Source organism: Thermobia domestica, chromosome 16, assembly GCF_964235325.1.
Source record: "Thermobia domestica chromosome 16, izTheDome1.hap1.1, whole genome shotgun sequence".
NCBI lineage: Eukaryota > Metazoa > Arthropoda > Insecta > Zygentoma > Lepismatidae > Thermobia > Thermobia domestica.
In genome coordinates this window covers 129,320,367-129,464,545 of record NC_137469.1, presented here as the reverse complement: position 1 = coordinate 129,464,545, position 144,179 = coordinate 129,320,367, and the positions used below count along the sequence as shown (strand labels likewise).

The window sequence follows — 144,179 nt, the reverse complement described above, 5'->3', positions numbered from 1 at the left end:
TATTTTATAATTCCCAAATTTAAAAGAGAACATAAACATATAAAGGTAATAAACCATATAACGTGCTAAATACTTATCAAAGGGTCAATAACCTCCGAAATTTGATTTTTGGTAGTTCTTTACCCATGAAAGGGAACGATGTGGACCATCCAAATTTATAGTGGTACATATTGAAGACCTGTACGAAGATACCAAATGCTTATATTAAACAATTTCTAAAACTGAGTGGATGAGTCAAGATACCCCTCCCAAATTTTTTAAAGGGTGCATCAATGTACTCATGTCTTATGATAGGAAATGAACCTATATACATGACCATATGACCATATACGGTAATAAGACTGCATCAAACGGGATAAATTGGGCCAAAAAACAAACACGTGATACAACATATTGCTTATGTTTATATTTTGGCATTTTTTTACTCATGAAAGGGAACAAGGTGGACCACCCAAATTTATCATGATACATATTGAGGTCATGTACTATGATAGCGAATGCTTAAATTGAAAAATTTCCAAAATTTAAGGGATTGGCTATGGTACCCCTCCCGGGGTGCATCAATGTACCTATGTCTTATGATAGAAAATGGACCCCTATACATGACCATATAATCATATTAGGTAATAGGACCTCATCCAAGTGAATAAATTAGGTGAAAAACGAAACACGTGGTTGTACTAAAATTTGGCAATTTCCTACCCATGAAAGGGAACGAGATGGACCACCCAAATTTATAGTAATATATATATATATATTAGGGTCTTATACTATTATACCAAATGTTTAAATTGGGCAATTTCCAAAATAAAGAGGTGGGCCAAGGTACCCCTCCCAATTTTTTAAAGGGTGCATCAATATACCCATGTCTTATAATAGGGAATGGACCAATATACATAACCATATAATCATATAAGGTAATAGGACCTCATCCAAGGGGATAAATTGAGCCAAAACAAACACGTGGTACAACGTATTGCTTACGTTTATATTTTGACAATTTTGTACCTCTAAAAGGGAACGAGGTGGACCACCCAAATTTATCATAATAGATGTTAGGGTCCAGTACTATAATACCAAATATGTAAAATGAGCAATTTCTAAAATTTAAGGCGTGGGCCAAGGTACCCCTCCCAAATTTTTAAAGGAGTGCACAAATGTACCTATGTCTTATGATAGGGAATAGACCCCTATACATAACCATATAACCATATAAGGTAATAGGATCTCATCTAAGGGGATAACTTAGGTGAAAACCAAACACGTGGTACAACGTATTGCTTACGTTTATATTTTGGCAATTTTGTACCCCTAAAAGGGAACGAGGTGGACCACCCAAATTTATTATAATACATGTTAGGGTCCAATACTATAATACCACATATATAAAATGAGCAATTTCTAAAATTTAAGGGGTGGGCCAAAGTACCCCTCCCAAATTTTTAAAGGAGTGCACAAATGTACCTATGTCTTATGATAGGGAATAGACCCCTATACATAACCATATAAGGTAATAGAACCTCATCCAAGAGGATAAATTGGGCCAAAAGAACAAACACGTGGTACAACGTATTGCTTACGTTTATATTTTGGCAATTTTGTAGCCCTAGAAGTGAACGAGGTGGACCACCCAAATTTATTATAATACATGTTAGGGTCCAATACTATAATACCAAATATATAAAATGAGCAATTTCCAAAATTTAAGGGGTGGGCCAAGGTACCCCTCCCAAATTTTTCAAGGGGTGCATTAATATACCCATGTCTTATGAAAGGGAATGGACCCCTGTATACGCCCATATAACCATATAGGGTAATAACACCTCATCAAAGGGGATAAATTAGGTCAAAAACCTCCGAAATTTGACTTTTTGGCAATTTTTTACCCATGAAAGGGAACGACATAGACCCCCAATACAGATAGAGGTACATACTGTGGTCCTAGGCTACCATACCAAATTTTTTAGATTTGGCAATTTCCAAAATTTAAGGGGGGTGGTCCTATGTACCCCTGCCAAAATTTAGGGGGTGGGCCAAGGTACCCATGCCAAAATTTAGACGGGGTTGTCCTATGTACCCCTAGGTCATTGACCCCGGCCAGGGACCTGGGTCCAATACTATAATACCAAATATATAAAATGAGCAATTTCCAAAATTTAAGGGGTGGGCCAAAGTACCCCTCCCAAATTTTTAAAGGAGTGCACAAATATACCCATATCTTATGAAAGGTAATGGACCCCTATACATGACCATATAACTATATAGGATAATAACACCTCATCAAAGGGGATAAAATCGACCAAAAACCAAACACGTGGTACAACGTATTGCTTACGTTTATATTTTGGCAATTTTGTACCCCTAGAAGGGAACGAGGTGGACCACCCAAATTTATCTTGATACATATTAGGGTCCTGTACTATAATACCAAATGTTTAAATTGGGCAATTTCCAAAATTTAAGGGGTGGGCCAAGGTACCCCTCCCAAATTTTTCAAGGGGTGCATTAATATACCCATGTCTTATGAAAGGGAATGGACCCCTGTATACGCCCATATAACCATATAGGGTAATAACACCTCATCCAAGGGGATAAATTAGGTCAAAAACCTCCGAAATTTGACTTTTTGGCAATTTTTTACCCATGAAAGGGAACGACATAGACCCCCAATACTGATAGAGGTACATACTGTGGTCCTAGGCTACCATACCAAATTTTTAGATTTGGCAATTTCCAAAATTTAAGGGGGGTGGTTCTATGTACCCCTGCCAAAATTTAGGGAGTGGGCGATGGTACCCCTGCCAAAATTTAGAGAGGGTGGTCCTATGTACCCCTAGGTCATTGACCCCGGGCCAAGGTCATTGACCTTTGACCTATGACGTCACAAAGGTCGGGGTCAAAGTCCAAACTTCGATAGGGTGTCCCCATTACTACTAAGACATTTAGGTCTTGTGTTTATTTTCAAAATTTGGCTACCATAAACAGATGTTCCTTCTCTCTCTCTTTCTTGGGAAGATGGCAGCCGAAACTAGCAGAAGCTTATAGGGGATGCCATGGAAAAAAGATTCCCTACGCTGAAAATACTTAGTGTCATCTGTATATCTATGTATAATTATGTTCTGTGTATATTATTATATCTTAATGTATGTCTAATCATATTTTTCTATGGTGTAAATAGTTATTATCAACAAAAGAAGTGTTGGTTTACATGGTTGCTGCTCTGGACAACTGTAGTGTCCAAAAACTTCCAAAACTGCCGGTTGGTGCAGTGGTGGCAGCAACTGTCACGTGTGTTTGGTGAAGTGCTGTGCAGTTCTGTGGGTCCGTGCCTTTGTGGCTGCACAGACCACCCAAGTTTTAGCCTCCGGCTACAAACATTTCCTGAAACTGTTCTTAGAAGAGCGAGTCTCTGGTTTTCCAGGAAGAAGCCGAGCTATGCAGGGAAAATGTGACAGTTCTCAAGTTAGTTGTTGTTTGCTGTTGTTAGAACCCAGGACAATGAGCTCGTCGGCTCCCAGGAGTCCTGTGATTTAAGTATATATTACATTATATACCGTGTTTCGGTGTGTGTAAGGGATATTCAGTAAGTGATTCCTACTCAACCTCAGTTCATCATGTGAGATATACCTAGAAGTTAAAAAAAGAAAACTGTGCTACTATTGTACTCGTTCTCACACACGCCGTTATTTGACATTATATTGTCTTTCCGTTTATTTGACAAAACTTTGGCTATAATGGCCATGTATCTTCTGGAGTTAGAAGTATATCGCAGTTGACGGAACTTTCAAATAGTGCATTGCACTTGCAGTTTGATCCTGTTTTGAGTAGATCTAACGCCGTACATACTAGTCTCACTAGAACTATTTGCCTGTCTCAGTTAATAGACAAGGCCCTCCTAGACATTTTAAAAAGGAGACCAAAGGGGGTCATGTTTATGTGTGCTGCTAAACACTCCTGTGTAGGGTTTGACCGCTGTGAAGGCATCACAATGTCTACTGTGACTACTACCAGAAACTGGTCCTGCTTTAATGAAATAGACGACAAAATGAACTATTAGGATCCCGTAACTGTGGGTGTATCATCGTAGAAACGATGCAACGTCCCTTCGAGTGCTGAGACTCTCAAAAGAAGTGGACATTTAGTCTTCGCATCACGCCATGGAACTGTGCGACGATATCTAATTTGAATTTGTGTTTTTGTTTTCTTTAAGCACACCCTTGATTCCTCAGTAATATAGACTGTAAGAGACTATAAACTCTTTATCAATGAGGAGAAATATTCTCTTTGTTTTATTACTATAAATTGTTGAGCTCATTGAAGTCTCCAGTGTTTATCGTTTAAAATATATAAAGCCTCAAATCCATGTTATTAATGCCAAGTGTTGATTCAATTATATAAAGAGTGAAATATAATATTTAATTCAGTGTGTGTTCAGTGGTGCACCAACATCAAAGTAATTATCTATTCAAATATTATTAATGAAAGTGTGTTGTGAAAATGCATTCAGTGTGTGTGTTGTGAAGTAATCTGCCTCATCAGCCTGGCTAATAAAACTTGTCATCTACCATTAGCGAGAGGGTTTCTGTTTTCCTGTGTGGTGAGTACCCAAATTGCTAATTCAGATGTTTTCTTTGCAGGATGGAGAGTTAAGGAAACATTCAATCCTTACTCTAGTATTCTGACCACCTTCCTGGTTGGGGCTCAGGGAGGCTTCGCCCCATGGAACCGAATTGCCCAGCTATGAGTGTAAAGGGTAAATAAGCAGGCTGCTACCTGTTCAATTGATATTTTTTTCAACTTTTTCAAATTTCGAGACCCTTTACCAGTAGCATCTGAGACCGTAGCTGGAAGTTACATTAAAACCGTGAGATATTATTTTGTTTATTTAGTTTTTTTCTCATGCTCATTAAGATAAGTTTTGCAGTGGCGGCTCCAGAAGGAGGTCACTCTTTGACTCCAAGTAGGGATTTACATAAGATAAAGAGCATAAATTAGTAATCTTCATTAAATATTGTAATTAGATGCAGATTCCCTCGTCACTCCACCACCTTTTAGTGGAAGTACATGTTAGTACTATCTCCACACCAGCGCAACGTTCACAGAGAAGTGGCACACCAGCTTAGGGTGTACACAACAAAGTGGCGCCACAGCGTAAAGGGACATTTTAGTATTCTCCTTGCCACAAAGTGATGTGGTTTTTTAGCGTCAAGGATCAATACTAGGTCAGAATACTATTTGGCTGTAAACTTTTGGTTGATTTTTTTTGTACATTCCCCAAAATTTCCAAGAACTTCGGTAATGGTTTTGTTTGAATATTTGTTTACTTGTTTGATTTCTAAATTATCTGTGTTTTAGTGAATTCAGGAATTAGAATTTAGGGGGAAGTAATTTCTTGTCAATTAGTGCTTTTATTGTAAATGGTTGTTACGAGAGCGCAGGCTCGTCAACAAGTTAACATGGATGAAGAATTAGTGAATGAAGAGTTCGCGCAGAGCGCAGACGAGCGCGTAGAAGATGTCACGGAAAGTACCGATGGGATGGAAACTGTTCCACCGGCCGTCAGTAGGGAACCGGAAGTGCCGCTTCGGAAAGAAAGTGTTGTAGAACAGACTGTCGTACCGAGTAGTGCAAATGCAAATAGCCCTGAGATCAATAGTGTTAGTAGTATAATCCTAGCGGCCATTTTAGGAGAAAGTTTACAGAAGTTAGATGAGAGTACCAAGCAGCTTGAAAGCAAACTAGAAACAAAGCTAGAAGAAAGCGACAGAAACTTAGAAACTAGTTGTGGTAAATTAGAAAAGAGTTTAGAACAGGTGCGCAATGAATCGAGACAGAACAGTGTTAGATTAGAGCAGGGATTGGAACATGGCCTGGAGCAGGTGCGTAGAGAATCACGAGAAATTCACCGTCTCGAACAGGCCATTGAGACGAGTAACGCGAGGTTAGAATTACAATTGGAACAAGTTAATACTAGGCTGAAGAATAGCGAGCGCCAACTAACAGAACGTTTAGAGGTTACCACCGTAGAACTAAGGGGGAAGATAGACGGCGCAAGAGAAGAGTAGAATTCCCGTGTAGCGGAAACAGCGAGCAAACTAGAGGAGGTGCAGGAAAGCGCCAGCAGTGTTGCCAGATAGCTCGATGAAAACTATACCGAGTTGACAGAGGGTCTTCAACGAGTCACGTCTCGTGTCGAAAAGACCACTATTAGCCTAACTAACCAGGTCAGGAGAGTAGAGGTGAACTTCGCCTCTCAAATAGCCAGACTTAGGGGGGAGATCGAGCAAGAAACGCAGCTCGAGGAGATTCGTTCAGAACGCAGCGGCAGCATCCGTCAGATGCAGGACACTGTTCAGGATGTTTGCGAGAAACTTGAACAAAAGATGGAGCAGTGGAAGAATTCTGTTCAGAAAGAAACTAACGATGTCATTGAGGGACGCTTAGCAAACATCTCCGTCTCTTCCACGCGTGCGAGATCTCCATCTCAGAACGACTCCTCTATGCGCGACTTGTCCGGTTCTCAACCCGAGAACCTGGTAACAGCCCGCGAGACTGACCCAACTTCCTCGACGTCTCATGCATGCCCACACGAGACGAGACAGAATTTGGCAACAGCGCTTGGTTTCATTCACCGAGATGTAACCCTGCCTAGCTACCTAGGGACCGAAAGCGAAACGGAAACCTACAACTTTTTGCAGGATCTTGACCGTTACTTTGAAGTAACTGGTGTACCATAGCAAATGCGGTTAAGCTTCGTGTCCAGGGCTCTCAGAAATACTTCATATCAGTGGTTTCAGGCCAACCTAAGTAAGATTCACTCTTATGAAGACTTTATAGCACTATTCAGAAACTGTTATTTAAGCGAAGAGAGGTTAGCGAATTTAAGGGCTACCATCCTAACATCGCATTACGACAGTCGTGTGCACAAGTCGCCAGCCGAGTACCTGCTGGACTTGCTGCACAAAAACAGCATTCTCGAACCAAGGATGTCGGATTGTACTCTGTTAAAAGTCCTTCCCAGGCATTTTCCTAATTGGTTGTTTCGGGCCATCGTGTCGTCTCGCCCGAAAACTATTTCAGAACTGTTGAATCTGGTTCAGGAACTGCAGACGTCTATGACAAATAGAGAGCAGTTCTTTCAACAGAACCCCAGGAAGGGAGTTAATATGCTGGAGTTGAGCATAGACAATGAAGAACAAAAGTCCCCTGGCCACAGTGGTAAGAGGCACTCTCGCCCGCAGGCTAAGGGAAATCGCGAGAGTCAACGGCCTTACCAGAGACGACGAAACAATAACAACCAGAGCACGCCACCCCGTAACCAGGGCAACGGCAGTGGGTCATCTGGTTGGTCACGTGGCAACAACCACAGCCACCAAAACAATCGTGGAGACAGAGGTCGGAGGGGAAACGCACGAAATCCCGTATCGCAACGCAACTCCTTTAGAGGGGAGGTAGAAATACAAGTGCTTGAACGATATGATCGGGAGCAACCTCCACCTAGTCAAAACAATTCTCGTTCAGACATGAGTAATCGCTCAACCTCCACAGGGAGAGAATGAGGATTGTCTGCACATACTTGCAACGACGGTAGGCTGAACACGGGTATTTCTGGTTCAACTGAGTTGACGAAAATTAATTCCAAGTATGTGCGTAATACAGTAACCTATGTAGAAGATGAACAGAATGATGATGATCGCGAGACTGCAGTAAAAAAATCATTAATTTAGAAGAAGAAGAAGAAACAAATTGTGAATTTTGTAGGAAAATCATGAGCACTACACACTTTAATGAGGTTAATGTAGAAAATAAACTTGAATTATTAAGTAGAAATGGAGAACCTATTGATATAGACAGGGAGATCTTTGAACAAGCAAATGGTATTTTTAAAAATCTGTTTGATTCTAGTAGCGAACCGTTGCCTGGCAACAATGTAATTTCTCTTCCGGAAATTAACGTGAATTTATTTGGTCACGATGTAGATTGCCTCCTTGATACAGGAGCTACGTGAAGCGCAATTTCAAAGGAATTTTGGGACACTGTATCAAATAGTAACCCCCCACCAGCATTTTTAAGTGCGAAGAATATAAGAGTCACATCAGCGTTTGGGAATAAAGCTGTGACGTTAGTGGGTCAGACTCTTCTTGTTATTGAGATACAAGGGAAGGAGTTTCATACATTAGGAATAATTATCACTGGTTTGAATAGGTCTTTAATTTTGGGTTCCAACTTTTTCACAGAATCTCGTGCCATGTTAAACTATGACACCGGCGTTCTACATCTAAACCATCCACATGATGTAGAAATATTTAGATCAGTAGATTGTGAAACCGAGGATTTAGTAGTTCGATGTATAGAGTTGAATGGTGAGTGCAGCAGGCCATTTTCGTTAATGGATGAAGTAGATAATGTTAATTTAGATTTTTTCCCGTCAGATGGTAGACGGAAGGCCAATATGGTAATTGCACCTAAAAGTGTAAGACCTCGAGAGAGAAGGCAACTCGTGCACCAAACTTGGATGATGGTCGATTCCCAAGTACCCAAGAATTGGCAGATCATGTTTTCCCACCGGAAGAGTGGTTGAAAGTAAAGACTCGCGCCTCCCATGCAGATATAGAAGAATTTGTATCGAACTACTCAGATCTCTCGGTCACACAGAAAGAGAGTTTAAAAGCTGTGCTGCTTAAGCATCAGGCTTTATTTGATGTCAAGCCTGGTTGCATATTTAACTACGAGGATGAGATTGGAGTAACGGACGAACGTCTTATAAAGACCAAACTGTATCCTTACCCTAAGAGATTTCGTAATCAGGTATCCAATGAAATTTCGAGATGGTTAGCGTGGGGAATTATACATAAACAACCTACTGCATACATCAATCCTTTGGTTGTTACTGCGAAGAGCGATGGGCGTATACGCGTAAGTATAGATGGTCGAGCTTTGGCTAAAGTTTCAGGAGATTTATCCGACCGTCCCATGCCTCCCTTGTCTGTTCTCCAAGACATTTGTGACAAATCGTGGTTTAGTTCTGTAGATGCAACTGAAATGTTTTTACAGATAAAAGTGAAGGAAAGTGACCAAAAACATCTTGGCTTTTTACATGAAAGAATTTCTTATGTATTTCACAAATTACCTTTTGGGACCAAACAGAGTCTAGCCTCATGTGTACGTGCGCTTGACATGATTATTGGTACTAAAGCACGAAAGTACTGCGGCCAGTATGTCGATGATCTCATTTTGGCCGACACAAGCTTCAGCGAACACCTGGAACACTTAGACAGAGTGTTGGGTTTACTTACTGCAGGTGGCCTAACTCTCAGGCTAAAGAAATGTAACTTCGCGAGGAAGAAATTGAACATACTTGGTTTCCAGCTTTCTCAACACGGTATCGGCAAAGATCCGGAGAAAGTGAAGTTGGTGTTGGATTTCAGAACACCTAGAAACGTGAAAGAGCTTAGATCATTTATAGGTTACTGTCAATATTACCGGTGCTTCAGCAGAAAGTACTCGGAAGTTCTATATCTGTTGTTCAGTCTGCTGAAGAAAAACGTAAGATTCAAATGGGAACCAGTGCATCAGGCAGCTATGGACAGGATCAAGCAGATCTTCCAGGAGGAAGTTGTATTAAAGAGTGTCCTGCCTGATAAGCAATTGATATTGGAATGTGATGCGTGTGTCTTCGCGTGCTCCTCTTTATTGTACCAACGTGATGACAACGATGAAATTCGTGTTGTTGGTTTCTCATCATGTGTGTTCAATGCTGCACAAAGGAACTACTCCGAGAAGGAGTTCGCAGGACTCATAGATGGGGTTGTAAAATTTAAACAGTATCTTGTTGGAACAAAGTTTAAAATTCACAGCGACCACCTTGCTCTTAAATTTAATTTGTATTGCAGGCTTACGAATCAGCGCATTAGCCGTTGGGCAATGCTGCTTTCGAATTTCAATTTTGAATTCGAATTTGTCAAGTCAAATGAAAACTTGAGTGATTACCACTCCAGATACCCTCCTCACACAGAAGAAGACCTCAGTGCTGCCAGGAAGCCGATTCTTCAGGAGTCATTGATGTCCATTCTCACAGAGATCCCGTGTGAGTTGAGGAAGGTGATCGCCATATTGCCAGAGATGCAGTCCTCAGATCCCTTTTATGGGAAAATCAAGAAGGAAGTAGAGAAGACGAACTCACCACGGGTGAACATTGCTTGTCACCGGTTTGAAGTATTGAACGGGCGTTTATACAAACGTGACCGGGAAGGAGTTCGAATCTGCATCCCAGAAGTGTTAGTAGCTCCATTTCTCGATTATTACCATTCAGATCGGGGGCACATGTCGGCCAGTAAGCTACTACCACTTCTGACAGAGTTCTTCGTATGGCCGAAGATGAGGGCAAGTGTGAGGAAATACTGCGCTTCTTGTGAGGTATGCCAGAAGAGCACCCCACCCCAATGTTATCGTCCGGGACCACTGAATCCTGCGATTGTGAAGAAGCCAAGTTACTTGGTCTGCGTCGATTGGCTTGGGCCAATTACGAAAGGAATTGAGGGAGTCCACTACATATTGGTGTTTTACGATGCATTCTCCAAGCTAGTGGGGTTATATGCATGCAGGAAAGCGAATACTACCACAGCAGTACGAAAGCTAAAGGAGTAATTGAAACTAAGTCCTAGTGTGGAACTAGTCTTAACAGACAGAGGGGCACCTTTCCAGTCTGAACGCTGGAAAAGGGAGTTATCAGATCTTGGCATCAAACGCATCATGTCCACACCATATTATCCTCAGGGAGAAAAGGCGGAAGTGGCAGTTAAGGCAACAGTACGTTTGCTACGTAAATTGTGCCATGATAACCAGAAAATGTGGCCCAAACAGCTTGAGAAGATGGAGAAGTGTTTGAACTCTGCGAAACACCTGACCACTGCCGTGTCAGCGTATGAATGCCATTTTGGCCTTTCTATGTCACGAGACATAGCACGCATTTTTGAGATTCCTGAAGTGAAACAACGCCATGACGTGCAGTATTATGTAGGGATTGCAAGGAGAAATCATAAGAAAAGTGCTGCTGCACGAAAACGAAACTTTGACAAGTCACATCGTAGTATTGTGTACAATGTGGGTGATCTTGTGCTATCTAAGTCAGATGCTCTAGCAGGTGTTTCGAAGAAACTTCTCCTCTTATTTTCAGATCCATGGAAGATCGTCGAATCTTCCGGAAAGAACATGTACACACTGGCAGACCCAGTGACGAATGAAGTCAAGATGATACGAAATGCTTTCCTGCTAAAGAAGTATGTTTCCAGGGACGAAATTACTGCTCGTATTGGTGTAGGGGAGACCGGACTCGAAGTCACAAAGAACGCATGAAAACCTGACTGTGACACACATACATGTAAATAGTAATTTAGTGATTTAGTAATATAGTGATTTGTGTGATTTTGTGTAATTTGTGATTATTGGGAATATTGTATACATGTTAGGATAAGTAAAGGCTAGGGAAGCCTGAATTCTCAGTATTTAGCTATTTTGCTTATTGATTTAGTAATTATGTTTTCATTTATTTTGTGTATTGTGTAATATAATTTTGATCATACTTACAGTAACAAGAAATGTGAACCCTTTTTTATCTACATCCTGTGTTAGAAAACACAGCACCTAGTATCAAAGGGAAGAAAATATTGTGTGAAGCCGAGTGCCCTCTGCTTCATCTGCATATCGAAATGCAAATGAGTGCACATTTCCCTATTAAAATGGTAATTTTGTGATTAAATTAATTGCTTTTTAATTAGCTTGAATTTGCATATTGTGAAATAATTATGAAAATGTTGGTAAACACAGAGCGAAATACGGTAGTATTAATATTCTGTTGATATTTATTTTATTCATGTACGTACATTTTTCGTAGGATTATTGATGTCATTAGGTATTCGCGTGCATCTCATTAACGGGAAGTAGTATATAAATATCTAGATGCATCAGTGCATTTAAATATTCTACATATAAGAATATAAGAAGAAATGTATTTAGTTACTTTGTATAACGAACTCTTGGAGTTCTTCCATGCTGAGAGAGCACAGAGTTTTTTTCTTTTCTTGGCGACAGCTTTCTGCGCTGAAAGTCTGTTGACAATTGTTGGCTACTGAGAGTGAGAAGAAATGCCTAGGGTGAACATGGAAGGAAAGGAATAATGGTATAGGAAGTATGCAGGAAACTTCCTCTGTAAAGAATCCCTAGCTGGAAACATTGATTGAGCGATGCACACTATGCTTTGTGTAAAATGTCATAAAATTTTTAGCATTGATATGATGATTTTTCGATTTCTATACGTGTGATTTTCACACCTTTTGAAAGAATGTCTCACTTCTCAAGCTCGTAGCGTCTCTAGGCAGTGACGGTTGTACGGTAAGCCGACGGACCTTTTTCTACTTTTCCCGAGATGCATTGCTAGTTTGAAATGTTATATTTTATTTTGACTATTTTAATGTATAATTTACTAATACTATCGTATTCCGCTCACAAGTTCTTGGAAAGTCCGTCAAAATTCATAACTTGATTTGCTATCGTGTTTCCCTACGTCCAAGACATTTAGGTCTTGTGTTTATTTTCAAAATTTGGCTACCATAAACAGATGTTCCTTCTCTCTCTCTTTCTTGGGAAGATGGCAGCCGAAACTAGCAGAAGCTTATAGGGGATGCCATGGAAAAAAGATTCCCTACGCTGAAAATACTTAGTGTCATCTGTATATCTATGTATAATTATGTTCTGTGTATATTATTATATCTTAATGTATGTCTAATCATATTTTTCTATGGTGTAAATAGTTATTATCAACAAAAGAAGTGTTGGTTTACATGGTTGCTGCTCTGGACAACTGTAGTGTCCAAATCTTCCAAAACTGCCGGTTGGTGCAGTGGTGGCAGCAACTGTCACGTGTGTTTGGTGAAGTGCTGTGCAGTTCTGTGGGTCCGTGCCTTTGTGGCTGCACAGACCACCCGAGTTTTAGCCTCCGGCTACAAACATTTCCTGAAACTGTTCTTAGAAGAGCGAGTCTCTGGTTTTCCAGGAAGAAGCCGAGCTATGCAGGGAAAATGTGACAGTTCTCAAGTTAGTTGTTGTTTGCTGTTGTTAGAACCCAGGACGGTGAGCTCGTCGGCTCCCAGGAGTCCTGTGACTTAAGTATATATTACATTATATACCGTGTTTCGGTGTGTGTAAGGGATATTCAGTAAGTGATTCCTACTCAACCTCAGTTCATCATGTGAGATATACCTAGAAGTTAAAAAAAGAAAACTGTGCTACTATTGTACTCGTTCTCACACACGCCGTTATTTGACATTATATTGTCTTTCCGTTTATTTGACAAAACTTTGGCTATAATGGCCATGTATCTTCTGGAGTTAGAAGTATATCGCAGTTGACGGAACTTTCAAATAGTGCATTGCACTTGCAGTTTGATCCTGTTTTGTGTAGATCTAACGCCGTACATACTAGTCTCACTAGAACTATTTGCCTGTCTCAGTTAATAGACAAGGCCCTCCTAGACATTTTAAAAAGGAGACCAAAGGGGGTCATGTTTATGTGTGCTGCTAAACACTCCTGTGTAGGGTTTGACCGCTGTGAAGGCATCACAATGTCTACTGTGACTACTACCAGAAACTGGTCCTGCTTTAATGAAATAGACGACAAAATGAACTATTAGGATCCCGTAACTGTGGGTGTATCATCGTAGAAACGATGCAACGTCCCTTCGAGTGCTGAGACTCTCAAAAGAAGTGGACATTTAGTCTTCGCATCACGCCATGGAACTGTGCGACGATATCTAATTTGAATTTGTGTTTTTGTTTTCTTTAAGCACACCCTTGATTCCTCAGTAATATAGACTGTAAGAGACTATAAACTCTTTATCAATGAGGAGAAATATTCTCTTTGTTTTATTACTATAAATTGTTGAGCTCATTGAAGTCTCCAGTGTTTATCGTTTAAAATATATAAAGCCTCAAATCCATGTTATTAATACCAAGTGTTGATTCAATTATATAAAGAGTGAAATATAATATTTAATTCAGTGTGTGTTCAGTGGTGCACCAACATCAAAGTAATTATCTATTCAAATATTATTAAAGAAAGTGTGTTGTGAAAATGCATTCAGTGTGTGTGTTGTGAAGTAATCTGCCTCATCAGCCTGGCTAATAAAACTTGTCATCTATCATTAGCGAGAGGGTTTCTGTTTTCCTGTGTGGTGAGTACCCAAATTGCTAATTCAGATGTTTTCTTTGCAGGATGGAGAGTTAAGGAAACATTCAATCCTTACTCTAGTATTCTGACCACCTTCCTGGTTGGGGCTCAGGGAGGCTTCGCCCCATGGAACCGAATTGCCCAGCTATGAGTGTAAAGGGTAAATACGCAGGCTGCTACCTGTTCAATTGATATTTTTTTTCAACTTTTTCAAATTTCAAGACCCTTTACCAGTAGCTTCTGAGACCGTAGCTGGAAGTTACATTAAAACCGTGAGATATTATTTTGTTTATTTAGTTTTTTTCTCATGCTCATTAAGATAAGTGTTGCAGTGGCGGCTCCAGAAGGAGGTCACTCTTTGATTCCAAGTAGGGATTTACATAAGATAAAGAGCATAAATTAGTAATCTTCATTAAATATTGTAATTAGATGCAGATTCCCTCGTCACTCCACCACGTTTTAGTGGAAGTACATGTTAGTACTATCTCCACACCAGCGCAACGTTCACAGAGAAGTGGCACACCAGCTTAGGGTGTACACACCCCCTACATTTTTAGGCTACTTACCTGCCTGAATGTAGCTATATAAAAGTAAGTCCCAACCACGTTTGTTTTGTTCATTTGTATTTTGCTTCTATTTTTTCGTTTACTTTTGATTAATTTTTTTCTAGAAACTTATACACACAAATACACCTAGCCAGCAAGATGAAATGAAATGAAACGTTTGAGTTTAACCTCCCACGATTATGCCTTTAGGCTAAGGTAAACGATGATTAAAGCAAGTGAATGATGATGGAAGAATAAGAAAGTCGGAGGAAACGGAAGTACCTCGAGAAAATCCACGGACAGGGTGTTGTCTACCACAAGCTTATTAGGCTGGGGATCGATCTAGGGACCCCACGCACCAGTGATGGTTCTACCATTGAGCCACCATGCCCTCATCCAGCCAACAATGGGTCCAAAGTATGCTACTTCAACAACAAAGAGAACAAAGAAAGATTTAAGCATTGCTGTTGGTCAGTCATTCAGGCAGAGAATTTCCTTGGATTTTTCATGTTTTATCAAAAAGTTCCCTTTTTTCCTTTTTGCTACATTTACCCGTCAAATTTCCCTAGATTAGGGAAATTTCCCTGAAACTACGAACACTGCATTCTGTATATATGCCATCCCATACACTGGTTACCTTACGAAATTTTCAACAGACGGCAGTTAGCAGACGAATTTGTTTATAACATTTAACAATTTAATATGTTTATAATATCAGTAGATGGGTCAAATTTAGAAAATCCACTTATAAAAATTTAAACAGTTTAGTGGTGTAAAAATATGTTGACTTCCTATTCCAAATGTTTTACCAACATACAGTATTTACTGGCTTAAAACATTATAGTAAAATATAGATTTATGCGTACCCTCTAAATATAATCAGTGTTTCTTTCAGACACAATGTTTCTGGGGGCACACTTAGTATTCCTAGGGTTACTGCTGGTGCTATTTATTTATTAATATATTAAATAAGTGTTTTTGTCACCTCGCCTCCCGGAAAATATGTCTGGAAGAAACGGAACTGGATATAATAAAATAACATAATGCCGTTCAGAATATACATATTAAAGAACCCTCTGCAGTTAATAGTAGTAAATATACTGTGATAAACAGAACGAATTTCATATTAAAATCATAGTATAGTAAGAAAATGCAATTTTCTTTGTGTTTGTACACAAACTCCCGTAATATTCTCAATTTTGGGAAACTTCCAGGGAATATTCCCGAAAAATATTTTGCTGGGAATTTGCCCATCACTAGTTTTGCTCTAAAACAATTTGTTTCTTATTTCGAACAGATAATAATGGATTCCATCAAAACATATTGAAAATGGAAATGAAATGAAATCTTTTAAGTTTTACGTCCCACAGCTATGCCGGTTAGGCTAAAGGAGACGATGAAGATGAGAAATGAATGAAATGGTGGAATGAAGAAAGTGGAAGGAAGCGGGAAAACCACGAGAAAACCCATGACCACGGTGTTTGTCCATCACAAGGTCCACACGGCGCGAGATTGGATCGAACCAGGGACATCAGGCACCGGGGTTAACGCTCTACCACTGAGCCACCGCGCCCCAGACCATATTGAACATTTAGTATTATTAGTTAGAAACAACGTAAAGCAAAATTTACGTTTCTGTTTGCTATAATCGGCTTGATTGTTATAAATATTTATATACTTTGCTTTCATTAAACTTTCCGCTTCTTACGCAGAGTCGTTTTGACGAATGATTAGCGTCATGCTAAAATCTCGACTACTGCAGGAAACATATCTTAGTCGAACTCTTTAGTATGGCACTAATCATCTTTCAGAATGACTCTGCATAAGGCCCCCCATAGTTAGCGAATGTGTGGTACGGAATGACGTTCTCGGTTATGGCGACCTTAAAATTTCGTGTTGTTCAATTTAAATTATTGTACTCACTTTCTGAAAGACTTATTGCAGCTTTGTACGTGGAGTACACCTGATGGATTTTATGGACTTTAGATATAGCTTCGGTTGGAATAACACCTGTGATCGGCATTCGGAAGATTACAAGTGTTTCGAACATGTTAATCAAGTGGTGTAATTATGTTTAAGATTTGTGTTGTGTTGTTCAAACTTTATATTCTTGTTGTGGTGTGATCTAGTGCAAGGGTTTTCTTTGTCCATTCCTTGCTGCCTAACATGGCAGCCTCATCTGATGGTCACGTGCTTTGACCGGACAATATGGACAATTCTCCGCCTTCCAATTTGGCAACTTCCCATTCATCAAATGTGCCATACGCACATCCTAACCATAATTCGTACAAGGACCATCACCTTGGTCCTTTTGTTGTCCATGTTGCATCCACTTCTTCACCGGGCAAATGACATCCCATGAATTTTTGTAGGCTTCTATACACTAATAATCTCACTGATGTTACAGACATTCATAGTCTTGGCCCTCTGGGCTTAAAGGTATTTTTTCGTACTGGCAAAGCTACCAACGAATTCCTTCAATACCCATTATTGCTGGCACATAATTGGCGTGCTTATATTGCCAACTATGCCGTTTCTTATCAGAGTCGACCCGTCCTTAACGGACGATGAACTTCTTACAGCATTGTGATGTATTTTGCATGTTCGCAGCATATTCCGTAAACGATCTTCCTCTGATGATTCTCCTAATAACCACCCGTCTGACTCTTCTTTATCTACTAACCCTTCTGTTACGGATTCTACATCCTCTTCAATTCTCACCGGCACAATAGTCGTTACTTTTGATATCAACACTCTTTCCTCCCATTGCACTCTTTCTTATTTTCACCTCCCCGTTGAAACATACATCCCACGCCTAAATAGTGTACTAACTGCCTATTTTACGACCATTTTAAGCACGTCTGTCGTGGTAAGCAATCTTGTGTCACGTGTGGCCAACCCGGCCATCCTTCTTCCTCCTGCTCTGCACCTCTCAAGTGCAGGCACTGTGCTGGTGACCATGTGGTTACATATTCTCGGTGTCCGGAACTACTCATCTAAATTCAAATTAACACCCTTATTGCTACCGAACATCTATCCTATACTGATGCTAAACGACGATATTTAAGTACTACCCCTGCACAACGCTCCTTAAAGTGAGATCAACCTCAACATTCTCATTCGTCCTCTTTCGTCAATTCTAGCTTTACACCGCCCTCCATCCCTACCTATGCTTCCTTTTCATATTCGCCCATTATCTCTCGGCCCTCCTCTTCTAATTCTCCGTCCTCTTCGTCAGGTGTTAGAGAAAAGCGCTATCTTTGTCCTCACTCCTCGCCTTCTGTTTCCGCCCGGCCCACATCTCTTCCAACTGAACGATCCCATTTAGCATTTTCTCTCCTTCTCAGCACCGTTACAGCTTTTCAGAAACCGTCACATACGGCAGACCCTACACCTTTTTTTCTTCCGCTCTCTGCTATACTTTCTATTTTGGAAAAATCTCAACATAATTTTTCTCCTGACTATAAATCATGCATCACCATACTCAAGCTATTACAATCACATTCACTATAACATCATCTGGTTTACTTGTTTCCAATCTCTTACAATGGAATATGAGGAGTTCTCGCAGTAAACTGTACGCCTTACATCACCTAATATTTTTGTTCCATCCGTCTCTTCTACTATTCCAAGAAACCTGGCTTACAGATTCCTACCGCTTAACATCGCTTCCTATCTTGGCTTCATGATGTTCGTCCAGATGGTCGAGGAGGACTCTCTCGGTACTCATAACACTCTACCTTTCGTTCTACATCATCCTCCTATCAAATACCCTGACGTTCAATTCCAAATGGTTACTGTCCACTCTCTTATCCTTAACAACCTTTGTATTCCCCTCAGATTTACCTTCCTGATCATCTCTTTCACTATCTTTTTAATTTTCTTTCCCCTCCTTGGATTCTAGGCGGCGATGTAAATTGTAATCACCCGTTCTGGGGAGCTCCCTTTTCCAAACCACCTGGCTGTGCCCTGTATCGCCTACCTCCCACCTTACTCTTCTGAATACTGGCACTCTTACACTTTTTCCCCGTCCCCACGAACTTCCTACCACTCCTGATCTCACCTTTTGTTCTCCTGCTTATTCTAGCCACATTACATGGATTGTTTCTTCCAATCCATACGGCAGTGATTACTTCCCCATCATTTTATATAACGATACTTCTCCTCCCTTTCCTTCCTTATCCCCTACAGGTCATCCATATTCTTCTAGCCTCGATTGGTCCATTTATTCTTCCTGCTTTGACCATTTCTCTCCAACTCCCTCGTCCCGCAATTCTTTACCTCTTCACACTGATTTATGTACTCACCTTTCCCAGGCAGTATTACACTCCCACCCTGATCCCTCTCACTCAATTCGTTCCTCCATTGTTCATTCACATTATCCTAAATGGTGGACAAGGGAATGTCAGCAATGGATTTTTCGAAGGCGTCAAGCCCTTAAAACATACCTTGTCACTCTCTCCTATTCCAATTTCCTGATATATCAACAATCCCAAGCCACCACAACCCGTATTCTTCGTATGCCTGGCGACAATTTTGTTCAAACCTACGTCATGGTTCCTCTTTATCCTCCATTTGGAAATTTTACCGGTTCCTTCGTAAAAAGACGTGTCGTCCTCTCTCTGGTGAATCTATTTCCTCCCTGGCTCCATCAATTCCACTCCCAATTAGTCCCATCCACGTGTCTCTTCTCTCCTTTCTGGCTTTCTCCTCTTTATTCCCCAGAAAACCTATCCATCTTCCTTTCACAATGTCTGAACTCATTTTCATCTTATCCCGTCTACCCAACTCTTCATCTGGGAAAGACGGCATACATTACCGTCACCTGCAACACTTTTCTCCCCTGTACCAGCAATTCTTACTTATATAATACTGAATGGTCTTCTGAACGAATTCCCCCTTCGTGGAAAGATTACCTTATTATTCCCATCCTCAAACCCACAAAACAACCTGGTATCGCCGAACATTATCCCCCTATTGCCCTCTCATCATGTCTCTTAAACGTCTTCGAACATCTGAAACAACGCCTCCAATGGTTCCCTGAACACTACCTTTTATTTTACAAACAACAATACGGTTGTTGACTTGGTTCCAGTGTTTCTCACTGCCTTTCCGTTCTTATTTCAGATATTTGGCTTGCTTTTTCCATACCCAGTTTGTATTTGCCGTATCCATTGACCTTTCTCAAGCTTATGACTCTGTTTCCCTTTATGACTACATAGATATACTTTGGCAACAAGGCATCCCTTCGAAATATATCCGTATTATATACAACTTTCTGGTCCAACGTACCTTGTATCTTCGCCTCGGTTCCCAACTCTCTGAAGGTCGCAAAACTTCCCAGGGTCTTCCTCATGGTTCTGTATTATCTCCTCTTTTGGTCAATCTCTTTCTGGATCCTATTCTTCGCCAAACAGTAACACTGTACGGGTTCTTTCCTATTGTGATGATTTAGCCTTCTATATTACTTCTACCTCCCCTCTACTTGCTATACTCCAACTCATTTCAGCTCTCACCACATTCTCCACCTCGTGTTCCAAACATGGCTTAAGAATAAACTGGAATAAAACCTTCTTTCTCGTTTTTACCCGCAAATGCATTACCGCCCTACCCTTCCTAACCTTTCCGGTATTACCCTTCCTCGCCGTCCTTCTGTTAAATACCTCGGAATCGTCTTAGACTCTTCTTTACGTGAGACCCCCATTATCATCTTCTACATCAAAAAATATCATCCTTCTTACGTTTAATACGCTGTATTTCCATTTCTACTTGGTCTACAGATTTCTGTGTCCTACATCTGTTATATAAACAGGTTACTTACCTATTTTAACGTATGGCGCTTTTTCTTTCTCCTTCTCCTTCTAGGGTCTTTCAAAAATTTCAATCCGTTCAATACACTTCTCTCTGCCTTATTCTTAGCCTTCCCAGGGGCCGAGGTGGCTCAGTGGTAGAGCGTTTACCTCTGGTGCATGGGGTCAAGGGTTCAAACCCTGCTCCTGCCAAGTGAACTTTGTGGTGGACAAACACCGTGTGCGTGGGTTTTCTCGGGGTTCTTCCGTTTCTTCTCACTTTCTTCATTCCACCATTTCATTCATTTCTCATAATCACCGTCTCCTTTAGCCTAACCGGCATAACCGTGGAACGTAAAACTCAAAGATTTCATTTCATTTTTTCTTAGCCTTCCTTTCACCACTGCTGCTACTGTTCTTTATTCTGAGACCCGAGTTCCACCCTTAGCAATTCAGTTGAAACGACTCTCAAACAACTTTTGTCTTCAACGGTTCCAATTTACCCGATCCTCTCTCCTCCCTAAACTCACTCTGCTCTGACACCTTCATACAGGCCGCAAACGTTCTCCATATCTCTCATCTCTCCCTTTCATATACACCAGTTATCTAGACCTTACACCACATCTGTTACATATCCAACGCATGTACGCCCTTGCTACTTCCATGACTATCCTGTTTTTTCCCAATCTTTTTTAAATCACTTTCCCCAATACCCTCCCGTCCACCTTTCCAATTCCTTCTCTTACCAACATAGTTTCTCCTCTTCCATTTCTCCTCACCCTCAGGACACCGTGCATTTTACTGAGACGGTTCTGGCCAGGGCTTGCATTTGGGATCATCCTTTTACGATTCTTCTCTTCAGCAATGTTTCAATTTTAAACTGCTCCATTACGTCACTACTTTTCTCACCAAAGCTTATGCCTTAATTTCTACTCTTCTTCATTCTCTTCAGTATCAGTATCCATATATCCATTTATCCATATATATCCATATATCCATCTATCAGTATCCATATATTCATCGCCACTGATTCTAAATCTCTTTTACAATCCCTACAATTTCCCCTCCTGGACTTCGAACTCCTCCTGGATTCTTTATGAAATTCGTCTTCTCCTATACCGTCGCACTTCTCTCAACTATACTACTTGCTTAATCTGGTCCAAAGGTCAGATAGGCATCCTCGGGAATTCCCTAGCTCATGCTGCAGCCCGTTTCGGAGCTCTGCACGGCACTCCCATTGACCTTTCAGTCTCGCCTATTGACCTTTTTCCACGACTTACTACACTTCATTATCAACGCTGGACTGCTTATAATGCCGAATGTACAAAGGCATGTTGGTACTGGTATCATCCCTGTTCTCTCCGTTCACCATCTTGGTTCATTCATTATACTCTCTCTCCTGCTTCCATTTTCTTCTTCGTAACAGACTTCACATTCTGTATACTCCCCAACGTTTATATCTTCTCCGAAAACGCACTACTCCACTTTATAACTGTGGTCTCGATACTGGCTCCATCATTCATCTCAATTTCTCTTGTCCTCTTTACCAACAATATCGCCAGTCATTTCTCACCATTCCTTATAGATTTCACGGTTATTGTCCATTTAATGTAGATTCGTTAATTTTCACGTTATCTCCACCTGTTCTTAATGCCTATTATCTTTATTTACAACGATCTAGGTTATTTCGCATCTCATAAGCATCTCTAAAGATTCATCTCATTTCATCATCTGTTTCTTTTGATAACATTGTCTATAATTGCCGGGAGAGCGATCTTCGCTAAAGGAAGAAAAACCGCAGAAGAAGAAGAAGAAGAATACACATATAGAAGGGCTGTCAACCGTACCATAATTATGGTACACATACCATAATTTCAAGTCCTGTACCATGTACCATAGTATTTTCATTATGGTACGCAAAAGTACCATAATCCAGGAGATGCGACTGTCTTTTTGCTTCACTTAAATATTGGAAAATCGGACGAATATGGAATTTTTGTATCTTTTTTTCACATAGAATATAAAGTTATAAGAATGACACTGGTTTCACTTCCTTTGCATTCTCTGTCTCCACCTTCTGAAGTACGGTACCATAAACATATACTATCCCTGAATGACTTTATTGCCTGTATACAAAAAGGACAACTTCGTTCTGCTTTAGAACGAAGTGACTGGGTTGTTTTCTTTTCGGAAAACAATTATTGGCAGATGAGAATTCTGTCTGTTCTTTAATACTTGCCTCTGCGCAGCATCAGAAACTGAGAAGGGTAGAAAAATGCAATTGCAAAGGGACCACTGTATTGTACGATAGAGCTCAATAATGATACGGAGGAGTTTTTAGGAAACTTCTTTAGAACGTAATTTTTGTAGTGCAGATTTATAAATGTAAATATAGATTTATTTATACATACGAGTTCTGAGCATTACTGGCATTTGAGGCCTTTCGGGTACCTAGGTTTTGGGGGTATTTTTTTTAGATATTCACTCAAGCAGCTACTGCATCGTCACTATTTTTCCTAGGATCATGGTTCATACCTCATTCTCTTCAGAATGGAGTTGGCTTTCAAATGGTACAACTTGCATACCAGTATCATATACCAGAAGAGGGAAAACTGGTGTCAAAGGGAAAATTTCGGGGGTGAAATTTTTTGTCACACTTTGGGCCCCTCTGGAACCTCTCTGTGTGAACGTAGAGTTCCCGAAAAAATCTGATAAATAGTACTTGATAGACTGAATGTGTGTGCCAAGTTTCAAGTTTCTATCTTAAATACTAAGGGCGGGAAAAATTTTATCAAGAATCCCCACAATGCCCCAAATTACCACAAAACGCCATGATATCAGGTAAAAAATTTCCTGAGACATCTCTATTTACCCTAGGACTATAACCCGCCAATCATTCTCTTCAGAATAGAACTGCTTTTCAGGCGGTACCATTCACATATCTCCATCATGTATCTAAGGCGGGAAAATCCCGAAGAAAGGAATTTTTTGGTCTAAACATCCCTTTTTCAACTTGCAGCCCCTCTGGACCCCCCCCCCCTGTTTTAACGCAGAGATATGAAAAAATCTGATAAATACTACTAGATGGGCTGAATGTTTATGCACAATTTCAATCTTCTAGGTGCAAAAGTAAGCCCGCCAAAAATAAATATATACCGAAAATGTCCAATATTCCCCTATACAGAAGTATATTTTGATAAAAATTCCCTGACGCATTCCTAATTACCCTAGGGTCGTTTCGCCCACCATTCTCTTCAGAATAGAACTGCCTTTCAGACGGTACCATTCGCATGTCTCCATCATGTATCTAAGGCGGAAAAATCCCGAAGAAAGTTTTTTTTTTGTAAAAATATCCCTTTTTCAACTTTTTGTCCCTCTTGATCCCCCCTGTTTTAACGCAGATATCTGAAAGAAAATTGGTAAATACTACTCGGTGGACTGAATGTTTGTGCAAAATTTCAATCTTCTACGTGGAAAAATAAGCCGGCCAAAAAAATAATCAACATACCGTATTCTCGCGTGTATAAGCCGCACTTTTTTTCACGAAAAAGTAAACGAAAATGTAGGGTGCGGCTTATACACGCGAATGATTTAAAATGGCTTAAAGATAATTACGGTATTAATTTTTTGCGTTTGTTGTACGGTATTTACCGTACATCACAAGAAACACGTATAGAAAACAAATCCACAAGGCCACAATCAAACGAAACAACAATTCAATACAGGAACAAACACGTTAACTCAAATGCCGCTATTGTTGATTTGAATCAACAATTATCGGTAAACGAACAAAAGATTTTTTTTAAAATGGAAGTAAAGTTAAATTTTAAGGGTGCGGCTTATACATGAGTGCGGCTTATACACGCGAGAATACGGTAGGCTTAATAAAAGAAAATATATATTTTAGAATTATGACGTCATTACCTCCTATGTCTCGACGCAGGAAGGTGTGAAACCATACATAAGGTCTTCTACAATGCCTCTGGACTTGAAAAAAAAACCGGAAGAAAAAGCTCAAATATGAGAGTTAAAACGCAATGTACCATGAAACACCCGTATGGTACAAATTGTACCATGGGTTGCCCAAAGGGTTGTGTTATAGAGATAGCGAATCTCGGCGATCACATTATTTGGGTATATGGAAGGAAGGAAGCAACCTGAGACCTATATGTTAGGCCAGCCCGTCATTCGTGAGTTTGAATTAGGAGAAACCAGGAAGAGCCTCACTTAGAACAATTGTTACCCATCTTTTCGACCAAGTGTCCCAACCAGAAATCGAGTGCGGACTGCTCGCACCAAAAGTGATGACTTTAGCAATTATGGTACAAGGGGCCACGTAGTGGATAAAGCCATTCCTTTTTGTGCTTGTTAATGTTATCCAATCTTTTTTTTTAAGTATAGTATGTGATTGTTTCGTTAGGGTTTCATTCCTTACAGCACAGAAAGATGTAATGTTGAATCTGAGCAAGGTTTAGGGCTATCCTGTCTCTAAAAGGTGTTGTGAAAGAGCTGTCTCGTCTAGAAAAAAAGAATGCTGTTTTCACTGGAAGAGTTCTGTTCATCTCGTAATTCATCACGAAAATTCTGTCTTCCCTTGTCTTGTGGGCAATACTAGGTGCATAAATTTAATCGGGCCCGAACCACACGAAATCTATCGGAAATCACACCGAGGTTTCAAGCATCTAAGGTAGTAACAGAGATGATCTGCATATATCATGAACGAGCGTAGGTAAGTGTTAAGCATCGGCTTTGCAATTGAGAGATCCTAGGTTCAAATCGCGAGGCCGACTATTCTTACTGAGGTTTCCCATTATTTCCTCACTCTCACCATGTGAATGCTAGAATGGTACCTTTAAATAGGACTATATGGTTCCTGGCTGACTTGCTTCCAAATTTTCCTTCCCTAGTTATTGATGGTATTTGAGTGTAAAATATCCCTTCAGTTGCTGCCTCTGTAACCTTGGTTATAAATAAATATTAAATAGAAGAACAATCCTAAATGACAGAGGTTAGTTTGCCCAAAACGACTGTTATTCTGTGCATGAAAAAAGAATTTGACGTGCTGAAATGCATTACAAATAAAGTTGTACAACTTTTAAATTTTATGCGAAGTTAACGTTTCTGTGAAGCCACAAAAATTTTGTGTGTATTTTAGCGTTTTCCTTTTAGGTTTCTCATAATGTAGCATTATAAAACTGATAGTCTTTTATGTAATGAAACTAGTGCTTCTTCCGCACAAGACGGTGTAACACTATATATGAAACATTAGCTAATTGTCTTCTTTGCATTTGAACCTTGAATAAAGTGATTTAACTATATCTCGAGTTCTGTCAGTGACTATTTAATTATTCTAATTTTACTACACAATGTGGTCTAGTGCATCATTACCAGTGGCGAAGGGTGATAGTTTCAAGAGGGTAGGCCCAATGTTCTATTACTACTACTAATAATAATAACAACGATAATAATAATAATAATAATAATAATAATAATAATAATAGTAAAATGAAACAGATTAGACATAAATATTTTACTACAGAAATACAAGAAGACGAATTCACATAAATTTAATGCAATTGTAGTTCATCGACAGCACTTATTCGATCCGGATCTCAATTTTCATAATGCAATTGACGTATGTGACTCATAGATAATCTTAATTTGCCATAATGGAATTTAATTGCTTTAATTGGCGTGATCGAGTGGGGAAGATGAACTATCACATTATCTGCGCTTCACAAGAAACATATGTTGTTTAGTCTACATATATTGAAACAAAAACTGCTTGTAAAATTTTGTCTTTAAACACATGACACGCATTCAATCAGGATATTTTGTGTGTCACTTAATTCCCCTTTAAAAACAGAATCAGACTTAAATATTTATATACGCTGCTCTTTATTTCAAAAACTACACACACACACACACACATATATATATATATATATATATATATATATATATATATATATATATATATATATATATCCCAAGATCGAATACTGCTCTCCCATATCGACCATGGCAGCACCTACACATCTCTCCAGACTATTCTGTTCTCAATTTCTTCATCACTATAGTCCGTTTTCGTGTTCCTGCACTTCGATCATTATCTAATCTAAGAAGGAACTCTTGCCACATCTTAATATTCAGACTCCTGAAGTACGCAGAATTATCTCTGACCTGAAATATCTACATAAAATAGTTAATGGAAACTTAAGATCGGAAATATTACTTCAGGAACTACCCTTACGTGTCCCTTCCCGTATCACCCGGAATACCCACCTGTTCCATATTGCCCGTCCTAGGTTGGCTATTATACAGAGGTCTCTCTTTTATAGAGTACCAAACTGTTATAATCAAGTAACAACTGATGTGGACATTTTTTCGAGCTACCCAGTGTTTGAAAGAGCAATTAAACGAGTTTTGACGGAATAGTTTTACTTTTACTCTCTTTTTTCTATGTAGTTATTGTTGTCTTGTTTTTTTCTTTCTTTTGTTAATATGTCCCTGTGTAAAATGGCAGTAAATAAAATAAAATATTGTACCAATGCATGCAGAACTCTCTTGCCATCTGTTTGTTCTATTTTCAACACAGGCTTTAGTCTTCGTTCCTTAATAGCAGATTAATTTTCAAAAAACCACTGACATAGAAAGTTCTTTAATAGCAATTATATTACGTATATTCATATTCTCCACTTACTGAGATTTTCTCTCACTCACTTTTGGAAACGTAAGGAAAAAATCACTCAAAAACACACACACTTTCTAATGAACTCAACGAGTCTGATTTTGTACAGATTTGCGCCAATGCAACGGAATAAAGGAACATTAGTTTTGCGATAATAGGCGTAGCGCCTTTAGAATTTCTTTTTTCAGTTTTTGCGTTGCATTAGAGTCCGTAAAATTAAGCAAAGCTGGAACGGAATGGAGCCCACGTTATCTTGCTCTTTGTTTGTTTGATATATCAAATCGAAATCGAAGGCCTCGAGAGAAACTAGTAGGTATAAACGAAAGTCGATAAGCGCTGAGGCCGGTCTCTTTCGCAGGTTATACGCTGGTGAAGAAAACGTCATTTCCAACACGTTCTCGAGTTCGTCAGTGGCCGTTACGGAGAGTTCATCGTGATTTGTGTGCTCTGTGAGGACGAGAGTTGAGTGGGCCTTTCTTTCCATATACACTACACTTACACTCTTTCTTCCATTTACACGTTCATACATTCCCTTCTTTTTCGCCACTTTTTTTCATTCATTTTACACTCCCACTTTTCTCTACCTTTTGCCCTGTCCATCTTGGCCTTCAGTCCTCTTTAACTGTACGAACTTCTCCCGATTTTGACCTTTACCCTATTGTGTCGCACTTCTCTCCCGATTTGACTTTTTCCCGATTGTGACACTATTTTTTTTCACGTATTTTTTACTTTATCATACCTATTACTTTGTACATGTCTTTTACCTTTGTACTCATCTTATTACTTTTATCATTTTTCTACTAATCAAATCATTACATTTTACACGTTAAATTGCCTTTGTAAATTGCCAATATGACTTTTTCAAGACGGTGGCAACGTTCGTTTGCGCCACTTCTGTGACGCTTCTACAAACAAAAACAACACGTTCTCTCGCGGGATTTTCTGAGTAGCTTGGCGCACTGTTGCCACACTTGGTACAATTGTACCAAATTCAGCCCTTCACGCTGACATTTTCAGCCCCTTTTGTGAAAAAGTTGGTACTATTCTACCCAATTCAGCACCATTTAACAAATACTTGTCACATTTTCAAAAGTGTCAGTAAGACTTTCCCTACATCTCTTTCTTTTGATGTGTTTCAGGGAAGGTTCTAGGACCCTATACGACGGACCGCGGACACCCGTTAGTGACGGTGGGTAACCAGCTTGGAATTCCCATCCGTCATACCTGGACCAGTTCTTATTTCTTTTTTTTTTTTTTTTTTTTTTTTTACAAATGGCAGTTTACTTACCTTATATTCTTCTTACATTCTATTACTCTCCTTCGGTCGTGAAATGAGCAAGAATAAGGAGCAATAATGTATATTTTAATATGTTATTATAACGTACTATTTACACAAAAACTCGAAAAAAAATGTAGGTGGCGTACTTAAAAACCTAAGTTACATGCGTAATTCCTGTAGGTTTTGGACTTAACGTACAGCAGACGTGTAACTGAAAAACTATGTTTTATAATACTTTCCGTATAAGTGTTCCATCTATACATAGTTTCCATATGAAATCATATAGGCGGTCAGGATCTCACATACAAGTGGATGTATATAACATATAGCTGGGGAATATGACATAAGTATATACATGTGATATACGGAAAATTGTTAGATGTCAGGCATCCTGCAACGGCATGATGTAACATCTAAGGGCAGTGCGTATGTAGCATATGGATAACGTATGCTCCATACTAATTTCTGTAGTAAGCAAGAGGATTCCGTATTTTTGTACAATATAACGCTGTCCGGAGAATGGATTTTTCTCAGTGGCCATAATACTTTTTTGGTTTATTGGTCACTTTGAAATAGAGGAGCGTTTGATTTCCTTACAATACATACCGAAGATGATAACTGTTTTCCCTTTTAATTTCTGGCCTCTGTGACACGCCCTGGCGGATGTGTGTGGTCTAAGTGAAACCTCGAGTGTACAGTTTTCCTCGTTTTTATGCAGAGAATGCAAAAGAAACAAGGTATGTTTGAGTACAGCGTGTAAACCATGCCAAATTAAAATTGCAAATACATCTGAAATTATAACAAGAGCGAAATCCAAAATGCAAGCCATAGTTTCTAGTGTTCCTATTGAAACTGACAGTGAATTAATACTTTGTACAAATTGTCAAGCAACAAAGGAAGAACTGTCTTCATTACAAGAAGTAATCAAGGTACTCAGTAGTGATATTGAATCTTTAAAACAACAACTAAATCAATTTCAAACAGAAGAGAATGCAGTGCAAGGTCAAAATTCGTGGTCAAGTGTAGTGAGGGGTAAATCTAAAAAATCGCCACAAGCACGTAATACTGTTTCCACAAAATCCGATATTGTTCTAACGAATGGTTTTTCAGTGTTGGATGAACTAGTTTATTCTTATACTTCACCGAATAGAAACAATAGTAGTAGCAGACTGGAAGAGACAACAAAGTGTCAAACTCCCTCTCCAGTACAAGGGTCAAATGTGAATGGCAAAGATGCATCGAAACTCCATACTACACACGGTAACACAACTAATATTGCTGTAAATAATGACTTAGTGTATCCTTGTACGTTACCAAACACATACATCCACAGAAGCAGACTTACCGAAACAAACAATGAACAAATATGTCCCCCTGTACATGATCCACAGAAAAATTACAGTGCTATTTCAAACCCATATGCGTCTAAAGCATGTTTAGTGAATGATTATGAAGAAACGCCTAAAAGAATGTCGAAACAAATGTGTGAATCATCAAAAGTGGATAAAGTACCGGTGACTACAAGGGCTGATTTATTAATTCCTAGTACACATTCTCTAAAATTCAATGATAGGTCTAAAACAGCTGACAGAAAACCAACCATATTAATCTTAAGCGACAGTCAGGGAAAAAATTGTGCATCTACACTCCAAAACCTCAGTAACAATATATCGGTAAGTTCCATTGTAAAGCCAAATGCCAAACTTGAACAAGTGTGTGAAGATATAAACAAACTATCTGCAAATTTAACCGATGATGATTTCGTCGTTCTCCTTGCTGGTACAAATAATTTTCCACAATCCCCCACAAATAATCCCCCACAAACAGAAACACTATGTGCCCTCGAATCTACTTTAGCATGTCTGAATAAGAAAAAAATAAACTCGGTTGTGGTCACCGTTCCCTATAGATACGATTTTCCGCATCGTCCAAATGGAACCCTGAATAGGCACATTTTTGAATTCAATAAAAATGCTGAATGCATAGGTAAAAATTTCAAAAATGTGGAATTTATAAACACCAGTCGTTTTCCAAGGTATCATTTTACACACCATGGATTACATTTAAATAACGCAGGTAAAAATGTACTTTGTCGCATGATACTACATACTGTACAATCAAAGAGGCTTCAAAAAAACTGAATGGTATCGAAATTGAAATTCAGGAATGCAATATTTTTACTTTAGCTGACGGCAAAAATAAAAGTCATTATTTCAATACGAAATTGGCCTCTACAAATGATACTATGATTGCGGACAAGGGTATTAATAACCTCACCGGCACTCAAGAAAGGTCAAAAAATCCAAAAACTATTATTCGCGTTGCTAATCCTGAATTCCAATTTCCTAAACAAAAGAATAATAATACTGTCACTCCTTCATATGAGACTCATGTTTCCTCTATAGCACATTATAATGATCCCGATCATTCTTTTATGGCGAAACAAAAGTCCAATAGTGTCTTAACCTCTACTCAACATAGTCAACTAGAGATTTTTCATCAAAATGTACAAGGGCTTAGCTCAACAAAGAAAATTATGCTGGAAATTTTATTTAAAAATATGCAGGAACCTAGTCTAATTTGCTTAACAGAACATTGGAGAAAACAAAATGAACTTGGTATTATTAATATTCCTAATTATAACCTATCTGCAAGTTACTGTAGAACAAATATGAAACAGGGAGGATCCTGTATATTTTCACGATCAGATGTATTAATTAAAAAGGTAACGAAATTTGAAAACCTAAACATAGATAAACATTTTGAGGCATCCATTGTTGAATTATTATCTTATAAGGTAGTAGTTATATGTATATATAGAACCCCAGAGAGTGGTGTAAATATTTTTATCAGAAATTTAGAAAATATTCTTTCATATTATGAAACAAAGACGAAGGATGTAGTTGTAGTGGGTGATATAAATATTGATTTTTTAGACCATAATTCTATTGATGGTCAATTGAAAATATTGCTACTTAGCCATAATCTAGAAGCAATAGTTAATGAACCAACGCGAATAACGGAAAATTCACAAACTGCCATCGATCAGGTGATTATAAACAAAAGGAAATTCTATTGCTTCGTTAATGTTTTCAATAGCGGGTTTTCTGATCATAGGGCACAAATAGTCACTGTGAACTCTTACAATACAAATGTGTTAGTTAATCCACAAAACAAAAAAACTGGCTGTTCAAAAATAATAAAAATGAGAAAAAGAAATTTCAGTGAAGACAATATTTTACAACTTAATATGTATCTTGAATCCGAGGACTGGTCAAGTGTAATGTCAAAATCATCTTATTCGGTGAACGATAAGTTTAGTATATTTTTCAGTAAATTTAAGCTGATATTTGATCAGTGTTTCCCATACGCAACGTTTACAATCAAGAACAATAAGCAAAAGAAATGGGTGACGCAAGGTATAATAGTGAGTAGTAAAAAGATGAAGTCACTAAATCATCTTAGCAAAACTACTAAGGATAATAGTATTAAGATTTACTGTGAAAATTATAAAAACATATATAAAAAGGTAATAAAACAAGCCAAAAAGTCCTATTATAATAATATAATTTCTAATGCAGAAAACAAGACCAAAATGGCCTGGAAAATAATTAAAGAAGAAACAAATCAAAAACCACAACATGTTCAAAATACTGAAATAAAACTCGCAAACGGCAAAAACTGTAAAGACCCACATGTTATTGTTGAGCTTTTCAACTCTTACTTCAGCAATATAGTTACTAACCTACTTAAATCGCAAACACCATCGAATGATATTAAGAATAACCCTAATCGAATTAATCAAATAAGTAGTTCTTTATTTATAATTCCAACAAATCCTTCTGAAATAATATCAGTAGTAAGGAATTTTAAATACGGATCATCAAGGGGTCCAGATGACATCCCGGAATTTATAATCAAAAGATGTATCCACGCAATTGCACAGCCTCTGTCTCATATAATTAATGACTCATTCTCACAAGGTATATTCCCAGACAGCCTGAAATGGGCCCTTATAAAACCATTACACAAAAAGGGTGACAAAAAGAAATGCGAAAATTACAGACCAATAGCTCTCTCCTCTAAATTTTCGAAAATTATAGAATCCATAATGAAAAATAGATTAATTACGCATTTGGAACGTAACAATGTTTTATCTGACTCGCAACATGGTTTTCTTAAAAATAGATCCACATCTACAGCTGCCCTTCATTTCTTGCAAGAAGTAGTAGACTCAATAGAAAGTAAATCATACCCACTATCTATATTTTGTGACTTAAGTAAAGCTTTCGACTGTGTCAACCATTCGTTACTCTTAAGTAAATTAAATGCATATGGAATAAGGGGTGTTGCTAACCAATGGTTTCAAACTTACCTTACAAATAGACAACAATTTGTAGAGATAAATTTCATTAATGAAGACAACTTGTATATCGAAACTCACAGATCAACACCTTCTATGGTTAACATAGGAGTTCCTCAAGGATCAGTCTTAGGACCAATATTATTTATTTTATATGTTAATGATCTACCACTTTATATCACTCATGGTAAGTTATTTCTGTATGCAGGTGACACAAATATACTTGTAAAAGGAAGTAATTTAACTGAGCTGCAAAATAATGTAAATATAACAGCAAGAGAGCTCGAAACTTGGTTACACCACAATAACTTAATTATTAACACCGAAAAAAACAAATGTTTATATTTTTTCCCAACTAATTCATCACCAATTAAACCTTCGTTTACAATTAATAATAATAATGTGGAATGTGCTTCAAATACTAAATTCTTAGGATTAAACCTAGACGACAAACTTAAATGGAAACATCATATAAACAATTTATGCCAAAATTTATCTTCTATTGTTTATATGGCTTATACACTTTCCTCTGTTCTTAACCTAGACACTTTAATTTCATTATATTATGCGTCATTTTATTCCCGAGTACAGTATGGTATTGCCTTCTGGGGTGTCACTAATGATTTGTTTACAATATTTAGATTACAAAAGAAAATAATCCGTATCATTACACATTCCCATTTTCGTAGTAGTTGTAGAAGTAAATTTCGTGAACTCAGATTGCTTACGATACCGAGTTTGTATATATATGAGGTATTAAAATTAGTGAGAAAAAACATAGATAACTACTTAACGCATGCCGACGTACATGAATATAGAACTAGAAACTGTGATAAATTTGTAATACCGTCACACAGAACAAGTATGTTTGAAAAAACTACATTTTATAGAGGTGCGGTGCTATATAATAAATTACCAAGAGAATTGAAATACATAAAAGATGATATAAAGTTTTTGAGAGAGGTTAAACATATGCTAATTTGTAAATCTTATTATTCTGTAGATGAGTATATAGGTGAATAATTCTTTATTATTTCTGAAGGCAATAAAACTTAGTACGTAGATATATTTTAACCATTAGATTAAATAACAAATCTTTATTTTTTCCTTTTATTGTAAAAAAATTTAGTTTTATATTCGTATGCTTATAGTCTATTTGTATGTGTTTATTAACTCTGTATTTAACCAATGTATTATTGTGAAATGACATGTTCTATACCATATGTACAAATTTGTGTACTCTGTATGGTCAAATGAACGCAAATAAATCAAATCAAATCAAATCCCTACGTGCGATAAAAGTTTCATGTACTTCCACGGTTGTTCCAGTTACTCCTATTTTTGGATGTTTTTAAAAAGTAATTTTTAAAAGAGTACTTACTTGGTTTGCACTCTTGGAAGAATGGAGTGGGAGTGTTCTAGAACTTCACCTTTTTTAGTTTCGTGTTACAGAGCCATGTATTACACTGGTATAAAATAATGAATTCAGCTCTTTTTGTTTCAATTTGGTACTATTTTTCAACCCACTCCAGAGATAGAACTGTGGCAACACTGGCTTGGCGGTAGTTCTTCTGCCGCCTGAGACACTGCTCGGTGAGCCTCCCGGCAGTGGTGCCAACCACGATTTCTTTATCGTACATTTTCTTTGAACTTAGAAAATATGCATTCTGTGCAAGGAAAATGAATTGATTATAAATTATAATTTCTGAAAGTAAATGGGTAGGCCGGGCCTCAGGGCCTCTTACCACCCTTCGCCACTGATCATTACCTTGAGACAATGCATTTCGTTCAGATGTTATTGTATCAATACGTAAGAGAACGCTCATGCTATTGTCACAATATAATAGTATTAATAATAATAATAATAATAATAATAATAATAATAATAATAATAATAATAATAATAATAATAATAATAGAGCTCGAAATAAGTAGCTTTCCAATTGACAAATAAGCAAATGGGGGTGCAATAATAATTACTGTATATCACGCTTGATTTTTGGAGCGTAGCATAATACCTTAGAAAATACCATAATTTCGACCATCATGCACAATAATTAGCAGCTACTTAGTTGGCAGCCCTGCATATAGAAAACGATGAAATGGCGAAGTGCGAAAATGAAAAGGTGTTATTACTTATGACCATTTTACGATAATCCCTTTTTTTACTTTGTCATTGCTATTACTTCTTAACCTTTCTACGGATATAGTATACGACAGTGCCTCGTTACTTCCCGAGGACGCACGAAGTGCAGTCTTTTACAGATTATTCACTGAACACCTAGGAACTTAAAAATGGGGTAAAAAAGCGAGTGTCGTTCACTTTTGTGGTGGTACGAATATAAAGAACAACGTATGTATTTCACTTTTGGGATCGTACAACTTGTTTATTTTGATGCTCGGTGAACTCTCTTCAACTGTTTGAGAGTTGTATGCAGTAGTAGCAGGTCTACCGTGATTGATTACCGATTTTTGAAGGGTTGTTTCGTGAAGGTTTGGGCTCATTCCGTAGAGGTTTTTCTGAGCTCGCGTTTTTTTTTTTTTTTTTTTTTTTGTTACTTTCGCTTATTGGTAATTTGCATTTACGGGATTTTCTTGCGGGCCGTATAACGTCCTGCAGTTCTACACAGAGGTTCCGCCTACAAGGGGGTGCCATTTTTTTTTTTTTTTTTTTGTTTTGTTTTGGTTCTGCGTATATTGACGGAGCTCTTGCTTTGTGTTCTGCAGGTGGCAGTACGGTAGGAAGAAGATGAAAATGGTGATATTTGTACGTGTAAGTAAGTAAAGTGCGTGGATCGTGAAGTAAAGGTGCGATCTTAATCTTTTTTTATATTTGTACTTTAAAATCTTGTATTGCAGATCTTGTATTGGAGATAATAAGTGATTTTTTCTGTTGATTGATAGTTTAATGTATTAAAATTTCAGCACGTTGGCGGTAAGCACTTCTATGTTGCTCAGTAGGTCATTGTAGGCATTAACTTTTCCACGCCTTTATATTTCGTGATTAACAATAATATAGCCCTTGTACTTCGGGCTATATGTGCGCTTTTTCGCTTGGTACTCCCTCCCTAATTTTTATTGCATTCTTAAAATAGCCCTTGTACTTACAGATGTTCTTCTAAGAATGTGTTTTTTTTATATGGTATGCGAAGAATAATAATGTGCCCTTGTACATTTTGTATGAGTATATGTGGGGCATTTGAAACACATATCGCATGTCACGTGCACGTGGATGCTTCTTACTGTTGCACTATGTATAAAAATGATTTTATTACATGTAGAAGTAGTAATAGAACACGGAAGAGACCCAGCTCATGTTGTATTCACACTTCATATTGGAGTGTGAATACAACATGATCTGGGTCTCTTGCGTGTTCTATTACCACTTCTACATGTAATAAAATCATTTTCATACGTAGTGCAACAGTAGGAAGTATGCACGTGCACTGGACATAATGAGGTCCTCTTGTATACTATTACCCTTTCTACTTTTTACCTTTGTACTAAATATCTGTTTACCTGAACACATTTTTTACCAACCTTTTTCAAAGGCGTTATTGCCGGGAACATATAAAGGGGGGATTTTCTCCTCCCCATTAAGTGAAAGTGAAGTGAAAAGGTGTTAAGTACTGAAGTGCCCAGAAGGCGCATGCGCCACGGGCAAAATAACCCTAAGATGAAGAAGAAAGGTGTTAAGTAATGACTCTTTAAGTCAAAGGAACCGTTATCACATGGACAATTTACTTTTAATTTAAAAAATCCTCATTGTGAGATACACATAAAACAAATTTACATTTGTTGCTGGTAGGATATAGTCTGAGGTTCTTATTTCGTTAACGATTAGTGGTTTCGGAAAAGAAGAAAAGTAAATAGAATGACGTAAATTTGAATATATTTATAAATCAGGTTAGTGACTCTCTCAAAGATTTCTTACTCTTACGGCCATTCCCATTGTTATTTAGAATATTTTTCGCTGAGCCACATGCTGGAATCCTACTTCGCATAAATTAAATTCACGGTATTCACCAGAAGTAATAGTTGAATAACAATTTCTTTCACAATTTGCATGATAACTCTGGGTTCAATAATAATAATAATAGCTTTCAATATCTCCCTCAATCTTGCACGTATAAGATATCCAGTGTTCCTCACTTTACAAGTTACATTGCTGAGCGAGAGAAAGCGGTTAGAAGGCCCCCAGGACTAGTTGTTTCCTACCTTTATCACAATGTATACAAAAACAAGGTGCTCAACTGTGAAAGGGACGGTAAACTCAAAATGAACTCCATTTGTAAGTCGTGAAACGAGTTTGTGAAGATTCTAAATGCCACCCAATAATAGTAAATTACAATGCAAAACGCAAATGAATTTGTGCTCAGTTATAACGTGTCCGTGGTTAGTGTCTGTTTCCTTTGAAGTGCCAAAATTCTGTATGTGAACGATATCATGTACCGAAGACAGCTTTTTCAAAGTTCCGGGCATCCAAAAGCAAAGAAAAACCATTTATTCCCTTAGGAAAAGGTTTAACTATTATTAATTAGTGACATTCTGTGAAGGAAGACAAGTGAAACAACTTTCGTTAAGTTCTGGGTTCGAACCTTGGTAATGCCCCAGATAGGGAAGTCACGAATTTAAGACTCACATTGAACCCTTAAAGTTAGCCACTGCACTGCGCTGAGCGAGGTAACACATAAAAAAATATTGTTTACCTAAAATGCGAATAAACGTTTCAAAATATATATTTTGTGACTCACCTGATCGAAAGAATCAATGAGACATGTCATTTAATGGCAACTAATTTTTATACCATCTTATCTTAAATAAACCAAAACATTTCATACTTATTGAGATTTTATTTTAACAAGCACCAAAGAAACACTTCACTACTTCATATATTTATTAATTATTATAATTTAGCTTTGGTCCTGGTAGAGTTTACGAACACGAGAACCGGTGGAAAGACGCAAGTAGAGTATTCGGAAGTTTCATGTGTGATGCGAATTCCTTTGCAGTCAAACACTGTGCTGCGCGAAGATGATCATTATTGTGTCTTAGAAACGTTGCTGATAGAGATTTTTGCCTGAGCGTACGGTGCACTCCGTAACGATAGCGAATCTTGAATACAAATAGAACCCTAAACACTACATTATTAAAATCGTAGTGGAAAGCAGTTTTACATTATTTAACTACTTTGCGGGTTATTATTTTAAAATTTTGTGTACATTTTAGAAATGTTTGTTGTTCCTTAAAATAAAAGTCGAGACATTTTTTACTTAATTAACAAGATGCTGCCATTTTCAATCCTTCCCGGTAAATGAATGTCACTACGTAGCGTCTTCCTGCTTTGAGCAAAGGATGGCGGACGAATGGATTGTTTCTGCTAGAGTTCGTTCTATTGGAATTTAAATATTTTTCTGGTTAATAATGCTAACGTTAACACACTCAAAATATAATATTATCACTTATTCACATGATAAACTTCGAAATATGTCAGAATCAAATACTAATTATTTTTGTAAAACAAGAACATTTAACGCAAGCTTCATTACAGCAGTTTGTATATTTCATAAGTGGGTGGATGGGAATTCGTCGTTGACGCAAAACTTTATCCAACTTGCTGTAAAACTAGGAATACTCAGAAGAATGAGCCCACCTAGAAGTAGTACAAAAAGGAGAAATAAAATTGCGTGCACACTGAAATTGGAATCCATTGTGCTAAATACCTTTTCATAATCTATTCCTTCATAGGTGGTTACCAAACAGCAGGAATGCTATATTAAAGAGCCAGGCTGTTCCAATCTACTGTAACCGTGCAACAGCTGCGGTGTGCATCCGTAGGAGGAAGAAAAATAAGCTATAATTTGCCCCTAAGCGATAAAAGTGGAAATTTGAGACAAAGGCATTTTGAAGAATGTTCTGCCATTTTCCTAGATTGATGTTTAGTTCATGGAGGCCAGCCTTTTTGTAGAATCGAAACAAAATTTGCAACTAATCTCTATTAAGTTACAGCAATTATCTCGTACCATAGGACTGCAAAATTATGTATCATATATCACTGGAAAGTTTGAGGTTTACTCTTCATTTTGGTTTGTCATGTTATACATTGGTAGAATATGGCAATATTACAAAGTGCACTGTGTTGTATAAAGTTCACAAAAAAAGGCTAGCGAGACACTTGCAAAAAGGAAGACAAGCACTGTATTTCACCTACTGTATTTTATTTACTGATAGTTTTTTTTTAAAAAAAAACGTTATTTTCATTCCACTACACTGTATTCATCCATGATGTTAATTTTTTCATAAATGAAAAAATGGAAGCAAGGCTCTTTACATAGTTTGAATTTTGTGGTGGAATTTTGCCTAAAGTATGTTTTCCTAAGATCAGTCTAATAATTGCATACCTTCGAAAATTTTCTGCGTGAGTCATTTCCTTTGTACAATCAATCGCTCGCAAATAATTTTCACATATTCCAAAGGAATAGTTTTGTTTCGGGTATTTCTGTTGTACAATATACAAATATTGATCCAAACCATTGAAATATATAAAATACCTGTGCAAGGAAAATTTGCGGCACTTTCGCCTAATTCCTGTTCCAAATTTGTAAGACATTAGAAGAGATATTTTATCTACATTGTTGCCGTAAAAAAAACACCCACATGAGTACCTAATACACCTAGAGTATGGTAACGAGTATTTCCGGATCACCTAGTATCTAAATTACATTCTTTGAAATCTCTGTATAATCCAAGATCGCTAACTCTGTACAAGTATGAAAGAAAACATAAAATACACTTTGATTTGGAAGACGTTTTTATATGTGATCGAAGTCTCTGTTTATTAGGCCACTCCGTGTCATACTTAATTAGTAATCACAATATGTTAATGTCATTCGAGTAATGTACCGTAACAATGATAAATTAAGAATGTGTCTCCCTGAAATTAAAAGAGATCCTGAGGAAACACTGGTAACCCTGATTAGGTCGCATCGGGAAAGGAATCGTCTTTGGGATGGAATTGAGTATGGTACGAAAAGAAACTTCTTTGACGGTTTTGGGAGGAGTTTGGCTAACAGCTATTCTATAAGGGATCAAAATTTACGTTTGACTCAAACGAATATTTATTAAACAGAAATAAAATATTATTGTTCATTTGTAAGATAGTTAACCTGACCATTTCGATCGTTAAGAAAAAAAATGTGTGAATAGATCTATATATATATTGAACAAATTTATTTTGAGAATTTCATTAAGTAGTAATGTAATAGTTCTTTAAACTTTTCTTTTACTTTAATTTTAAAAAGAAATGGATATTTTCGTTAGCATATGTTCCGATAGGACAGTTCAGTGTTAAGATTTGGTGATGTAAATATCGAAAGACATCATTACATCGCAAAACAAAAATGTGAGAGCGGATACCGTTTTATGAAATAGTTTAGTAAAGTATATCATGTACCTACGCTTGTAACACACTTGTTCGTTCGTTAAAAGATAGGTATGCTCTGTCCTGTAAAAGAGCTCCTCCGTGGCTAAGCGGTTAGCGTACGCGCCTTTGGCGTGGGGGACCCGGGTTCGATTCCCGGCGGGAGCTCATGTGGTTCGGATTCCACGTTAATCAGTAGGTCCACGTCTCATATAGCCTCGCTGCTGAACGGGACGTAAAACTCAAAATCAATCAATCAATCTGTCCTGTAAAAACATTAAGTGGCTATATGCCCTATTACATCCAATACAAGAGCTCTCTAGATGCACTTTGGTTCGGGTGAGCGCCTTCTGTGCGAAGGATCCGTTCCTTTCTGGTAAGCACTCATGTTGTTAAGATGCAAGATTAAAAAGTAAATACATGTTTAACATAACATTGGTACTAGAATGGACGCTGTACACCAATACAACCAAGAAATACCAAAGTTACTAGAAAAACTATTCGGTGACAATTAAATACTGGATAATTAAAATAACCGGAAAAGGGTGAGGCCTGGAAATTAAAACATATAACAAAGAGGACAAAGCAAATTTAGCTTGAAATTGCTAGCGTTGATGTACCAGGTTATCACAGTAAGTATCGCTGTTCAGAGAACTCTGGAGACGTAACCATTTAACGGAATGCAACCAAACCTGGCAGGAGTACATTTCGGAACGTGCAGAAGCGATTGGTGTCGAAAACAAAATTAGCTCCGATTTCAACCACCGGAGGCAGTTGTAGTGATATACAACTACATGCAGCGTGGAAGAAAAACGACACTAGTGATGCTAAATGATAAGAAAGGTGTAATTACACTTCGTGTGGGTCTCATGGCATTGATTACCAATGCGATTAATACCCCAAGGTCAGTAGCGGATTTACGAAGGAGGGAACTTTCGAACTGAATCGTCCGTTTAAAATTCTCAGATATCTTACAAAAGCGAAGTTAAATGTTAGTCTTTCGTGCGCTCCCTAAAATACAAGCTCCATCCAAATATCCAGGAAAAATTAATGTCAAATCTCTCCTCCAGAGACTATTGTGCTTCTGTTCAGTATTAAATACGGTGAGTGTGTAATGTTCCATCTTGCAATATTATTTTCTCAAAACACTTGTTCATATATGTATACCGAAAAATTTACCCTGCATTAGCATAATCCAGATGTTATTGTATTATTCGCGTACAATGATGTTGAGGTTTTCTGGTGCAGTCCTCCATTTCCCAGCATCCTGAAAACCACGAAGAACTGAACCTGCAGCCCTGTCAAACGTCGTCACCTCGACTTGCGGGATCGAAAATTTTATGTTAGGTCGGTTCGTGACAAAACATGTAAGATCACACTAAACAAAACATTTACAATGCCATGTAAAAATGCTGGGAAACACATGACATAATGAATTTATTAACCCAGATATGACGAAAATATTTTTTAAGTCCTTTTTTGTTAATAACTGTTTTGTTTTATCGATTTAGCATAAATAAGTACATTCCTGAATGAATTTTTAGCTAACTTGGTTGGAGATGTGTGATAACAGGTGTCCTGTATATAGGACGCTAGGCTCATATACAATAGAATAGAATAGAATAGAATATTTTATTGTCATTGAGCTTTACAAGCAATAGACAACGTCCGAATGAAATATACATATAGATACAGATATATAAAATACAGATACAGATATATATAAAATAATCATTACATACAATCAGTTATTGGTTAATATTACATATATATACATATATATATAAAATAATCATTACATACAGACAATCAGTATTGGTTAATATTAAATATATATATAAAATAATCATTACATACAGACAATCAGTTATTGGTTAATATTATTATGAACAACCTAATAATATTTGAAATAAAGTGATACTGCAAACTAGGACACAATGTCTTGACATTCACTAAACTCTTGAATTGAGTAAAATGGATTCGTTATTAACCAGTCATATAACTTTTTCTTAAAAACCTTAAATGGCAGCTGTTGTATGGAGGATGTTAGTTTATTAAATAGCTTTGGTCCTATAACTAAATAACTATTTTTGATCTTCGATAATCTAGTGAAGGGTATATCAATTTTCTTACACAATCTAGTATTATATGTATGTACTTCATCTCTGAGTGTCATATTTGCCAGGTTTTTCTTAGTGTAAAGTAGCACTTGATAAATATATACATTAACTACTGTCATTATCTTAAGCCTGATAAATAGTGGTTTGCAGTGTTCTTTATCATGTGTTCCAACAATAATCCTGATGGCTTTCTTTTGCAAAACTAGAACATCATGTGCTTGGCTACTGTTACCCCAAAGCAAAATCCCATATCCAATTATGCTGTGAAAAAATGCAAAATATGAATTCCTCAGATACTCATAAGGAACTGTATCTTTCAATTTTCTTAACAGAAAGAGCATTCGGGAGATCTTTGTACATACATATTTGACATGTTGTTCCCAGGTTAGTTGGCTGTCTATATGTATACCAAGAAATTTAACCTCAGATACATCATAGTTTCCTCTATCATTGCAGTGATTGAGACTAAAGGTTACTTTTTTTGTTTTATCTTGATTTAGCACAAAACCATTTCTTTTAAACCAGGTCGCTGCCTCTCTTAATGCGCCTTGAGCTTCTATATACACTTCTTCAAAGCTTGTATTTATGTTAAGTAGCGTAGTGTCATCCGCGTATAGAATTGATGTGGTATTAGTATTTAGAGGCAAATCATTTATCATTATTGAAAATAGTACCGGACCCAGAACAGAACCCTGCGGTACCCCATATTTCACTTCTAAGATGTTTGAGTACATGTTGTTAACACTGACTATCTGTTTACGTTCCTTTAAATAGGATTTTACAAAGTTTAAACTGTTACTGTGGAATCCGTAATACGCTAACTTATCACATAGAATTTTATGATCAACACAGTCAAATGCTTTACTTAAATCGCAGAATGTAGCTAGAGCAAAACCCTTATTTTCAAAAACTTAATATATTTTTTTCGTTAGTGATTCTACTGCATCAATTGTGGATTTCCCAGATCTGAATCCAAATTGAGCTTCTAGAATTATGTTTTGCTCAGTCATATATTTATATAGCTGATCTTTAACAATAGTTTCCATAATTTTAGAAAAAACTGGAATAAGGGATATTGGACGGTAATTAGATGAACACGATCGATCTCCCGTTTTGTGTATAGGAATAACTTTTGCTATTTTAAGTGCTTTGGGAAAAATACCTTGAGAGAAACATTTGTTGAAGCATATTGCAAGGGGTTGCGCAATTTGATTAATTATAGCTTTTATAAGGTTGCTCGATATGTCAAATATATCCTTACTGTCCGAAGTTTTCATTTTTTTAACTACTTTTATGACATCATCAGGGCTAACATGGTTAATAACAAAAGAACTATTAAATGGAGTATGTTGACTTAAATACTGATACATATTTACATTAGTATCTGCATTGTTTTTCTTGACTTCCTCTACGGAAGTAACAAAATACGTGTTAAGAGTATCAGGCGACAGCGTAACATTATTATTGTTATTATTATTACTATTGCTTACCTTGTTGATTATCTTCCATGCAGTTTTGCATTTATTTGATGATAATTCAATGCAATTTTCATTGTATGTTGCTTTCGCTACCTTTATTGCAGATTTATATTTACTCCTTTGAGACTTATAAATATCACTGGATTCACTAGTCATTTTATTCTTATATATATTATAATACTGCATTACTTTATCTTTCATGGCAGAGAGTTCTGGGGTATACCACGTTCTTTTACCTAACTTTGTTTTCTTTGATGAATTATATCGGACCACCCTTTTAGGCACACACATATCAAAAATATTTAGAAACTTTGTTAAAAAAATATCAAATGTATCGCTGGCATTTAAATTATCATACCTAATGTTTACTTCCCAGTTTATACACGATAATTGTTGAATGAAACTTTGCAAATTAGTTTCTGTGATGGGCCTAGTTGCTATAAGTTCGGTGGTGGGAAAACTAAAGTTGCAGGATTCTACTTTTGTTGTACTTAGTTTGACTAGCAGGGCATCATGATCTGAGAAAGGAAATTGACATACATTACTGGTTAAATATTCCGTTTTTACATTGGTAAATGCATTATCTAAGCACGCTGTGCCTCTAGTCGGTTTACGATTAATCACTTGAAGATTATGTTGTCTGAGTAGATTAAGTAACTCATGGACAGTTCGTTTGTCAGTAGTCACATCAAAATGTGAATTTACATCGCCCCCTATTACTATCTCATAATTATGCCAGTTGCTGAGAAATGCCAATAACTTCTCCAATTTTTCTAAAAAAAATATTTGGATTACTATCAGGAGTTCTATAAACAGATACAATTATTAACTTGTACTGATCCAGAAAAATTGCAGTTGATTCAAATTCACGTTCAGTATTAAGAAAAGTTATATCTAATTGACGATATTCTATTTGACTATTAACATAGATAGCGACCCCACCATGTATGTATATACTCCTACTGTAACTATTTGCCATAGAAAAACCATCTATATTGTTGTATTGGAGTTCACTGTCCGCACTCCAATGTTCACTCACACAGAAAATATGTAAATCATTTTCGTAGGCAAAATCTGAAATAAGGAATGATTTGTCCTTCAACCCTTGTACATTAAGAAAGCATAGTTTAAGAGCATTGCTGGTCACTGAGTGTGTATCATCAGCTTTATTAGATAGTTGGGCTAATTGGACAGCATTGACTGAAATCGGTTCTACTCCCTGACTTATATTACCTTGTACATTTGATCGTTTATTAACAGTTACATTTCTACTTATATCATTAATTTTAAGCGACTTTGTTAGGTTTGAAGTTTCCACCCGGCCCCACGAAATTTTCAATTCATTCATACAGCCACGCTACGTATGTACTGACACACTAGATTTATTTCGTATATAGGAATAACATGTCGCCAGGCTTTCTAAACATAAATAATTTTGTATTCTACATCAATAACATATTTTTAATATATCTTTAATCGTAGCCTAACTATTCATAGGAAAATAGTTAAAGCACATGAGAAAACATGTATACGTAGCATTTTTATTTGAATTTCACTTATTGTCTGTCCTGTTCTGTGGTTAACTACAATTATGTTGCAATATCACAGAAATCTTAATAAAAACATTAAATGAGTTTTGACTAATTATATTTCAAAGGAATAACTACAGTTTTTGGTTACTTATATTTCATAATAAGAATTACAAACTATTATTTGTTCCTTTTCTCATAGTGTTCTGCTTTTGGTTTTGCCTGATACTAAAGGTTGCATTTTGTAAGGAGTCCTACATCACACTTCACGCAGCGAATTGTTGCCTTCTTGTGACAAAGACCACACCTTGTCTAATTTTTTACTTCTTGATCTAGTACCGAGTAATCTTTATGATCACAACGGATTTCTTCCTCAAGATCTTTTCAAGGTTTGGATTTCGGTACACAGATATTTCATTTTCCACAAACAATTTTTCACCAAAAAGCGAGTTCGTCAAGCTTCCCGTGGTCAAAAGTGTCACAAATTGTACACACATGCCTCAATCAAATGGCACAATAATCTGAAATACCACTTTTTACCTCTAATTGATATCCTATATAACGCAATATTTTGATCAAAAAGGTTTGCACCTCCCGTACTTTTCTTATATACATAAAGTAAATGTGGTTGTTCGACACAAATACGTTTCTTCTTCTGTGAAAATCTCTGTACGTTACGCAGAGAATACACTGGCAGGAAGATTGTCGTCATTGTCACCACGTCTGCTAATTGTTTACTTTCCGGTAAATTGCCAATATCTTTCGCTTCTTCATCTCTGGAAATCTTCGTTTGCGGCGTCATCACGTGCATTACTAGAAGGCAGCAGTGTTGTGTCAACGGCATCAACATTAGATAACAAACCATCATCTTCATGTAGGATATCTTAGACCTCGTTGTGCGTCAGGCCTTTTAAAAAATATTACGAGCTGTATAGAAAAAACTAATACCTCATGCATCCCTATTAGCGTGGCGACCTATATATAGGACACTGCTATGTTCAACGTTCTTATTTAAAAGTGATTATTCATAAAACATTCAAAACAACTTTCCAAATAATTGTAAGCAATTTTTAGCTACTTTCCCCACATTAGTTTACAAATAAATAATTAATCAGTACATTAACTTAATTCCTAGTTTAAACTGCAGGAATCCGTAAGTTGTTTGAGAACTACATAAAAAGCAGTGTCCTGTAACTCTACCTGAGGCACGAAAAGCGCGCCAAATGTTTCAGCACAGAGAATGTGGGCTATTAGAAAACTGAACAGCTCTGCAATTTATTATCAACTAATAACACCAACTGTACAGAGCATTTTTTGGTACCCTACGTAGTGTCCTACTTACAGGACGGCAGGCTTATCTGCGTTAACAAAGTCGGTAATAATGATATCAAAAGAATTACATGCAAAGAGTGCTTTTACCAAAAACAATATATTATGCATTCCATCACAAACATCCAGCAAAATGAAGAATTATTTTACAAAATTTTGTACAGTAATACTTCAATATTCAAATGAACTTTCACATTTCATATTTTCCATCACAATTAATGAATTTTGCAAAATTTAATTACGCTTATGGTAACCAAGTTTATAGTTGAAGTTTCAGGTAAGTATTAATAATTCCTAATAGTAGTAATATTGTTTTGCTAGGTTAGGTTACAGTTTGTAACGCTAGGTATTTACAGAAGGTAATAGTAGTTCCAGAGGATTCCAGGTAAGTAAGGTTTATTTTCAAAAGGTAAGTATTTGTTAGGGATCCAGATAAGTAAATCCTAATAGCTAAGTAGCCATTATGTTTGCCAGTAGATATAGTTGTCTTCGAAAACATATGTGTATTTAATTGTTTGTGAAATTGCTATAGCCATTGTTGCTTTTCTTTGATCAGGTACGTTGTAGAGCTAGATCTTTATTTATTAGTTTTATATAATAATTAATCTAATGTAGCAGATGCAGCAGAAAACAATGAACAGAATAATCACGGAAAGTATTATGTTAATTCTTCTTCCCCATATCGAAATTACATTTCATTAACGTCAATTATTTATAATTATGTAGGCTTACATCACCTTATTGTTATATATTTTCATTTATTCTCCTCATTATTTTACTATCTTTTCTATACGTATCTTCTTATTTTTAATTTATTTTCACGTACATTATTTTCAGTACAGGGAAACGAAGCCATCAATTACGTACCGGTCATCTGCTCGAATTAATGACATCTTTTACATTGGATGAAGATCTTGCTGCGTAGCTTTACATAAATACCGTACAACATATATATACTATCTTTAAGGTATTATAAACCAGTAGAATATATAGGGCCAAACAATTAACACATTTACAAACACATCACTTTATTATATGAAATCACTTCTATTGGAATTAGTTATTAGAGTAGTTTATGTGAAATCAGTTCAATTTTTATTCTGTAAAACCATCAATTTTTAATTGTTTCCAAATCGCTAGTTACTTAAATTTTGTCATAATATCTCAAGAAGGCATATTCTTAAGTGGAATAGGAATTTTCGGGAAGATATATTCGGGAATACCTTTCAGCTCGCAAACATGGTCATTATGTTTTCGGTCTTATAAAAAACAATAATTGTAATGTTACCTGTTGCAATTTTCTTTCGCAGAAACGAATATGGTTAATGATTTTCCAGATATATAAGAAAGTAAACAAAATTCTGCAAAACTTTCTTAACTTGCGTATAGGTTTTCCTTTTTTACACATTAAACTATATATTCAGTTTTTAAAAGACAGATAGTCATTAATTTAATACATTTTTCTTCTATTAATCTCTGTTTTAATCTCCGTGTGCTACACACCACAAAACTCATCGCTTGCATCTTCTAAATATATAACACTAAACACAATTAAATTTCTTAACTGGACTCTTCAGAAATGAAAGTAAAGAAAATATAACTATTAAATACAAATTAAAATATATGTAATGAACGCTCTAGATCGAGAATACCAAGGCATTACAGTTCCCTCTCGTTACAAATAAAATTTTACGAAGTAAAATGTTATAGTTTGTTATCATCTGTAGTTTCTTTGGTTTAATTATTTGGTGAATAGCAATTCAGGACATCCAAAATTAACTTCGTTCTTTGTGATAATACCTTGATAAATCCGTTCAGCCATCCATTTGTTTTGGGAGCATATTAAACGTAATAAATCATTATCACTTTCACAACAATTAATTAATGATTAGTATCCGTTGCAACAATGTAAACAACAAAATTAGGAATAAATGCTGTTTGGGATACTTGTATATATAAATCTTGTTCATTGTTTGTCTTAGGGCAGGCTGTTAGCTTCCCTGATTTGGTATGATAATTTCTTGCCTCGTAGTTGAACCTGCGGTGATTTCCCCGTTCTGCGTCTGTGTTGTTTGTTCTCTTAGTTGCCGTGCTGATGCTGAGGGTGCATTCCAGAAATAATTTCTTCTATCCCTGTACCATGGTGGCGATGGTCCGTAATTTGATTGTTTCCACCGTCTTCCTCTTTGTTCATATGTATTGTTTTGCTCGTATATTACTAGAGCATAGACATTTCTCGTAGGAGTGTTCATGTTTGACCATCGAGAAACAGGAGACTTATTCAGTGGTACTATCCTATCCTTCTGTGCAGCTAAATCAGTTTTAAATCGTTTGACATAATTTACGTGTGGTACGTGTGAAGATTGTTTCGACCGGTATCGATTGGTTCATTTCGATAGTTACTACGAGTGAATCCTTTTATGTTTGCTAACATCATAAACATCTCATCCACATTTGTATACGAGTGAGCTCCCAAGATTTTTGTGTCCTCAGTGGGCGTATTATTTAATAAAATATCCATTAATTCCTCATCATCCACCTTATTTGAAATATTTTGGTACCGTTCCTCTAAGTCCCATACGAAATCATACACGGAATAGTGCTTACTCTGATCATATTTCATGCTTTGCAATTACCGTTTCTGAGCTCGTTCAACTTTAGGGGACAAATATTGACGATGAAAATATGGAATAAAATCTGCGTAGCTCTTCACTTCCGATTCAATATTCTTGTACCAAGCTCCAGCTGCTCTTCAAACACTTGGACACTATTCTCAATTTTTGGTTTCTGTTAGATTAAATAATCAGTGAGTTTTAGTTAATTCTTCACTGAAAGTTTTCGCTGTCCCATTAAATTTTCCACTGAACTTAGGAAAATGCACTAAATCGCTGACATGGATGTAATTACTGCCAGCGAGTTGATTATCTCCTAGTCGATTATGAATTATCGACGAATTCGATCCATCCTGTTGTGCTGTGTATATTGGTGTAAGTGCACTAGAAGTTACTTCATTGCTCGGTGTACAATGCGGAGCTTCGAATCGGAAATTATTAGGTATTATGCCTGACATAATTCCCATTTGATGATTATATAATGGACCTACCAAGTTGCTAGTAGTGGTTGCACCGTGTTGTTACACATTGTTGAACTACTTGCAATCGGTAATCTTAATATCTCTTTCACACTTCTTGTTTCATTTTCCTCCACGCCAGACAAGTCTTTGAACAAGATTTTCAGTTCTCGCCCTTCCTTTTATAACTTATTCATTCCTAGATTAAAATCTCCCACCAGTTTACACAATTTGTCCGCAGTATTATTCACCTTTGCTGTAAAGTCATTCTGCGACACGTTTACGGCTTCGATTTTAGTGTCCAAGTTATCGCATTTCTTTAAAACTTCATCAAGTGTTTCTTCCACACCTTCGATGCGTTCCTCATTAGATTCTTCTTTGTTCTTTACTTACAATATTTCTTTTTTTAACATTTCAAAATCTGCTATTTCTTCCCGGAGACCTCATGAAATCAACGACGTCCTGTTCAAATTTAGCTGTAGCAGTATTCAGACGTTTATCAAAAGCAGAGAATATTTGTGATGTCAAGTTGGGTCTTCCTCCATTGTTAAAACAATCTTCATCATGTCAGTTGAGCAAAATTTTCTATCCTTCTAACACATCCAAACCATCACCATCATTCTTTGAATCTAGAGTATCTTTGTCACCATTTTTTTTTCTCTGGGATTCCTTTTCTTTCTTGACAGCCATAGATTTCTCCTATTTTCTCATTGGTATTTCTTCTTTTTCTTTTTCCTTTGTCTTTATCTTTCTCCCCTATGTGTGTATTATGTTTTGATTTATCTTCGATACTATTCCCACGTTCTTTCTTTCTTTCTTCTAGTTTCGTTACAGGTCTCTTTCCTATCTTCGCTTACTCTTTTTCTTTATTGATATTCCATTACAAAATCTTCCTACACTCTTTCAATCCACTACTTTCGGAATTTGACATTTTCTTATTAGAAATCTCATATATGCATTCCACTTCTGCTCTGCTTAGGTAATCGAATTCTGACCCATCAGTATTTAAACATTTTAAATGATACCAGTGACTAGAGATGTGGCACGCTATAATTTTCTCACTGTTCCTTTGAGTGCCAGTTGCATCGTCCGTGTCGTCCAACACTAAATTGAAACACTTATAAACAGTCACACTCACTACACTGTTCTGTTCAACACTACACATTTATTTATTTCCATTTTAGCTGCTGGGAAGCTTTTCTTTCGTTTCGTTTTGCTCCACACCTCTCATAAATGCAATAAAATTGTAAAATTAACTGTATAATTTAATGTCAATAACGACTTTATTTTAGTTTTGACAATGTCCACTATCGTACAATTTTACCTTGTCATGTCATAGATGGTGAAATTGTGAACAGATATCCTTCAATTTTAATAGTTGTAAATTTGAAAAATGAATTGCCTTTAAATTTTATTGTATAATGGTTCTCATAGCGAACTCAAGTAACGCGGAAACTCATTATTATTATCATTATTATTATTCTAAAGTTGTAGTAATCATTATCATCATTCAGGCTTTTGTTGAGCCAAAAGAATTTTTTTTTTCTCTAATGCTCCATATTATACTAGTATTTTCTTAAAACACTTGTTCATATATGTACCGTAAAATTTACCCTGCATTAGTATATATGAGATGTTATTCTATCAATCTAGTACAATGATGTTGCAGTTCTTTGGGTGTAGTCCTCCATCTCCCAGCACCCTGAAAACCACGAAGAACTGAACCTGTAGTCCAGTCAAACGTCGCCATCTCGACTTGCGGAATCGGGAAATTTTAGATTAGGTCAGTTCTTCATCCGACAAAACATGTAAGATCACACGAAACAAAATATCTCCAATGCCATTTAAAAATGCTGGAAAAGACATGACGTAATGAATTTATTAACAAAGTCGGTAATAATAATACCAACAGAATTACATACAAATAGTGCTTTTACCAAAAACAATATATTATCCATTCCATCACAAACATGCAGCAGAATGAAAAATTATTTTACAAAATTTTGTACAGTAATACTTCAATATTCAAATGAACTTTCACATTTGCATATTTTCCATCACAATTAATGAATTTTGCAAAATTTAATTACGCTTATGGTAACCAAGTTTATAGTTGAAGTTTCAGGTAAGTATTAATAATTCCTAATAGTAGTAATATTGTTTTGCTAGGTTAGGTTACAGTTTGTAACGCTAGGTATTTACAGAAGGTAATAGTAGTTCCAGAGGATTCCAGGTAAGTAAGGTTTACTTTCATAAGGTAAGTATTTGTTAGGGATCCAGATAAGTAAATCCCAATAGCTAAGTAGCCATTATGTTTGCCAATAGATATACATATCTTGGAAAACATATTTGAATTCAATTGTTTGAGAAATTGCTGTAGCCATTGTTATGTGTCTTTGATCAGGTACGTTGTAGAGCTAACTTTTTATATATTAGTTTTATATAATAATTAGTCTAATGTAGCAGATGCAGCAGAAAACAATGAACAGAATAATCACGGAAAGTATTATGTTAATTCTTCTTCCCCATATCGAAATGACATTTCATTAACGTTAATTATTTATAATTATGAACGCTTACATCACCTTATTGTTATATATTTTCATTTATTCTCATTATTTTACTATCTTCTCTATAAGTATCTTCATTTTATTCTCACCTACATTATTTTCTTTACAGAGAACCGAAATCATCAATTACGTACCAATCACCTGCACAAATTAATGACATCTTTTACATTTGAATGAAGATGTTGCTGCATAGCTCTACATAAATACCTTACAACATAAATATACTATCCTTGAGGTGTTACAAACGAGTAGAATATATAGGGCCAAACAATTAATACATTTACAAACACATCACTTTATTATGTTAATGTACTTTTATCGGAATTAGTTGTTAAAGTAGTTTATGTGAAGTCAGTTTAATTTTTATTCAGTGAAACCTTCAAACCGCTGTTTCCAAACCGTTAGTTACTTAAATTTTGTCATAATATTTTAGGAAAAAATATTCTTAGGAATAACAGGAACTTTCGGTAAGATTAGTTTCCTGAGCATATAACTTTTAGCTCGTAACCATGATCATTATGTCTTCGGCCTTGTAACAAACAACAAATTTATTTTACAATAATTGCAATGTTAACCTGTTGCAATTTTCTTTCGCAGGAACGAATATGTCTGATCATTTTCCAGATGTATAAGGAAATAAAATTCTGCAAAACTTTCTTAACTTGCGTATAAGTTTTCCTTTTTTATACATACAGCTATATATTCTGTTTTTAAAAACAGACAACCATTAATCTAATAAATTTTTGTTCTGTTGATCTCTGTTTTAATCTTCGGGTGCTACAAACCACAAAACTCATCGCCCGCATCTTCTAAATATATAATACTAAACACAATTAAATTTCTTATCTGGACTTTTCGCAAATGAAAGTAAACAATAATATAACTATAAAACACGAATTAAAATATATGTAATGCACGCTATAGATTGAGAATACCGGGACATTACAAGTGTGGCATAAAAGACAAATGATATTATTGATATTTAATGAAAGGAAGGCCGTAATTATGCCCCCGTGTGGCGCGTAGCATTGATTTGCCCTCTTATTAATAATCCTGTACTGTTGTGATGTGTTATGAACGATGACGATTATGTGGGGTTCTGCCCAGAATCAAGTCTGCGACGTGTAGTTCCCTGAGCATAGAGAATGCATAGTGACTAGAACCGTATGAGATGATGGCGTTCTAATAATAGACCTACATTGTAACATGGGATACAACTCACGTGTGTTATCACCGGAAATCGAACCCATGACTCTTTGAACACAAGGCAAAGAGAGGAGGAGGAAAGATGGAAACATCGGATCACCATCAATTCATTTCTGGCTTATAGTGGCCCTCAAACACGTATCACTGAAACACATGCAGGCGTGAGTAAGCGACTGGAGAGATAATTGCAGTCTTTCTTATCATTTAGCATCACTGCTGCACTTACATTGCGTTGTACAGCGCCACAATTACCTCTGGTAGGGAAGATAGGAACTGATTTTTTCTACGCCAATCGCTTCTCCCAAATATGCTCCAACCAAATTTGGTTGAATTCTGTTGAGTGATTACGTCTCCAGTTCTCTGAACAGCGATACTTATTTTATGATAACGTGGTATTTGAGCAAAGACGAAAGGCTGCAGAGAATAAGTAAATCTGTCTAGAAAATATTACAGTAGTTGTTGAAAATCTTATCGATTTTTAAGTAGAAAGTGTATATAGCATTGCTTTTCATATTTTATTGTATTTAAGCTATGCAATCTAGTAATATGGCAGAGAAGATTTTAGTGTTTGCGATTTCTGTTTTCATGGAACACTGACCGTACGTTGTGAATTCGTGAGTTCATTTAAAAATAAATTTATAAAAATGAAAAATGTACGTATGTTTAGCAAATACAACATGAACATAATATAGCCCAATAATATACTTGTATGTATAGTAGAAGAAAACTATAATAGGTTTTGCTTTAGCAAGAAAGAAAACAACGGACGTTGGTCAGTATTTCGATATTTTGGTATGTTATCGTATTTTTGGTATTTAGGTACATCGACCTTTTCGAACGAGTTGCAGGAAAATTTCAGATATTTTAAAATAGTAGTTTTAGTAGATTTTACATCCCTAGTCTGATCACAAACAATTGTCCCGGCAAACCTAATTTCATCTGAAATGGAACTTACGGAAAGATTCTAGAACACAGGTCCTTCTCTAAAGGTTTGAAGTTAGGTTTATTTCTTTCTGTACCAAAGTTTAATATTTAATTCACATAATATTGACAAGCGAACGCTAGTGAATCAAGCAGCGTTAGAGCAGTGTAGAGCATGTTGTTTTCTGTATTTATTATTGCTAATGGGAAGGGGGACCTGTGTTCTGGAACCTTGCCGGAACTTACCGGTATTTTCTCCCGGTACGCTCATAAATTTGGTTAAAACGAATAATATTTTTCTTGTTTTTTTTTCAGATTTGTTCGTTATCCTTTAACATTAAGTACTGAAGTTTCTAATGTCCAACATGAACCGTCTTTAGCAAGAGCAATGTCTTTTCAGTATTTGAACTTCCCTCGTAATAAAATTGAAATGGAAACAAAAAACGTTCCTATTAAAGTTGAAGTAAAAACTGAGAACGAGGCATTTGAGGAATGTAATTATAAACTATGTACTAGTAACACAAATGATGATAAAGATCCTCTTGCAATACGTTTTAATTGTAAGGAACCAGAAAGTGCAATGGAAGGAAAAAATATCGCTTCAGAAAGTAATCAGGATGAAACAATGTCAGATTGGAAACTAAATTCGAAAGCTATATGTGTGGACGAATGTTCATCAACAGCTAAAGTACTTGTAATAACCAAACGTTTTCAGAGTAACACCAAGCCGAAGTCTTCCGATTTTATACGTAATACAAAACAGTTAAGCAGTGACAACTCTGTCGGTATTGCAGGTCAAGTCTGTCGCAGAGAGAACGTTGAAGAAAATGGTAATCCAGAGACAGATAACAATCTTCAGGCCCTCAGGTACGTTTAATTCTTTTATTTCCTCACAGTCATGTCTATATAAATATTTCTTTTCAAACCTTGCAATAGTTATCTAACTATTCGTTTCGTATAATTTGAACAGAGTTAGTGGAGTTGCAAACATTAGAATACATAAAACAACGCAAGCTAATGCTTAGCTATGTATGAGGTGAGACAGTTCGGCAGTGGAATATGTTTCCTACCGTAACGGCAAATCACTATAAACTTCCTCCTTACAGCAAGCCTTGAGTGTTGTAATTGAATAGTGATAAGCTACTGAGTAATGCCAAGAGCATTTCTACTTTTAAAAACTGCTTTGAAGTAAAACAATCAATCAGTAATACTTTAAAGTGCTGTCAAATCTCAAAATTATTAAATAGTGCTCTTGTGAAGCACTAACTGCAATAGGAGGTATGTGTGTTTTGTGCAGGGCTTGCTAACTTAACATAACTATAACATAACGAAATAGACGGAAGTAACGTAATATATTTGTTAACACATTATGTTATGTACCAATTGTAAATTCATATATTTGTTACGAAACACTAATGTTACTATACTTATCAAATAACTATAATGGTACCGTCTTAAAGGAGCAAACTACTTTCTGTTTATCACTAAATAACTTTATGAAGAGATTGATAGGTATATAGTACATTGTAATAACGTTATTACTTTATACGTTAATCCCAAGGCTTGATGATTTAACTTAACTTTAAAATAACGAAAAAGATGGAAGTACAGCCAAGTATAGCAATATATTTGTTAAATATTTTGTTATGTACCAATTGTAACTTTATATATTTGCTTCAAAACAATTATGTTACTATACTTATCAGATAACTATAGAGTAACGAATTACATGATCAATCTACTTTCTGTTACCACTAAATAACTTTATGAAAAGATTGATAGGAATATAGTATATTGTAATAACGTTATTACTTTATACGTTATTCCCAAGGCTTGCTGATTTAACTTAACGTTAAAATAACGAAAAAGATGGAAATCCAGCCAAGTATAGCAATATATTTGTTAAATGTTTTGTTATGTACCAATTGTAACTTTATATATTTGCTTCGGAACAATTGTGTTACTATACTTATCAGATAACTATAGAGTAACGGATTGCAGGATCATTGTGCTTTCTGTTACCACTAAATAACCTTATGAAAAGCTTGATAGGAATATAGTATATTGTAATAACGTTATTATTTTATAGGTTATTCACAAGGCTTGCTCATTTAACTTAACGTTAAAATAACGAAAAAGATGGAAATCCAGCCAAATATAACAATATATTTATTAAAGTTTTCGTTATGTACCATTTATAACTTTTATATTTGTTATGAAACAATAATGTTACTATACTTTTCAGATAACTATATAGCGACGAATTAGAAAAAATGAAATACTTTTTGCTATCACTAAATAACGTTAAGAAAAGATCAACTGAAATATAGTACATTTCAATAACGTTATTATTGTATAGCTTATTCCCAGGACTTTCTAACTTAACGGTATCATAACTAATAATTACCGGAACAAAATGTTTTTTGTTATGAGTGTTTTATCCAGGCATGTGAGAAGGGGAAAATGTCCTCTCCAAAGTTGTAGAATTCCCGTCCCCCCCCCCCCGCGTATTTTAAAACAACACTTTCAAGGTTTGGGAGGTGATTCCTAACACCAAGATAAGACAAAAAATATAGACGAAAATGTGTCAAAAAATGATTCCTTTCGAAGTTATAGGCTGCCGAAAACATGAAAAAATAATCCTCCAAAACAATGGGAAGTACCCTAGTCGGGTCAGGACTTCACTTATGAACTAGTATCTGCCCTATCCAAATATCGATGTTTCATAATTTGCGGTACTACCTCAACAATTTTTAGAGAGATAGTTGGTAAGTACTTCAAATTATATGTCCATAGCCAAACACCCTCTATAAAAAATGTTGCATGAGTATTTTAGGATTTTGAAACATTGATGTTTGGATATGACACATATTAGTTCCTAAGTGAAGTCTGGGGCCGCGGTAGCTCAGTGGTAGAGCGTTCACCTCTGGTGCTAGGGGTCCCGGGTTCGATCCCAGCCCCCGCCAAGTGAACTTTGTGGTGGACAAACACCGTGTGCGTGGGTTATCTCGGGGTTCTCTCGTTTCCTCCCACTTTCTTCATTCCACCATTTCACTCATTACTCATCATCACCGTCTCCTTTAGCCTAACCGGCATAACCGTCGGACGTAAAACTCAAAGATTTCATTTTTCATTTCCTAAGTGAAGTCTTGACCCGACTAGGGTAAGCCCCTAGTTTTGGAGCTATGGACCTTTAAAGTTCATTTTTCATGCCTTTGACAGCCTCTAGCTCCGAAAGTATGTATTTGTGAACTCAGGTTGGTCTATACTTTTTGTCTTTTCTTGGTGTCAGGAATCACCTCCCAAAAGTTGTCAGTATTTTTTAGAAACACCTTGTATATATAGCTAGTTTCAAATTTAACGTTCAGTTTATGTTTTTCCAATTTGCGAGGTTTCAGTCAATGTCCTTTTCCATATTCCCCAAAAAGTCACATATGTTTTCATGGTACCATTTTTATGTGTTCAATATTATAATCCGAAAAACTTACTGTTAGTGGTTTACTGATGAAAGTGTCAGTAGTAACCTCTCGTTTGAAGGATAATTATGAGTGACTAATCGAGTTATTTGGAAGCATTCATAGGTATCACAAGAAAGTGATGAAAGAAAGTCTGTAAGCATTCCTGAAGGCAGATTTTGAAGACTATGATAAGCTCCATAATGAAGTTGTGCGACCATATGTGATAACATTGTTAGAAAATTTTGATAGATTTGGGGATACCGTTCGAAAAGTTTCTTTATCGTCCCAAGTGTTCAACTGTGGTGACATTATGCTTATGGAGTGGCCCCGTGTAGCGTAGTCGCTAACTCTCGCCTTCGGTGCGAGCGGTCTCGGGTTCGATTCCTGGTGGGGACACTCGGTCGAAAATGAGGTTTTCCTCATTCACATGAGGCAAATGCCAGGGTGGTACCCAGGGCCGCCCACAGGGGGGATGTATGGCGCAAGCTGCGCCATTGAGAAAAATTTTGGGGGGGATTTTACTCTACTTTCGAACTAGCAATTTTACTGTCGGAATAGCATTAAAACACGATTTTGAGAAGCTAATTTTCAAAAATTTTCCGGGGTAAACCCCCGTACCCCCTGCTTCGATACTCGATGAATGAAGTACATCGCGCAAGTAGCCGTATGAAGGGAAAGGTTGGTTCGTTTTAAGAGAGAAGGGCCGCCCACAGGAGGGATGAATGGCGCAAGTTGTGCCATCGAGAAAAAAATTGGGGGGAATAAAAAAATTGGGGAAGAATTTTACTTTAATGTCGAATAAGTAATTTTGCTGTCGTCAGAATAACATTGGAACACGATGCGATTTTTTTTTAAATCTCGAGAATGAATCCCCCTACCCCCTGCTTAGAAACTCTATGAATGAAGTACCGCACAAGTTGCTATATGAAAGGATGGGCTGGTCGGTTTATCGCTTTGTGTAGGTAATTTACCCATTTTCTGCTGGGAGCATTTATTTATTTCTTATTTATACCATGTACGACACTTAATAAGTAATGCTGTTCAATTGCTACATGATGTATAATAAATGAATTAATGATAATATTTTGTATAGTTTTCTGTTTGTGCGATTACATTTTCCAGTGCCTGCGGTAAACTGAAAAACAGCTCAAAAGTGGCATCACTGTGTACAATACAGACTTTCCGTGAGAGGTCGCTCCAGTAGTATTCTATATATTCAGCTCCATGTATTGTACAGAGTGAAGCCAGCTAGGCAGTTGTTCGTCTTTCGCAGATCCTGGAAAATGTAATCACACATTCACACACATAGTACACTACCAAGACTACTAATAAAAGTAATGCCATTTTTATAATTACTACTGCCCCTACTACTACTACAAGCATTCTATAATACTACTACAGGAAATAAAAACAACAACAAAAATAACAATTACTAGTACTATAAAAACTACTGCTACACTGGGCAATTGTTTTTAGAGGACTTGAGTTTTAAGGAGGGAAGAGATTATTAGTTTTTGGGGGGAGTGCGCCATCAGCTTTGGGGGGGATGGGCACCCCTCTGGTACCTAACTTATATGACTCAGGCCACTTCCTTCCTTCCCTTTAGTTGGATAGTGTGCTCGACGAGGGACGAAATCCCTCAAACGTGACGAGCTAAATGCATTGATGCCGAAAGCACAGAAATCTAAATCCTAAAATCCATTTCTATTATGCCTATGGATAACGCAATACAAGAACTCAAATCTTTGTGTAATTTTCTTTCTTTGAATTTTGAGGAGTGTGTACCTGAATATAAGTGTTTTCATTAAATTTTAAAGAAGTGTGCAGAGAAGAATATGAAGTTGAGTGAAATGTTACGCAAACTTCAAGCGGATAATATTGGGGACGGTTTCCTACACTAAGACATCTAGCTACCATATTAAGTGTGTGTCCTATAGGTAATTGCAAACTTGAAAGATAATTCTCAAGTATGGAACGAATTTGTACTAAATTAGGACAGCTTAGACCAGTGGTGTCCAATTAGAATGAGCCTGAGGGCCATAACCGTCTTTGCTAAGGTGAAGGGCCGCAACTAATAATAATAATAATAATAATAATAATAATAATAATAATAATAATAATAATAATAATAATAATAATAATTATTATTATTATTATTATTATTATTATTATTATTATTATTATTATTATTATTATTATTATTATACAAAAGAAAAATATAAAAATGTATTTGAAATATTACATTCAATGTGATAAATGAGGATGACTAGGAGAGTTTACAAGGGCTGGGATATCTACATCCAATCCTGTTGTTGCGAGCCGCAGATGATGTAAAAGAGAAGAATCTCCAAAGGCAGCTTCTGAAGCGGTTCTTCACAATTTTCATGGTGAATTGGTATGGTTGGTTTGGTTTGGTTAATTGAAGTAATCGTTCTTTCAGCAACGATGCCTTGCCTATAGCTACATTACTGACTCCAGTGTTGCCTTGGATGTCCGGGCCTTTTTGTTGTACAGAAGCGCTAAATGGATGCCTTATTTCGAAAGAAGAGTGGAAACATTAAAAGAATGAACATAAATGAAAATATTATCAGTAATAACAATCGTATGTTGTGAGAGCTTTGTGGGCTGCAGAAAATGGTTTGGCGGGCCGCATGCGGCCCGCGGGCCGCCATTTGGACAACTCTGGCTTAGACCATGTCGCTTAAGTTCACTTGTGCTTACGCGCTTTTGGCGTGGGAGACCCGGGTTCGATTCCAGCGGGAGCTCATGTGGGTTGGATTCCACGTTAATCAGTAGGTCCACGTCTCATATAGCATCGCTGCTGAACAGGACGTTAAACTCAAAATCAGCTCATTAAGTTCACTTGTGTTAATATTCATGAAAAATCCTCGTGAACTGGAACTTTTCCATGTAAGAAATTGTATCAAAATTTGATATAATCCATCCCCACAAAGAATTGCACTGCCTTTTCTAAAACTTCAAATGTAAACTACGTTGGCTTAATAAAAATGTGTCTTTAAATATTTAGTTCATGGAAAGGTAAGAACCTCTAGATTAATCCTAATATTTTAATAATTGAATAAATATGAATATTTATCTAATCAAAATATTATTAGTAATAATTCTTGTATATGGAGAAGCTTTATATTTCAATACTTCAAAATTAATGTATAGCAGTAAAGAAGAAAGATACAATTCTCTTAAAGTATACTGACGGTTTCTTTACACACAGTATATGAAGGTATGGGTTGCATAAGGTACATGGATACTTTCCACATTTTTAATTAGTTCTCCTCTAGAACTTAAAATTACCCCCCCCCCCCAAAAAAAAAACGAGACGACTGTATAAAATTGTTGTTACTACTAAAAAGGCATCATTAAAATACTGGCTAAATATTTTGTAATATCGTTATCAGTGTTTCTTCCAGACATGTTTTTGGGGAGCACCGCCCCCCCTGGAGGAGACCAAAATAATACATCTATAATACAATAATAAATAGAATACTACCAACAGTGCCCCCCCGGAATACTAAGTATGCCCCCCTAGAATATTGTTTCTGTAAAAAAAAACATCGATATTATGGCATATGGTAAAATATTGCGAACAAGAACAATAAACTAAAGAGTGAAAAGTAGCTTTTCATGTATATACAAGGCCACAGGGGTAAAAGCGGATCTGAAAAGGTAGGGGGACACATGACGTCACGCCGTCCCCTGTGCCTATCTTTGCCCATTGTAATATTATTAGAAAATGGGGGGACGCCACGGATAATTCCTGGAAGCGGAGGGACGTCGTCCTCCCGCGTTCCCCCACACTTTTACCCCTGCAAGGGCATAAAATGTATACAATAATGATTGTACGTTTGTGTGTATTATCAAATGCAGGTGTAAGTATGCATGAGCTTGCTACATGTCGTAAGCGTCGGTGGACCACCGATGGGCAACTAGCGACATCTCGCCAAAGATTGGCGGCCCCGCAGCTTCAATGCGCGGTGACTCCACTTCCATTTTGAAAATTATACCACCAGCGACCCACTAGTGCCAGAGACGCGACGAAACGCCAATGAACAACAAAACAACTCCCCCCCCCAAAAAAATATGTTAAATCGTCTATATGCGTAATTTATTTACATTAAGGTGAGTCTAAAAATCAATTTTAAAAGTTTTAAAAAATCACCCCAAGATGGGCGCGAACTACCGAATTTTCTATTATTAGGCACGTGCGCTTCCGACTTGGCCACTGAGGCGATGAAGAAAACGTTGCATGTAAAGGGATAAATACTTGAGATCTTTTTAATTTTGCTAATCAGTGTGCTACTGTAACCGTGCATATTCGACGATAACCGTTTGCGATCAGATAAAATTCGCTCGGCATCCAATTTTATAACAAAATAACGCGCGTCTATTTACTTTATCTCATGATTCTCCCATATTCACTTTCAAATGATCGGTGACAGTTGCCATTTAAATTCATATAATTATACGCACTCATCTCAAGATTGCTCACGCCGTGTGGTCTTTGTGGTGGACAAGCACTGTGTTCGTGGGTTTTCTCGGGGTTCTCCCGTTTCCTCCCACTTTCTTCATTCCACCATATCACCCATCTCTCATTATTACCGTCTCCTTCAGCCTCACCGGGTGATAATTTCAATACCCCGACTATAGATATCTCTTTCGACCCGACGAAACCCTGCCGCCAGTGGCACAATAGCGGCAATCCTTCGACGCGTCGCTATATCGATGATCGACATTTACTGGCAAGTGGGCCACTAGGTGTTGGCAACGTTTACGGCATGGAGTATAGGTTACTACCAGGTATGATGTTTTATTTCTCGGTAACTACTGGCCGGATCTGTACTAAACTTGCTGGGAAAGTAGCTCATCGTCCATGAAAAAAGAAAAAACTATACACTAGGTCGTTTGCTTATATCCGACCATATTCGATTCGGTGCTGTTACCTGGTGTATCATACTGGAACTATGGGTCTGTTGGCAGAAGCGGTGTTGTGTGTGACCTTCTAAGTGCGTGAGTGTTATCAAATGTCGTCGAAAAACAACCAGTATGGGCAGATTAGGTAATGGTCCTTTTCCATGCTAAGTTTTCGTACGTACGCAAGTTCCAAGTACCTGGCAAATTCCAAATGGAAGAAAGTTGTCACAGTGGATTATCCATATGTCCATCTCACTGCTGGTGCTCTCATTCCGGCAATCATATACCGTGACATTGACGGTAAAAGACACAACAACTTTATTGGTGAGTGTAGGGACAGTTTTTCTCGTGGCATCATGGTTGTTGCGGGCAGATATGAGGATAAGTTGATGATACACAAGATAGACAAAAACGTGAATGTGAATGCTAGATACTTCCGAGGGTCTATTTCAACACCTATCTATTGGAAATAGATCCCATAATTGTATGGAATGAGCGCGAATCAGGTGATGTTCCATATAGACAAGACTTCGACTAATACCACCAGAACATTGCTACGGTTTTATCAGGTGATGGCAAAGGAATTGAGGATTTGTGTTATTTTTGAATACATTCCTGTGGAAAGCTCAGATGCCAGCCCAATAGATTGTTGCGCCTTTGGACTGTTGAAATATCTTCAGAGTCACCGACCGCGCACCCTAGTAACCTGGTGAATATCATTCAACTCTGGGCTCTGGTTGCTCTCTTTGATTTTTCTTATAGCGTATTCCAGGACAAAGTTGAATAATAATGGAGACAATGCATCTCCTTGTTTCAGGCCATTCTCCACATAAAAGCTCATGGAAAAAAATCCTATCCGGACTTTACTTTGGGATTCATTCATTTACATAATAATAATAATAATAATAATAATAATAATAATAATAATAATAATAATAATAATAATAAAGGAATAACAGAAATACAATCCCAATTACGAAAACAATTCCTTCCAATAAAGAAAAATAGTTGCCATGACGGGATTTCGAACCCAGATCGCTGCATATAGTACCCTGCTTTCACACCTTTTATTTTTTTAAAATTCGTTCCAATGTATTAGTGTTATTGATGGTGATTGTTATTGGTAAGAGAAGGGCGATTTCTACATCAAATATGATTGTTCGCCAGGGGCACCTCATGTCCGTTCGATGTATTCCAAACACGACAGGGACACGAACACAGAAATATCGAGGACAGTTAAAATTCCGACCTTGCTTTTCAGAGGGATTCGAACACCTAGTGGATTGCGGCTCATGATCCGAAGCCGAAATCCCGAGGCTTTTTTTTAATTTTTATTATTTTTGTGGGCTACTCGGCTATTGCCAGCGGCTACACTTCACCAAATTCATCATACGAATATAAAATAAACTAGTAGTTACGGAAGACAAAAATGTAACTTTCTATTTCCACTCGAGTTGATACAATTAAAAGAGTGCTAAACTAATGTCTGCCGTGTTTCCTTCTTTGGAAATCAGAAGTTAAGGTGATGAAATGTAATATAAATCGAGACCATCGTTGAAAACGATGACGTAGCGTCAACTTGAAGAACGTTTTGTGATATTTTTCTCATTGACGGAGATCTATATAACTTGTTTTTGAGTTAAAGAAAATCTCGAGTAAGTGATTGTGACGTTCACATAAAGAACGTCTCTTTATACGAGCATTAGGATCGTGTGTATAGTCTTACATGCAACGATTATAACTGGCTAATAGTGTGGATGGATGGCGAAAGTGAAGCGGTAGGTATGTGGTTAGCATATTGAACTTCTATTCTGTGAACCCTCACTCAAGTCCCCGATAGGTCCATTTTTTTTCAAATGTTTCAATTTCAATTTCAATACATACTCAGACGGGAGGGTCCCACAAGTTGTCACTAAAATCTGATTGCCCCATAGTACATCTGATAGAGAATCATCAGAAATGAACATTAGCAAAATTTAAGGTGCTATGGACCAGAAGGATAGGCGCTACGAGGCTTCAAAATTTGAATATCCCAAATATTGTATTATAGAATTTCGTACGTTTAAAGTAAATATCTTGAAAACCGTTAAAGCATTCAAAACAAAAATTGCACAATATAATGAGAACAAAATGCCCTATCGAAAACCATAAGCAATGTTGCCATAGGTGAAGCAGTGTTGCCAACTCAGCATAAAATATTTTATTTGAAATAGCACCATATACAAATGTGCACAGATTTAAAATGCACTTTTAACACTAAACATAACAGTGAAGTGTAGTGGTGCAGTGTTGCACGTTATTGCACCTACGTCTGCTGAAAATGTACAATGGAGAAGTTTGATATGTGGCAACAGATGGTAATAAAGTAGTATGAATTTACTTTAAATGCATAAGACAGATATTATAACATAACAAAATGTCAGCAGTGTCACAAAATATTGATGCATTTGAAAAACGAAATTGAGTGATACCATTTTTATGTTCTATGTCAGCTTCGAATCTATATAGGAGTGTAAACTGGGATCCGAATCACTATGAAAGAGAAAGATTACAATGAAATGTAAGGTGAAAAGTACACTTCGATGCTAGCGGTCTACTGGTCTACGCTTAGTTGCATGCATGGAGAGCATACCCGCGACCGTTAGGTCTATTTGATGGACGGGTACCGCTCAAATGTATCGCACCCCGTCCGTAGTTCCTCAATACGCTATTGAATGCTCGTGCACATGCTGCACCGTCAGAATTTGTCCCCTAATTCTGACTCGCCTAAACGATGTAACCCCCATTCTCTGAGGGAGTGGGATACGCCCACTGCGCGGCCGGACCGAAGTCCTGAGTGCCTACCAGTTGACCTACTGGTTGAGGCAGACTGCTAGCGAATCAGTCCTACTATGCTCTGCAGGCATGGCGCCCGAGCGTTATAAGGCAAGCTCACCTCCCGCCCGTGTTCACCGTTACCCAGATTCCTGGGATTGGATCCCACAAGCTACCGAATCCCACGGTATGACCACAGCCCGACAGAGTCCAACCAAATCCGGGGCCCCAGGCAATGCCCGAGGGGGCTTGTTCAATGCCGGCCCTGCCTGCCTCGTTCAACTGGCAATCGCCTTGTCGTGTAGAGGTACCACGCACACGTCGAGATACTCCCGTATCTCATCCCGGACCAAATGGTACGTGTTAAGTCACCATTTGAGTTTGGTGCCAGCCCATACCCACAGAATTTCCTCCCTTTAGCAGGATCAAAACCTGGGATAGGGCCCTCCCCACCTCCGTTTGGTCTCCCCGCAGGCAAGAATCCGACCCCCCCCGGTAGGGTCGTGCAAGCAATACTGGACTTCCTCTAATTACGGTAGAGGTACACCGTACATTACCAGAACCAATGACTGATGTAGACCGTTTGCTGAAAGGCAGACATTGTCATTTGGGAGCCGTGTCTCCCCTGGTAGGCCCGCTCAAACAATACGGGGCTACCTATCTTTTACGTGTTTAGGTACCACGTACACGTTTTAGCTAAGCTACTTGTCCGAATCCCAATGGTACGTGTAACCCACCATTACAAGGGACACCCACACCCTTCCTTCCTTACGGCCGTTCGAACAATACGGAACCACCTCTAATTACGGTAGAGGTACACCGTATATTACCAGACCCAATGGCTGATGTAGACTGTCTACCTTTAAAGACAATGGCCATTTAAGAGCGGCGGCTCCTCTAGTAGGGCCGTGTATTGCTCACTTCCTCAGCGCTCCTGAGGTACGAGTATGAGTTAGGATACTAAGTATCCCATCTCGGACCCAAGAGAACGCATTACACTCTCCTTGAGGGCAGTACCTACATCATCCTCCCGGTAGGGCGCTGGATCCGCCGACACTCTTGGACACATCAGCTACCCACTCTTTTTTAGCGTGTTAGGGTACCACGCAGCCTTCTCTCCCAGACCCAAGGTACGGCCTAGTTGTCCATTTCAGGGGATACCTGCATAGACACCTGGATCAGCGCTAGTAACTGCTGTTAGTGTACAGAAAAGTTTCGTGTAAGTTGGGTTGCATCTGTCCAGGCGTTTTACAAAGTGCAAATTATCTGGACCCCAAGGAATGGAATTAGAACACTTAGGAGTGAGATACTTTTGCTGGTGACTGTACATTTAAAAGAATAATATCACACCAGCGACCCTTAAGAGTAATAAAAGAAAGTCTATTAGTAATAAATTCAACGCGCTTAGTTGCTGATACTCTTCGTTTGTGAACGAAAAACCCTGTTCCTAATTGGTGAATTTTATTTCCTTCCCCGTAAAAGAACATAAAATTTCAGGAATTCACAGATCCATTTTCTTCCAACCTAACTTAATGAACTCCTATTAGGTCCATCCTGTATTCCTCTAGCTCATTCGTTACGTATTTTAATGCGCCTGCCCTATAAAGACTTCTAATATTCCATGTTCGAAATCTCATGTCCATTTTCTTTTGCTAGGGACGTGCAAAGTTATCAGTTCCGGTCCAAGGCTTCTGTGAGTGTTTCTGAACACATACATGTTTTTTACATGTAATATTTTTAAGTAGTCATATCATTTTAAAGTATAATATGTTTTGTCCTTACAAACATTCAGTAAATATAATCATCGCAAACTTCTGTCTACACACTCTCTTTGTAAGATATCAAGGGTGACTTACTGATAAGGTGGCACTATTATAAGGACATTGTTGATAAGGGCAAGAGTAAACTGACATTTTTTAACATAGGGCGAAAGCATACATGCCCATGAGACATGACGCGAAATACGGAAGGCGCGAATAGAAATGATGAATATGACTTCGCAACTTGTCATCAGTTTTTATTTACATTACGATATCCTTCCACACCAAACCCCGTTAAGTTTTTTTTTCTTTTATCTTATGACGTAATTTTTTGCCCTTTTCTCAAAAATCTTGTCTGAAGGGGATTTGGCCTATATTTTTTTCGTCTTACGAAGTCTTTTGGTGATTGACACATGGAAAGGAACAGGACGGCGAGATAAATTTTCTTGTACCTTACATGACATAAAGTTTGGCCCTTTTTCAAACCTTCGGGGTCTTACTGTAATCAAAAGCACCCGGTTTGACGCGCAAGACTTTTTCTTACGTTCCCGCCGACCTGCACCAGATATAGGGGTGAAACAATTTGTACCTCATGACGTGATTTTTTCATGTGCTAGCTCCCTGTCCAATACTAACTCCAAAGGATAGATAGTTTTTTTTTTTTTTTTTTTTTTTTTTGTTCCCTTCGTGTAACGTTTCCTTTTTCTCGGTAGTGGTAAACACAACACTCGAAACATTCTGCTCGATCGCCTGAAGGCAAGACAACACAGAGCAGCAAGCAAGCAAGGGCTACCTCTCTTAGAACGATTGGGTGCTGCCAAGTTTCAAGCTACGTCTTATCAGCAACATGCAAAGTTGAGTAACAGTAGCGAGACAGGTGCAATTATTCCGGTGCAATTACCGGGGTATAAAATCATATGATAGCACAATAATATTTTACGTTTCACTTCTAGACAGTACTTTCTGTGAATCGAAGCAAAATAGAAAAATCTATTATTAACAATAGTCAGGGCCGGCTTTAAGCCGATTGGACCGATTGCTCCTAACCGGGCCCTGCGCCTAAGGGTGCCCCGTGCTATTGCCGTCTACTCTACCCTCCAGTCTAACCTACTCTCTAGTAACGTTTTAACAACGTATTGGGCCGCAGAGTAAACAAGTGTGTTGTGGTCCCTATGACTAAATTTTGTTCCTAGTACATGTACTTAATACATGGCATTTTGCTCGCGGGGCCCCGGCCAAGTGGTCATGGTACCGTTAAGACGGCACTGCTACTCTCGGTTTTCAAGTACACAACATACGTATTGCAATACATGTACATCCGTGGACTCCACAAGGGAGGGTATGGCCTCTCCCTAACAAGTAAATGAATAGTTTGTATTAAGTTACCGGGCATAAGCAAAAATTTTCTGAATTAAATGCTATAGTAGTTTCTTTATTTTTTTTACGCTTACAACTTTTGTTGTAAAAATAGATATTACGTCCAGGGAGTATTCTGCAGTGTTTCTACAAGAAAAAATGTTTCTCTGCCACTTTGGTTGTAAACCCTTAATTACGGAGAGAGCTAATTAAAAAGTAATTACTGGAATCAGTCATCCTCCTTGCCCTTTTATTATCCCTATCTCCGTAATTAAGCGTTTTCGATCAAAGTTGCTGATTTTTTCTAGCATTGAAGTTCTTAACACACATGCGAAGTTAGAGCTCCCTCGTGGCTAAGCGGTTAGCGTATGCACCTTTGGCGTGGGAGACCCGGATTCCATTCCCGTTGGGAGCTCACGTGGTTCGGATTCCACGTTACTCAGTAGGTCCATGTCTCATATAGCCTCGCTGCTTAACAGGACGTTAAACTCAAAATCAACTCATTGAGCTCCTCCGTGGCTAAGCGGTTAGCGTACGCGCCTTTGACGTGGGAGACCCGGGTTTGATTCCCGGTGGGAGCTCATGTGGTTCGGATTCCACGTTAATCAGTAGGTCCACGTCTCATATAGCCTCGCTGCTGAAAGGGACGCTAAACTAAAATCAACTCAACTCAACTCAAAATCAACTCACTCAACATAAGCGAAGTTTTGAGGTTTTTCCTGGAACATCCTGTATATGAATATGTTATTGCATATATGAATACGTTTACACATACATTTGTAAATTATGTGTTTGAATGTTTAGTATCACACACATTTATTTCTTTAATTAAAACTTAGAATTTATCTTATTAACAACTTTTTACTTTAAATCTCAAATTACATTTACTCCTGTCAGCCAAGGGCGCACATTAGGGGGGCAACGTGGGGCGCTCGCCCGCTAGAAGAAATCGTACTTCAGAATATCGAAAACTTAATTGAATTTTTAAAATAGTTACAACAAAATTTGAAACTATATCTGAAATGTCCATATACGTGCCCCCCCTTGGAAACTACAACATGGGCACCCTTGCTGTCAGCAGTTAATCATCATAATTATCATAGCAGAAAATCTGAGGGTGATATCGGTGCGAAAAAACGGATTGCATTTTCGTTTTCAGGATATGTGAGTTAGTAACGATTGTGTTGTTTTATCTCTGCATATTTTTGAAACTTGAAATTTATAGATACTGTAGTCTATGTGTTGTCAATGCTTTAAAGCTTATTACTGAAACTATATGTAAAAATATATAAGTAAATAAATATATAAATAAATAAATTGAATCCGGGGCTGCTATTACTTACGTTATAGAGAGTTTTAAATTTAGGTTTCGCCCTACATTTCTTGCTTCCTCGCTAACCTTACTAATCAACAAAAATAATTGAAAGAGGGAGCTAATGTAAGTTATGTGCAGAACGATACTGAAGTACACCCGTCGCGTCGACAGATTTACATTTGTTTGTGTCACAAAATTAAAAAAAAAAAAAAAAAGTGTCACTCGTGTGCGTTTTCGTGTTGTAAACACATTTGATTGTACTCATGCCCAGTAAAAGGAATAACTCAAATCCTAGGACAACAGTTTAACTGACGTGAAACCTAATGCATAAATTGTCATTGAACCCAGCAGCGTTGCCAGGTTTCGGAGGGGGTTCGGGAGTCCTCCAGGAAATTTTTTTTGGCAGTGTGTGGATTCGAAACGCAATTTTCGGCTTTATTGTAATGACTTAAATCTTTCGGAGGTCCGGGGGTTCTCCCCTAGAAACTTTTAGCAATATTTAGACTGAAAACGGAATTTAAGGCTTTATTTTAACAGCTTTTTACAATTTCCGGGAGGTGGTAAACAGACTCCATGACCCTCCCGCTGGCTTCGCCATTGCATTGAACTCAGTGTCTACTAAATATTAAATTGAACTATTACTCATTTGAGTAATTTGTGCGTGTAGTAAAGTTGTGAATTTATTTGTTTTGAAGTGATGTGAACAACATGGCAGGTTTTCCAAAGAATCTGATTTTACTTGAGACAGTGTTGTAAATAGATAGTAATAGGACATTGACCATAAGAGCTCCGAAAAACCCACTCGGACTTCCAGTAATTTCTGTTTTGAGAACTGAACAAAGGATAATACCACAATTTCATTCCACTATTTTATTCATTCTCTCATCATCACCGTTTCTTTTAGCCTACCCGGCATAACCATAGAATTTAAAACTCAAATATTTCATTTCATTCTGTTACCTTTATTTCATCTTTTGGCAAACGCTCACAAGTTATTTCACCCAAAACCTTGCTTTCCTTGTAGCTTTTGAACTAATAGTTATATCTGTTTTCAGCTAGTGTATTTTATATTTGCAACTTGTAAAACATTTCTTCCTAACACAATTTGAAAGGAAATGAGATGAAAAATAGTTACATTAAAGTGTTCTCAGTCTCGGGGTGAAGTTAAAAGAACATGACACAAATCACAGCTCAGAAATAAATTAGTGTTAGCGTATTACTCGAAACCACTTGACTTTTCCTCATTGCAAGTGACACTTTTGGGTCACTTGCTGGTTTTTATGTTTAAATAATGCTTTTAATTTATATATTGTTTTATATCAGTATATTGGTATTGATTTATATATTTTAAGTTATTATTATTATTAGGTTAAGAAATCCAGATCTGGTCATTGGTGATTAATTATTGTTATTATTAATTGTATGTAAATGTAATTGTTGTATTTACTATGTATATTTATATTATTTCTATTTTCTGCTATTACAAAAAATACCTCTAGTAAAAAGAATAGTTAGATAGCAACTCTGTTTCAGAGAATAACATATTTAAAGTGTTCAGAGAAAGCTTCTTTTTGGTAGAACACCCTCCTCCCTACCACTCGTTTTTTCTACATAGCTTATGATATGATAGCATTCCTATATAAACGGAAGATTTTTACAGGGAAGGGTGTCAGTTGACCGTCAGTCTTGGGGGAGACTTCGAACAGTTTTCAAAAATGTAGTCTATAGGAAGGACTCGGTTCGGTGAGCCGAGTGGGAGCTTTTTTCTACCCGTAAGAGAATATCATACTTCAAGTAAATGAAGGGGGAGTATTACGGAGGTCTTGCTTAGACTCGTTAGGTTCTCCGAGTCTTAAATAGGGCAGAAGGCATGAGTTATATTAGGTTCTAACTTCTAGTAGGTTTTCATTTTTAAGGGACTTCTTTCTTGGACTAAAATGAGGTTCTGTGAGAAGAAGGGATATAGAAAAATAATTCTTATACTAATTCAAGAAACAGAATGTTGCTAGGGAATTAGGCCCCGTAAAATAGGAACAGGATTTGATCCTTGAAATGCTACATTCCATATTTAGGTGGATATGGCATTTAGATTAACAATTCCAAGATACTAGAATTTTTGAGTACGTGTTCAAAACTGAAGCTGTATACGGTTTTGGTCGGTTATAAGGTAATTTGTTCCTTTTGCAGGACACAATAGTTTTTTTAATGAATACTCTGAACACAGATTCCTGGGTTCGATCCCTCGAAGTGGACTCGTAAGAGGCTACTGATAGAGCTTTTAGATTTTTTAAAATCACATCTCCTAATTCAGGGAGTATGGTTCTTACCTAACCTTTACATCCCAGATCTATTTAAGGATCTTTCGTTACTATAAGGCGAACTCATTCTCCTTACCTACCTATCCCTATAATAAATTTTTAGATAGATATCCTTCTACTGCATCTCCTAGTTAAGGGAGTACACGAAATAGGGTCGTAGGCCAGGGCTTTTGATGTAGTGAGTCAATGCCCTTTATAAGTTAAGGTTGACAGAGGACGCTTTTAGTGAGGGCTAACCCTTCTGTCTGCCACATGCACATAATTAGAGAAACCTTAGCTTTATAAAGTGTACTAAAACTAGAGGAATTAGAGAAGAGGATACCCAACAGGTATTTCTCATGCGCTTTCAAAGATAGATATTTCATAGAATTATCAACTTTTTCTAAATAAACTTTTAATAGAGGTAACTCATGTGTTATGATTTCATATGTAGATAAGATCCTGAGTTATAAACCTGTTTATTAAGTTAATTACCCTAGAAATTGCTTATTTTGTTTTAAGATACGAGTCTGAATATAATTTATTATATTCTATTTTATTTTTTAAAGTTTGTCGAAAATTTTGTGATAGAGACACGAATAGCTATAGCTCACAGTCTGACGGATTTCAGCGTTACATATAATAAGTAACTTGAATCATTTATTATAATTTTTTTTCCCACAAACATCATGCTCACTCTTTTTTTCACTTTTGTGTTAATTCTTTGCTTCACAAACGAGATTCAACTCAGGTCACGGCGAATGATTGGAAGCTAAATCTCTTGCAATGTTTGAATATATTTTTCGAAGAAATCAAATGCTCCGTTTTAGTCATAATATCTTACAAGGTTGAATTCACGTTTAATATACACCGTGATCAAAAGTACCCGGACACCTGTCTGAAAATGACTTAAAGTTCGTGGCGCTCTGCATCGGTACTGCTGGAATTCAATATGGTGTTGACCCACCCTTAGCCTTGATTACGGCTTCCACTCTCGCAGGCATACTTTCAATCAGGTGCTGGAAGGTTTCTTGGGGAATGGCAGCCCATTCTTTACGGAGTGCTGAACTGAGGAGAGGTATCGATGTAGGTCGGTGAGGCCTGGCACGAAGTCGGCTTCCAAAACATTCCAAAGGTGTTCTATAGGATTTAAGACAGGACTCTGTGCAGGCCAGTCCATTACAGGAATGTTACGGCCGTGTAACCACTCCACCACAGGCCGTGCAGTATGAACAGGTGCTCGATAGTGTTGAAAGATGCAATCGCCATCCCAGAATTTCTCTTCAACAGTGGGAAGCAAGAAGGTGCTTAAAACATCAATGTAGGCTTGCACTGTGAAAGTGCCACGCAAAACAACGAGGAGTGCAAGCCTCCTCCAAGAAAAACACGACCACACCATAACACCACCACCTCAGAATTTTACTGTTGGCACTACACACGCTGACAGATGACGTTCACCGGGCATTCACCATACCCACATACTGCCATCAGATCGCCACATTGTGTACCGTGATTCGTCACTCCACACAACGTTTTTCCACTGTTCAATTGTCCAATGTTTACGCCCCTTACACCAAACGAGGCGTCGTTTGACATTTACCTGCGTGATGTGTGTGGCTTATGAGCAGCCCTCGACCATGAAATACAAGTTTTTTCACCTCACGCCTAACTGTCATAGTACTTGGAGTGGATCCTGATGCAGTTTGGAATTCCTGTGTGATGGTCTGGATAGATGTCTGCCTATTACACTTTACGACCCTCTTCAACTGTCGGCGGTCTGTGTCAGTCAACAGACGAGGTCCGCCTGTACGCTTTTGTGCTGTACGCGTCCCTTCACGTTTCCGCTTCACTATCACATCAGACACAGTGGACCTAGGGATGTTTAGGAGTGTGGAAATCTCGCATGCAGACTTCTGACACAAGTGACACCCAATCACCTGACCACGTTCGAAGTCCGTGAGTTCCGCGGAGCGCCCATTCTGCTTTCTCACGATGTCTAATGACTACTGAGGTCGCTGATAATGACTACATGGCAGTAGGTAGCAGCACAATGCACCTAATATAAAAACGTATGTTTTTCGGGGTGTCCGGATACTTTTGATCACATAGTGTAGCTTCTGATACGAAATGGACGCAAGACACTAGTCCAACCAACCAATCTCACATCCAGTAAGTGTTTAGATAATACATTAAAGACGCAAAGAGTTCCAATGCCATTAATATATGATATTAAACAACACGCTCAAAATAATAGAGATTCATCTTACCGTTAGAATGGAGAAATGTTTCTTTCTTAGGTCCAGGGTCTTAAGGAAGTGGCTGTACCAGTGATCACAACATAATGTACCTTGGATCACTCACTTCATGTAGGCGGAATTATAAGAAAAGAAACAATAAATTCGGCTTTTTGTAAACATTTTACATTACACACCTTATTGCAAATTTTGCATTACTTTTTGCATGACTATCTTTTAGATATGTATGTTTTGTATCAGGTGATATGAAACTGTTTGAATAGCATTCTTCATGACTTTAAGGTCTACAGTATTTCGTTTTCCCTTGTTTTACTTCGTGATATTGTTCTGCAATAAAATTTATCAATAAATATAGCATTATATACAGGGCCGCGATTCCCATTATGCCAAATAAGTTCGTGCCTAGAGCGCAAACTCTTTTAAGGGCGTGAAATTTAGTAGTTATAACCTTTTCCAAAACACTTTGAGTTACAAACTTAAAAAGAGCAAATTAAGGATCTTTTACGTTAGATAGAAGCCAGTGCCCTTCAAATCTATGTTGTAATAAATACAAAAACAGTCATCTACATTAACAAAGAAGCACCCCGCATCTCCTCAGTAACGATACAACACGCTTCTTTTCCTATACCAGGAATGGTCTCCACGCCCCTTCAATTAATTTGGAATCAAAGGAAGGGGGTGGGTGCCAGCATATTTGTTGGAAGAAGGGGTCGCCGAGGTTCTAAATGCGGAACTGACCGTGTACCTGTAGCCCCGATGAACACGGGCAATAAGTGTCGCACGATCAATCCGCGACTATGTCCTGTGTTGTTGATGCGAGGTCGTGTAGGCATTGCAGTGACAGTTGGCATTATTGGCAGCAGAAACAAATCTATGGATAGCTAGTGATGGCCAGACGAATCCGGATCTCGAATATCCGGATTCTATAAGATCCGGATCTCGGATACGGATCCGAAATTTCGGATCTTGGATCCGGATCCGGAATTTCGGATCTTGGATCCGGATCAGGATATCCGGATCTTGGATAAGGATCCAGAATTTCGGATCTTGGATCCGGATCAGGATATCCGGATCTTGGATCCGGATTAGGAATTTCGGATCTTGGATCCGGATCCGAAGTTTTGGATCTTGGATCCGGATATCCGGTTCCTGGATCCACACCCGAAATTTCGAAGTTCAGATTTCGACTCCTGTTTTGAATATTTTAGGCCTTAGATTGAGAACCAGAACTAAAATATCCATATGTATAAAATTTACTAGGTGAATTTTATCTAACTCTGTGGGAAGACAATTCAATTTAAATGACAAAAGATTACATCAAAATCTCATTTTCACATTTTTCGGGATTAGACCACTGTTGCGCACACCCCATCATTTAGCCTTTAGTAGGCCTATATCTTTAAACGTACTACAAGTATGCCACTTTCATCTCAAGTCAGTAGTTGTATAGATCTGCCTTATATTAATCGAGTTAGGATTAAAATTCGATTGTTTGTGAGACCTATGATAATATTTTCAGACTGAGTTATAACGTTGAAAAACTGCATAGTAATGTTGCATATTTTCTTTGTGCCACATTGGAATTTAATGTAGTCTATCTTATACAGTCGGCTCTTATGATTAATTCAATGATCTGAACTCCTGCAGCATTACGCTAAAATCATGGATGTCTGAATATTCGCCATCATTTCTATTTTTTTTTTATTACGAGCAAAATAAATATCATAAGCGGTATTTTACATAATACATATAGACGCGGATCAGTCAGTTGATTGCTTAAAGTTTATAGCAAAGCTATTACATTTCTAAGACACTGGCGGCCTTAGGACAAAATCCATGGCTTTCCCATAAAATCTTAAATCTCTCTCTATATAAAGGGCAAAGTCCTGAGTGACTGAGTGAGTGAGTGATAGATCACCGTACAGGCCAAATCGCTTAAGCTACAAACTTGAAATTTGGACAGTTTATAGGCTTTGTGACGTAGGATACCACTAAGGAAAGACTTTGGGAAATTCGATGAGGAAGGGGGGAAATGGGGTGGAAAATATTGATGATTCTTGACGTTAGATACTTCAAATTTGGTATTTGGGTTTCTCTGTGAAAATAATTTGATACTTGTTTAAGTGTTTTTTGATATTTAAATTAGAAGGGGCAGGGAAGATGTAGAAAGTAAAAGAAGGGATGGTGATTGCAATTATTGCAATTAGTATAATAATATGCCTATATCTCGGAAACTTAAAGGATTAGAAACATGGAATTTGGTATTTGGACTTCTCACTTAAAATAATTAGATACGTGTTTCAACGTTTTTTTATATATGTGGCCCAGAAGGGAAGAAAAAGGGCAAGAAGAAAATTAAGTATGGATTACAATTATTGTATTAATATGTTCAATCTTTTAAGGTTAGAGACTTGAAATTTGGTATTTGCATTTCTCATTGAAAATAATTTGACATATGCTTCAGTGTTTTTTGACGTTTTAGTAAAAAGGAAAAGAAAAGAGATGGAAAGGAAAGAGGGTGGGGATTGTAATTTTTATAATAACATGTCGATATCTGGGAACCTCTGAAGGTTAGGAGCATAGAATTTGGTATTTGGACTTTACATTTGAAATAATTAGGTATGTACTTAAGCGTTTTTTTATGTATGTCTTAGAGGGGAAGAAAAGGGGCGGGGAGAAAAGACTTTTATATCTCGGAATCCTGGAATGTTAGAGAAATGAAACTTCTTATTTGAACAAAAATTCGTTATGAAATGAAATCCTTGAGTTCTATGTCCTACGCTTATGCCGGTTAGGCTAAAGGAGACGGTGATTATGAGGAATAAATGAAATGAAGAAAGTGGGAGGAAACGGAAAACCCCGAGAAAACCCACGAGCACGGTGTTTGTCCACCACAAAGTCCACACGGCGCGAGCTGGGATCGAACCAGGGACCCCAAGCACCGGAGGTGAACGCTCTACCACTGAGCCACCACCCTCCGACTTTTCGCCCTCCCCCTGCATCCGCCTGTGTGTTTACATGAATGATATAGCTCCTTATACAACCTATGCAGAGTTAATAGTAGTGGATTACTAATTACAAAGATACATGTTACTGCTCGAGGCTCCATATGGTATTTTGTATACACATACAGTACATTAATACATTGATTTTGATACATTAATTGCCATTTAGAACTTCATCTCTACTACAATTCTTAATTCTAACTGGAGTGGTACGGTCACAGAGAAACGTATTTTTAAAGAAAGAAAAAAAAGCTCATCAAGAGCAAGAAAAGGTAGTTGCTCCTTAATTTGATTTGATCTATATTTTATGGGCTGTTCTATTAGCAATGGCCTAGCCCATCACGACTAGGAAATGGCCTCATTCAGTGACCACAATAACTCAGAAAGAATTAGAAAAGTAAGCAGCCTGAGTCTAATGAAGAAGCTTGGGCTTGAGACTAAGGTTTCATCCCAGCATTTGACTAGTGTTACAGAAAACAAAGGACAAATTTCCATGAGGACGACCGCTTTAAAAAAGATTTACTACCTTTTCGGTCAAGTATTTCAACTAGAATCGAATCTGACAGTGAGATTGCTCTCACCTAACTCGACAGTTTTACTCAATCAAATTTGGAGTAATTGTGACATATTAAGGCACGAAAACCAAATATCAACAGAATGAAGAGAACGCAAGGCTGTCACACGATCAGATACCAAAAGTGTCTTAAAATCTTATTTTAAGCATAGGAATGAAAATCACTTTGTCAATAATTTCGAAAATTTTGCTGATTCGGAACACCCGAATTTTCTGACACGGAGTTTCGAATCCGAATCCAAGATCCGGTTTTTCAGGTCCGGATCCAAGATCCAAAATTTCGGATCCGGAACCAAGATTCGGTTTCCCGAATCCGGATCCAAGATCCGAAATTTCGGATCCGGATCCAAGATCCTGATTTTCGAATCCGGATCTAAGATCCGTTTTTTCGGATCCGGATCCAAGATCCGAAATTTCGGATCCGGATCCAAGATCCTGATTTTCGGATCCGGATCCAAGATTCGGATTTTCGGATCCGGATCCAAGATCCGAAATCTCGGATCCGGATCTGGCCATCCCTAATGGATACGCATTCAAGATCGAATTTCACAGGAAACTAGTTGCTTTCGTATAGTTAGTTTATAACTTTGTAAAGAAGAAAAGGAATTAATTCCCATTTCTTTATGTTCGAAAAGCAATGGGAATACAACACTCGGGTACATCAGCTTATTGATTTTAGATAGGCCTACGACTTGGGAAATATTGTACAATATTCTTACCGAACTCGGCATATACCAAAATAGCTAGTTAGATTAGTAAAGATATGTTTAAATAAAACTCAAAGAAAAGTCCGGGTAGGAAAATATTTTGCCATGATCTTTCACATACAGAAGGGACTAAAACAATGAGATGCACTGAGAGAGGGAGGAAATAATGAGAGAGGGACTAAAACAATTATTATTCAAATTTGTTCTGGAATATGCTATAAGGAAAATTAAATATAGCAACAAGGCCTTAGAGCTTAATGGCATTCAGCAGGTTATGGCTTATGCTGATCATGTCAAACTGATAGGAGATGATGTGAGGACAATTGAAAGACATGCAGAGGTTTTATTAAATGCCTGCAGGGATATGGACTTAGACGTAAATACAGAATAAAACTAAATACATGAAAATGCACCGTGATCACAATACTCAAGTAATGGATACGTTAAAATATCAAACAATACTTTCGACATAGTAGACCTTTTCAAATATCTAGGATCCACATTATCAGACCAGAATCATATCCGTGAAGAAGTTAAATGTCGATTGAAAGCATTGAATTCAGTCCAAACTCTTTTGTCTTCGTGAATTCTCTAAAAAGAAAAACAAGTTGAAGCTTAAAATATATAAAACAGTTATTATGCCTCTTGGACTGTATGGTTGCAAAACTTGCTCAATTACTGTGAGGAAAGAACGCAGACTGAAAGTATTCGAAAATAAAATCCTGTGACGAATATTCGGACCAAGAGGGATGAAAATGGTGAATGGCGGAAACTTCATAACGATTAACATAATTTATACCATTTACCTAACATTGTTAGAGTCATTAAGGCTAGGAAGTTCAGGTGGGCAGGTCATGTAGCGAGAATGGAAGAAAGTAGAACCACTTTAAAGATATTAATTGGAAAGCAAATCAGGAAAAGACCATTAGGAAGACCTAGGCGTATGTGGAAGGACAAAATTAAGATGGATCTCACAGAAATAGGAGTACAAAGGACAATTGGCTAAAGACAGAACTCAACGAAGAGCTTTTTTGAATACGGCTTCGAATCTCCGGGTTCCATAGGCCACAGAATTCGTCAAGTCAGTTAGTTATGAAGAAGAAAATGAGGCGTTACTGGAGTAATCCTTACGTAAACTTCACCTGCCTGAAAGACCTTCACATCTATATTTATAGAATTGAAATAGCAGTGAACCAAAATGTTTCATATTTTTTTCACATAAACGTAAATTCATTGGATGAACTGTTGTTGGTAAACTACACTGGAAGATAACTTTACTTGAAAGGTTTCATAGTGCTGTTGCAATTGATGGATCTGAAGTCCGAGTGCTTTGTTTTTTTCTATTATTTTTTATGCTATTGTTTAAAAATAAACGCCCTCTATCGTAAGCAGGCACAAATTTTAAAGTACTACACTTCATATTTTCGTGGCTATATGATTACTGTACAAACCTTTGGTGTGGGAGAGCAGGATTTGATTCCTGGCAGAAAATCAAGTCCTCATAATTCTACGTAAACTATAGAACCACGTCTCACATAGCTTCAGTGCTTAATACGGGTAAACTCCAGACCAATCAATTAACCAATCATAAACAATGGAAAATATGACATTGAAGAGTGATTAAAACAAGCTTACATGTCTGGAGTTTAATGTAATTTTTACTGTCAAAACTTTGTGTGATGTGTCCTACGTAGGATCCAAATCACATGAGCTCATGGCGGAAATCAACCCCAGGCGTCCCGCACAAAAGACAAGTGCCCAGAAGAAGTAAAACGCTGTTTATAATTTAATCGTTTGGATTCAAAATTGAAATAGTTCACTTTCCTGTAACATTTACGAGTTAGGATAATAATTCATCAAAATTTCTTCAATTTCCGTGCTTAACATTTTCTGAAGCGTCTATGGATGGAATTCCAATACTCTGTCCCTTTGGGAGAACGTATTCGTAAATTTAACGAACGCTGTTTATAATTTAATCGTTTGGATTCAAAATTGAAATAGTTCACTTTCCTGTAACATTTACGAGTTAGGATAATAATTCATCAAAATTTCTTCAATTTCCGTGCTTAACATTTTCTGAAGCGTCTATGGATGGAATTCCAATACTCTGTCCCTTTGGGAGAACGTATTCGTAAATTTAACGAATATTGGATATTGGTTAAGTTTTAATATACTTTTCTTTAATTACATAAAGGATATTAGTCGTGCATGAAAAAGGAATGAGGCCGCGGTAGTTCAATCGTAGAGCGTTCACCAATGCAACGTGGGGTTTCCGGTTCGATGCCAGCTTGCGCCAAGTGGCTTTATGGAGGACAAACACAATGTGTGTGGTTTTTCTTAGGGTTATCACGTCTCTTCCCACTTTCTTCAATCACTTCATTTATTCTTACCATCGTCATGCACTTTATCCTATCCGGCATAAGTATGGGACGTAAAATTCAAATATTTTATTTTCATTTTCTTTTTAGCAAGTCTTCTTCTTTACGACTTACCACACTAATATTCAATAACATTAATACAACTGTACGCAACTGATTCTTAATCGTAGTAACGAAATGCTGTTTTTTTTTCTGTCAATAACATTATTTTTTTTATACAAATGGAAATGGTAATAACGTATATTTTAATGAAATTATATTACGTTTAAAAGTTCTGTCTTTTAAATTATAATCCAATCTATTAAGTTAGCATTCAATAAGTTATTGCAACTGTACGATACATGTGCGCCGACTACGTGGGTGCTCCGAGGCTCTAGCACCCACACAAATAATCGCCCGTGTGGGCGAGCCGCAGCCATGAGATTTTTAATTTGATAGAAATAAAATAAAATAAACATTTCTCACTTGATTGCCATTACCAAAAAATAATAAGCAATTAAAACATTGAGATGGAAGTTAAAATTTCTAACCTCTAAAACATAATTGTTTGTTTCAAATGTGTTTGTGCAAAGGCAACCAAACAGCACACTTAAGGGCAGGACATGCCGAAGAAACCTTGCGATCGACGTCGAGGTTTAAGTCGCGATCGCACCCTCGATACTAGCACATAAACATGGATTCAAATGGGTAAGCGCATGCCGATGACGTACGCTACATGACGACCTAGAGGTCGACCGCGAGGGTGAATTAGTGGTCGCGATGATGAACAACTGAGTTTGTTTTGACATCGATGTTCAGCGGAAGCATTACTGTGGCTCGTATTTTCATTGGTTCTCCCTGAAGCGCTGCACGGAATAAAGTCTTCATTTGTTTAGAAGTTCGTCTGTAGCGGATTGAGTGCAGCGTTGCCAACATGTACGATAATTATCGAATCATACGATAATTTTGACACTTGTACGATGTACGATAGCTGCTGTACGTTAACAGGAAAGTGTACGATAATTTAACAACAATTGGTAAGAAGCAAAGATAACCCTGGAGATATTTGAAATTTGAAAGAAATTTCATTCATGCTTGAAAAAGAATATGAATTGTGCAACATATGTGACAGGATTACTCAAAACATTACAAGAACGACCAACATCTCGAGAAGGCAAATAATGCTGGAAAATTAAAATTATTATTTTTTTTTATTACACTGTTAGCTACATTTTACTTTTACCGTAGTTTAAAATCATAAAACCAAATCACTTGTTTACTAATGTTTATTATTACTAGGTAATTGGTTAAACGGATGACTGTAATTTCGAACACCGATACTGTATGAGATAAAACACACTGTAAAATTGATCCAAACTAGTACTTGTACTGCAGACACGTGATCTCACCTGTAATCAAACTGGGAACTACGACCATGTACACAGCAAACCGATTCAGAATGGGTAATTACTAGCTACTTAATGTAGATAAGGTTTCACAAATAAATATATGAAATGTTGAAGAAAGTATATTTTTTGATAGACTGGTAAAGAAATTAATCCTCAATCTTATTTCCTATTCAGATTGTTAAATATAGTTTTAGCTGCAAACGTTCATGTTTATTATTATTATTATTATTATTATTATTATTATTATTATTATTATTATTATTAATAATAATAATAATAATAATAATAATAATAATAATAATAATAATAAAGCCTGATATTGAGACTGGAAACAAAAGATACGATAATTTTACAATAAAAACGATAATTTTAAGTGCTACGTACGATAATATCTTCTGATCAGGTTGGCAACGCTGATTGAGTGTGTCTATGCTCAAGGTTTTGCTGCACTATTATACAGTGTTGCCAGATCTACTGATTTTGCAGGAGATCTCCTGTTTTTTCTACGTTCTACTGATCTACTGCGAAAGAAAATGAAAAGTGAACAATCTCCTGCTTTTTCCTTACTTCGAGAAGTTGAAGAAATATTATTATTATTAATATTGAATTTTCAATGTTTCCTCACATAAAAAGATGAAATTTCTCTGTTATAATACAAAGCTCTGTAGAGCATATAGTTATAGAGCTTTACTGTATATAATATGAATCCAAAGAATACAACTGTACGTCATTTTCTATATGCATTATGGTTAGCGTTTTTATGACTTTCTGTAATATTTACAAGTAAGTGTTGTTTAAATTGGGACTTGGGCTGGAAGAGTGGCTTAGATCGTTTCTCCGCGATCGTCAGCAAGAAATCGTCTTACGCTACAGTCACGTGTAACTGCACAATATAGCTACGTTATCGCTACGTGCATGAAAATACATTTTCCCACTCCACTTTGCTCTTTCACTACGTTTTACTTCACACGTGTTTGTATCAAATAATATTAATATAAATCGGAACTTTTCACTTTCATTTGCTCAACGTAGTTCATCGGAAATGAATTCTGGATTGCTTGTTTTGACTACTGCCCCCTTAATAATGGCAAATTTTATTGCCTCCCGGATTTACATTCAAACGCCACCACTGTATGTGTCTACTGCTTTCTCCTGTTTTTTATCTTCGAATCTCCTGCTTTTCCAACTGACTGGTCTGGCAACACTGCTATTATATTTGATTAGGGCCAGTCCTACAATATCCTGATATTCTTTCTGATTATTATCAGTCAGAATTAGATATCAGGAAGTTGTCAGTTACTTTAATCCGTGGTTCGTTCTACAATATACTGTGCCTGATATATACTCTGTCAGATAGTTAACCCGAATCAAGGTTTTAACGGACCATTTGATTGGTTGGTTTTCTGTTGCTCATACAGAAAACAATTGAAACGTCAAGTGCGTTTTCAGTATGCTTGTTTAAATTATCCTATTGAAAACATGGGAAACAGAAATGAGTACCGGTATTTTTTCTTATGCACGTTATTGTCCAGGGGTACACTATCGTAAAGGCAAACACAAACTTAAGTAATAAACACTTTTTAGGCTACAATTACATATGCATTGGTACTATATACATAGAAATATTGCTGTTCGTCCTTACAACCTAAGAAGCATTACTAAAATATATAACGTTATATATTACACTCGTTATATATTACACTCCATTTTCGTTATATATTACACTCCATTTTATAATACTACACGCATGGGCGGCGATTAGGGGGGCAAAGGGGGGCAGTTGCCCCCCCACTTTTTTGAAGTGACCCATTAATGTATATATCTAGTTTCATTTGGAAATGTAAAGTTATTGTATGTATTACTGGTTCATAGGAAAAAATGATGCCATATAATATCTGCTGTTGTGTGAGTACGTATTGATTGTCTCCCCGTGGAATTAAGGAAGCTACAAGAACTGCATTGTGATTGCCACGGATAATGGCACAAAAATTAATGTATTGGAGCCCAATTCCAGTGTACTTTAGTTTCTTCTTACAAGGGCTCGATATGTTAGTCAGCCGCTTTGAAACTAATTGAGATAACATTTCACACACACACGCGCACACACAGAAAAACATCTCTTATAAATTTATTCTTTAAATGAACAAAAATTGACAATACCTAAAATGTCTTTTCTTCTTTCTAATACTAAGGATTAAAAACAGAGTCATAAGAAGCAACTTCTACCTTTTCCATTGTTTTGCAGTGTAAATACGAGTGAAGTGGTGTGTTTAGGGGTGTACGAGTGCATATACAATTAAATTCAGTGAATTTAACATAATTCTAGGTTTTAGGATTATTTTGTATAACTGCAGTATGGAGTGATTTTAAGTATTGTTGAGTTTTGATGTATCCCAAGAAAGTGAAAACTGCACCTAATAGCAACGAATATGTTTCGGAAGGGCCGCGGTGGCTCAGTAGTAGAGCGTTCATCTTCGATGTGTGGGATCCTTATTTCGATCTCCGTTCAAGCCAAGTGAACTTTGTGATGGACAAACACCGCCTGCGTGAGTTTTCTCTTCCGTTTCCTCCCACTTTCTTCAATCGACCATTTCATTCATTTCTTTTCATCACCGTCTCCTTTAGCCTGGCCGGTATAACTGTGGGACGTAAAACTGAAAGATTTCATTTTCATTTTAACATATTTCGGGAAGCTGCAAAAGTACTTCTTTAAATGTCGTGTCATATGCTTGTAATATTTACTGTCTTTCAAAGAGTAATAACATACATTTAATAGCATGTGTTTAATTAAAATTATAAACTGTTCATTAATCCCAAGTTCAATATAACTTTTGCAAAACAAACCTCGTTATTCATTACTATGATTAATATTATCCTTTCTATTTATTTGTTTTGCAAATTTGTTACTAAATAATCCGATCACACAATTTTCCAGACAGAATTTTAAGGTGTTCATAAGCAAGAAATCAAATCTCTTCTTACACCTTCGTTGTTTAAGAGTACACACGGAAAAGAAAATATTTGACAGTTAACAAATTTTCTTTTGCCAATAACTCGGGAACAAATGAATTAATTTGGATCTTTTTGTTGTTATCCTTAGAATAGTTATAACTTGACAGCTTGCCAAAGTCAGTACTCTAATAGGTTAATTTATTGTGAGTTATTAGGAAAAGAAATTTAGTCACCTGAAGAATACTGTCTTTCGTGACTGTACAAAGACTAGTATCTACTTGCGTTGCTTTTGTCAATTTCCTTAATAAAATGTGAAGTACGATATACGGTATTTTAACTGAAAAAGATAGTATCCTATTAGTTATGCAACCTTTCGTCAAAAAAGGTTAGCATCAACCTGGGAAACTAATATTGATATATAAATATTCAGATCATGTCTTGCCCCCCCACTTTTAACATCCAATCGCCGCCACTGACTACACGTAATAACATAATCTGAGCTTTTAATTAATTCATTTATTTGATAATCCACCTCTAAAAATATGTAAATTAGATTAATAATTTATATATTATTTTATAGATCATTCAATTTCAATAATTAAATTCTATATTTTATATAGAATATATTTCTTCATCTTCTAACTATACAAATTACATGGCGCTTATGTGCGGGCACTTGTAGCCAACGGGTACTACTTATCGTTATAAATTGGCATATATTCGAGCTAAAATGGTCTTCTAGGCCTCGCTATATATCGAACAATCTCCTCATCGTCCTCGGACAACATCAACAATTCTTCGATTTCGTCCATGATTCACTACACGACAACTAACAAGTAGCTGATAGCTGTTAACAGGCAATTGAACTTCCTGTCAAAGTACCAACCAGCCGAAAGGGTTTATCAACCACCTGATTGTTATCAGGACATTGTAAACCACTTATCGGAAAAATGTCAGGAGGATATTTATATCAGACAGATATCAGAAGATGGTAGGATTGGCCCTATGAAAGATATATTAATAGAACTAATAATGTTCCAGCAATATGGAATAAGAAATACAAACAACTTCATAATAGGCACGTTTTAAATACAGAATGGAAGAAAATAGCAACTGAAATGGGAATGTCAGATAAGTTATTTATTTGAGAATTATATTGTAGCTTATTATTATATAAGGCAGTGGCGGTCACAGGAAGGGGGTTTTCGGACTGAAGTCCATAAATTGTAGAATTTTTAAAGAAAAAAAGAAGCTACTGTTAATCATATCTATGCTTAAAAACTCCACGCCCCCCCCCCCCATTTCGAGTATTAACCCTTTCCGGATCCTGGCTTTTTGGGCTATTTTTTAGACTTTCAGTCAAGCAGCTACTGTATCCTCACTATTTATCCTAGGATCATGGTTCATACCTCATTCTCTTCAGAATAGAGCTGGCTTTCAGGCGGTACCATTCATATGTCTCCATCATGTATCTAAGGCGGGAAATTCCTGAAAAAAGGGATTTTGGGGGGCAAATTTTCCCTTTTTTCAACTTTTGCCCCTCTGGACCCCCCTGTTTTTACGCAGAAATCGGAAAAAAACTTCTGGTAAATACTACTCGGTGGACTGAACGTTTGTGCAAAATTTCAATCTTCTATGTGAAAAAATAGGCCCGCCAGAAAAAAATCCCTACCATGCCCCACTTTTACCCTATACAGAAGTACGAGGGTCGTTCAGAAAGTAAAGAACGTTTTAGCATTATTAAATAAAAACAAAAGATATCAACACAAAACTTCATTTACAAAGCCACAGGACTCTACTTTGCTTTTCTATATAATCGCCATAGTTGTAGAGATACTTGTTATAATGTGGGACCAGTTTTCTAATGCCGATATTATACTCATCTGCCGCCAAAGATTTCAACCAGGCTGTCAGTGCTTGCTTGAGTTCTTCATCGTTTGCGAACTGTTTTCTATCCAAAATTGTCGGGAATAAGTGAGAATCACTTGGTACCAAGTCAGGACTATAAGAAGGATGACAAAAGATTTTCCCTTCAGTTCTTCCGTAACAAGTGATGGCCTCCCACTCCAATTTTCATCATGCACGCTGATTCTTTCTTGATTAAACATAATGCACCATTTCCTCAGTGATGACTCGTTCATTGCACTATCGCCATAAACATTCTTTATTTGCCTATAAATTTCAACAGGCTTAACTTTTTTGCGCCTTCAGAAAACGAATGACACTCCGTACTTCACATTTGGCGGGATTTTCGATTGGTGCCGCCATTTTGAATCGCTGTAAAAACAAGTAGCGTGACCGCAGAGCATTGAGACTCGGCTCACACTGAGATAAAGGAAGGAGCTACTGCCACGCACGCGATCGCAGTGGTAGGGGGTCGGAGCCGCGCCCAATACGCAATCGTTCCTTACTTTCTGAACGACCCTCGTATATTTGGATAAAAATTCACTGAGACGGCCCTAATTACCCTAGAATAATAATTCGACCGTCGTTCTCTTCAGAATGGAACTGCCTTTCAGACGGTATGACTCACGTGGTCCTATCATGTATGTAAAGCGGGAAAATGACGAAAAACGGGATTTTTTGGGCAAAAAATCCCTATTTTTACCTTTTTGCCCCTCTGGTTTCCCCCTGGTTTAGCACTGACATCGGAACAAAAAAATCTGGTAAATACTACTCCGTGGACTGAATGCTTGTGCAAAATTTCAGTCTTCTACGTTCAAAAATAAGTCCGCCAAAAATATATACACCGACAATGCCCCATATTACCCTATATAGAAGTATATTTTTTAAAAATTCCCTGAGACATCCCTAATTACCCTAGGATAATAATTCAACCGTCGTTCTTTTCAGAATGGAACTGCCTTTCAGACGGCATGACTCACGTGGTCCTATCATGTGTGTAAGGAGGGAAAATGACGAAAAACGGGATTTTTGGGGTAAAAATCCCTATTTTTACCCCTTCGCCCCTCTGGTTCCCCCCCCCCTGTTTTAGCACTGACATCGGAACAAAAAATCTGGTACATACTACTCCGTGGACTGAATGTTTGTGCAAAATTTCAATCTTCTACGTAGAAAAATAAGCCCGCCAAAAAATATTGAACATACGCTTAGAAAATGAGAAAATAAATTTTTGACTTATGACGTCATCACCTCCTATGTCTGGACGCAGGACGGTCTGAAACCATACGTAATGTCTTCTGCAAGACCTCTGAACTTGGAAAAAAAAAGAACCCGGACGAAAAAGCTCAAATAGAAGAGAAATAACGCAATGTACCATGAAAAGTGCATATGGTACAAATTGTACCATAGGATCCCGAAGGGATTAAACGTATATAGTGCCTTATATAATAATAACCTACAGTATAATTCTCAAATAAATAACTTATCTGACATTCCCATTTCAGTTGCTAAGAAGCTATTGTAAATAATATCTATGCTTAAAAACTCCACGCCCTCCCCCAATTCCGAGATGAATAAAAAGGGTTTCTTCTAAATTCGTTATTGACGTAAGGCAAAGAAATACCTGTAAAGACGGGCACGTATCCATTGGGAGGAAATGTCGAATAATGGAATTGCAGTGCTGAAATTTCATTTGCTGCAGTTAATACCACCTCCACCCCAAAATCTGAAGACATACCTGATTTATTTATTTATTAAATTTTACTGGGAAACGACTTCTCGCCTGAGTGCTGAAAGAGGACATTTTCTTCACAGAAAATTGAATAAAATGTAAAAGTCTTTGATTTAGAATATTGATAGAGATGAACAAGAGATGAGACTCAAATATTTTTGCGAAACAAGAGACGAGACTTTGGTATTTCTCATATCTCGTCTCGCGTCCCTCCCTATTTATAAACTGTTTGGTCCTTTCAATTTCGAAATGTGTTTTCGCAGTGATTTTTAAGCACTGACGGAATAATTTCACATGTGTCACGGCAATGTTTCTCCTTAAACTGAGAACTTAACAGCGAGGGTGCGACCTCCTCGCTATGTGCGCCCTTCATCATCGCGACCTAAACATCGAGGTACCGACCGCGACTTAAATCTCGATTTCGATCGCAAGGTATCTTCGGCATGCATTTACTGTAAGTCAATTATTTTGTAGTTTATGTTCACAACAAAACCCTTATACAGTTCTTTCTGCAATACCATTAAAATTATTTGTTTTTATGAAGATTTTTTCACTTTAATATGTATGAATGTGGTGTTTTCTTTTAGTAACGTGGTGATAATATCATTGCCTCTTGCGATCATTGTGCATCATATAAGTTATTTTAAAGTATACACTTAATGGTACGATTACATATGTTGAGGATATTCATTACAGTAACTTATCCTTAACCTTGGACCCGGGTTTGAACCCGTTTCTCTTGCGTTTAAATCAGACGTGTTAAGGCAGCCCCAACTTGTCCTTATAGTACCGATATGTTTTATTTTATCACACCACAGCCCTTTATGACAGTGTTCAGAAAATCTTTTAACTAAAAGGAAATCAATGAAAAAATATCGAGACTCCCCTGAAAACGCATAACAAGTCCTGCCATTGATATGCACCCACAAAAGTTTTGGAAAGTCGGCACCGTTGGTACGATAACCTCAACAACGAAATGCTTTCTTCGCCTGCTAATAACGTTATTTTTAATAAGTACCGTAAATGTGAGAGTAACGTTTGAAATTATACCTATGACAATAACGTTACTAAATTGGTTTCGTTTTTCGTTACGATACAGGAAGTGTAACAAATAACGAATATATTTGATGCAATTAAATACAATGATATTAAGTTAAACAGTTATGTCTTTAACATTATAATTTTGTTGCAACTTATTACGTTATCATACTTTAACGTTACTGCAGCATAACTCAACGTTAGTAACGAAATGCTCTCTTCGCCTGCCAATAACGTTAGTTGTAATAAGTACCGTGATTGTGAGAGTAACATTTGAAATGATACCCATAGCAATAACGTTACTGAATTGGTTTCGTTATTTGTTACGATATACGAACGGTAACAAATAACGAATATATTTACTGCAATTAAATGCAATGATATTAAGTTAAACAGTTATGTCTTTAACGTTATCATTTTAATGAAACCTATTACGTTACCATACATTAATTTGATTGCAGCAGTAACCCAACCTTAATAACGAAATGCTCTCTCCTCCTGCCAATAACGTTATTTTTAATAAGTACCGTAATTGTGAGAGTAACATTTGAAATAATACTCGTGGCAATAACGTTACTGAATTGGTTTCGTTATTTGTTAGGATATAGGAACGGTAGCAAATAACGAATACATTTACTGCAATTAAATGCAATGATATTAAGTTAAACAGTTATGTCTTTAACGTTATCATTTTTATGAGACCTATTACGGTACCATATATTAACTTTATTACAGTACTAACCCAATCTTAATAACGAAATGCTCTCTTCGCCTGGCAATAACGTTATTTTTAATAAGTACCGTAATTGTGTCGGTAACAGCTAAAACGGTATTTAACGCAGTAACGTTATTCATTTAGTCTTAGTTTTTGTTATCATATAGGTATGGTAACAAATAACGAATTAAAAATAACGCACATTATGTTAAGTTAGCAAGCCCTGGTTTTGTGGGCACATAATTCAGTAGTATGTTTTCTATTCGTGAGAATATTACCTTTCTGGCTTATCTATAACAGTACCCACTGACTCTAGATATTTTCGTGATACGAAATCTCATATAGCACGTCACAAAACATAATCAATTATTTTCTCGAAGGTCAAGATCTAAGTGTTTACTTGTCCCAATAATAAATCCTTTGTAACTAGATTTCGGCGTTGCCGCTCAAACTTAAATATAATTGTATTCAATTCTCAATATGGCTAACCTCATTTCGGTTACAATAGTAGCTTCTTATAACGTTTGTTCCGTCTGGCATCCGTAGCTTTTACATTATTATACGCTAGTATTAGCGTGATTGAAGAACGTACATTTCTGTAGCTACGCTTTGCCATGCTCATGTCATGTGACAAGATATTTTATTTTATAAATTAACCAAGAAAGTTCTGTCGTTTTTTGTTTAGGCCTGTGTTCAATTAGCCTCACGCCGTGAGTTGAATGCCAATGGAGTTAAGGCGAAGGTGAGTTGTTGGTGTGGTTATGTCTAACATACTACCTGGTTGTGGCAGTTTAGTTACATCGTGAACTTGCGTAAGGATAGAGTGAACGTTGCACTTCCACATAACGTCATAAGGGCGTGTATGATCTACGAGTTCAAACTGGGGTCAAATGCCGCTGCATTGCGGCGAAAGATATGCCAAGCTTTTGATGAGGGTGTCTTGAATATGTGGACAGTGCATCGGTGGTTTAACAAGTTTAAGGATTGCGGCGAAACACTCGAAGACACAACACGTGCGAAAAAAGTAGCACGCGTACAAAATGAAAAACTGCAAGCAGCGATTAAGGCGAACAATGGCCAGACATGTGATAAACTGAGACTATAATTCCGTGTGAGTGGAAGAACCATTCAGCAGCATCTCCATCAAATTGGGAAGCGCTACAAGTTGAGTCGATGTGTCCCACATGATTTGACTCCGTACCAGAAGGCAACGCGAACAGACATCTATGTTTCTTTACTGTCTCGTCTGAGGAAGAAGCAGTTTCTAAACACGCTGTTGACATGTGATGAGAAGTGGGTCCTGTATGAAGCTCCACGGCGCCATTTTAATTGTTTAACATCCCTTGATCCGGTTCCAAAACAGTCGAAACCAGCACTGCCGCAGAAGGTCTTTCTCTGTGTTTGCTGTACTGTTCACAACATCGTGCATCGGGAACTGCTACCACCTGGTCACAGAATCAGTGCAACTTTGTACTGTCAGCAGTTGAGCCGTGTTTAAGAAAAACTCGAAACTCTTGGTCCAGCAGTACTGAATCGCAAAGGGTTCCTCCTGTTACAGGACAACGCTAAATCAGAGTGGCTAGGATGACCCGGGACACCATTTTACCCCTTGGATGGGAAACACTATTGCCCTCGTCATACTCCCCGGACATTACACCGTCTGGGTTCCACCTGTTCTGTTTCTGGGACATTCATTTTAGGGGACCCCGGGTCAAATCCCTAGTAGTTTCAAAATACACTTGATACGCTCTTCACTTTATGGCCCACCTACTTCTACCAAGATGGAATCAATGACCATCCACAACATTGGCAGCTGGTCGTCGATGCTGATGGGGACTATTTGATCTTTCAGGTACGTCATAGGTGACATATTGATGTTCGAAGTTGTTGGGTAAAAAAAAAGCTACAGAACGTTGTTGTTTACCTTGATACTTTGCTAAGCTTAAAACACAAATTACTTTAATATAAATGATGTCGGGAAGTATGTAAATATTATCGAAAAGAGCAAAACTTGTGTATTTCCTATCCAAGCCTTTCCATTATGTTTTCTCCTTAAATGTCGTAAAGGCAATGCTCTAAATAGCAGAGGGGAAGTATGCGGTGTATACTTCCTTAAATATTTCACTTCGAGCACTTGGTAAAGAAATAGCAACACAGTTTTAAAATCGAGATCTTCCGGTTCCGAATATTTATAGTGCGTAGCTGATGGTTGTATTGCGCCATTGTTCAGGTACAGCCCGTCATGGACCGTTGCGTTGCTCCAGCGAGTCAGTTTAATATTTCTCTATATTTCCTAGCTAATTTCTTATTATTATTTTATTACCAAATCCCTAGCTACACTGGAATGCGAGGTCAAGCAGTGCCGGGTCTGGTAGGAAGAAAGGTAGGTATGACCATTCGTACTTACGAAACGGCGTTTCGGCATCCATTTAGGGTAGTGAGACCAATTGCAAAGCTACTTGAAAGAAAAAAGTATCAAACTGCAGTGTACGAAGACAGCATCAACCACGAGTGTAGCCGATCTCCTGGCAACACATCACCCCACAGGAATGAGTGCCATAATTCCAGACTTTCTAAGGGCTGCTGCGCCAGGAATTTAATTATTATTATTAGTAGTAGTAGTATTGCTAATAATAATAATATTAGCCGTAGGCTTAATAAAGATTCTGCCTGTTTGCTCTGTTCGGAAGTATATTATCTCACTTTATGATATAGTTAGGCAGGTCAATATTTGGTCAGTTTCTTTCTAATATATTTTATAACATGTATAAAATCTGGACAAACTCAAATTAGAATATCACACACAGGAAATTAAAAATGATAGCTTTATTACTCAGATATTATCCTGCATACATTAATAAATGTGAGGATCTTTGTACTTAATAGAATGCTTTTTAAACATTTCCTTTTTTAGAAGATCTTTTTGAATTGTCATTATAGACAGATGGCCTATCGAATAATAATAATAATAATAATTAGAAGAAGAAGAAGAAAAGGAATGCTATTTATAGAACACCATCATTAGTGCATGACGCTAACTCCTAATAGTAAAACACGTTCATGCTCATTCCAATAATATAATGCAATAATTTAGATTTGACATTTGTATTTATGTATCCGCAAGTTCATTGGTCGGCTAACTACAAAAAAAACAAATGAATGCGAACCATTAGAGCTCTTAATTATGATTTTAACCTATAAATAATGCTTGAAATTTTCGGGTAATCAGGTACCCGCCCGATGCCCGTTTTGACCTGTTCGGACCGTTTGACCAATATGGAACGTTTGACCCGATAGACTCTTTACGAGTTCTTACGTGATAAACAAAACAATTTGTATTACGATAATAAAGTGAAACAACACACCATTTACAATAATGGCAGACTAACTTTGTTCTCATAAATATGAGGTTATCAGGCCAACCATATTCATACTATTCAATCGGACAAACCCAAATAATACGAGTAAAAATACTATATCGGTCCAACAGGCGGTCCAGGGTCAATTCTATCTTCCGACCATTACCGAAAATGCACAGTAGGCCGAAACGGCTCGGACGTGAAAACTATGATATTGTTATATAATTACAAAAAAAATAGTTCGTTGAATGACCTGTTGTTGTTCTTTTATTTATTTGCTTATTATTTAGCAACACTGGGTACGGAGAATAGTTCGTTTTCATTGTTTATCCTGGAGATAGGCAAAGCGGCTAAGTTTTCATAATACCAGCAACATCCAGCTGATTGACTAACCGCACATGAACGCTAATAACCTTTTGTTACTTTTACTGCTGATAAGAAAACTTAATTTAGCTTTGGAAACAACTATGTTTTTGTATTTATTTATGTATTTATCGCTTGTGAAACTAGCATTTTATATAAAAATCACGCTAATAAATAAGGATCTCAAATACAGATGACACTAAGAAAATACCGATTTTCTTTTAAGCTGTTATCGCTACGGAGCCTTATCAGTTATTGTGACTATTCTTATTTTGATACATGTCGCAACACGAATGAACTCCTATTTGACCAACAAGGAATTCAGCTTTTGTAAACAGTTTTTTTTTTAATATATGGCTTAATCAGGCTGGCAGGCGGCCCAGAAATATAACGGGGGAAGATCAAACCATATTATAGTTCATCACCACATTGTAGTTCATTTCCAAGCCTACCGTGAAAATTTTAATGGGGACCAGCAAATATTTGGAGGGCCCAGATCCCCCAGACCCCTCTTCTTACGCGCCTGGGCTTAATTAACTTCTCACATAAAGGCTCGTGTCTCAGAATTTTATACCTTATGACGGCGTGTCTCATCACATCTTGGTTTGTGATAACTTGTATGTCCAATATGTTAATTTTTCAGGAGACGAAAGAACTTCACGGCATCTATTCACAATATAAATAGTTCAGACCTTCCCGAAAGTGCGTTATCTGTCAAAAAAAGGACTCTGGTATAGGTACTCTCATCATAACACGAACGGCTATAATACATCGAACTCGCTTCCATACGAGGTATCACTTTAAATTGCCAAGAAATGACATGCGCGCTACACAATAATACATTGTTTCTCAACAATCGGTTTCTTGTGACGTACGAGGGTTGCTAGAACATAGGTTATTGTTTTCTCATCTGGTTAGTGCCAAATCTCAGAATCGCAAAAATTCGGACATGCGAGGTATCACATCTTAAACGACGATATGACCTTGTACCGCGGGGCAAAGCTTATAAATAATAGAGCATTTTCTGCTACTTTGTATGACATTTGCCGCCATACAAACGCGAGCACCGTTTTGTGTGTTTGTGTGTGTGTGTGTTTCTTGAACTTCTCCTTTGTCTCCCACTTTTATCATTCCACCATTTCCATGCATCTAATCCTCGTCATCTCTCTCAACCTGGGTGCATAAACGTGGGGCATTAAACGTAAAAATTAGAAGCAATATGTTCAAGAGAATTTAAGAGAATTCAAATTCAATTAGAAACGATAGGATCTGATAGTATTAAAATGAATAGAAATGTGTGAATGATTTATTTAATCATTCTGCTGTTTCGAATTCTTCAAACGAATATGTACATTTTTTCGATACTTCGTTTTACCTTGGTCAAGTCAGAAACGAAATATCATCAAATTATAACTTTAGAGTTTTCTGCTTCATGATTATTCGTTACATTATCGTTTAACCCTTTATTTACGACATTTTGAAACAATGAAGGTAGACATGAACTTGTGATACGTTTGTGCTTGAATCGGGCCAGAATGAAATATTTTTGCGTAACAATTGCAAAAAAGTCATTTCTGAATTTTTTGCAGTAACTTTGACTAAAAAGTACTGTCAGATCAGAAATGTCAATATTTCCAAAATGTACAGCACACCAGAAAATTGTTATAAACGTTTTTCTGTATTTCTCTAATAAATTATGACTTCGTAAATGAATTTTAGACCGTTATTAGCACTTAGAGATAACTTTGCGTACGATATTACTAACAGGCTAAAGAAGCTTAAGTACCAACATCAGTAATGTCAAACTTAATGTGTACATCAGTATTAATTTCGACCCTACAAGAATTACATTTATATAGTAAAAGTACGTTTATTTAGCGACTGGACATGCCCACTTGGCCCTCACCCCTGCTGCTTGCTCCCACATGTCATTTTGACTCTTAACAAAGAATACCACATGTATTTCATGCCGTTGTTAACAATTAACTCTAATATATTATATTGTGTTGCGCTCGATATTTTTTTCTCTGCTTTTTCAATATTAGGAATAAGGGATTTTCTGAGAAAAATTCCTACGTACCCCTAGAGATACGCTTTTCTTACGCCTAAGTTATTCTTGTTGTACCATACTTCGCAATAAGTTGATAATGCATGGTGCACCACAACACTTGTTCAGCTTACATTTATTTCCGAATGTATTAACAATTCTCACAATTCACCAGATGGATCCAGAGATACAAACGTGTCGCAAAAGTAATGTCAAATTTAATCATACTGCTGGATCCATCTGAAGGCAAGAAAAACTGACTATAATAAAATATGAGAGAAGAATCCATCATTCAAGCCTCTATCACATGCACGAATTTACGACTAAGAAATGTCTCACGTTATATGTTTCGTATCAATTTCTCAGATTATTTCGAAATACATATTGTGTGTGTTTAAAAACGTTTGTAGAGAGAAATGACACCTAAATGTGCAACTGCTTACATCTGGGTCAGATATGTATCCGCTTGAAAAAAAAAGTCTCAATTACAGATCGTGGAGAAGGATACTTGAAATTATTCCTAAAACGTCAAAATGGAAATAAAAGAAATTCATAAATAATAATTTTCCAGCCCGGACGGTACTTCAAAGTAAAAAAAAGGGCAACTGGCTCTCTCGTACAAAACACTCAAAGGATTCCGAAACATTACAATGAGTACATGACAAACAAGCGTGTTGGTTGGAATAAAAAATCTCCGAGCACCTAACTTTGTTAGATGAAGTTAGCTTGTCTCTTAAAAATTTTATAGTGAAAAGAGCTACTCAGCCCTTTTGATTATCTGAAATAAAATGGCATGTTATAGAGGGAAATATCTTTCTTCTACAACATGCTGACAGGCATTAGATTTGCAAAACAATTTTTTTTTCCAAGGAGTACCGTTCGAACACAGCGTACAAGTTCCTTTCCATAATGATTTCTTTCCGGTGGCACTTTAAAGTACTCTTGGTAAATAAAGAGTTAAACATACACATTGGAAACAGTGCTTAATAATTGTTTAATGCAAAGGCAGGCATAAACTCTATTAGGATAATGTGTAATGTGGTTCGTTTAGTAAATAATTAAGTATAAAATTCTTTGAGTTATTGCCAGAAAGCAATTGAATAACTAATTTAAGTTCTTCAATGAGTTGTATTTTAAGGACCATTTGTTGGAGATATTCTCCTTAAGGAAAATTTATAGCGATATTTACTAGAAGTAGATTGTGTATTTAGATAATGCTTATCTGTATTTTATTATATGGAGAGAATGCCAGTTCTGTGTAGCTCAAGATCACAAGAGGATATGTAAATTACGTGCAGATATTTTTGGTCTCAAAGATTAAAATAACAAGGGTACTTGAGATTTATGCGTAGCGTGAGAAATAAAATAGATTACTTTTGATAGAAGCTGGGAGGGCAATTTCTTCATTTTCGTTCATTTTTATCCATATGTGAAATATTGTTTCTTAGTTCTCTATATTATTATTATTAAATGTAGTGGTATTCACATCGATATTTGTTATGGTGCTAATCGACTGGTTAGCATGTACTTGTTGTACACGTATGTTATAAGATCAGTTTCTTTACTTGCTGCCACAAGAAGGAGATTTTTGTGGTGACACGTTTAGACTCCGAGCTACCACGAAGCTTCTCTCAACATAAGTATAAAAATTCTTACTTATTGAGCAGCAAGCGAACAAACAATGTAAGAAAAAAGTTCTGTCGTATTAGTGAAAACGGAATATTAAGGCAATGGCTGGTGCCCTTTCACCTTGGCTAAGTTTCAGGCATTGCATGCAAAATTGTTTTTGTCCTGTACAGTAACAAGTAAGATAAAATAATTGGAAGCATCTTTGAATAAGACACGAACCGTATTCTCCCTATTAGACTAGAATTTACCTTATACGAACCAAACCAACGCCAAAGTGCATAATTTTTCATCAGTAATTTCCATACTGTTAGCAACAAGGGTAAAGTGTGACTTTATCTTGGAATACATTCTAATAGACGTCTTGTAAATTTTCCTTCTACTCCTGTTTCGTTTGTAATTATCTACCTGGATTCTACGCTTTTACTGGAAGTAATTAACCAGTGTCCTTCATAAAAGGGAAAAGTGCATCACTTTAAAATACTACTAATTAACACTAAATTTCAGAAGCAATTGCATCATTAAAAAATTCTTCACCTGTTTTCGAGGAGGTTAAAAATGCTTTCCAGATATTTGTGTTTTATGTAGGGATAAAACATATCTGATAATGTTAGCAGAACACGTTTGAGCATCTGTTGGATATACGACACAACTTATGTAAGTCATTCGAGAGTATAAAATCAGCTGAACTATTGTTATTTCTTTTTTGTAGACACCGAGGAAAATTTCGTTACTTTTTGAGCGGTGTACAATTTTCTATGCATAACACCCCTTCAAATCATTACTAATTCAAATCATGCATAAGAATATAAAATAGCGAATCTAATATCGAAATGTGACCCAAGGTATTGCTTACTTCTTTCCAAGGCTATGCTCCACCAGCGTTTGAATCGGGGATTACGAGCATATGGATTACGTGTTAATCCTTCTCTCTGAAATAGGGAACTTACCTCATTAAATAAAGTAATAACAAGTTTTAAAGCGTGTTGTATAAAACGAAAGAGTTTTAGATATTCCAAAATACAATATTCTTTATGTTGATATATATACAGGGTGTTAGTGAACTATACCGACAAACTGTAACAGGTGATTCCTCACATTAAAATAAGAGAAATATTCATATGAACCTAGTGCAAAAAGTGAATAGTTTCACAGCTACGGCTATCCAAAATCGCGAAAAAGCTAAATTTAACAGGCCCTATTTCGAATTCCATAAACTGTGGCTGGTGAACCTTATCAGCGTAAAGGAAATCACGTACACAATCCAAAATGTCATATTACATCTATTTTCATTCAGTATGGAAGTCATAATTTTCAAATATGCTCTTAATAGAGTTTTCAGATATACCCTAATTTCAAGCAGAATCCAAAGTAGACTGCAAGTAAGCCTTGAAAACAATCGACATTCAGTGCTTTTGAGGGAAGTCAGATGTGTTAGGAACCGGCAACTCCATGTTTTTGTGTTCGGAATAGCATGTGATGCAATGTATTTCGTCACGGTATATTTCACGTTTTCATTACTTATAAGCGTGAAAGAAAATATCGCAGTGTCTTTTTTCCGAGCACGAGATACCGAATGTTGATCTTTAACACTTCCGACATCATGCTAAAGGATTCCGCGTTCACTGCTGTTAAGGCTTATCGGTTGCCTACTTTGGATCAATCATAATGTCAGAGCATATCTCAAAATTCGGTTGATGGCATGCCTCGGAATTATAGCCAGCAAGCAGTATTCTATACACCCATTTTACTTTAATGAAATATGCATTTTGGATTGTATACACGTGATTTCCTTGACGTTGATAAGGACCACCACTCTATGGTTTCTCGAATTCGAAATGTAGCCTCTTAAGGTTTGGTTTTATCGTAATTTTAGACAGTCGTAGCTCTGAAACTATGCATTTTTTCCCATAGGTCCATAGGAAACTTTTAACATATTTTGATGTGGCGAATCAACTCTTACAGTTTGTCGGTGTAGTTCATTAACACCTTGGGTATATATGTGTTCCAGTTTGTATTTTTACTATTATTCTTATTGTTTTTACAACATACTTGAGAATCACAGCACTTCTAGGAAACTATTATTTTGACAGTACATACACAGTTACATAACAAGATTAAACTGGCATCGATTCTTGATATATCAGGAAACTAAATCGCTGTTTTTATGATTTATATAACTTAACAATATAGCGAAATTATCATTTAAGCGAATATAAAAGTGCTCGTTGAGCACAAATGATGCTCATTAAGCACAAGAAAAATCAGAAGGAAATTGACTAAAGTAGAAAGTGGGTGAGTTATCGGTAGACAATTAGGTAATTTAGAATTTATAAAAGAGGTAAGTTTTAATTTCCTAGCAACATGGGAACAATCACAAAAAATATAGAAAAGGAGATAGGGCAGATATGCGTTATGAAACCCTAATGTTTACGCATTGGTCTACAAGCTAATCACGTAAGTAAATTCCTTTTTACATATTCACCATAAAAATTATTAAATCACATCAAAACAAAACATTTAATAATTAGTAGTCTATGACATTTAGTAGTCTATGATAATAGTATACAGTATTATTATACACGTTGATACATACATAGAATATATATATTTACACAATTATTCATGCTGATAATTAGGAACGTTAATCGAGTAATCGAGTACTCCATGGAATGTTGACATTTGAATTTTTAGATACATTAAAAATATTTATTTCGTAGTAACGATAATAAGGATGCGTAACTTTTCTATTTCTAAATATTTCTTTCTCGAAGGATATGCCTATGTCTAATATTCCTAATCTAACCTAATGTGAGTCACATCTTAATTAGTAATTTGATGCCACTATATTTCATTCTACTTACTCATGCTCTATCACTTGGTCTGTATCAACTACGGATTGACATAACATCTTCAAACTAAATATTCTTGTCACTACAACAAATTTTCTCTATGGAGGAAATGCACATTCAATAATTTAAATTTGTACTTTCCAGCACTGAATGATTAACAGAAATACAAGAACAATTATTAAATTTTTGCAACAGTAAAATGGTGCATGGCTGACCTGAGATGTGCAATGAATGTTAGTTGGTAATTTATTTACACTAACCAGATAATTGTATTTTTAAACATATAATATTATGTTAATTACTCATGGCACAAACTCCAATTATATTCTGCATGGTCATGATACTAAAAAATATAGAAATATCCTCGCTATTGAGGGCTATGATATATGAATAAAAAAATTGAAGTTTATAAATTGTTCATTCCGTCCAACGACAAAAGATTGGGATGGTGACAATTATTCCGACATGATGACTAACAGAGTTTATAGATAAGTGGCTGCGATCGGCTAAAGTACTCCGGCTTTTCTTTGTAATAGAGGAGAAAAATTTTGAAAGATTCTCCTCTCTATCTAATGTAGCCCTGAAGCCTTGGATTGTCCACTATAGATAAATCTACCTTCCATTGATGTGAATCCATTGCACTGCACTAAACGATATATCGCTCTTATAATTCATTCCACCGTGAGTTATGGAAGTCGTTCCTTCGTATCCTGACGGCTGCATCTCTGGTAGATGACCCTCTTCTGGTTGTTAACTACCATTTCGCGAGACCTGCCTTCTGGGCACAGTGTTGCACCCCACTACTTGAACCTCCTCCTGGGCATCTAGTCTGCCTTTTTGATTTAAAATGAGTTCCATCGCATATCTTCACTGAGTTTCTATGTAAAGCAATAATAGATTCCTTCTTTGCCAGTACATTACGTTATTCGGTTTTTCGTCATTAAAAAAGCTTGAAAATGCTATTTAGAAAAATTTAAGATTATATATATATATATATATATATATATATATATATATATATATATATATATATATATATATATATGGGTTCTGGAGCGCGTGAGTACAATTTAAGTCGTCACTCCGGTGACCGCTTCAAAGCACCACTACTTCGTCAGTTAGCCGCTGATGCTGATTTTGCACTTCACGCACACGAAAAAATATGTCTAAATAAGGTAAGTGTTGTGTTGCATGTGTCTGAAGAACTACGAGCTTGCACCAAACTGACTTCTCCGATTGATTTCCAACTAGCTCCAAACGGAAAAATAACTGTTTTCTTTTTGTCAGAAAATTAAAAAACTGCAACTTCTCTGTGTTAGTGGCTTGTTTATTTCCTAAAAAAAAATCGACATGAAGCATGGCGTGGCTTCGACTAGGTTACATATTGTTAAGGAAACCCCTCTCCAGTTTTCTGCTGTTTTTTTTAAAAAAAATACATTTTTCAACTTGGGTGGTGTGCTTCTCTCATAGCGAAAGTAGGAGGAAACGTTTCTAGCACTTCTTCAGTGACTGAATAGGTCGACGCAAGGGAAAGAGTTCTCGGAGGATAAGAGAAGGGATGTTTACTTTAAAAAAAAAAAGTTTTCCTCTGTCAAAAATAGATGTTCTAATATGAAATAATTTTTAATGTTAAAAATACATAAGAATATTTGCTTATGGGAGCGAATGTTACAAATACCCCCCTCCTAAATTGGAGCAAGTGCTGCAATGAAGTCGTAGCACGGATTCATCGAGTCCATGATTACACCCGTATTCTAATAAAACATTTAATAAAAATCTGATCCCCAATTGAAATTTTGGAGGTTCAAATAAGGTACTTGAATCTTGGCTTTGCTGTAGGCTACTTGATACTTCCGTCGTAATGTGCTTTTTCATGTTACTAATCCAATGTTCCTCTCCTCTGAACATTTGCATACTGGCAAGTTATCGTTATGCTGGGGAACCAGTTCCTTTCCCCTGCCGTATCCTATAATAGTGAAGGTATTTGCACTTTCCTTCACATACTAAAGACCCTGGTAAAGATCGAAGAATTTTCGAATGGTGTGATCTGCTGTAGTGCATAACTTGTGCGTCTTCAGAAACACCAAATCCCCGGACCGCGCAGCGGGTAGTTTTCTAGCTATTCTGTTATTTCTTCTCTTGGGATGCCAAAATGCATTAGAATCGGGTTTCTTAAGAATGTGCCTAAGAATAAGTCATCCGGCGAGTAAAATAGCGATTCGGTTATAGTTTGATTCAATAAAATCACATTAGTAGGTAGATGTATTGCCCATGTTGTATGATTCTTAGCACAGAAGACTAAAAAGCCGCTGAAGGTCTGCATGAGTTCGTTCCACTAGATTTCACTTAGGATGGTACAACACCTTGATATCATGATATTCTATTTCATCTTTCCATTTCTGACAATTGACTTGTCCTTGATTAGTGAGAATAGCGTTTGGTTCTCCAATGATGGCTAAGACATACAGTCTAAGATATTTGAGAATCAAATTCGCCGAAGTGTTTCTTAGTGCGATTGGCACTAGATACCTTGTGCACCTCTCCACCACAGTGAGAATGTACTTTTCTCCTCTAGGTGTTCTCGGTAGGGGGCCGACTTAGTTCACATAATAAATATCTCTTGGTCTCCCTGAGGTTAATATTCTTTGTGGAAGATGACGATCGACTTTGGACATGGCACATACTTCACAGCTAATTACTGCTTCAAGTCCCACCTCATGATCTTCCAAAACTATAAATTGCTGAAAGACTTCCAGGATTTATAAAATCCGAAGTGGATTTTATAAATCCTGGAGAATCTCTTGCCATGCAGAATCTGCAAAGTTTTCTGTCGTGGTGCCTGCGGAAGGCAGACTGTCAGCATTCCCGGACCATGGAAATTTCTGAGTCACAAGACTTGGTCAACAAGGGATAACATTGGTTCCAATTTCGAGCCCTAGTGTTTACATTATCAGCGTTGCTCGTTCTGGGGCAATCTATGATGGGTGTCCACTGGGGATCTTGCATTTTCGGTAGTTCGGATTTGGTGATATTCTTTGATGTTGAATAGCATTTTCACTGGGTGGGCTGGCAAAACCTTCGCAATATCGTGACTGTTTTAGCCAAGATATTATCCTTGCCTTTGTAATGTTCTACATCAAAATTATAATCTGGTAGTTGCAAACAGCAGCGGTTAATCTGCAGTGGCTTCACCGCAGCAAGAATTGGAACAGCAGAATAATCCGCAGAGGAGTGTAACTACAAGTTGTACCTTTGAAGTAAAACATTGCAAAGGCAAGGATAATATCGTGGCTGATTCACTGTAACGATATTATGAATAAGGTCCTGCCAGTACACACACGAAGAAGGTCCACAAACCGTGAGAGTTGAATTTTGATGAAAATTAGTGACAAGATTCAGTTCGAGATGCTAAGTAACGTAGTAATAGTCACTCGATGCGCAAATGCTTCGTTGAGCTGCTACACCGACGCCATCTTGAAATCCAATAGGCAATGTCGAAGAATACCCTTTTGGTATAAAAATGAAAAAAGCTTTTGGTAGATCTGACTTAACATTGTAAACCGGGATAGGACATCTATATGTGGGAGTACTTTCAGTGCATGATCGCCATCTTGAAAGGCGCTATATTGAATCGCGGTCTCATATGATAAATGGCAAGGGGGTCATGTGGAGTATCAAATAGCACTGGAACTTACTCCTGAATCCAGTTTCGTAATCAATGTATGCATATCTGTTTTCAGTTCAGAGTTAAGAGCTCTCTCACCTACAGGAACATATAAGAATTGTGCAACTTAAATTTGTGTTATGGAACACGGTCATGCGAGCAGTTGCAGGATTTTAACTAATGTAGTAGTAGTCACTTGATCCACAAGAGCCAGTATAGCAATATGATCTTGAGCCTAGTGAGAGAAATCGTTAATTAAATTGAAATGCCTGTAGTGAAAATAGAATAGCAGCACTGTAACAAATTATACGTATTTCAAAGTGCGATGGAATAGAGTGGTAGTCGATGAAACACACGTTTAATAGTACTGACGAGCAGAGAATACCAGAGGGATTGTTCAGATATATATTAGAAAATCCACTATAATTAGTAAGTTGAGGTCTCCTTTAGCGTAGGAGGCATAAGTGTGGCACGTTGAACTAAATATAAACCAAAAATCTATTGTAGGCAATTTTACCTGGTCCATTACATTGTGTTTTCTTCTCCAATCTTGAAACCTTACGTAAAGACCTTCACTGTTGCAGAATATTGCGTTCCTTTCCAATACTCATACTTGACAACCTATAATTTAGCGTGCACATTACGAAGTTAAAATACTTTAATGTATTTATTGTCAGTTTGTCTAAATAAAATCGATTTATCGCTGACGTATTGAACAATGAAGGGGATTTAAATTATCAGTTCACAGCCTATTCTTAGAATATACACCTGGAAACTTAGAATTAACTTTTTCTTTTGTCAGTTCTACTATTAGTGATAAGAGAATGCTTACACACCTGCTAGATTAGATGACAAATACTGTTACAAGATTCAATATCAAGTTACAATCCATAAAACAAGCCTCTTCTTGCTTTTTCCTTCAATATTAAATAATTAAATATCTGCCTCTTTCCACCTGTAACGATAAAATACTCGCTTATAATAAGGGCTAGACTAGTTTTCATATCAAAACTGTGATAAATAACTAATTGTAGCAGGTGTTTCGAGGATTTATTTATTATTTTAATCACATACTTGACAACTCAAGAAATTCATTTTGGGATTTGTTTATTCATGTGCTTTAACACTCACAATGATATATATGGCTCTTTTTTGTCTTTGAAATACTCTATGGGAGTGTGGTGAATTTCCCCAATATTGTACTCCGTACTATTAAAAACTAACGAAGTAGACTTATTAGTTCTCTTGACTTTAGACTATTGTTTAGGGTTTTAAGACAGCACGCAGAATTTAGGTAGTTTTCCTACAGGCAATAACTGCAACATGGGTGTGCAGTGAGGTGTTTGGTGTCTGTCTCCAAATAACAAACGGTAGTAGTACAGCCATTTTGGTGCGGGCAGGCGTGTGACGTTCGGTACGAACGCATTTGTTGGACCAGTGAAACATTCGTTCCGTGCATAAAATGCGATTAATTAATCCAGTAAAAGTAGTCAACATTTTAAATCAAGCAATGGTGAAAAAATAGTGTCGTGAGTAAGAATGGGGTAGAAGGTAAGACATTTGCAGGTACATTGCTTGCAATGATAGCAAGCAAATATGATGATAACGTTTCTCTAACAGTGAGAGGCATAATAGATGTAGACACTGACACAGAGAGTGAGCATGAAGATTCGACAAACGAAATGGATTTGGAACAGATAACTAGTCCATCAATTAGTGAAAGTGAGCCTTCTAGAATGACTATGTGATGTCATCTCCAAGCCGGACTAAATCTGTACATGTAACAGAAGCTGTCGTCAAAAAAAAAAAAAAAAAAAAAAATTCAGGAGCACGTTGCATTATTGAAAAAGAATGGGAAATGTAACACTGTTGAGCTGCAGCGAAGAAATTCAAATGCAATACGACGTTTGTGTATAAGGCTTTGAAATTCCGTAACAAACTTCCTCGCTCTCATGTCATGTCACTACTAAAATACGAAGTACTAAAAACATTCAACATTTATCGCACTAAAGAACTTATGGTACATGATTATCATTTAAAAGCGTGGATGTTACTGACAGCGAGGAAATTGAACTATCCATTCCGTGGTTCTTGTGGTTTCATTAACAAATTTAGAAACGAGCACAGGATTCGCTCACGAAGGATTACTCATTTTGTAACGAAGAAAGATGCTGAAAACGAAGGTGAATTACTTGATAATGCCCAACATTTTGTGATTAAAATTAATAAAATAATACATGAGAAACCGTACAACAGTGAATGCATCTTTAATACTGATCAGTCTAGGTTTGAGTACGAAATTACCTCTAGTAGAACTCTGTCAAAAATAGGTGAGATACATACCACAGCAGTCGTTCAGTCTTCGGCTTCAGTGTCCCACACATATACCATCCAAATTCACATTTCCCCCAGTACGGCTAGGCACAAACATATATATACGTTTCCAGGAGCCTAAAGGCGTGTTCGGACCCAAGGTGAAACAAAAGTTAGCTAGACAGACACCTTTCAACATTGTTATTGATGCGAGCAAATCAGGTAAACTCACTCGCGAACACGTCACACGGTGGCTAAAAGACGTGTTTATTCCTGATGTGAAAGAGGATTCCTTGCTGTCGCTTGACTCGTGGAGTGGACAGACGAGTGAAGACGTGCGAGAATTGTTACATGAGAAAAACATTCGTGTTGAAGTTATACCCCCGAAGACCACCAAATTTATTCAGCCTCTTGATGTATATTTTTTTCGGCAATATAAACTGGTAATTCGGAGACTTGAGGATTATTTTCGACATAAATTCATTGTTTCTGGTACACTGAACAAGTTATATGACAGAATTTTCATAATGAAAATGCATTCTGTTGTATATCATCAATTTTGTGCGCCAGTCGTAAAGGACATGCTTGCATATACATGGAAAAAATGTGGGTACGTCACAAGAGCAATAGTTGGTTCATTTACAAATGCTCTGGAGACTATGTTGCAAGTAGAAAATAGTGTCTGTGGTCATGAAGTTTCTGACGAAAGTGCATTTATTAAGTGTTTGTACTGCTCCTTAATGCTGTGCGCTAATCACTTCGTTATGGATCTCCATCATCACAACTGAAGAGCAAAAGGTAGTAGGTTAATATTTGCTTATGTACTCCAGTTTATATTGTTTTTCTGATAATTTATCTATTAATTTTCTAATAACTTTAAAACATATCCTTGTAAAAGCATATGTGCCGTTGCACCTAACTTATATTACATCATTTAAGTGCCTATAATTTGTTACAGTGCTGCTATTCTATTTTTCACTACAGGCATTTCAATTTAATTAATGACTTATCTCACTAGGCTCAAGATCTTATTGCTATACTGGCAATTGTAGATCAAGTGACTACTATTGCATTAGTTAAAATCCTGCAACTGCTCGCATGACCGTGTTCCATAACACAAATTTAAGTTGCACAATTCTTATATGTTCCTGTAGGTGAGAGCTCTTAACTCTGAACTGAAAACAGATATGCAAACATTGATTACGAAACTGGATTCAGGAGTAAATTCCAGTGCAATTTGATACCCCACATGGCCCCCTTGCCATTTATCATATTTGACCGCGATTCAATATGGCGCCTTTCAAGATGGCGATCATGCACTGAAAGTACTCCCACATATAGATGTCCTATCCCGGTTTACAATGTTGAAGTCGGATCTACCAAAAGTTTTTTTTCATTTTTATACCAAAAGGGCATTCTTCGACATTGCCTATTGGATTTCAAGATGGCGTCGATGTAGCAACTCAACGAAGCATTTGCGCAACGAGTGACTATTACTACGTTACTTAGCATCTCGAACTGAATCTTGTCACTAATTTTCATCAAAATTCAACTCTCACGGTTTGTGGACCTTCCTCGTCAGTGTGAACGCTATTGAACAGCAAACACTAACACTAGACAACACCAAATCCGATTTAGCGAAAATGCAGGAGCATCCCCGGTTGACACTCATCATAGATTTCCTTACAACGTGTTACGCTGATGTAGACAGCAGGACTAGAAATTGGAACCAAAATTATCACCTTGTTGACAAATTCTTGTGTCTCCGAAATTTTCATAGTCCGCAAATGTTGACAATCTGCTTTCCGCTGACACTACGACAGAAAGCTCTGCAGTATGTAAATGACGGGATCGGTCACTTCGAATTTTATAAATCCTTGAAGTCGCTCAGCAATTTATACTTTTGGAAGACCATGAGGCGGGAATTGAACCAGTGGATAGCTGACGGCGAAATTTGTGCCAGGTCCAAAGTCGATCGTCATTCTCCACAACGAACATTAATCTTATACATTGCAGGGAGACCAAGAAAGATTTATTATGTGGACTTAGTCGGTTCCCTACCGAGAACACCTACATAAGAAAAGTACATTCTCACTGTGACGGATGGGTGGACAAGATATCTAGTGGGAATCGCGTTAAGAAACAGTTCGGCGAATTTGGTTCTCAAATACCTTAAACGGTATTTCTTAGCCATCTTTGAAGAACCCACTGATCTAGGAACACAATTCACCTCTCAGAGATGGAAAGATGAAATGGAATGTCTTGGTATCAACGTCTTGTACACCTCACCTTACTATCCTAAGTCAAATCTGGCGGAACGAACTCATGCAAATCTCCAGCGGCTCTTCAGAGTCTTCCGTGCTAAGAATGATATTACATGCGCGATACATCCACCTACCATTGTGAGTCATACTGTAACCAAATCGCTATTTTACTCACCGGTAAATTTATTCTTAGACACATTGCGAAGAAACCCGATTCTAGAGCTTTTTGGGATCCCAAGAGAAGAGCGAGAAGCATGGCATAACAAATTGTTCTGCGCATCTCTCAAGAATATAACTTTGAGGAAGAGAAGGAATAACAGAATGGCAAGGAAAGCAACTGTTGTGCTTCCCGGGGTCTGGTGTTCCTGAAGGGGCAAGCGTTAAGCACTGCAGCAGATCACACCATTCGAAAATTGTTCGACTTTTATCAGGGTCCTTATTATGTAAAGGAAAGCAAAGGAGGAAATACCTTTAGTATTATAGAATCCGGCATGAAAAAAGAACTGGTTCCCCAACATATCGATAACTTGCCAGTATGGAAATGTACAGAGGATAGGAAGGAACAGTGGATTAGGAACATGAAAGAGAACATTACGATGTAGGTATCAGGTAGCCTACAGTAAAGTTTTGTATGTATTTTATTTGAACTTCGAAAATTTCTATTAGTGATCGGATTATGAAATATTTTATTAGTACACAGATGTAAACATCAATTCTCATAGGACGAAACCGTGCTACAACTTAATTGAATCACTTGCAACCTCTTAGTGGGGGGTACTTGTAACATTCGCTCCCATGAGCAATTATTCTGTTTTCTTAGTAACGTTGAAAATTTCATTACATTAGAACATTTATTTCTGGCAGAGAGAAAGCTTCTTTTTTAAATAAACATCCCTTCTCCTACCTCCGAGAATCGTTTGCCTTGCCTACCTCACTGAAGAAGTGGCACAAACTTTCTCTCTTACTTTGAGGGAAGCACACCACCCAGGTTGAAGGACTTTTTTTTAAAAAAAAAAAAAAAAGGACCAGAAAACGTTAGCATAGTCTCCATAACAATATGCCATATAGTCAAAGCCACGCAATCCTTTCAAAATGATTATTTTCGATAAAATAAGGCAGCCACTAACACAGAAATTGCAGTTGTTAAAGTTTCAAAAAAGAAATAAAATCAAAGTTTTTTGTTTGAAGTTATTTGGAAAGCACGCGTTGAAGTTAGTTTGGTGCAAGCTGGTGGTTCTTCAAAGACACACTCAACAAAAGACTCACATTACTTCCACATATCATTTTCTGTGCGTGAAGTCCAAAATCAGCATGGACGGCTAATTGAAAAAATAGTTGTGCTTTGGAGCATTCAACCGCGCAGCGACTTAAATTATACTTAAGCACTTCAAAAATCATACATATAATATATATATTAAAGAATTATCTTTCTCAATTTTTTCTAAATAGCATTTTGAAACTTTCGTTAACTCTTTGAAGCACGGTAGTACTTATATTATACCACCTTTTAGATAACGGTTTAGAAACACCGTGCCGCAAAGAGTTAATGACGTTAAAATCAAAACGTAGTGTAGTGGTGAAGCTACATTCCCACTCTGAGTAGAGAGACAAGCACGATTGTATAATTTCTTTATGTAGGAACTCAGTGAAGATATGCGATGGAACTCATTTTAAATTAAAGCAAAAAAAGTCAGACTAGATGGGCAGGTGGAGATTCTTGTATTGAAAAAAATGAAATGAAATCATTTAGTTTTACGTCCCACGGTTATGCCGGTTAGGGTAAAGGAGACGGTGATGATGAGTAATAAATGAAATGGTGGAATGAAGAAAGTGGGAGAAAACGGGAGAACCCCGAGAAAACCCACGCAGACGGTTTTGTTCACCACAAAGTTCATTTGGCGAGGGCTGAGATCGAACCCGGGACCCCAAGCACCAGAAGTGAACGCTCTACCACTGAGACACCGCGGCTCCAATTCCTGTATTGAGGTGCAACACTGTGTCCAGAAGTCAAGTCTCGTGAGGAGGTACTTCGGCGACCAGAAGAGGCTCATTTACCAGAGATGCAGCCGTCAGAATACAAAGGAAGGATTTCCATAACCTACGATTGAATGAATTATAGGGGCGACATTTCGTGTAGTGCAGTGCAATCGATTCACATCAATAGAAGGGTAGATATATCTATAGTGGACAATCCAAGGATGCAGGGCTATACTGAAAAGTATGAGAAGCTTTTAAAATTTTTCTCCGCTATTACAACAAAAAGCCGGAGTACTTTTGCCGTTCCCATTAACTTACCTATAAATTCTGTTGGTCATCAGTTCGGAACGGTTATCCAGTCTTCTGTCGTTGGACGGAATGAACAATTTCTGAACTTCATTTTTTTATTTATATATGATTGCCATCACTAGCCATAATGATTTATCTACCTTTTTATATTGTAACGACCATGCAGAATATAATTCGAGTTTGTGCCATGATTAATTAACGTAATATCATGTGTTTAAAAATGCAATTATATGGTTAGTGTAAAGAAGTTACCAAGTAGATTACCAAATAACAAGCATCGCACATCTGAAGTCATAATTGTAATATTTTACTATAGCATACATTTAACAATTTCAACCTGTCTGTGTTGGTGGCTGCTTGATTTCCTAAAAAATCGTTGTGAAGGAAGGCATTTCTTTAGACTAGATGACATATTGTTCTGGAGACCACTTTCCAGTTTTCTTCTCTTTTTTAAAAAAAATGCGTTTTTCAACTTGTGTGGTGTGCTTACCTCATAGTCAAAGTAGGAGGGAACGTTTCTGGCACTTCTTCAGTGAGGTAGATGCTGGATGCAACGCAAACTGTTCTCGTAGTATAGGAGATCGGATGTTTACTTCAAAAAACAGAAACTTAGCTCTACCAAAAAGGAATGTTCTAATATAAAATAATTTTCAATATTATTTAAAATACATAAGAATAATTGGTCATGGGAGCGAACGTTACAGTGTATAGGTTTACATTTCAATATTATTTCGCAACATCTGCATAGAAACCTAGTTTTTTCAAAAATTTTGTTTTATTCTAGGAAACTGTCCACACTAAATTGCATCAGATGACGTGTGATGGAAGTCTGTATATCATGTGTTAATTTTGTATCGCACGGGAATAGTATTAATAAGAATACCCGCAGATTGCCAGTTTATACCATAAAGCGTAGATCATTTCCCCACTGGTTGTCAGCAAAGATTTTCTGTGTCGAATTTCGCCACGCTGACATAATCCATTCTTTACAGACCTTGTTTTTGGTATACAATTTAAACCCATTCTATTACTCATAGGCAGTGGTGGTATCCTCATTTTTTTAGCAACCGGTGCTATATATATATATATATCGAGAAGGAAAGAATAGATAGGTAGATAGAAACAATCTAGGCCAAAGGAATTTTTTTTACTAGATACCGCAAGCGACAAATAGACTTACACATATTCCTATTACTACGAAATTAGTGTAGATCTGCTTATACGTTTCAAACGATTTATCGAACAGAGATAATTATCATACACTATTGGAAAGACCTTCATCCAGCAACGGATCGATAATTGTTGTTGATAATATGACGATGCGTTTCAAATATAAATAGTGTTCACCACTACATTCATGTGATTCCAGTTTTCATTCTTGATATATGAGCATTTGAGATTAAAGATTAAACGCTTATACCTTGTTGTGAGAGATGGTTTGTTAACCTCTAGCTACAAAAATTTCTAAAAACAAAAAGAGTTAAACTGAAATTAACTATTTATTGGTATAATTGATAAATTTTACTGTTATGTTTGGTTATAAGAAACGGTTTGGCGAACAAAAATATTTTACAGCCGGTTATTGCTAACCGGCTGAAGAGCACCACTGCTCATGGGATCCTCATTCAAATGAAAGTAACATAAAAAATTAAAAGAACCGTTTGACGGACAGTTCTACCTGCAGCGTAAAATTCAATATTAACTAACTCACACCTTCCAATTCTAATGATTAGCAGGATACCTTGTTTAGATATTGGTAGCTAATAAACCCATTGTCTCACGTCGTTCTAACTATGGTATTTTCCAAAAAATTGGTGCAAGAAAAATTTTATTTCAAATAATATGATAATGTTCTAAATTTTGTCTTTCTAGCAAGACATGATCATGAGATGACAAATTTTGGTATATATTTTTAAATCCTTGTTCTCTTTTTACGATCCTCTTTTCAATGAAAGTAAAGCGATAAAAAAATGCCAGTTCAAGGAAAGCATCCAGAATATTCTAAAATATTTTTCACACAGGTCAACTTTCTTACTTTTAAAAAATAATATACAACATTTCACTTTTATCTTTTTAATATTCAGAGTGAGGCAAGAGCCGGGAAAAGGATTTATTGAAAAATCATATTTGGCAAACCACATGTTAACACATTCAAGTGAAAAACGTCACACGTGCCAGGAGTGTGGAAGAGGATTTAGTCAAAAGTCACACTTATTGACACACACGTCAATACATACTGGTGAAAAACCTCATAGTTGCGAAGAGTGTGGAAGACGATTTTAATTAGGTCAAGACTAGCAAGACACATGTTAATCCACACTGGTGAAAAGTCTCATAGTTGCGAAGAGTGTGGAGGACGATTTGCAATTAGGTCAGAACTGGCAAGACACATGTTAATCCACACTGGTGAAAAGTCTCATAGTTGCGAAGAGTGTGGAAGACGATTTGCAATTAAGTCAGGACTGGCAAGACACATGTTAATCCACACGGGTGAAAAATCTCTTAGCTGTGAAGAGTGTGGAAAGCGATTTAGGTTCAGGTCGGCTTTGACAAGACACATATCAATACATACAGGTGGAAAACGTCTCGTGTGCCAAGGGTGTGGAAAGGAATTTAGTCAAAGGTCATACTTATTGAAACACATGTTAATACATACTGGTGAAAAATCTTATAGGTGTGAAGAGTGTGGTAAAGGATATAATCGTAAGTCATCATTGTTGACACACATTTTAACACATACTGGTGAAAAGCCTTACATATGCAAAAACTGTGGTCATGGTTTTAATTGTAGGTCAACTTTGGCCAAACACATGTCAGTACATAAAGGAGAAAGAAATCACACATGCCATGAGTGTGGAAAGCGATTTAGGTTCAGATCGGCTTTGACAAGACACATATCAATACATACAGGTGGAAAACGTCTCGTGTGCCAAGGGTGTGGAAAGGAATTTAGTCAAAGGTCATACTTGTTGAAACACACCTTAATACATACTGGTGAAAAATCTTATAGGTGTGAAGAGTGTGGTAAAGTATATAATCGTAGGTCATTGTTCTTGACACACATGTTACTACATACTAGTGAAAAGCCTTACATATGCAAAGACTGTGGTCAGGGTTTTAATTTTAGGTCAAATTTGGCAAGACACAAGTCAATACATACAGGAGAAAAACCTCACACGTGCCATGAGTGTGGTACAAGATTTAGACAAAGGTCAAATTTAACAAGGCACATGTTGATACATACTGGTCAGAAACCTCATATAAGCCTAGAGTGTGAAAAGGGATTCAGCTTTAAGTAAAGTTTTACATCCCAGTGATTGTAGATAATGGTATAAAACTTCGCACGGGCCAGGGCTGTGGAAAAGAATTTAGAGAAATTCAACGTTGACAACACACATGCTAATATATACAGGTCAATATTCTCATTCATGCCAAGACTGTGAAAAGGGATTCAGTTATAGTGTTTGCAATGCATATCTTCATACATACGGGTGTAAAACCTGACGCGCGTCAAAAGTATGGAAAGGGATTTAGTCAATGTTATATTTCCCCACAGATATTAGTACATACTGGTGACAAAACCCCATATGTTCCGAGAGTGTAGAAAGCGATTTCGAATTAGGTCAGATTCGCAAGACATGTCAATAGATAGAGCTGAAAAGCCCTCACCTGCCAAGACTGTGGATATGGATTCAGCGATAATTCATGTTTGCCACGGCACATGTTTATATATACAGGTGAGACCTCACGTGTGAAAGGGCTTTAGTCAAAGGTCAATTTTGCCATAAAATTTTGCGACATACTTGTGAAAAATCTCACTCGCTAGTGTGAAAAGGAAATTTTTTAGGGCACTTTCGCAAGACGCCAGTACATGCAGGTGAAAGGTCTTGGATGTGCCAAGAGTGTTAGAAAAGATTTTCTAGCATATCACATTGGGCAAGACATATAATTCACATAAGTAATAACCTTCGATTTGTTAACACGCGATGATACATAGAGGTAAAAACCGCCTAGTGCCAAAATGGTGGAATCGTGTTTACTCAAAGAACACGCTTGCCAACACTACTGGTGAAATCCTCTCACATTCGAAATGTGTGGAGATTGATTTAATTTTCCCATAGTTCTGGCAAAGATATTAATACATACATATAAAGAGCACGAAAGTGATGAAAAATGTAGTTAAGGTCTAATTCGGTAGCGCACATATAAATATAAACTATTAAAAACCTCATATTCTAAAAGTTTACAAAGAAGTATACGCAAAATCAAAGTTGAAAACACATGGTAATAATATATTTCAAAACAACATATTCCAGAGGTGTGCAGAGGAATTAGTTCGTATTTAGCAAGACATTCACAAGGTAAAAATCTTACGAGTGAGGAACATTGAAATGCTTGCATATCATACATCATTGGCAATACATATTGTATAAATAAATTTAAGAAGTTCTATCGCCTAAGGTGGGAGCTAGAATTTAGTCAAAGTTAAAACTGCAAGACAAAACTTACATATAGAGTTCACAAAAACCATAGCCGTTAAGAGTGTTGGAATAATATTTAGTAAAAAATCCAAGATTTCTGAGACATGTTGTCTTCAAACTGTTTAGTGTTTCCTTTCTGAAGCCATATTTGTAACAGTCAAATTATTCTTTGATATATATATATATAATGGGAGAGTTCAAAATTTTATTACTATGCTCAGTATCCAAATAAGCCATTTTTTCTCGGAGTGATGTAATTGTTCCAGAACATCCTTCCCAATCCAATTGGATTTGCGACAAATACGATACATAATAATACATGTTTCGGACTTAGAGTAGCTAGGCAAAAGATGCGTGAGTTCTCTCGCCATTTTTCGAGACAGATATATATAAAATTGTGTAATCCCGTTACATAAAAATGCTCTGGCTACCGTACTGAAGTTAGATAGTGTACATATAGATTTGCCATCAATGTGCAGTATTATTCTGTCTTAAGAATAAGAACGCATTTAAATATAAGCTAGTATGTTTTCTGTGGTAGAAATCGAGAAGAAATCATCGGTTGAATAATATTGTTTTTTACCAATTAACCACGCTAGCATTCAATTAACATCTATTGTTCACAAGTAATAAGTTCATTGCACAATAGTAAATGTTTTATCAAAAACAAGAGTGTATAAGTACCATAAAAATTATTGCAAAATGAGGAATCTAAAAATCGTATTGTATGATTTTGTTTAATTTTCTTTTGGAGAAGGAACTTACTACTTTGAAGCCAATGGTGTGTATTAGATGGTCAATTCTCAATACTGAATAGTTCGGAAGTATTCAACTCCGTCTGATAAAACTAAGCAAAAATCTATTATAAAAGTTAAAAGATAAAGCGTGAGAAAAACATGGTGGTAATTTCTGCAAGCTATCTACATAATTATGGCTGAAGAGGGAAGAAACACTCAGAAATGACAGTGGACAATTTTTAAGCATTAAAGATTGAGTGAGTATTAGTCATGAAGATTGCATTCAGCTTAAAATAATTCTTTGACATAAAATTCACAGTTCGACTTTTCATAACAGTTCATATATTTTTGAATTGTTCGGCGTATTAAATATTAAAAACTCGTTTCTCATATCGAGAAATCCTTTATTCATATCTAGGAAAATCGGCGATATAATGAGAAAGTATAAAATGTAATGTTATATAGTGCGTGGTCTCTAAGTACGAATCAGTTGCTATGCTTCAATTTATTTTATCTTTCCACTTTTAAAGTTTACTTTTAACGCATAACAAATCAATGTTTTGTAAGTAATCATTCATTCGATTTATTGATTTTTAGAGTATATTTAAGGATCTTTCCATCTGTTTTAGGATCCAAGAAGCAATTGTTAACTGCGATACTAACAGTCACTTTTATTGTCTATATATCGGGCACTTTTCTGCAATGGATATAAAATTCTAAGGTACGCATTACGTTTTCAGTGTGTGATACATACACATATATTGTCTGTACAATTCCGCCATTTGGCTAGCGTGAATGAGCAAAACCTTGTAAAAACCTCATTCAGCATAGCACTGAAAACTGCCACACGTATTTTGGAAATGAAATTTAAACGTCTCACGTCTTCCTAGAATAGAGTTCATCATTTTGTATTGACTTAAGATAACCGTTAAGTAATATCTCCCCAAACTTCTGAAGTGTCCAGCGTGCCTATTTCGTTTTCTGAATACCTTCACTCTCTCTTCTGGTTTGTTGAATTAGATTTTCGAGTTTCTTACAGAATCAGGGCTGTATGAGACTGGGAATTACAGCTTTATATGAAATAAAAACCACAAGATTACTGCGACCGTGTGACTACAATGAGTTCACTTCGTTGTTTATGTAGCTTTCTCTTATTTTTGGAATTAAATACGCGAACATGAAATGAAATTAGCAGTAGTTAACAACCCGTTAGAATGGATAACACTTACTGTCTTTATTCTTTAGACGTTTACGATACGCCATATAAACTAAACGACGGAGAAAAATCGATACTAAGATTTACATATGCTAGGCGAGATTAGAATATTTTGAGCCAGTAGAGCTGCATCGAGACAAAGTGAAAACAGAACAGGAAACACGAATTTCTGCAATTTCCGACTGACATTCTTCAAGAGTCTAGATGCGAGGTCATTCTACTTTGATGTTTTCAGACTCTTGAAGTGGCACCTATCTCATCATCCAGTCCGCACCGTCACTGGCGTGTGAAAATTGTGCAAAGAGGAATGGCGTGCCATACACGTGATCCAGCTGGAATTCATTCTCCTGGAATCGGAACGTAGGTACCGGAAAATAGTCAGTAGAGGTGGCCTCCAAATCCAACAGAATGTGCAACGATAGCAAAGTGTTACTTAGATAAATGGTTCAGTATATTATATAGTGTATCGTTGTGAGTTTAAATTATAAATTTAGCCAAGAAAGTTCTGTCGCTTTTCTTTCCATCATTTTGCAACATCAACATCTTCCACCATAGTTCCCATCAGTATTGATTATCTTTTGCTAATTGTCGAGATGCCCATAGATTCCATCGCGGTAGAATTAAATGAGCCATGAGGCGAAGAAGGTATCAACTGCATTTTGCACCGTCACCATTGATTTGAACTGGAGTCCCCAAAGGTGGTTTTTACAAGAAAAGCAAAATGCGATAATTGCACGGTGCAATGTTCGGAGAGTATGGCGGATGCAATGGTTTTCTTATCCAAGGCTTAGAATCGTTTCCCGGGATATCCCATTGGCGTGGGGTTCAGCGTTGTCCTATAACAGAAGTTCCCGAATCCGATACAGAACTGCTGGCTCCAGAGTTTTGAGTTTTTTGAACACGGCTCAACTGCTGACAGTATACAATTCCATTAATGTTCTTAGTAGCTGATAGGAGTTCCCGATACAAGATGCCGCGAGCAGTCCACGATCACACAGGAGGACCTTATTCTGGTGCAGTGTTGGTTTCGGCTGCTTTGGACCGGTATTTGGGATGCTAACCAATGATGACGGCGCCATGGAGCTTCGTACAGGACTCATTTCTCATCACATGTCAACACCCTGTCCAGAAATGGCTCCTTCCTCAGACGAGATAGTAAACAAACACAGGTCCCTGCCCGCATTGCCTAGTAGCCTGCAGTCAAATCATATGGGACACATCGACAGGAATTGTAGTTCTTCCCAAGTTGGTTGAGGTGCTGCTGAATGTTTTTTTCACTCACAGTTTATCGTAGTCCAATTTCCTCACATATCTCGCCATTGTTCGCCTCAGTTCCTGCCTGAAGATCTTCATTTTGTACATGTGTTGGTCTTCCTTCACATGATAACTCTTCGAGTGTTTCGTCTCTGTTCTTAAACTTGTTAAACCACCGCCGCACTGTCCGCGCAGTCACGACACCCTCACCAAAGGTCAGGCGTATCTTCTGCCCCTCTGCAGCAGCGTTTGACTCCAGTTTGGAAGCGTCCAGCATATACGTCCTTATGACGCTCTGTGGAGGTCCCATGTTCACTCTGCTCTTACGCATGTTCACGGTGTAATTGAACTGCCATAACCAGGTTGTATGTTGGATATACTCACACTTACACTGACCTTCAACTTATCTCCATTTGCGTTCAACTCACGGCATGAGAGCCAATTTAACACAGACCTCCAGAAAAGCCAACAGAACTTTCTTGGTTACCTTTATAAATCCCTTGCTTGTAGTTGCTCTTTGTATCAAAACTGATGTTCCAGTTCCGTATTCTAGATGTATAAAGCGAGGCTAACGTAAGTATTTATGAGTATATTTTTTTCCTTTTAGATATATTGAGTTATTCTGTATAGATGGTCAATAAATATTAATATAATAATTAATAGATCTACATATCTCGGAAGTTATATTATGTAAACAACTTTGCGATATTATTTTATATAAACTTACTTATAATATTTAAACTGCTAAGTTATACGCGACATTCAAAACCGGTATTCAAAGTGTGTGCGTCAAAGAAGTGAATAATTCGGATATTCCTTCTCTTTGCTATCTGAAGTTTATTCCCATAAAGGCAGGGGTAAAAGTCAAGAGGAACGCCGTTACCCCACCTCGAAAAAATATGTACAGAGTCCCTCCAGTTTCCAAACATTAGAGTGATCAAAAATATTCTGAGAGAACGGTTTGACGTCATGCTGCTACTTACCGTCCTCCCACCTTTTCAAATCCACTTTTACCCTTCATAAAGATATACACACACAAGTAGTTTCATTGATGGAAGGTTATTCGTCGCAGTATGTTTGTTTATACATTTCGCTCTTTACTTTTTTTAGTGTAAGGGAGTGACTTTGTCTAAGTTAATAAAGAAAGAAAATATTAAGCATAAATAAATATTAAATTATGTGTACCTCAAATTATAGTTAACTAGAAAAACACTCCTCGGTTCCGTGTTCGGTCGAGACCGTATTTTGTTCATGTGAAGAAAGAGCGGAATATTAATATACTACGTTGTAACTGCCAGTATTTGTATTTTGTTAGTGCTAATATTATGCATTATTGCAGTAATCAATAAATGCAAAGTAATATATTTTTCTGTTTACAATTCATTTGGGAACGAAATCCTGTTTCTCCCTTTCTTTGTATTTTAAAGCAATCTGAAGAGTTTCAAAAATGAATCAAGATAGGAGACTGATACCGACTGAAACGATATGATTTATCTGAACTGAGAGTTCCATAGATCAAACATACACCTAAATACAGTAAAATTTGTTGAAATATGTAACAGGTAAATGACAACTTTGCATTTTCACTTGATATTGGGCGTATAAATATTGTACAGCGCAAACGGCTCCTCCGATTTAAAAAATTCCTTCACTTTAGATTGAAAATATCGTATTTGAACATTATTTATATATTCTTTTACATTTTGTTGTAACTGATAATATCTGATAATAACAGTTACGCTATCTCATGGGACTATTGAGATACCCGATATATATATATATATATATATATATATATATATATATATATATATATATATATATATATATTCGTGTGTGTGTTTAAGTATGTTTTTAATATGTCAATTAATAATAAGTAACCTTAAACTCAGAATATTCAGTCGTTAAGGAACTCAGTATTTATTATAATTTCAAACACATGTACTAGCTAAACTATATTTTGGACTTTAAATACACATATTAAACATACTCTTCACCTCCATCTATGAATATTAAGAAATTCACAAACAAGGGTCCTTCTGAACTTCTGTTACATTTACAAAATATTCTCTTTTTTCTGTTTGTTTGTTTGTTTTTTTTTACCGTAAAAGAATCGAAGTTACAATGCTATTTATGTGGCAACCTACAGATTAAAATTACAGAAATTTACGATGATGAATTGAAATTTTATTTCTTATCGATACTATGAAACATTCTTAATAATTGTAAAGTTCCATAACTTCTTCAAGTGGATTTGTATAGTACAACCAAACGTAATTTTTTTAAGCTTAATTAAATGAACTCGAGATAAGCCTCTTGAAAACACCTCTTACACATAATGATCACTTTTCGTTGTAGTAATGATTTGTCTAAGCAGTTTGATAAAAATTCAGTGTGTCATAACAACAGAAGCTGCTTCTTTTATTTGTAAACAAAAAGAAGAAAGAAACGCTTTTAAGGTGAGTGTAGAGGCGCCAAAATCTGTAGCTAAGGTATCATCTTTGTCCGCAATGTTTAGATTCGGTGTTGGTCTACTCTCTTTCAGAAGCACTTATTTTCAAATGAACAGTCAGAAAATGGATTTCCTAAAAAAAAAAAAAAATCCACACTTGTTCCATTCGGGCATTCTGATGATACTACACGTACGATTATTCCTGAATTATTTACGAAAATAACACACGCATACTTACTTCCCGCACAATCTTAATCAAAGCGTTACAATCCGGGTTGCAAATTCGAGGGAATCCTACTCCCCTAAAACCACAGTTTTACCAGAGATGGCGTGGGTCAATGAAAACGACCTACTACCCACTGAACATCACCCATCGTGACCCACAACTCACGACCAACTATCACCCTGACCCACCACTCTGGCCTACCATCAACCACCCTGACCCATTGTGACCCATAAAAATCCATGATCCTCGCCCTCCTCTTCACTGACCAGAGTTAAGTTGATTTCAAATTAACGTCCCTTCAGCATCGAAGCTATATGAAAAATGGAATCCGAACCACATCAACTCCCGCCGGGAATCGATCCCAGGTCTCCCACACTTTAAGGAGTTTACGAGTTTACACTTCTAATAAAACAAAGCTGTGAAATGATCACTAATCGGAGTTTGAATTTCTATTGGCAATGGCTCAAGCACCGTTCAATTACAATACCGGTGGATCTAACTTTTACGATATAAAATGGTAGTGTTTGTTATGGGCCACGCTACGATGAATTTCAAATTAATTATTATACATAATTATTTCCGTGTTGAATTAGACACTTTTCAGTAAGAAAATAGGATGAAATTTGAAAGTCTCAAATCAAGGTAAAGTAGATTAAAGTAAAGGAGAAAATGTATAACTTCTCCATATAATTAAGCATACCATACAAACTTAAAATTTCCATTTAATTAAGCTTACAGTACAAATTTATGTCTATTTTGCTCACAACTTCATGGCTTGATGGCATTGTGCTCTGAACGTTCAATATAATAAACAGAATCTTCACCAATTATTATAATAGAAAGCAGTGGATATAAAATGCGAAGCAGTATAGTTTTTGTTTCTCAATTAACAATTATTCCTCAACTAATATCGATAGTAGCGTGCCTAGTCCTGGCCCCCCCCCCCCCCCCCCACCAACACGCAATTCTTCGAAAACAATTTCAATCGTTTGTACTTCGTTTGCTCCCATTTGCTCCGCACTAGCTCCGTTTGCTCCCTTACCGTTCCCGAGAAAATGGAACCTTAAAGTGGGGGGCCAGAACAACGTTGTTCCAGCCCCCCACCCAACTAAAAATAATCGCTGAGGGGAACGAATGGTGGCATTCGTTTGTACTTCGTTTGCTCCCATTAGCTCCGTAGTTTCTGCGTTTGCTCCTTTACCGTTCCCGAAAAAATAGAAATTTAAAGTGGGGGCCAGAACAACATTGTGCCAGCCCCCCACCCAATAGCAGAGAGGAACGGATGGTGACATTCGTTTGTACTTCGTTTGCTCCGCAGTAGCTCCGTTTGCTCCCTTACCGTTCCCGAGAAAATAGAAATTTAAACTGAGGGGCCAGAAAAAGGTGGTCCCAGACCCTCCAATTAAAAACAGTTACAGAGAGGAACAGATGGTCGCATTCGTTTGTACTTCGTTTGCTCCCATTTGCTCCGTTTGCTCCCTTACCTTTCCCGAGAAAATGGAACCTTAAAGTGGGGGCAGAACAACGTCGTCCCAGCCCCCCACCCAACTAAAAATAATCGCTGAGCGGAACGGATGGTGGCATTCGTTTGTACTTCGTTTGCTCCCATTTGCTCCGCAGTAGCTCCGTTTGCTCCCTTACCGTTCCCGAGAAAATATAAATTTAAACAGAGGGGCCAGAAAAAGGTGGTCCCAGACCCTCGAATTAAAAACAGTCACAGAGATAAACAGATGGTCGCATTCGTTTGTACTTCGTTTGCTCCCATTTGCTCCGAAGTTTCTACATTTGCTCCCCTACCGTTCCCGAGAAAATAGAAATTTAAACTGAGGGGCCAGAAAAAGGTGGTCCCAGACCCTCCAATTAAAAACAGTCACAGAGAGGAACAGATGGTCGCATTCGTTTGTACTTCGTTTGCTCCCATTTGCTCCGCAGTAGCTCCGTTTGCTCCCTTACCGTTCCCGAGAAAATGGAACCTTAAAGTGGGGGGCAGAACAACGTCGTCCCAGCCCCCCACCAAACTAAAAATAATCGCTGAGCGGAACGGATGGTGGCATTCGTTTGTACTTCATTTGCTCCGCAGTTTCTCAATTTGCTCTCCTGCCGTTCCCGAGAAAATGGAACATTAAACTGGTGGTCCAGGAAAGCGTATCCCAGCACCTCGAATTGAAATAATTTCAATGAGGAACGGATGGCGGCATTCGTTTGTACTTAATTTGATTCGCGGTAGCTATGTTTACTCACCATTCCCGAGGAAATGGAACTTTAAAGTGGAGACTAGAACAAAATTCTCCCAGCATCCCACTCAAATAAACATAATAACATAGGGGAGCGGATCGTGGCATTATTTTGTACTTCTTTAGCTTCGATTTGCTTCACAATTACTTGGGTTGCTTCCCTAACGTTCTCAAGTAAGCAGAACTTAAACACGTGATCTCAGCCACTGTCCCGACGTATATAATCGCAGAGGGGAGTGGATGTTGGCTATATCTCGTTTATTCATATTTGCTCCACAATTGCTCTGAGTACTCGTCTACTCCGATTGATGTTAAGAAAGAGGAATTTTGAAGCGGCTGGTGTGTAAATGTGATCCCAGTCCTCAACCTCCTAAAAATCGGGGAACAGTAGGGAAGAAAGTGAAACAATTCCAGAGCAATTCGCGGCAAATCACGCAAAAAATTATTTTTTACTACATTTTTTAGGAGGTTGAGGACTGGCGAATCAAACCAAGTACAAACGAATGCCGCCATCCGTTCCTCATTGAAATTATTTCAATTCGAGGTGCTGGGATACGCTTTCCTGGACCACCAGTTTAATGTTTCATTTTCTCGGGAACGGCAGGGCAGCAAATTGAGAAACTGCGGAGAAAATTGAAGCAAATGAAGTAGCGAATGCCACCATCCGTTCCTCTCTACCATTTAGTGGGTAGCTAGGACCATGCTGTTCTGACTCTCCCAGTCTAAAATTCTATTTTTCCGCGATCGCCAGGGGAGCAACCGGACAAATTGCGGAGCAATTTAGAGCACAGGAAGTATAAACGATTGCAACCATCTGTTCCTCTCCGTGATTTTTTTTAATTCGAGGGGCTGGGATCACTTTTTTCTGGCCCCTCGAAGTTACCGGGCTCCTTTTTTCTGGCCCCTCACAGTTTAAAATTCCATTTTCTTGGGAACGGTAAGGATGCAAACTTAGGAACTGCGGAGCAAATGAAGTACAAGCGAATGCCACAATCCGTTCCTATCTGCTATTGATTGGGGGGCTAGGACCATGTTATTTTGGCCCCGTACTTTAAATTTCTATTTTATCGGGAATGATAGGGGAGCAAACGTAGAAACTGCGGAGCAAACGAAGTACAAACGAATGCTACCATCCGTTCCCCTCGGCGATTATTTTTAGTTGGGTGGGGGGCTGGGACCATGTTGTTCTGCCCCCCCCCCCACTTTAAATTTCTATTTTCTCGGGAATGGTAGTGGAGCAAACGTAGAAACTGCGAAGCAAATACGAGCAAACGAAGTACAATCGAATGTCACCATCCGTTCCTCCCTGCTATTTGGTGGGGGGCTGGGACCATGTTGTTGTGGTCCCCCCACTTTAGATTTCTATTTTTTCGGGAACGATAAAGGAGCAAACGCAGAAACTGAGGAGCGAATGGGAGCAAACGAAATACAAACGAATGCTACTATCCGTTCCCCTCAGCCATTATTTTTAGTTGGGTGGGGGGGCTGAGACGACGTTGTTCTGCCCCCCACTTTAAGGTTCTATTTTCTCGGGAACGGTAAGGGAGCAAACGGAGCTACTGCGGAGCAGATGGGAGCAAACGAAGTACAAACGAATGCGACCATCTGTTCCTCTCTGTGATTGTTTTTAATTCGAGGGTCTGGGACCACCATTTTCTGGCCCCTCAGTTTAAATTTCTATTTTCTCGGGAACGGTAAGGGAGCAAACGGAGCTACTGCGGAGCAAATGGGAGCAAACGAAGTACAAACGAATGCCACCATTCGTTCCTCTCTGCTATTGGGTGGGGGGCTGGGACCATGTTGTTCTGCCCCCCCCCCCCCCACTTTATATTTCTATTTTTTCGGGATCGGTAAGGGAGCAAACGTAGCTACTTCGGAGCAAATGGGAGCAAACGAAGTACAAACGATTGAAATTGTTTTCGAAGAACTGCGTGATGGTGGGGGGGCCAGGACTACGCACGCTCGATAGTACGGTATCTAGGTTGGCCCCCAATTTACACGCCCCCCCCCCCTGGTACTAAGTGAAACTAATCTTTTCAGAAGCTTCAAACTTCCGTGAATCAGATTTAAGATGTTAACACGCAAAAAAAGAAAAAAAGTGCTCTGAAGAATGACAATTGAAGATGGCCGCCAGTCGCAACATTCCTTACGTATGAAATAACTGTTTTCTTCAAAGATTTTACAGAACAAAAATTAACAACAGTAGAATTATAAAACATACCTTGTTTTATTTTGTATATAACAAGCAATTAAGAGCGTAGTATATTATTGTCCCCATATTTCTTAAGTTTAGAAGAAAAAAAAGAAATACACATTTTTCGTTTCCTTTGAATTTCTCTTTTTGCTTACAGAGAAACCACAGTTACTTTTAAGTGAAGATTATTACCAAAATATTCTGTCATTTATCCTCCGACGACATACGGAAATCTGTGAGTAGCACTTGATTAGTTACGAATAAAAAAAAATATATATACGGAGTAAAGCAAATCCTGGCGAAACCCTGAATTTACAATATATATATAAGACCAGTTCCTTTATCTCATTTCAAGACAATACATATAAGATTGAAACATATTTAAATTTCTAAAAGAATGGCTTCCTTCTCAAAATAACTTTTTTCTTAGTAGTTGAGTGATAGTTATATGAGCAAATTTAAAATAATAATGTTATTTCATATAATATCGGCACTTCAATAATATGGACTCGCAGCACAAAACAGCAAAGTATCTAGTTTTAAAGGATAAATATCAGCAACCGGATACACAAAAACTCGCCTAACAAACTATTGATAATTTCCCTCAATCGCACAGCCTAGCACCGAGTACAATGTTGTGATAGAGCTTTTGAAACGGCGTGAAGAGGCTACAGCAGAGGTGGGTCAGGTAAACACAATCACAACATTTGATCTAGGGGTATGCATGAAAGCACTTCCAGTTAATTGGAGTATTCTAGAAGAATATGCATATCATTTAGTGCTTATTGGAGCTTTTCATGCGATAATGAACTTCTTAAATATGGTTGACCGCAAGGTGGAAGGATCAGGTTACTCCGAAATAATATTAGAAGCCAACCAAATCTCTGCCGGTTACCTAAATGGCGTCCTTAATGGGAAAAGATACAACAAATTTCTGGTGCTTGAGGATAGTCAGTGAAGCATTGGAATGTCTATTTCTTGACGCATAGTTGTCATAATATGGCGAAACACTAATGAGATCTTGAACAGCCGTGTACATGAAACTCTAGTAAAAACTTGCACTGCCAACAATCTTGACATAGCCCTCCAAGTCGCTATTATCCAACGTCAGATAAAAGATTAGATTCTCTTTAAGAGAAACTTAGAAATGGCGAAATAGGCAAAACTGTCAAGTTCTGATTAAGCTTTTTGGACCATGCTCAGCTTGTGTTCATGCTGTTGTACGAAGCCAAGAGAAACAAATACATGCTTTTTCATAAATGTATGGGAAATATGGCGAAATAATTCTTCAATTTTAGCGGCCACAATTATGCCCGTTACCTTTCTTTTTTGGTGAAATATTTTCCATTGTACAAGCTTTCCTTCAGTAGACTTAAATCAGATTTAAATACTCGTATTGTTTTGCTCGGTGAGTAGTTTAAATTAGTTTGATGTGTTCCTTGCAAACATCGAAACCACTCACCCAGCAGCTATTCAGATGTTGAATAAAGGGGCACTTCAGCCGCTCGCTCATTCACTCCAGGTAACTGGTGTTCTGTTGATAGAACTCTGGAGAAAACATTCATGAGATTTGCTGAATCTCGTCTCAGTTCTCGTAGAGCTGGACTCAGTGGTGTCATGGTTAACTGCGGTGTTTACCAACGTTCGATCCGTAAAATTTCTCAAGGAAGCAAGTATTATGAAATGACTGGAATGTGGTTCTCGGTGAAGACACTCTTCAAAACGGCAAACATCCAGAACTTTCGTCAACGGAAATTTGTCGAAACGAAGTTCCAGTTCAGCGTGTAATGGATGCACTACATCGTTTTGTTAATCCGTTTGCATTTGCTGATAAAAATAATTTGTACATAATTTGAAATTGTGCTCCTCTTCCTTCAGATATGGCATGCGATGTTCTGCTGCTCAGAGCAGAGAAACGAGAGAGAAAAAGAATTTTTTACAGGAGAGGCTTCAGGTTTTAAAAGTTTGGTTACCCCCCCCCAAAAAAAAAATACTTGGACAGACTGCCACAATTTAATCGAAATCCATGGCCCACAAAAGTAAAATGTCCAAGTAGAAAGCATTCGATGCGATACTTATAAAATACCACGAACGGGGTGATGTTGCTTTCAAAATACTTGTTAAATCTTAGCTTGAAGAACAACTTGTGAACATTGATGAGCTCATGATATATTGTATAATATCTGTTCCTCACAGTCAGGGCACACCTGATGGATTCGTAGCGAAAACAAACAAGAGCAAAATAGTGCAATTCCTTACTAGAGATTTTCTAGATACTGCATATCCTCTCTTACAGAAGAAATCCTTTTCATAGAAGATCGCAATGCCAATTTTCATGCAATCAAGGATCTGCCACCAACTTTTGAGGAAATTTTTCCCAAAGTACTGGACTCCCCCAGTCGTGAAGAGCATGTAATATTTTCAATTGATACTTACGTGAAGATTTCTATAAAATCTCAAGACGTTTGCCTTGGGGATGTAATGAGAAACTATTACTTCAGGGACCTAAACTAACAGAACTCAGAAAACTTTTAGATTTCCACGCTTTTCTGCAAAAAGATGGAAGTAAGGAGTGATTGGTGGACCTAATGCATTGTGTGTGGAAGAGTGACTCAGTTGCAACACGACTTGTTAATAAAAAAAAATATGCTTGTTTTGAAGGAAAGATTTTCCTTTTGACATCAGATGGAAAATTAGTTGAGGAGAAAGAGATTGAGTCTCGTCATTCTACGCAAGAAGAAACAGATACTACAGTAATATTGTTCCTCGTTTACGGGGAAAAAAATAATTGAGAATGCAGTAGTTCGGAGCCTGATAGTGACATATTTTAATCCCTTGCTAGTTTATTTGCATACAGGAAATAGACGAAACACACGACTTGTAAATATTTCCGATATTGCAAGGAAATTTGGCGAAGCTTTTTGTGATGCTTTTTCTTGGGGGGACGCAATTGCAACAGCGCTTTCAAGTGGAAAGATAAAGATATACCTTTGAATAAAATGGAGAAAAAAATTTCAGGACACTTTGCTGCTTTAGGAAATCAATGGAATGTTTCTGAAGCATTAACAGTACAATTAAATGAATTTACTTCTTGATGTATGGACACTTTTGCTTGAAAGACGTTAATGAAGTTTGCATGTTTATGTTGAAGATAATGGTTGGAGAAAATGAACTGATAAAAGGTTCTTCCAAAGTAGACCTCTCCCAGTTGCCACAATGCAAACATTCGCTACTTCCACATATCAATCGTATAAATTACAGATGTGGTATATGCTAGCAATAACGTATACCAAATCCAGAGATTCCAAGCCCAATTCTACATGGTTGGCAAATTTTTGAAAAGTTTTTAGAACCGATGTGGTCAGAGGGTCCCGTTTTACCTGAAAATATAGTGAATACTTTGGTTACGGATGGCAGTATTCATACTTTAGTTGATGATGATGGAAAAGAAAATAATATTAATCTCCTGCCAGTAGGCAGCTTATGAGATATTTCAGATTATTCAAGGGGGCAGTAGCTCAGTAGTAGGGTGTTCACTTTTGGTGCATGGGGTCCCTGATTCGATTCCAGCTCGCTCCAAGTAAATTTGTGGTGGACAAACACTGTGTGTGTGGGTTTTCTCTGGGTTCTCCCGCTTCCTCCCATTTTCTTCATTCCACCATCTCCTTCATTTCTCATCATCACCGTCTCGTTTAGTCTAGCCGACATAATCGTGGGACGTAAAGTTTAAAGATTTCATTTCATTTCAGATTATTCAGAAGATGAGTGCTAAGTTCGATAGGCCGTATTGCGATCATAAGTCTTAAACATGTATCATTACATAAAGACCAAACCCAGTGAGACCTCCAAATATGTGTAGACTAATGCCCTTAAATTTTTATGTAACATTGCAGTACAACCTGTAATAGTTAGAAATATTATTAAAATGCTGTTTACACAACATTCAATATTTTGGAAATGTTTCGAAACATGTTCATTTAACATCATTTGTTATGTTAGCGTCATTTATTTTTGTCATTATGTAATGGAATCATTATATTAGTTATGCATCATTTACCACGTATCCTCCACGTTTCCTTCCTGTAAATGTTTCATCAATTATAATTCAAGTAATGTATATATTATTTTCACGGGCTTTCAGACCTAAATTGATAATTATATATTAATTTCAATAGTTAGAAATTTTCTATAGCTGCATTACAATTAACAAATTCTTTTCCACAATAAAAGATATTCTAATTAATCAATGTAAAGGTAGAGGATACAGTATATAGAGTATCTTGAATATCTTAATAGCTACGTAATACACCATTATCCATTTCTATATCTGAAAAATTTGTAAAAATTTTAATGTTACAAAACGGATTTCAATGGTATAGTTGGAATACTTTCATTGTGATCTTGGGAAGGAAACCATGCTTTTAGAAATTTAAAAATGTTTGAATCATGTAAATATTGTCTTACAGTTAAGATAAACACATTGTTATAGGATTATTTTTTTTCTGTGAATTCAAGAGGTATGAATTGAGTAAAAGAAATAATTCTTAAGAAATTTGAATATGTTTCAATCTTATATATATTGTCTTAAAACGAAAATAAGCGAATACCATTTTATAAAATATTTTTTCTGTAAATTCAAGGGCTTCGCTAGGATTTGCTTTACTTCGTATAACTTTTCTTTTCTCCGTAACTAATCAAGTGTTAGTGATAGATTTTGATATGTCGTCCAGAAATACATGATAGAATATTTGGTAAGAAAAAAGTTGAGTAGCAAGTAACTGTGGCGTCTCTGTAAGCGAAAAGAGAAATTCAAAGGAAAGAAAAACTATGGCAACCAACAACCGTTCAGGGCAAAATATCAAGCCCCTTTACACATATTTAATTCAACATTATACATGTTACTTAAATATCACATTTATTCAACACGTATTTATATCTCAACATACAAGTAGATGTACCCCACTACAGAAGGCCGAGTCAGCGAAATTTGATCTTGTTTTCCTAGAAATCGGTATCATTTCCTGGAATTGGGAGGCAAGTTTCGACAAGCCTTTAGTTGCTATGTTCATAGCCTTTTACGGCTACCACAGAAGCCCGTGGGAAAATTTTGGTTTATTTGAACCCCCCGTCACCCCCTACTCCTCTTTAGTTGCTATGTTCATAGCCTTTTACGGCTACCACAGAACCCCGTGGGAAAATGTTGGCTTGCTGTTGCTATGCTCATAGTCTTGGACGCCTACCAGATGTAAAAAACAAGATAAAACATGCCTTTTCTTGTTCTTGTCGTTTATTGGCTAATAATTTGAATCCCCAAACCCCCCACCCCTCTTGCGAAGAGCGTAAGCGGAACGTATGTGCTTGTGTAGATCATTCTGTTAGCAGCTGTTGCAAAGGAAGAAACGTCAAAATTTAAAGATGTCATCGTCAATGAGTTTATTAGATAAGCTTAATAAGCCATCAATGGTACCGTTTACAAAAATGCGAGATTTGGAGATTGGAGTACCATTTCGTATTGTAAACTGTGAGATAATTACAACGGTATATGGTAGGAAGGCATGTGTGACATTTGAAGGAGGCGAAAAAGTGATTTTACCAGGACGTTGTACTGAAAAATTGGAAGCAGATAAGGGTGCATTATTAACGTATTTACAAAGTGGGAATGTCTGTTTAAATATAAAGGAATGAAGATTAATGTATCTGGACGTAACATGCACGATCTTGAATTTACTGAACTGGTTTACTCATCGTAAGTGTATGGTAGCATGTACAAACAAGATGAAACATGAATTTTCCTCTTCGCCCCTCCTCTTCATGCATACACAGTCATCTGTATGCATAGTGTCGTTATTCTGTGCTGACCAGCGACTGGAGTAACATGTCTTTAAGTGCTTGTGCGTCAACTATAGATACCAAGAAAGAGTACTTGTTAAACGTTGAATATGGAATTAATTCAATGAAAACCAAATTAATTTGTATTGGACTGGATAGTGATACATTTGAACCAGTGATTCGTGTTGGCAAAGGACTTGTGATTGGAGTGGAGTTAAATTTGGCACAGTGGGAGAAACTTGTACATTTAACCCCATTTGTTACGGACTATTTAAATTCTCAAGTGGAAATTACATTTATAAAATCTCTTGGTCGAAAAAACGAACTGGTGGTGTGAAAACTAATGGGTGAAAAATTAGTGATGTTAGAGAAGAAATGAACACTTCATGCCCCTCGAAACACTGTGTACTTAACTTCAAGTGATTGGCTTTATTTCTTGGAAATATTACCGTGTATTGAACATGCTGTGAAAAACAGTAAAGTTTGTAGTGTTGTGCTACGTGAATATTTTGACTTGTGTACAGATACTATTCGTAATCATGTACAATCGCAGTGTCTTACATGCAGAGCACTTGCCGGAATCCATACCTGTGTAGATGAACAGAGTATTATTAATGGTATGAACATCAGTTTTCCAAGTGTCTCTCTTGATAAGAACAGTGATGTGAACATTGATGGTGAACGATTAAAATTGGAAATGAAAGTATTTTGCAAACAAAAACTCATAGATTCTATTATGGCTGATTTATTTGATAGTGTATCGACACAGCCATGATAGGGGGAAACCGAAACTCAACCTTCGGAGGGTATCAATGAAGTGAACGTCTCTTCATAAAGAAGAAGAAAATTGATTTTTTTTCATGTATACTAAACAACGTAATATCAAATGTAATAAAAAAAATATATATAGTGAAAAGTGAAATGTTTTATTTGTGTGTGTGTGTGTTTTGTGTTCGTTTCATACACCTCAATATGATAGGATTTTTAATTTTTTTATAAGAAAAAAATCCTAACATATTTTTTCCTCGTATAAGTGATACGTATAATAATAATAATAATAATCATAATGAATTCAAATTCTTGAAATGAATGTTAAAATAAAAATTAGTATTTGAAATTATTATTATTATTATACAACTTTGTCTTAAGTATGATAGGACTTTTTTAATTATTTAAAAAAGGAACTAAAATAATTAATATTAAAATTTTAAAACAAAAGTCCTATCATAATAATAATATTGAATTCACATACTTGATTTAATTTACGAAAGAATAACTGATTAAGTATTTGAATTCATTATTATTATGTAGTTATGTGATTACATCATTGAATTAAAAATCAGTTTTAGAATCTTTTTTAAAAAAAAACAATATGAAATTCTTTAATTCAATGACTTAAAAATATGTTTTATGATATGTGTATTTAATTACATAATTGATCATAAAACATATTTATTTATTAGGAAACGGAGAAAATAAGAAATAAAACATTTGTTTTCAAAGAGAAAAAGAATACAAAGTGTTTATTGCTGATGAAACTATTTACACAATTAAAACGACGGTAAGTATAGTACATTTTTAAAAGAACGTTAGATTTTTTTCATTGTTCATGTGATAACTTCACAACTGCCATATACTGTTCACTGATGATGACTATACACAGTTCAATTAATGATACTACTGCTGTTGATGATGGTGATGAAACGTAGATAGAAGTCAATCTGTACAATGACGATGTCCATACACACGATGACGATCTTTTACTCTCTGAAATGAAAAAAAATTGAAAAACAAACTTAAAATTTATTTTATCTATAACCATGAACAAATAAAAAAATAATAATACATACAAACACATTATAATAAATAAGAAGAAGAAGAAGAAGAAATGACTACCTGCAATAATATGAAAAGAAAGTAATCAAAACGAAGAAGAATAATGAAGACATGATTACCTGTAAAAGTAAATACAGCAAGCGACGATCATTTTTTTCTGGAGTTTATGAGAAAGTGTAATGAAATTCATTTAAGGACTTTCCTTTAGCTTCGAAGCATAGGAAAAGATATGAATAATGTCCACATAGGGACGATTTCACACTTTGAATTTGTTTATTATTAAATGTATAAGAAGTGGAATTTCTACGTAGAAATTGAATATGTTGCATTACATATGGAGGAAATCCAAATGTATCGAAGTAGTGGGCACGTCCGTCAGTATGAATATATACGGAAATCCAATGTGTGCCAAGTTTGTTCGAGGGATATGTATTTATGATGATATCTGCAGGTAGTGGAACATGTGTTGGTAATTCATTGGCTGCATATACGCCAACGAAATGATTGTGAAATAAAGAATTTGTTTGCAAAGCATTCAATAAATCTAGTGTAGAGGACATCATGTATAGAAATGCAGACATGTACATATATGATATATTTAAATAACGTACCTTTAAAAATCCATGATGATGTTCCTCTGATGATCCACTTCTAAGAGAGATTGGAATTCTCCATACACAATGCAGGAGATAGGTGCTGGTAGAGGCTTCGTAAAATGAATTTCCAGACGAACACAGCCGTGACGTATAAGGTTCCAATGCTGCACAGCGCTGGCTTCTCCATCTTGAGTAATGTCGAAAACAAAGATAGTGTATCCTTGAGGAAAGTCAAGGCGAGGAATATTGTTGCCATGATTGGAAAAGTGAATACCTGATCCACAGAATAAGGTATGATATGAGGAAACATAGAGGTTGTTTTCGAAAATCGGTTGTAATGGTTTTGAAGGTACAGGTTTTCCATCAATGTATAGAGAGAAGAAATTGATGTCAAAATGTTTGAAATGAAATGGATTTGAAGTTATTGTTCCTGTATAGGCATCATTTTGTGTAAACGCCACAATCACTCGAGTTGGTAATACTCCCATACATAAATTATCAATTGTTTGTGATTGAAGATCCTTTGGAATGACGAATGACTTCATTTGCACTCTTGTGAGAGGATATTTGGCTGTTGTTGATTGTAGAAGCTTGTTATGTGCTAGTTTTATTGTAGGACTAACATTAATCTTTTTAATATGTAAAGCAGCGTCTAAAATATTTACTTTAGCCTCAACAGACGCATCACTAGCGATGAGACAAAAGTTTGGCTTTGCAGGAATTAACTTGAGACGTAATTCTACTCCTTGGATTAAAAATTTATCTTGATTAAAAATATCACAATGAAGATGTCCAAGCATGTCGAATTTTGCACTTTTTTTGTTAATTCATAACGTTGTTGAAAACCTCTATTACCACTAGATGTTGCATCCATATGTCCAGCAGTATCTTGAAACCAAAATGCACATTGAAGATGAGTATTTTTAGCAGAATCATCATAATTTAACAGTTTTTCAATGTATGATCGATATGGATGATTATGAGATGGAAATGAAATCAGTTTGTTATTTAAATACACTTCCACTTCACTGAACATAGAATTTAAAAAGTCATTAATAGGAGCCACAGCTTTATCACTTTCACCAAATGCTGATCCATCAGGCTTAACGATTTGAGCTTCGATGTAAAGAAGAGTATGTGGTAGATCTATGTATTCATCACTTGTTCCTGGGATGACAAACTCTAAAGGAGCGTTATCAGCTAGTGAACTGACTGGTTTGTATGTAACAACATGATTATCCAATATACTGAATTGCGTTGGTTTTGTAGAAAAAATATCTAGTTCACTTTTTACACACTCACAGGATTGATGATGTAAGAAAGCCATAATGGAGATGATTTAATCAAAGATATCGTGTGATAACTTCCTCTTTGTTTTCTGTGTACGTTTCCTCTTGCCCTTCTTCTTCTTGCGCTTGATGATGTGTAATGATGAAGGGTTAAAGATGGAATGATGTGTAATTCTTCTTTTCCTTCGTTGATATCCAGATCCTAGCATAGATTTCAGTTTATTTTTTGCTTTGTCTTGCAAGACGTATCTCGCTTCACCCATTCGTTGATGAAAGGATTCGTTAATAGGTTGGTTATCGATGATGACATCAGTAATACCGTTTGCTCCAGATTTTAATAATTCCTTTCCTACTGTTTAGCTCCTTGTTTTACTAGTGGCATGACAGAACGAAATAATCCTCCAAGGAAACTTCCAATACCATGTCCAACTTGATAAGGGGAACCAACATAAACGTTTCCAGTTCCAGAAAGAGCTTGTTTTTGATAATATTGTAAATATGGATTATTCATATTTGTCGATGTTGACGCACTGGTCGAAAATGTAGTTTAACGCATACAGTTCCGAAAGTGAATGCCAGTGGAGAGCCTGTACTATCTCTTATATCTATTTTGATGTGTTCAAAATGCATCTTCTCTATAGGCACATAATGTGGAGGATTAAAAATTTCTATAACACTACTTCCAAATGTATGATTCACAGGATTCATATTTATGATACGTAATAATGGTGCTACTGTATCTCCAACAAATACAGATTGAATTATATCACAATACACATACATTGTAGATGGAAGTCCTAAACGTAAATTTGGAATGCTTTGGCCTTGTTGCATATCCTTTAAATCAACGCTTGGATCAAACCCCAACATCGCACTAACACTTGGTGATAATGCAACGTCTACATCTATGTCTTTATGAAGACGTCGTATAAAACAGGTATCACTCTCACGAGTATAAGAAATATGTAAATTTGTGAATCTGTTGTACGTTTTTATTATCTTTATCAATTCTGATATGTCAGTGTAATAACGTACAGGAATGGTTATAAATTTCCATTCATCACTTTTTGCAGGTTTGTAAAAAATTTTATTTTCTTCATTAATATTTAATATTGAATGAGGATAATGAATTTCAACAATAGCCACTTCCCACTTTTCATGGAATTCCATTCTTTGATGAAGTTTCATAGTGTATGATGTTAAGGTGTCAGGAAAATATTCCATAGAACTATTACTGGGAAGCGTAACGTAAAAATCTCCATCAGGTTCCATTGTACTTCTCGATCTTCTTTACGGATGATGCAGGTATCCAGGAATCGAAAGAAAAAGGATATCCTTTCCAATGAACAAGGTATTCTTTTCTGCTGCCTTTTCTTCTTGTACGTATGATTTTATCTATGTAAAATTTCTTTGATAACGTCACAGGTTGTAATTCCTCTCTGTAAAATAATCCATCCAGTGGTTCCTTGTTTAAATCTTCAATTTCGTAAACAGGTGGATCTCTTGGTATTATCTTCTTCACTTTAAATATTTTCCAAGTCCAATTTTGCATATATCCTTTATCAGATGTACGTTTAGTTTTACTAATTCGTACTGTATTACCAATCTTAAGATGTTTTGAGAAATTTGGATTCTTCTTCTTCTTCTTCTTTATTTTATTATCATATTGATTATGCCATACTTGTAATAGGTTATTTTGAGAAACATTTGCAGGTGACATCTTTATGCTTGAATGATAACCTTCATTGTATGATTTCACAAGAAGAGGTAATACATTTAAATAATTATACGTTTGATACTTTGTAAAATACTTCCACATTTTTTCTTTTAGAGTTCTGTTAAAACGTTCTACAATACTAGCTTTTATATCAGGATTTTTAGTTATAATATGTTTTATTTTGTTGTCCTCTAAGTACTTCTGTATTGTTTTATTAGTAAACTCACTTCCTTTATCTGTTCGGAATGTAATTGGTTTTCTGTCTTTGAACCCAAGTTTCAATGCTTATAAGACATCATTTGTACTTTTAGATTTTAATGGCACAGCCCATGCATATCGACTGAACACATCTATCACTGTAAGAATATAACGATATCATTAAACTTATGAAGAGATTGAAGATCATTAATATCACTTTCCCACTCATCATCAATGTTATTCACTACATAGAAATCTCTTTTAAAACGACGACGTACAGGTTTGTGTAACGTATATGTTGTTTGTTGCAGTAACCATCTTATTATACAATGTATTGGAATTTTCTTCTTTGTAGCTATCCACAATTTTTTAACAGTTGAAAACGAGGCAGGATGTGAAGGGTTGTAGTAAATCTTGCTTAACTGTTTGTTTACGGTTTCCACCTTGACCATACTGGACGTTTACAGGCACGTTTCCTTTTCCTTATAGGAGATACTACTTTTTCCTTTTCTTCTTCTTCTTCTGCTTCTTCGTCGTCTTCTGGAAACGATTTCAGAGGTATTTTTCCCTTGACGATGATGCTGTTGGTGATGCTTTAGTTCGTCGTAAAATATATGACAAACGTTTTGGATTTCCAATAAGTTCTTGAGGTGTGTTATTAGAAGATAAATAATTACAAAATTTCTCCCATCCCGGTGGATTTGTGTGTTTCCGGGGTCGCGACACATCAGAAATTAAATCTACAATGTGAGATCCTTCTAGTTTATCACCTCTGATGTAAACAGTTCCATTATTATCCCACGTGATATTATCATCATGTTTCATTCTATGTAGTAGTAATTCAGCTCTTTTACGAAACATTTTGGGTATAGATAATAATATTTCTTCTTCTACTTCAGGCTTCTCTGATTTAGTTGTAATTGAAAGTGTCACAGGTTCTTCTTGTTTTCGTATTAAATGTAAATATTTTTGAAGAATATTGTTATACTGATTCCACTTTTCTTCATCACTAAGCGATGATAACTGTAAAATCTCTTGCATTTCTTGATCCAAATTGGATTCACGTTTCTCCAGGGCTGATGATGATGATGATGATGGTGTTTGTATACGATTCAGAACTTCAGGTGGAACTAAAATCATCTTCTTTGCGTGTTCCATTGTACTAACGGAATATTAAACTTGATAATGCACCAGTTAAAATAGGAGCTAATAATGCCGGTAGGAATCCACCCTGCTGCTGCACTAATAAATGCTTCTTCTTCTTTTGGATGGAGTTTCCTTTCTTCACAAGATATCGAAGCGTCCTCTTGTATCGCTTTAATCTTGCTTTCTGTGTCTTTGTAAGAGGTGCATTCCCTTTTAATACATTATAACATTCGCAAATACTTCGAATCACTGAAGAGTCTGCATTGGCCAGTATAGCTTTACGTAATTTAGGATTTGCTTTGCTCAGCGTACGAAGAAGATCTCCGTGTTTTACTCTTGGAGACATATTGTCAGAATGAAGAAACACAGTTTAAGACAAACATTATAAACACATCTTCTATTTCGATGGAACATAAACGTAATGATAAATATCATCAGGAAAGATATTTGTTTGAAAACGAAGTTCATCTGGCGTATCCTGTTTTAAATAATAAACAAATATCCATATGATAACTTTGTTGCGTCGTTGAAACTTTCTTGAAGAAATTTTGGATTCTCAGGAGTTAGTTGATAACTCAAATGTTTCATTTGTGATTTATCTCTTGGATTTTAAATAATACGAGATAAGAACAATTCAAGCTCATATCTCTGCTTCCTTTTCCCTGATGAAATATGTTTTGTGTAATAAATAGTACACTAAGATTTCTATGATGAGAACCCTTTGTAAAGAAATCAACTATATTGCGGTTCACTTCACACATTTGATCATCAATAATAATAAGATGTGGTCCAGTTTCAGGTAAAAAGTCTTTTGTTCGAGGTAATCCTTCAATAAATTGTACTTTGGTCGAAATTTCTCTGTATGCATTTTGCCATTCTGCATAGTACCAATAAATATGACGAAACGATGTATTAACCATACGTGATAAATTGGACAGGAATCGTATTACAAAGGAAGTTTTTCCACATCCACTTGGTCCGGCAACAATACATGAAAAGGGATGTTTCCACGTCGTGTCCATGTTAAAGAGTATGATCATTCTTTCTTTATACGTATATTTATAAAGGGCCTTATTACATTTCTCTTCTTCTTTTGTTGGAAGTAGTGTAGCCATATGGAAGAGTATCATATGGATTTGGTATTCTACGTCGTTTAATATAATTTATCTTATAAATTTTTGTTTCGGGCATGCTGACGATAGTATGGTCTTTCCTGCGGCAATTTTTTTTCTCATTGGTAATTTTGACTTCAGTGGGACGAGATTCTTCCTCTTCTTCCGCATCCTCTTCACTATCTACTATCATTTTCTTCATTACATCAAAATTTAGGTGTTTTGAAGATTCATAGTTTAATGAAAAGCCCCGTATCTTGCATACTTGAAATTCCTTCTTCGTGCTGGGATCAAAAATACGTAATCCATAGTTCTTGGGTCCAGCCGAGACGTATTGTGAAATATAGGCCTCTTTACCATACTCGAGTACTTCATTTGTTAAATCGCCTAAAAAGTCACCAGTTGGGATTGTAGTTTCACCAGGTTTTTGCGTATAAATGACTGAATCTGTATCAAAATACAATACTCTTTCTTGCAGTTGATCTAAATATTTGTACAATTCTAATCTTGCTTGTGCTGTTGTGTATGCGGCTATGACGACGTTTACTGTTGGTAGTGAAACAGGAACTTCATCTGTGTATTGCCAATATACATATATCATATCATCGTTTACTGGAAATATTTGATGAACGTCTATATCATGAGATGTTAATTTCTTATATAATTCCTTTGGATCATTAATAATGCTTACATGACCCATGTTCTCACGTTGTCCAAATTTTCCCCAAAATGAATTTAACATTAATTTAGCTAAACTTCTAAGTGCTGGATTATGTTGAATTTTATTTTCATCGAGACGTATTCCTTCCTTTTCATAATATTGCTGAATGTACTTCTGCTTTAGCTCATCTGTTTCACACCATGCTGGCCATCCACTAGCTTCCGTTTTTGCTTTCAGGAAGGTGTTTATGTACTCTGCAAATAAGCCGCCACTTTTTGTTTCTTCATCATATTGAACAACATCATATGCCCAAATTTCATGAATATCTATTATTTTGTATCCTTTTTCTAATGCTTTTCTTACTTCATCTGCTACCCATGTACCATGTAGAACTCGGTCTTCATCGCTGTGATTACAAGATGACTGGTTTAATTCATCACAACATGTACGACAAAGTGGAAACATCAATCTATCATTTGACTTGTAAGGAAGAACTGGGTGTAAGAGATTTTTTGGAGGTAGAATACTTAGTTTAACTAATCCTTCAACTTCTTCAATGGTGGGAATATTTGAATCTCCAGGCAGATAGATAGAAGGATGACGAATTGGAAACTTCTTAGTCTTACAAATATGGGGGTACAAGGAAATAACATCTTTGTATTGGATGGTTTCTCCTTCAGATTCTTGTGCTTTATGATACAAATGTATGGCATTCACACGTCCTCCATAAAAAGCGTCACGAGGATTTAATGGTGTTTTCTTTGTATACGGATGATTACTAACATACTTCATCTCTTCATTTCCTGCCAATTGTTTTTTAAATTCACAACCCCATTATTCATGCACTTCACAGCCAAAATCTTTTAATTTTTGGATTTTCTTCTTTGTTGCTTCATATCGAAATTCCATGGTATCTGTAGCATTGTTATAGATGGGTTTATCTCTGTCGTTAGGGTAGCAGTAGATACAGCCATGTGTAAAATCGCCCTCATATTCCCACACGTGTATTCTTCCTGTGTTGGGATCTGTCCATACACCATCTACTTTCATTGATGCAATTCGTTTTTCCTTACTACGAGCAGCATTGGTAATTTGTATGTTTCTTGTTTTTTCTTCCCAAGCTATCCATTGTACTGCTTCAACTGATTGGACATCTCTCCATCGATACCCGTTCTTTGGTATGATACCAATCGTATTTTCCTTTAAGAAATTTCTACGATATACCAAATTACATGCACTGGCGATTGTAATGCATTCAAGTAAGGGATTTACATTTGTTTCAGATTCAAATGTATTCATAAAGGAAATACATGCTTGACGTAATACTTCAACATCCTCTACACAATATTTGATGAGTTCTTCTTTCATTTTAAAGGTATCGTTTCGATGTTCAGTATACCATTGGAGAAACTTGCGTCTTTCGTCTACTTTCATGCTATCTGCTCCATAATATCTAATGTCTGGAAGTGTACCTTCATATGTTTGGTTCTCACGTCGATTGAAAAAGTGTGGGAAATATCCTTTGCACGATTGAAGACCAAATGCACCACTTAATTTACTTAAGGGCATAGGAAGAAAGCTTAGTGAATCAATGAATGTTACGTTCCCTATTTTAAGAGATAGAATTTTCGCCCCATTCATGATTACTTCTGGAGTCCAATTCATCTTCTCAACCATGGTCTTAATGATGAAATGTGCATCATAGCCCTTAGAATTATGGGCCACACATGTTACTGATTTAATGTTTGTACGTCGCTGTTGAAGGTGTTTTAGAAAGTCTTCTATTACATTTTGTCCGTCAAATATATTTTCTCGTTTTCCACAAACGATACAATATTTTTTATGTCATTGTCTTCATAACATCTGTAACATGTATGCTGACTAACCAAGACATTAGGTATATGCTCATATATGTTTGCGTTCTCCTCTTCTATTTTCGTATTTTGTGTGAATTCAATATCATAAAACACAATCATAGCCTTCTTCTCCATGATAATTTTTTCATTGGCTTTTTTTGATTTTCTTCTTTCATTCACTTTCATGTAACATTCATGATTGGGTGGTACTATATCATAGCAAATGTTGCAATAAGTTTCTCCATATACGTGAGATCCTTTTTCTTTCACTACATAAATTTTCAAACACTGGGCACAGCATTTCACAGTTGAACATAAAGGCTTTCCATTTTGATACGGCGCTGACTTGTTGTAGTCATAGCATGACTGGCCATAAAATTCTCGATTACAATCATTGCAAGTAATATGGGTTTCTTTAAAGTCACATGGTGGCTTCTGATGACAACGATAACATACAGCTGTACAATGTTTCAAATGTGCATGCTTTTTTTCATATTTCTTATGACAGCTTTCGCAATAAAACTTACAGCTAAAACATGCTGTCAAGCTTTCAATGACGTTGTAGTGGTTATTTATGAAGAGTAAGTTTAAAGCAGTTCTCTCGTTATCACTTGGTGGTGCTTCAAACATAACATCACTTCCTGCAAAGCCCCTATACACTGTAATTTTATAATCCTTTAAATATTCCTGAAATTTACGTATTTCAGGAATTCCACCACCATGACTAAGATCTACATCGGCAGCTTCACACAGTTTTTCTGCTTCTTTTTCTATGATATAATTACTTTGAGTTTTTACATATCTATTATATTCAGTTTGATTTCTCTCATTGTATTTTTTCAGTCCTATGGCAACGACAATTGCATGCGCTTAACATCTTGTGCCTTTATTCTTAACTGTGATAATACCACGTTTTGCCTTTACATATTCTTCAGTATTCATAACATGTTGTTTCAAACGTCCTTGTCCTCTTGGCATACGTACATGATGAAAATTCACGATGCAATCTTCATTTATAAGGAAAGCCGAATTACTTTGCAGTACTTTTTCATAACTTGTCCATAGAACTTCTGCTGAGAGATTTCTTGCTTCTCTGAACGATAACCAAAAAGGGCGGTGTCCTTCTCTCTCATTTGTGATTGTTATTCCTACGTAATCATGCTGGTCCACATTACGTAGCAAATAATCTATTAAAGCACGTAGACTTCTTTCAATTGCAGTAAAAGGATTTTCACCTGCACGCACGGGGGCTAGACGGAATCT

General features: G+C 36.8%; 1 protein-coding gene across 9 annotated transcripts; it reads left to right on the top strand.

The window, feature by feature from the left end:
* The first annotated feature begins 35,588 nt into the window (after positions 1 to 35,588).
* Positions 35,589 to 121,186, top strand: LOC145673409 (uncharacterized). 9 transcript variants are annotated; one of them, XM_081743085.1, is made up of 3 exons: positions 35,589 to 35,663; positions 54,849 to 55,400; positions 113,967 to 121,186. In XM_081743085.1, the coding sequence occupies exon 3, from the start codon at positions 114,189 to 114,191 to the stop codon at positions 115,179 to 115,181; it is 993 nt and encodes a 330-aa protein (XP_081599211.1). In that variant the 5' UTR covers positions 35,589 to 35,663; positions 54,849 to 55,400; positions 113,967 to 114,188; the 3' UTR covers positions 115,182 to 121,186. The 9 variants fall into 9 exon arrangements, with proteins under 9 accessions (XP_081599211.1, XP_081599215.1, XP_081599210.1 ...); XM_081743089.1 differs by having other exon boundaries at positions 113,967 to 121,185; XM_081743084.1 differs by having other exon boundaries at positions 35,599 to 35,667.
* Positions 121,187 to 144,179: the final 22,993 nt, after the last annotated feature.

What these genes read in the sequence shown, in the direction of transcription:
- LOC145673409 (XM_081743085.1), top strand. Translation starts at nt 114,189, where the DNA reads ATGTTAATCCACACTGGTGAAAAGTCTCATAGTTGCGAAGAGTGTGGA.